The sequence below is a fragment of the Chelonia mydas genome, chromosome 1 (genome assembly GCF_015237465.2).
Source record: "Chelonia mydas isolate rCheMyd1 chromosome 1, rCheMyd1.pri.v2, whole genome shotgun sequence".
Lineage (NCBI taxonomy): Eukaryota > Metazoa > Chordata > Testudines > Cheloniidae > Chelonia > Chelonia mydas.
This window is the reverse complement of record NC_057849.1, coordinates 261,039,172-261,183,048: the sequence shown is the minus strand read 5'-3', so window position 1 is coordinate 261,183,048 and position 143,877 is coordinate 261,039,172. Positions and strand designations below refer to the sequence as shown.

At 45.7% G+C, this 143,877-nt stretch overlaps 4 protein-coding genes, 1 long non-coding RNA gene and 1 pseudogene across 8 annotated transcripts; 5 read left to right on the top strand and 1 right to left on the bottom strand.

Moving 5' to 3' along the window:
- The first annotated feature begins 25,715 nt into the window (after positions 1-25,715).
- On the top strand, positions 25,716-32,572 carry LOC102946339 (pentraxin fusion protein-like). Its single transcript, XM_037899025.2, has 4 exons — positions 25,716-25,776; positions 28,112-28,490; positions 29,296-29,450; positions 31,887-32,572. Exons 1-4 carry the CDS (start codon positions 25,716-25,718, stop codon positions 32,483-32,485), a joined length of 1,194 nt encoding a protein of 397 aa, XP_037754953.1. The 3' UTR covers positions 32,486-32,572.
- Positions 32,573-65,453: 32,881 nt separating this feature from the next.
- LOC102946791 lies at positions 65,454-66,779 on the top strand (annotated as a pseudogene).
- Positions 66,780-85,847: 19,068 nt separating this feature from the next.
- Positions 85,848-106,112, top strand: LOC102947244 (pentraxin fusion protein). 4 transcript variants are annotated; one of them, XM_043544756.1, is made up of 11 exons: positions 85,848-85,976; positions 86,280-86,434; positions 89,227-89,271; positions 90,991-91,038; positions 91,950-92,235; positions 94,030-94,184; positions 95,485-95,520; positions 98,323-98,608; positions 99,312-99,466; positions 100,843-100,920; positions 105,401-106,112. In XM_043544756.1, the coding sequence occupies exons 2-11, from the start codon at positions 86,299-86,301 to the stop codon at positions 106,006-106,008; spliced, it is 1,833 nt and encodes a 610-aa protein (XP_043400691.1). In that variant the 5' UTR covers positions 85,848-85,976; positions 86,280-86,298; the 3' UTR covers positions 106,009-106,112. The 4 variants fall into 4 exon arrangements, with proteins under 4 accessions (XP_043400691.1, XP_037739426.1, XP_043400711.1 ...); XM_037883498.2 differs by lacking the exons at positions 85,848-85,976; positions 86,280-86,434 and adding an exon at positions 86,456-86,671; XM_043544776.1 differs by lacking the exons at positions 85,848-85,976; positions 86,280-86,434 and adding an exon at positions 86,456-86,727.
- Positions 100,928-127,249, bottom strand: LOC122465404. The gene is made up of 3 exons (XR_006290219.1): positions 127,210-127,249; positions 108,160-108,297; positions 100,928-101,410 (listed from the first exon to the last, which is right to left on the bottom strand). It is a non-coding gene; the product is annotated as an uncharacterized LOC122465404 (long non-coding RNA).
- On the top strand, positions 109,820-115,452 carry APOLD1 (apolipoprotein L domain containing 1). The gene is made up of 2 exons (XM_007064055.4): positions 109,820-109,919; positions 112,718-115,452. The coding sequence occupies exon 2, from the start codon at positions 112,722-112,724 to the stop codon at positions 113,460-113,462; it is 741 nt and encodes a 246-aa protein (XP_007064117.2). The 5' UTR covers positions 109,820-109,919; positions 112,718-112,721; the 3' UTR covers positions 113,463-115,452.
- A 1,335-nt stretch (positions 127,250-128,584) lies between the features above and the next one.
- DDX47 (DEAD-box helicase 47) lies at positions 128,585-138,876 on the top strand. Its single transcript, XM_007064056.4, is given in 13 exon segments — positions 128,585-128,731; positions 128,733-128,822; positions 129,816-129,909; positions 131,451-131,639; positions 132,416-132,487; positions 133,074-133,192; positions 134,093-134,164; positions 134,637-134,753; positions 134,906-135,052; positions 135,369-135,506; positions 137,091-137,161; positions 137,385-137,514; positions 137,629-138,876. Coding segments are annotated over 13 exon segments (1,503 nt in total). The 5' UTR covers positions 128,585-128,599; the 3' UTR covers positions 137,761-138,876.
- Positions 138,877-143,877: the final 5,001 nt, after the last annotated feature.

The window sequence follows — 143,877 nt, the reverse complement described above, 5'->3', positions numbered from 1 at the left end:
TCCATTTTTAATCATAATTTGGGGGGACCCTTTACTCGTTATATATGTAACACTTTCAAATGTCTTACAGCCAAAACAGCTAGAAGTTGAAAGATGGAAGCTGACACAGAAATAGTCCTCACTGAGGAGTAATCATTTTCCTTGTTCCTTGGTTTTATTCTGGCTCAATCCTGAGTCTGAAAATTCTTCACCACCAAACATAAGGAGATGAAGGTGGCTGTTTGTTTTGGCACACAGGAAGAATTTGAAGCACTGGCATATGGATAAGCCATGCAGTGAAGCACAGAGAATCTAATAGCAGCACAGTGAAGAGACTGACATATTGCTGCCAATCAGTAGGGACAACAGGGGCTGAGCTTCTGATCACCTTGTAATACATAAAGGGGCAGAAAAAGGTCTCCTGTGGACTTGTGGGGGTAGGGATAGCTCAGTGGTTTGAGCATTGGCCTGCTAAACCCAGGGTTGTGAGTTCAATCCTTGAGGGGGCCATTTAGGGATCTGGGACAAAAATTGGAGATTGGCCCTGCTTTGAGCAGGGGGTTGGACTAGATGACCTCCTGAGGTCCCTTCCAACCCTGATATTCTATGATTCTATGACTTTAAAAGATGCACAGAAGGAACCCCTGCTCTGATGTACCTTAGCAGCTCTGCAGCTGGTGACTTCCCCCAGCCCCTCATTTCTCTAGATGCACAGGACAGGGCTAGAACTGGTCATTTAAAAAAATAAATGATGAAACAGTTTGATGAACTTCTGCCAGAAATTTTTGGGCTTCCAGGGGTCCTTGCTCCCAGTAAAATTGGGCAGAAAATGGTAATTCTATTTCACAAATAACTTCTTTTTTGTTGTTGTTTTTCATTCTGAATCATAATGAATCCACATTTTTTAAACAATCCACACACAAAAATTACCATTCTCCCATCACTTCTATGTGGGACATTCTAATGGTGTCTAACCAAATAATTTCCCATTATGGAATTTACCCATACTATTTTCAATTCTTACTTTTACAAGACAACAGAGCACTGAAGAATTTGAGAGTGGATCTTCTTCTATGTTTATTTTTATCTTTTAAAAAATCCCTAGGAAATACCATAGAAAATGTACTTTAATAGAATGGTTCAAGTTGCATAGTTAAACATTGCTTAGTAAGGGTATGTCTACACTAGAAACTGCAGCTGTACCGCTGTAGTATAGACGTTAGAGCGATGGAAGGGGTTCTTCCATCACTGTACTAAATCCACCTCTCTGAGAGGCAATCACTAGGTTGATGGAAAATCCTTCCATCAACCAAGTGGTGTCTACACCGAGAGTTAGGTCAGCTTAATTACATCACACAGTACGGGCATGACATTTTTCACAGCCCTGAGCGATGTAGTTAAGCCAATCTACCTTTGTAGATTAGACCAGTCCTAAAGAAAAGCTGCAGTTAAGGTTACAAGCGCAACTTTAACTCTACTCCCTTTGTAAGTGTTATGATACAGTCTTTAATCCTATGGTTATTTAGGCCTTGTCGGTACAGCTATACCAGCAGAGACCCCTATTGTAGATCACAGTTTATTCTGACAAAAGGAGCTTTCTGTCAGCATAATAACACCATCTCCCTGAATGATGTTAGCTATGAAGCACTCTTATGGCAGCATAGCTGCATCCACACTGTTTTTTTTTTTTGCCAGCACAGCTGTGTCGGTCAGGGGGTGTGGGGAAAAAACCCTTTACGTACAGCCAACATAGTTATGCCGACAAAACCTTATAGCGTAGACCAGGCCCTACTAACAATAAAATAATCTAACATAATATACTTTTTTTCTACAATTGTAGATAAACATTTGTAGGGGTCTTCTAATACTGTGTATTTCTTTGCATATGCCACGTCATCTATGAAAGCCTTTATTTTTTTTCTGAAAAGTACAGAGTAAACTGAATTTACACCATTTACTACAGATTACGGGACAGATTTGCCACTCCATTACACCACTTTTGTCTTGTTGAGACTCTCTTGAAATCCAGTTTAACATCTTTAAAATATGGTGACAACTCACTCACAGAGAGAGGAGGTGTGGTATGAGGCATCAGAGGAAAGTGCTCTATATATAGATGTTCTAGTGAAAACCAGATGAAGGTAATCCAGGACACAGTGGGACACAAGGATCCTGTGGCTCTGCCCCTGGATCATAGGCCCAATTCTTACTGAGGGTGGCAGGGTCTCATCATCCCAACTCTCATCTTCCAGGGGTAGCAGCGGAGGTTCCCTCTCATCCTTGGTGAGACAGAGGTGGCAAAATGGTCCGGCCCATTACTTATCCCAGCAGCCAGAGTGCAGATGTTTTGGTGGGTGGGTGGTCCACACCCTCTGCCCTCTTCTTCTTCCACACATAGAACAATGGGTGTTGCTGACAGAACAATGGGTTTGGGAGTTAACACCCCATTGAGATGAAAGGGGCTGTTCACACATCTCAGAGCTATTGTTTCAAGATGCCTTTGTTGATTCAAGTAGACACCCCTGATCACATTGCTGAGTTTTTCTTTGCAATCATAACAGCTACAGACTTAACTTTCATTACCCCCTCCCCCTCAAAAAAAAAAGTGAGATATTGATGCAATCACATGACTCCAGGGGTCAGGTTCCTAGGAATGAGCCTAAAGTCCTTGTTCCTTAATCAATACTTTCCTGTACTCTACAAACAGGCGCTCCATTAAGTGGCAGTAAACTGAAAGGCTGGCAAACTGCAGACTGGCAAACTCCACTTGAACAAACTCACCTCCTGGGAGCATTAGGTTTCAAATAGATAGGAGGTAAGAGAAAAGCAGACTTGTAAAGATCATTAGTTGGTGACTAGAGAACACCCAGAGCACATGACTGGGTCGGTGAGTTCCAGAAATCTCTTACACACTGGAGTGGGAACTCCACTGTTCAGGTTGGTGTAAGGAAAGTGGAAAAGGGAGGTGCAGAGAGCTGTACAGCTAGGTTTGCAGCCAACAGAGGTGCAAATACCATGGCTAGCTTGTTGCCAGCTCTCTTAATCCAGGTCTTTCTCCCCTCAGAAGCACTGCCCAATCATTCTGTCCTTTTTTCTTCCTCTCCCCCAGACCCTGGAAGCCTTTCTCTGAGGGATGCAGCCTTGGCTGCAGGAGGGAAGGTGAGTGAGTGGCCTGTGTGGCTGCTTGAATAATGAAGAAATCAGGGATCAGGTTTCCCAGGCTGTCACACAAACACTTTCATTGACACACTGGCTTTGACAGACAAATGCATTCCTATCCAATTGTTTGTGAGGGTGGAATTTAGATGGTGTGTGTGTGTGTGTGTGTGTGTGCACATACACACACACACAAACGCTACCTGATTGAAGAAACCCACAACTGGCTTTGAAGGCCCCTTTCTACACAAGCAAAGGATGGGAAGGTTTCCATAGACACTAGAGATTGCCTTAGCTATCTGTCAGTCAAGCAGAGGTATAGGGAAGCAGCAATTGACTGGAAGATCTGTCAATACAAGTTTAAGACAGTTTAACCCCACCCTTTCTGGTGCTGAGAGGAAGGCTGGAGTCTGTCTGAATACCGAGCTCCCTCCCTGCAGTGGGAACTTTAGTTGGCTGGTTTCAGAGTGGTAGCCGTGTTAGTCTGTATCAGCAAAAAGAACAAGGAGTCCTTGTGGCACCTTAGAGACTGACAAATTTATTTGGGCATAAGCTTTCTTGGGCTAAAACCCACTTCATCAGATGCATGGAGTGGAAGATACAGTAGGAAGATATATATAGATACAGATAGATCTATTATATATATACAGAGAACATGAAAAGATGGGGGTTGCCATACCAACTCTAAGAGACTAATCAGTTAAAGTGGGGGAAAGGCGACTTAATGCCAACTCTGTGCTGCCCAAATGTTGAGCTGTTCCAGGGACCAGGAAGTTACAGTATCCCCAGGAGCTGCGCTAGTTTATACTGCCTGCAACAGCTCCATATGGAATAGCCAGAGTACAGCTCTAGCCACACTCCCTGCTGCACCAAGCCCACTAGTGACATACACCTATAGCAGGGGCTGCAACGGGAGTTGTCTGTTCTACCTCTATAGGCCCATGGGGGAATGCATTGCATCAGGGGAATTACCAGCTTGGGGGGGATCTAACTGGGTTGTCCCCTCCTTCTGCCACCAGAGAAGCATAAAGGCTCTACCATGTCCCAGAATCAGAGCCCTGATAACCAAAGCACCTGGTTTAGTATGAGGGAGGGATACATAAAATAACGTGTGTGTGTACTCTGCTCATACTTCCCCACATTCCAGTTAATTTCACTCTCATTATCAGCCTTGATGTGCAGTTCACTCATTAATCAATTATTTTTTCCTGTGATTAACATTGCTAACTAGAGGATCTAATTCAGTTCTTCTTAGACAGTCTCCGCCTTATATGTTAAATAAAGACTATGCAACATTCTTTGATCATGGAACAAAGGAAACGGTTACTTTCCGTATTGCAAAACCAGCACATAGTTCGGTAGGATGGGCAGTCTTTGATGTGAAGAGGCCTAGGACTGAAACAGCAGGGGATGCTTCAGTTAGGACTCAGGCTTTGTCTACACTACCAAGTTTTGGGGACAAAACTTATGTCGACACCCAAAAGTCGACAAAACAAAAATCACCAAAGGGTGTTCACACTTGCTCCCTCTTTCAACAGATCACATCCACATTGTGGGCACCATCACCAACAGTGTGAGCAATGCATTGTGGGTATGTATCACACAGTGCAGTGTTGTGGGAAGACGGAGCTGATCCCTGTGCATCTTGGGAGGATTCCCTCGGAGTTCTCCCACAGCATCCTCAGTCCAGGAGCGGCATCATGAGTAGCTCTGGGAGCTCTCTGTGCTGAGGAATGTCAACACAGCCCAGCAGTCTCTCCTCCCCACTCCCTGTGACACCAGTCTGCCTGCTGCTGTGTCTAGTGCAGGGCAGAATAGGAGCATTCCAATGATTTGCTCTTTGTTCCCCAAAGGGAGCAGCACACTCAGCTGTCAGATACTTCCCTCATCTTAGAAAGGGGAGGGGCGCATGCTTGCAGGACAGCAGAGATCAATACACTGAGCAGAGCGCTCAGGGCAGGCATTGTGGGATACTGCCAGAAGCCACTTCTGTGGACAAAACAAACAGCAGTGTCTACACTGGCTCTTTGTGGACAATAAAGGGAGGGGGAAAGAAAAAAGTCTCTTGTAGAGGTGGAAGTTTTTTGTCGCCGAAACCGGGTGTTTTTCCCAACAAAAGTTACATTGCAGTGTGTACGCTTTCACTGTTTTGTTGCCAAAAGGCAGTTTTGGGCGACAAAACTTGGTAGTGTAGACAAAGCCTGAGATGCATTGTCAAAGCTGGAGGAATTTGCCCTGCACCCACCTGATCTACCATCTGACTCCATCCAAAACTGACAGGCTCTCATTTTTATGAATACCAGACGTAGGCACCTGATCTACACTAGCAAATCCATCCTAAACTTAGCCCTGGTCTACACTAGGGGGGTGATTGATCTGAGTTATGCAACTTCAGCTACGTGAATAACGTAGCTGAAGTCGACGTACTTAGATCAATTTACCGTGGTGTCTTCACCACGGTGAGTCGACTGCTGCCGCTCCCCCCATGGACTCCGCCTGCACCTCTCATGGTGGTGGAGTACAGGAGTCGACAGGAGAGCGCTCGGGGTCCATTTATCACATCTAGATTGGACGCGATAAACTGACCCCCCGCTGGATTGATCACTGCCCGCCGATCCGGCTGGTAGTGTAGACATACCCTCAGTTGTGGCCCAGCAAAGCTGTAACATTCTTTGCCTGTCTAGTCTGGCTGAACTGAAACGTGTCCTTTTAATCTGGCTAGTACCTAATCTGGCTGTTTCCACATGGCCCAGAGATGGAGGCATAGAAGGGACTCTGCAGGTGCATCTCTCCCTCACATGTGGAATGGGGATTCAGAAGCTTCTGCAGTAAAGTCTCCCACCACTTCCCACTTTTTTTTTTCTATTGTTACACAGGGTCATGGCATGGATCAGGTTGAAAACCAGTGCACCGGGGGCAGGGGGCCAAGGAAGAATGGGTGGAAATGGAAGGGTGCACCTTGTCCTTCCCATTGACCCTGCAGATTTCCCCACAGAAAGGCAACACCGGCTCTGGCAGAGTTATCTTTTGTATGCACCCACTATGCACTGGGGACACTCCTTAAAGGGGAGTCCCAGGGCCGTCACCAGCTCTGGAACTCAGGATTAAGTTGCATCTGTGTAATTCCCACCCTCTACTGGTTCAGTGCATCCATGTTAGGGTTCGGCACAGTTCTAACCACACTGATGTAACTATGCTGATGCGAATTTCCTTAACGTGGGCAGGCGCCAAATTTCCCTGGTGGGTGAAATGATTCCTGCATACATATAAAGTTAGTACAGCATTATGGAGACTTTGGGATAAAGAGCACTATGTAAAGGTAAATGATCGCTATGTTTGTGTGTGCTTACCTTCAGGGCCATAGGTGTTGAATTAGTATATATGTTAGGAAATAAATGATTCAAGCAGAGAGTTTTAAATACACCAGTCATTTCCCTTCACGTCATGGAGAGACGAATCAGATGTCTGTTTCATTAAACATAAGGTATGCCCATTTGGTATTTCTACTAATATTCAGTCTCATGTTCTTATCGCTGTTCCTGACTGCACAGTTACCTCCACGGCCCACTACATCTTTATCTTGTCAAATAAGATCAAACAGTCAGTAAGTGTGCTGTTGCTCCAGAACTATTCTGATTGGAGGATGCCGGTGCCTGAGTGGGCATGATGGCTTTTAAAATCCCCAGCAGTTCTCAGATCAAAGCATCACTTATATATATGGGGGAGGGGGATACGCACTCAGAACCTTTGGCAAACATGGCGAGATGTCTGTCGTGAATATAGCAGGCAAGTAATGTACAACTATGCTACGTAGCTTTACCCTCTGGGTTATTGTCAGTTTGCAAGGGCCGCTCACAGACATAAGTACGGCTCTGATGAGCTTCTTTTAAAATAAATTAATGGGTTTCCAATATTTTATCTTTTTTTTTTAAATCCAGTCATTGAGTGTATTGCTCCTTCTTGGTTACTAACCGTATAGGCTGAGATTTTCAAAGGTGGTTAAGTGACTAATTGAAATAGGATTTGGGCACTTTGGGTGCCTTTGAAAATTCCACCATAGAGAAATGGAGGTCCAAGAGGACCCAATGAGAGGCAAGATGGCCCAATGGTTAGGGCCCAAACCTGGGACCCCAGTTCAAGTCCCTGTGTGGCCTTGGGTAAGTCACTTGGGATATTAAACTCCCACAGCTGGCCCAGGTCAGCTGCCTCAGGCTCCCAGAGCTCAGGCTGTGGAGCTCTTTAATTGCTGTGTAGATGCTCAGGCTCAGGCTGGATCCTGGATGTTGGAACTGTTACGAATTACACCTGGTAGGACATGCACACAACTGCTGCGAATTATATCTTGTAGGACACGCACACAAATGCTACGAATTACACCTGATAGGACACGCACACCAATGCTGCGAATTATACCTGATAGGACACGCACACCAGTGCTGCGAATTATACCTGATAGGACATGCACACCAGTGCTGCGAATTATACCTGATAGGACACGCACACCAGTGTTGCGAATTATACCTGATAGGTCACGCACAGTTCGAATCTAGGCTGAGGCACAGAAACAAAGTCCACAACTGCAGAGTTCCCAAAAGACACTAAGTTTATTACGCTCGAGCGTGGTGCCCCCCTGCTAGCCAGGAGGGGACCCTGAATACAGATTATACAAAGGTTATATACTTTTTAGCAAAGCATGTTGCCCTCGTGCATCGGAAACCTTAGCCAATAAACAAACCCTTGTCTTATCTACCACCTATCCCTGCTTGGTGCATTCCTTGTGCTATACCAGTATGTTAATTACACAGCATGGTCCTAAAGCCATGCATCAGTAACTTTTATTATCAGGATGGGAGGCCTCACATCAAGGCCAAGAGACAGGGAGTTAGAGACTAACAAAAACCAGATACTGGGAGTCAAGGCAGGCTGGAGACAAGGAGCAGGATTTTCACAGGATCACTAAGTATCTAAGGATCACTCCTCCTGGTGTATGATGTGCTGGCATTTAAACAATGGTGGGCCCCAAACCAAAATAGAGTCACATGTGCTAACTTTTCCTTAACAGAACCCTGCGGTGGGGGAGCATCCCAGAGCCCAGGCTCTAGCAGGAGCCCGAACATCTACACAGCAATTTGTAGCCCGAGCCCCGCTAGCCCCAGTCAGCTTTCCCAGGCCAGCTGTGGCTATACCATGGGTCTTTTAACCCAGTGAAGACGTGCCCTTGGTCTCTCTGTGCCCGGGGTTCCTCATTTGTAAAATGGGGATAACATCATTTCCCCACCCTACAGGGGTGCTGTGAGGATAACCACATTAAAGATTGTGAGATGCCGAGATATTACAATAAGGGGCAGCAGAACATGACGTAAATACCTTAGATAGGTAGACCTGGGTAGCATACAGCGTAATGACAGTGGTTCTGTTGTTAAAGATGAATTTATTATTGTATGCTCAGCTTCTCTTTCAGGTAATTCATTCCTTCATGTGGACTGAGGGGGTTGTTTCACTCAGTTTGGTAACTGCTGTTATTTTGAACATGTTCCGGGTGGTGCTGGAAAGGTTCGTATTGCAGATGCTTCTTTAATCCATAAAAAGAAAAGGAGGACTTGTGGCACCTTAGAGACTAACCAATTTATTTGAGCATCAGGTTTCGTGAGCTACAGCTCACGATGAAGTGAGCTGTAGCTCACGAAAGCTTATGCTCAAATAAATTGGTTAGTCTCTAAGGTGCCACAAGTACTCCCTTTCTTTTTGCGAACACAGACTAACACGGCTGTTACTCTGAAAATTGTCTTTAATCCATGTTGGAGGTAAATGCTGAATCCTTTAGTATCTGATGTGGCATACTATGTGTTGAGCAATCCTTATTTTTCTCTGTCTCCTACATATTTTTAATTTAAAAATACATCATTCCCTGTTTTAATAAACTTCCATTTACAAGACGTGTTACCTCTTATGGTTACCGCTTAACAGTCTGGGTCAACTTGTTTATTTAGCTCAGACACTCTGGTTACCTTCCCCAGACCTGAAGAAGAGCTCTGTGCGGCTCAAAAGCTTGTCTCTCACCAACAGAAGTTGGTCCAATAAAAAATATTATCTCACCTACCTTGTTTCTTCCATCTATGTCATTCACTGAAGGAGACTGTCACATCTAATGTAAATTGCAGTATTTCACCTCTGTGGTTCAATGAGTCATGTCTCTGTTGGTGCCATAGGTAATCTCTTCCTCTCTCAGGTATTTTATGCCACAGGCCTGTACTAAGATATTTTTTCTTCACCCATCTCTTCACGCAGCACTGGGAAAAATATCCTCCCAATCCAGCACATATGAAAATAAGGGGAAGTCTGAAAGGCTATAGATGGCTCTTTGTTGAACAGTTATGCTAATGGAGATTGCACTCTGACAAAGAAGGACTTAGAGTCATGGTGAATGGTTGACTTGAATTCAGCATTTGTGGTGACCTTGCTGGTAATTACCAACAGAGGAGACTGTTGTGCATCACAGATAAAGGGGGCTGAGATTCATATCAGGGACTCAAGGGAGGGAGGTAGCACATTGAACCCTAGGTATTATTCTGCTGTCTTGTAATATAATTTCTGAGCATTAGTGAAAAGTGGAATAAAAGTAACCGAGTACAATTTGCTGTCACAGGACCTGATCCAAGCATTTAATTTCAGCCTTTTGTACCCTTCTAGATGAATCTGGCAAACCTGGCCTGGGGTTTTTTAGGGTTTCAAGTTTTGAGAAAATGCTTAGTAATTTTCAGGGGGTGTGGTCCCTCGCAAATTGAACCCACCCCAGTTCAAGGCAGTTGTGTGACTCCACATCATCAAATTTTGCACAGCTCTGTGGTATCTTTAACTTTTCAGCTAACAGGCCATGAACACAGCAAGCGAGTAGCCATGATTTTCAGAAATGGCTAGAGATTTGGGATGCCTCCATTTTTGGGAGCCCAAACTAGCAACACCTTAAAGGGGTCTAATTTGCAGAAAGCGCTGGCCATCCTCCCTTTGAAATCGGGTGTCCCAAGCTGAGCACCCAAAATCTCTAATTAGTTCCTAAAATCATGATTCAGTATTTGAAGGCAAACCAGTTGCCTACTGTAACTGTTGATCTTTTGATGACCACATATTTGTGATAGATTGTCAGCCAAGCCACCTTAGGTTTTGCTCTGAATATGCCTGCTAACTCCTGATGCAGTGTTGTTCTTCCTGTGCTGGTCCCAGGATATTAGAGAGACAAGGTGGGTGAGGTAATATCTTTTATTGGCCCAACTGCTGTTGGTGAAATAGACATGCTTTCGAGCTTACTCAGAGCGCTGTGCTTACACAGAGCTCACCCACGCTGTCTGTGCTAAGTCCTGAGTTATTTTATTAGTAGTATTTGTTTGGCAGTAGCATGTAGAGGCCCCAGTCAGGGTTTGGGATTGTGAAAGGCACTGTACACACCCAGGCCATGTCTACACTACAGACACTACAGTGGCAGAGCTAAGGCACCGCATCTGTACCTCTATAGCACTGTAGTGTAGATGTTTCCTAGAGCAGTGGTTCTCAAACTTTTTTACCGGTGGCCCCTTTCACATAGCAAGCCTCTGAGTTTGACCGCCCCTTATAAATTTAAAACACTTTTGTATATATTTAACACCATTATAAATGCTGGAGGCAAAGCGGGGTTGGGGTGGAGGTTGACGGCTCGTGACCCCCCATGTAATAACCTCACGACCCCCTGAGGGGTCCCAACCCCCAGTTTGAGAACCCCTGTCCTAGAGTGACAGAAGGGTTTTTTTCCATTGCTGTAGCTAATCCACCTCTCCAAGTGGCAGTAGCTGGGTTGCTGGAAGAATTCATCCATCGAGCTAGCCATGTCTACACCAGGTGTTACATCACCTTAACTGTGCACTGAGCGACACAGCTAGCTCAAACTAAATTTTAAGTGCAGACCAGGCCATGTAATGAAAAGATGGCCGCTGCCCCAAAGAGCTTATCATTTAATATACATCATCTTCTTCACTATGTTTTCTTCTGGCATTCTGCTCTTTCTTTTGTCTGGGATCTTTTCCTCTTTGTACCACTTCCTCTTTTCACCTAATTTAAAGCCCTCATTGCATAAAACCAAGGAGCCTGATTCCAGTGCTGTTTAAATGGAGGCCATCCAACCAGTGCATCACTGAAAGAAAAGCAGTGCTCCATGAACCAGCATTCGGTCACTCTCTATAGTTCTGCTTTATTCAACCGCGGCCCTGTCAAAATCCCTGCAAAGAATGTTGTCTTCAGTTCTAGGTTCAAGTCTCCAAAGTCATCTGCCTGTTAACCTGTTGGCAGTTTCATTACAACCTTAGCACTTTCATTAACCTGGTATGTTATTTTTCATGCTGTCTTCTTTCCCATTCTGCTCTTCTTCCTGCCTTGGTCTACGACAGTTATCTCCTGTACTGACCTTTTGATAAATCCTCCCCATTGCCTGATCTTTCTCAGTAACTCCAGTTGCCATTCCTGTCCACCTGGCTTCCCCTTGAGAAGGGTAACCAGCTTGCACTTTGTGCAGAGGAAGACCCCTGCATCTTGTCACAGCATGAGCATCATGTATCTACATCACTTATGTTAGTTCAGTGGCTGCTGCCATTCCTTGTTGTTCTATCTCTGGTCTCCTGGGGTGCGTCCACTGGAGGTGGATGAGGGAGACATTTCCACACGTGTGCCCAGATTGTTGCTACCATGCTGATGTCCCTTTCCAGGACTCAGTCGTTCTCACTTTTTGATCAGCCTCACCTTCTCTTATGTGATTGCACCTAGATCTGGATTTGTTCTGACATTGGCTTGTTCTTCAATTCTTCCCTCTTGCTTTCCGAGTGAATTCAGCGCTGGTGGACAGCAAAGTCTTCCATTTATCCCCACAGGGCTGACAGTGGCAGGACAGGCTGAGCCACCCTGCCCTGCCAAAGGGTAATTCACTCTTGGATCCATTCCCTCTTCGGCCTCTCTGCAGTGATTCCTGGAACTGCCAACAAGACTGGTAATTGTTACCATAATTGACAAGAATTAGGCTGCTGGTGTGCTGAGACCATGGCCTGTCATGCTGACCAATATTGTCTCACTGTTTCCTTGTACTCCCCCATCTGTCTCTACCACCTGTTGTCTTATACTTGGATTGTAAGTTCTTGAGGGCAGGGGCAGTCTTTTTGTCCTGTGTTTGTACAGCACCTAGCACAATGGGTTTCCGCTCCATGATGGGGGCTCTCAGGCGTTACAGTAATAAAAATAAATGTTGGTGGCCTTTTGGATAAGGGAACTTGTTAATTAAAAATAGATTGAAACCACCAATTTATTTCATGTAAGCCACTGAAGAACAGCCAGAGGGCTAAATTCCTTGTAAACTGCAAGGCCGCACGGCCACTCAGCAGCCTATTTAGCATTGCACAGGCGCTCAGGGAACCTGCCCGGCCAGGACCTGCCCCGGGCCAAGGGAGGGGCGGCCAGAACACAGCTCCAACCGGACCTGCCACAGTAGCCCTGCAGCCCCAGCCCAGCCCCAGCCCGGACCTGCCGTGGCTGGGGGATGGGCGCCTATCCCACAGCCCCAGCCATGAAGCTGCCGCGGCTGGGAGAGGCACCTCTCCCGTGCAGCCCAGGTGCGGCTGCAGCAGGGAAGAGAGCTGGAGGAAGTCCTCTCTCCCCTCTGTAGCCCTAGAGAAGCCTCCTGAACCCCAAACCCCTCATCCCTGCCCCACCCCAGAGCCCTCACTCCCCCCCTCCCCACACACACACCTCAACCCTCTGCCCCAGCCCTGAGCCCCTCATCCCTGGTCCCACCGCAGAGCCCGCACCCCCAGCCAGAGCCCTCACCGCCCTGCACACCAACCCTCTGCCCCAGCCTGAGCCCTCCCCACACACACTCCTAACCCCTCAACCCCATCCCTACCACATGAATTTTGTTATGTGCACCAATATGAAAGTGATGTGTCACGCATCACCTCCATATTGGTGCACATAACAAAATTCATTCCACACATGGTTGGGAAAAATTAGAGGGAACACTGCCAGAGGGTAACAAATTTTGATCAGTAAAAACCTATTTCACTATCTCCCTAAATGTGCCCCTTCCTAAAAGATTAAATCACTAGTATCCTTTATCATTATGTAAGTGAGTAATGATTAGGGATCCTAGAAATCCATTTGCAACCAAAAAACACGGAATTTGTGTTTTTACAGAGAATCTTTAGTTTTTACATTTTGTGAAAAAATAAAAACATATGAAGTACTAATTACCAGTCTCACTTATTCAAGGTGTGCAGCCTCCCCCTCTTGTGGTTGATTTTTAAATGCACTTTAAATTTACATAACTAAACATACTCCAATAAACTGCTTCCGGAGTATAGAGGTTCATGCTTCAACAGTGTATAGGGGTTCATATTTTAATGTATCTCAAATTTCACTTCAGATGCTGAAAACTTTAAAAATCACTGTGTCACGGAGTTTGGCAAGGACAAATTTCACGTTGATAGCAATGTGCTGTTCTGTACTGTCAGCAGTAAGGCTATAGATTAAGTTTGAAGGCAGACCAGTGTAGAAAACATGGAATGCACTAAACATAAAGTGAATTAAAAGAAATGAAAACAAGAGACTGAAACAGCAGGGCCATCGACAACAGTAAAGAAACAACTCACTGTGATTGGATCATTCCAGCATTTTACAAATGCCAAAGATCAGCGTGAAACTGTCACTTCAGATTTTGTTCGAATATGTGTAAAAGTAGACATTCCTCTGTATAAAATGGATTTACCTGTTGTCAGAGTTTTTTGAGCAAGCACCTTAAGAGAGGTGGTGCCATTTCCAAGTCAAATCAGTTGTATTCCCATTACTTAACAACTCTTTGTGCAGAGGAAAAACAGCACATTCTTAATGGCCTGAAAGGAAACTCCATTGCCGTGATCACCAATGAAACAACCAACTTCCAAAACAGACCAGTTTTCAACATTTTATTTCACGTGCTCAAGACAGACCCGCCTAAGCATGCTGTCATTACCCCACCACAGCTTGTAAAGACAGTATCCCTGGGAAAAGTTAATCATGCAACCATCTCACAAGCCTTGATGTCTTCTATGGTGGAATTCAGCGTCCCACTTGATTGAATCTAAGCATTTGTAACAGATAGTGCGAGCGACATGGCAAAGGCTTGGAATGATGTGCTTTGCAACCTGAGGTCAAACTGTGTTAATATTCATTGCTATGCACATTTAGTCACTCTGGCAGAAAATACTTGGCGAGATACCTTTAAGCAAGTGGGTTGCTTTGTCACTTTGATGAAGTCACTGTTAGTGAAAGCTCCAGCTCATGGTGCACGTTCTTGAGATGCCTGAATGCACAGAGTGTTGATTTGCCAACACTTCCACCCGCACCAGTTGTGACCAGGTGGAATACATGGCTCAATTGCGTAATGATTGATGGCACTGGTAGGCTTCAAACTTGCTGAAAAACTGTAAATATGTCAATAAAACATTGTATTCAACTGATACCTATTTATAGTGTGGCTAGGGAAAAAAAAGTTCAGCATTTCATTTTAACTGAGGAAAAACATGGGGGCTTATGTTTTTTTACTGGAGAATGTCGTGGGAATTTTTTTTAATCACAAAAAACTAGGATCCCTGGTACTGCTCCAGTTCATTTTCAGATGTGCTACAGTCGAGGCTACGGAGGTCGGGCAAACACTCGCATTTGGCTGTGAAGGGATGCAAGGTCAGTATGTGACTGTGATAATCTCTGGGAGAGAAGAGTTCCTCTCACTCTGTGAAGTGCAAGTGCTTGGCCAGCCGTGGATTTATGTTGGTGAGTAGAGGTCCTGAATCTTCATTCATGTGGTTTTCATGAACATAGCAGGGATTCAGAGTAGCAGCCGTGTTAGTCTATATTCGCAAAAAGAAAAGGAGAACTTGTGGCACCTTAGAGACTAACAAATTTATCACCCACCATATGTCTCCTGGAGTACAAAAGAATTAAACATTGGAATTCCTATTATGAATTCCTATACTCACTACCTACTAACCTAAAAAGGAAAAGATTCCTACTGAGGAGTAAGTTTGGGGGAAAGGGACCATTCATTCATGACATCCCAAGCTGTGGAGACTCTCCTCTGGAATGATTTAGAAAGAAAGAAGATACAAATAACACTATTAGGTATACAAAAGGCTGCAGCCTGATCAGCGATGGAGTGGTTAACACAGTAGCTCAATCTGTGGTCTCTGTTTGTTGGGAATATAGGAAAGTGCCTAACTTGGAGGAAAACCCCGGGAAAGTCAGGTGATGTCAGTATGCGTATTTTTACCTCATGAATTTGAACTAAAACTTTGCCTAAGTGCCAAGAATATGATCCATAACTAGTTCTTGTAGCTGTAGTTTGCTGCCAACCTCAGGAGACCCTAGGCCAAACTCAGCACTTAACTTCAATGGAGTTAACCCAGGACTGAATTTGGTCACCTCTCTAGAGCCAGGGGGAAAGTTGTATCCCAGAGGTGAGTCATGTTGTTCCCTGGGGATTAGCACACATCACACACGTCTTCAGCACTCCTCTCCAACATATTCATTACAAAGCACTAATGACAGCAACCTTGAACTGTATTTCTACTCTGATGAGTTACTGTGAAACTGTATGGCCTTCCACGTTTGTTTCTCAGCCATTTCCAGAGCAAATGTACTCAGTTAACAAGGAAAAGCAGTACCCCCCCTCCCACTCCAAATTTCCAAACCTTCAAATTTAACCTGGAATCTGAGAATCAAACTGGACTCTTCATCGTCACCAGTGATAAAGGATCAGCCAGCAAATTAGCCCATTTATTCAATTTTTACGACCCTGTAGCAATCCCTCAGTGACACCTGGGAGACCCCATTGCAATCAACAGAACCTGGCAGTTAAGGAATATAAATCTGTAAAAGAAACCTGGTTTTAGTCATTAAAGTAACAACTTGATTCCTAAAGGGGGAAATCCCCTGAGTAAGGGTCATGTTCATACATTTACTCTCAGGGCAGAACTGCATTTGAATGCAGCTGGCAGAATCCCATAGCTCCAACTAGGGGTCAAATGTCACACTGCCACCAACAGTAGTAACTAGACGGGCAGCCATCTTGTGAGAGAAGAGAATTGGCTTGAGATACAATCCTAGACTGTGGAGGTAAAAATGCTACAGTGTGAAATTTACTGCACTTCCTCTTGCTCCTGCCCCCAGGTCTGCCACCGCTTCACCTCTATCCTGATTGGAAGCAATCTGTACACAAGTGACAATATTAGATCCCTCACATAATCACCATTGACTCATGGAGTCTTTTCACATTTCTGGGGCAATGCTGCCATCACATGGCCATTCTAATTTAAACAACAACCATTTAAAATGTTCTTATCCCATAAGCTTTCACCCTATTTAACAACAAAGCCATAGCCATCTACAAACATTATGGCTGTTAGTTTGCTGCACACACTGATCCCCCCAGCAGCAGCAAAGGCAGAATTCAGATCGTCATGTGCCAAAAGTACAGGACCTTACTACTTGAGCTAAAAATGAATCTCTGTTAGCTAGCAGCAATATAGGGCTGGTGGCACACAGCGGAGCAGCTCTGATTCTACTCTCTAGACAGCAGAAGGGCTAGCCTTTTCATGCCAGTAGTATGTACTGTATTCTGAAACTTCTTCTGTTTCAATCATATAATCCACAGCCTGAGCCAACTACAGTAAATGAAAAAATGCCCATTGACTTCAGTTGGTTTTGGATCAAGTCCCAAATTAAGTGCTCTTTTTTCCCATGGAGGGAAGCTGTCTCCCAAGTAAAGGGACATACAGATTACACATTCTGCAGTTGTAAATTTAACCTTGCCCCATTGCACTAAGTAGTGAGCCTGAGCTGTGTGCAGAAAGGAGTTAAACCCCAGACTAGATCCCATTTCATGCACAACTGTTTATTAGCAGGTTTCAGAGTAACAGCCGTGTTAGTCTGTATTCGCAAAAAGAAAAGGAGGACTTGTGGCACCTTAGAGACTAACCAATTTATTTGAGCATGAGCTTTCGTGAGCTACAGCTCACTTCATCGGATGCATACTGTGGAAATTGCAGAAGACATTATATACACAGACACCATGAAACAATACCTCCTCCCACCCCACTCTCCTGCTGGTAAGAGCTTATCTAAAGTGATCATCAAGTAGGGCCATTTCCAGCACAAATCCAGGTTTTCTCACCCTCCGCCCCCCCACAGACAAACTCACTCTCTTGCTGGTAATAGCCCATCCAAAGTGACCACTGTCTTCACAATGTGTATGATAATCAAGGTGGGCCATTTCCTGCAGAAATCCAGGTTCTCTCACCCCCTCACCCCCCTCCAAAAACCACACACACAAACTCACTCTCCTGCTGGTGATAGCCTATCCAAAGTGACCACTCTCCTTACAACCTGCATGAAAATCAAAGTGGGCCATTTCCAGCACAAATCCAGGTTTTCTCACTCCCCCACCCCCATACACACACAAACTCACTCTCCTGCTGGTAATAGCTCATCCGAAGTGACCACTCCCCCTACAATGTGCATGATAATCAAGGTGGGCCATTTGTGCTGGAAATGGCCCACCTTGATTATCATGCACATTGTAGGGGGAGTGGTCACTTCGGATGAGCTATTACCAGCAAGAGAGTGAGTTTGTCTGTGGGGGGGCGGAGGGTGAGAAAACCTGGATTTGTGCTGGAAATGGCCCAACTTGATGATCACTTTAGATAAGCTCTTACCAGCAGGAGAGTGGGGTGGGAGGAGGTATTGTTTCATGGTGTCTGTGTATATAATGTCTTCTGCAATTTCCACAGTATGCATCCGATGAAGTGAGCTGTAGCTCACGAAAGCTCATGCTCAAATAAATTGGTTAGTCTCTAAGGTGCCACAAGTCCTCCTTTTCTTTTTGTTTATTAGCAGGTATTACACAAAGAGATAGTGGTGTGTGTGATGGGTTGTCACCCCCGCGCTGCAGTCTGGGAGCCATGGGAACCGCTGTGGGCTCTAACCCTCAGCTGGGCAGACCTCTCTCACACTGCTGAATTGGATATACAGCCAGTCTCATCAGGTCCTGTTATCACCCAACGCAACAGCAGGTGGTGCCACACACCCAGCTGAGTTAGCTGAGTGCTTTACGTAAGCAACGCAAGGACATACAGCCAATTTTCCAGCTCCCTCGCCTTGCAGGTCTGCTGGAGTATAAACCCAGAATTGTACCATTTTACACTGCACAGGGATTTGTACAAAGTAAGCACATTAATATAGTTCGCTCTCCCCTCGATGTGGGGAAGATATGCACGACAAGCTTGTGTTAACCAAGCTGAGATTTTCCCCAGACACTTCAATCAAAGCATGCTGGTAAAGATAAAACATGTTTATTAACTACAAAGAGATAGATGTTAAGTGATTATAAGTTTTTGTAAACAGATCAAAGCAGATTACCTAGCAAATAAACAAAACGGCAAACTAAGCCTAAAATACTAGATAGGATTTGAATCAGTAATCTCTCACCCTGACTGATGATACAAGCAGTCCACCAAGTTTCCATACACAGACTAGAAACTCCTTTAGCCTGGGAGCAGCGCTTCCCCCAGTTCAGTCTTTGTTCCTTAGGTGTTTCCAGTTCTCTTGTGTGGGGAGTGAGGCCAAGAGATGATGTCACTCCCCGCCTTATATAGCTTTTCCACATGGTGGGAACCCTTTGTGCCAAAATCAGTTCCCAGTTCAATTTGTGAAAAAATACAAATAAACTCCAAAAGGGAGTTCAGTGTCATGTGCTCCAGTCACATGCCCTTGTATGCTTTGCTGAGTCATAGAATCCATTATCCATATGCTGTTTGGCACGTTCTCAGGAAGGCTCAACAGGTGGGGGAGAAGCTTCTCCTAAAGCCTATTGTTTCCCCTAATGTCCCATTACCTTGAATAGGCCCAGCTGTCTAGACTGGGAGCATCTTGCCCAGTGGGTGTCATCCAGGTGCAACTACATTTGAAATACAGCTACATAGTCAATATTCATAACTTCAGATACAAAAATGATACATGCATTCAAATTGCATAATCATATTCAGCACATTATAACTTTTCCATAGACCCTGACAACACATATCTTGTACAAAATGTATCATAATTATTTTATAATCATACAACTATGAAGAATATGAGGTGCAACGTCACAGTGTGATCCAGAGTGTGGGGTCTTTCCTCTTCAACAACTGAACAACAAAAGCGAATAGGAGGTTTAGCAATTTTTAACATTCTGTATAATGCTGCTTATTTGCTAGTCCATCCTCCCCTAAACTGAGCCTGTGGGGGTAGAAACATAGTTGCTCAACCTAAAAATAGACCAGCCTTGTATGATGATTAAGAGCGACTGAGTACAGACAGTGTCTAACCTGGAGGAAAATCACCAAACATTTCCAGCTAACTTTAGCTTGAGATCTCTCCATTTGCAAGGCAACAGAGACCTAATTTTAAACACACAAGTAATTGTTAGAGGTGGTTATTTCTTACCTGAAATCTTTGAAGTGTCAATTGAGAATGATACTAAAGCATGGGTATAACTTCAAGCCAAGTCTCCATGGGACTGCACCCATGTTAACATTACATTACCTGTTTTTGTACAATTCCTAGATCTGGACCTCAGTTTGTTTAATCACTTTGGGCCAGACTGATTCCCTTCCTCACACTAGTCCTGTACTGTGTTCTCCACAAGGAGCCCCACTGACTTCAAGGGAACTATTCATGGTGTAAGATTCTAGTCAATGCAAGGGCATCACAGCCTGGTCCTTAACTTTAAATCATATGTTTCTATTAGTTGTATTTACACACAACTGTCTGTGCCAGACATTACTTACTTTGGGAGCCGATTGATGTAATGTTTATGCTGGTAATGAAAAATGCATTGTCTAGTTGGCTGTTTTGCAAAGGCAATATACTCCCCTGGTTCTCTATAATGAACTTCTGCTTTTGTTATTTCCTTTGGCTGTCTTTTAAGTAAAAAAAAGTATATATGTCAATACCAGCCACCTAAGGGACTGCTAATGTTCTCTTTCAGCCAGGACTGCTGATTTACTCACCTTTGTACTGATACAATAAATGTTGTAATTTTAGAGCTAAACTTTGGGTCTAAGAGCCAGTGGTGCACTGAGGAATAGGTGGGTTTTTGCATCTGTAGCATCCAAGTGCTGATAGAGGGAGGTATTAGGGGATGGATGTTCAGAGGTACTGAGCACCACAGCACCCATTGGCTTCAATTAATGTTGAGGGTGCTCAGTACCTCCGAAAATCAAGCCCGATGCCCATAACACTTCCAAAAGCACTAAGGGAGGCATACTCAATGCCTGATACAAAAGCTTATAGATTGTCTTCTGTACCAAACATGGTGTTAATTTTTGTTTATATAAAGGATTCCGAGTATGGGCATGTCTATACTTACAGCTAAATCAGCACTGCCGTGATCGATGCAGTGGTGTCGATTTAGTGGGTCTGGTGAAGAACTGCTAAATCAATGGGAGAGTGCTCTCCGGTGGAATTCTGTACTCCACCTCCCCAAGAAGCGTAAGGTAAATTGGTGGGAGAGCGTCTCCTGTTGACACAGTGCGCTTGTAAGTTGACCTAAGTTACGTCAACTTCAGTCACATAACTTGCATAACTGAAGTAAAAAAAAAAAACCGAGGAGTACTTGTGGCTCCTCGGGTTTTTTTGCTGATACAGACTAACACGGCTACCACTCGGATAACTGAAGTAGTGTAACTTAGGTCGACTTACATCTTTAGTGTAGATCAGCCCTATAGAGTATGATAAAGCAAAATGAAAACAAAAAACTTTTCACCTGATCCAGGCCCCTTTTCTAAAAATATTTGATTTGTCATGCATTTGGTATCCTGCTGGTGCTAATCCACTTTTTGGAACATCCAAAGATAGATAATTTCTTGCAGGTGGGAAGAAAAGTCACTATTTTTGCTGCAGGTCTAAGAGTGACACAGTGGATCATACTGGAGTATTTTGCCCTTACAATAGAGATGGAGGCCCCAATTTTCCTGCAGTAAGTGGTAATTAATGTCCATTTCTCTGTGATTTTTCCCCAGTGGAAGAGGAAAACTACGATTCAGCAGGTGGTGTAAGGTCTCAAAGTCAAGAAGGTATGTTTGTGTATTGGATTTGGTTATTTCCACAGAACCCCAAGACAAACACCACTCCTTCATCCTATTTAATCTGTAACTAATTACTGTGTCTTCTGATGGATATTGACTGGTAATTTATGTAATATAGTTCCCCTTGAACTCTGTGAAAAACAAATTCAACAGAAACCATAGACACTGGCCAAGTCTCGCTAAAGGCTAGATTGTAAATGTGAACTGCATAGCCATTCAACAAAGCAAGGGGACATAACCCTCCCTGCCTCCACACACCACCACACACCCTCCTCTGTACAACCATGCAGGACCTACCTGAGTCTGGGCAAAGGGGTGGGTGTGGGGAGCAGGGGCTGTCTGAAACTCCATTTCTCCCCTCCACTAACAAGTGAGTGCTGAGGGGGCCTAGGCAGAGCCATGACTCCCCCGCCATTCCCAACATGCCCCAGCTCGGAGAACTGGCTGCAGAGGAAATGGTGAGTATGTTGTGTCTGGCAAGGGCCTGACAAGTATGCTCCCTATGCCTCTAACCCTGTGTGAAACAGGAGATCGGGAGGAAATGTGACTCCGAGCAGTGTCTTTGAGTTATAGTGACTTCCTGGGGTGGTGCAGCTCTGTGCTTCCCCTTCCACAGGACTCAGACTATACTCACCATCTCGTGTTATCCTAGAGGAGATTCCTTAATTCAGGACTCATTTTAAGACATTCTCATAGTATCTCCTAATCATGAAAAATTTGCTGTGCACTTCGGTGAAGCACTCTGTTGTTGCACTTCAGCTATTCCCGGTTGTCAGAAAGTGTTCTACAGCTGAGCCTTTAGGAGCATAGACCAAATTTTGCGTGGACAAAGCTGGCATAGTGCATTACTTAAAATGCACTATGTCCGGCTGTCACCAGCCCTCTCAATCCCTCCATTTTCAGAAGCCCTAGATTTACTTCCTTTTTTTTTTTTCAAAAACAAGATGATGCTAAAAGTTTAAAACAGATAAGAAAAAAAAAATCTCCGTGTGTTACTGGCAGTGTTTTTGTATTGTTAACATTTATGATCATTTACAATTTCAGTTTATAACTACACAATCATAGAAAGGTAGGGCTGGAAGGGACCATGAGAAGTCATCAAGTCCTGCCCTCCGTGCTGAGGCACGACCAAGTAAATCGAGACCATCCCTGAGAGGCGTCTGTCCAACCTGTTCTAAAAACCTCCAGTGATGGGGATTCCAAAACCTCCCTCAGAAGCCTATTCCACAGCTTAACTACCATTACAGATTTTCCTATTATCTAACCGCAATCTCCCTTGCTGCAGATAAATCCCATTACTTCCTTCAGTGGACATGGAGGACAATTGATCACAGTTCTCTTTATAACACCCCTTAACAGATTAGAGGACTGCTATCACATTCCTCCTTCAATCTTCTTTTTTCGTGACTAAAGATACCCAGGTTTTTTAATCTTTCCTAAAAGTCAGGTTTTCTAAATATTTTATCATTTTTGTTGCTCTCCTCTGTGTAGTATTTGGGAATGACTGCTTATGAGGTGTGTCTCCTTTAAGAAATAAGGGAGTGGAGCTGGAGGAAGGAGCAGAGGGGCCCTGATGGGGGTCACATGGAAGAGAAACCTAGAGGAGGTGCCAATAAGACCCCTGGAATAAAGTTTGTTCTTGTTTGCATTTAAACCTATGTGGTCTTCAAGTTAAAGCGATATCACACTCTGGACTCTCTCCAGTTTCTCCACATCTTTTCTCAAGTGTGGCACCCAAAATGGGACACAGTATCCCAACTGAGGCCTCACCAATGCCCTGTAGGGCAGGACAGTTACCACCCACCCATGTCTCACATACAACACTCCTGTTAATATACCCCAGAATGACGTTTTCCTTTTTCACAACTGCATCATATTGTTGACTCCTATTCAATTTGCGATCCACTATAAGCCCCAGATCCTTTTCAGCAGTACTACCACCTAGTCACTTAGTCCCCATGTTGTAGTTGGGCATTTGATTTTTCCTTCCTAAATCTAGTACTTGGCTCTTGTGTTTATTGAATTTCAGTATGTTGAATTCAGACCTATGCTACAAATTTCAGAACTCATTTGGAATTCTAACTGTGTCCTCCAAAGTGTTTGCAACCTTGCTTGGTATCATCTGCAAATTTTATAAGCATACTCTCCACTCCATTATCCAAGTCATTGATGAAAATATTGAACAGTACCAGACCCAGGACTGAGCCCTGCAGGACCTCACTAGATATGACCTTCTAGTCTGACAGCAAACTATTGATACACTTTGAGTATGGGCTTTCAACCAGTTGTGCACCCACCTTATAATAATTTCGTATAGACCACATTTCCCTAGTTTGCTTATGAGAATTTAATGTAGGACTGTGCCAAAGCCTTACTAAAATTCAGATATATCACATTTACTGTCTCCCCCCATCCACCATGCCAGTAACCCTGTAAAAGAACGATATTAGATTGGTTTGGCATGATTTGTTCTTGACAAATCCATGCTGGCTATTTCTCATATTCCTGTTATCCTCTAGGGGCTTGTTTAATCATTTGTTCCAGTATGTTCCCAGGTATCGAAGTTAGGCTTACTGGTCTATAATTCCCCGGGTCCTCTTTGTTCCCTTATTTAAAGAGAGGTACTATACTTGCCCTTCTCCAATCTTCGGGAACCTCACCCGTCCTCCATGAGTTCTTGAAGATAACTGCTAACGGTTCTGAGATTGCTTCAGGTAGTTCCTAACGTACCCTAGGATGAATTTTATCAGGCCCTGCTCACTTGAAGACAGCCAACTTATCTACATATTCTGTAACCTGTTCCTTCCCCTTTGTTTTTAATATTAATTGTGTTGAGTATCTGTCACCATTAACCTTCTAAGTGAAGACTGAAGCAAAATAGGTATTAAACATCTCGGCCTTCCTGATGTCCTCAATCATTATCTCTTTTTTCCTGTTATGTAGAGGACCTACACTTTCCATCATCTTTCCCTTGCTCCTAATGTATTTAAAGAAGTTCTTCTTATTACCTTTTATACCTGTTACTAGGGGTACCTTATTTTATGCCTGAACCATGCTGATTTTGTCCCAACATTTGTGTGGTAGTCTTTTGTACTCCTCCTTAATGATTCATCCATGTTTCCACTTTCTGTAGGATTCCTTCTTGATTTCCAGGTCATTACAATGGAGCCATATTAGTCTCTTCCAATCTTTCCTTTGCGTCAGGGTAGTTTGCAATTGTGCATTTGATATAGTCTCTTTGGGAAACAGCCAGCTCTCCTGAACTCCTTTTTCCCTTAGAGTTTCTTCCCATGGGACCTTGCCTATCAACTCTCTGAGTATTTATAGTCTGCTTTTCTGAAGTCCATTGTTCTTATTCTGCTGCCCTCACTCCTTTCTTTCCTTAGAATCATGAAACTTGTCATTTCATGATCGCTTTCACCCAAATTGCTTCCACCTTCAGATTTGATACCCATTTCTTCCTGTTGATCTGAATCAAATCTAAAATGACTGTCCCCCTAGATACTTCTTCCACTTTCTGAAACAAAAAGTTGTCCCCAATATACTCCAATAACTTAGAGAAATGGGTGGGTCATGAAACAGCTTCACTTTGAGACTTTATAGACTTGGCACCTGATTCTGCCATGTGTTATGTGTGGGCATAGCCCTGCAGACAGTGGCAGATGAGACAATGGGCTGACAGGGCCTGTGCCCTGGAGCCCCAGCCAATTGGGGCGCCTTTCCCTCACCAGTGGTCCGTCGCGGCGTGCTGGAAGCCCAGAGTCCTGGCAGAAGCGCCAGTCAGGGAAGCCCCTGTGCCCCGACCCTGCTCCTTGGCAGAAGTGCCAAGGCGGTGGGGGAAGCCCCAAAGCCCGGACCCTGGTCTGACCCTGGGACTGAAGGAGCTCTGGCTCCCCGCTGCAGCCCCAGGGCCCTGATAGCAGGGACAGAGCTTCTCTGGGCTTGGGGCCACAGTGGTGGGGTGGAGGGGACAGAAAGGAGCAAATGGTCGTAGGGCCGCAGTGGGGGGGCAGAATGGGGTGGGACCATGGGTGGAAGGCTTGGGGAGGGGTCCCCCAATTGCTCTGGCCCATTGCCCCATGAAACCTTAATCCACCTCTGCCTGGAGAGCCGTGTTGAATTCAATGGGACTCTGCGTGGACAGGGAACTCTGACCTCATGCAGTTCCTCTCTCATTATTGATTTTTTCCCCTACTTTATCAGTCACAGAGACCTTTAAATATTTGTTTTGCCACCTAAGACCCAGTGGTCACAATTCTGTTTGGAGGATATTGGTGCTCAGGTGAGTTTAATCCCCTCAAAATCTTTCCATCTCCCACAATAGGGGAGTTGTCCAATTTTCAAACAGGGTCTTTAAATAGAAATTGAACATTTTGTTTGCAAATACAGTGAAAAGGCCACTATACAACCATGTTACGTAGCCTCTCCCTGCTTCTTATGCTAACCCTGAAGGGACTGTCTGCAGATGAAGGTAAGTGCTAGTTAGAGATTATTCTTTACTTTTATTTCCCCTTTCCTCGCTATCTGATCATTTTATTGAGAAGGATTCCTATTAGCAGGCCAAGTCCACCACTGCCAAAAGCAGCTACAGAACCAGTGTTTTGACCCACTCACATCAGCTGTGAATCTGTCCCACTGAGCACTCTTACATGCCAACTGTTTTTTCCATTGATCGTTGACAGATTTGATCATAATCCTGTAAAACGCTCTTAGCTCCCAAATGCAGATGTGAAAGTAGAATGAATTATATTGAAATGATAATTCATTAAAGAAATGCTACTTGAAGGGTTTGTTGAAATATAGTTGTCAGGAAGAGAAACATTAAGGCGTGTGAGACAATGGGTCCTCAAACTAATTTACTTAGAGCTCCTACTGAGCTAGAAGATTGGTAAACGTTAGTATGCAAATAAGATATGTATGTATATTTGTCAGTTTCTGCTTCCTTTTGTCTCTTATGTTAAATTGGCTTTGGCTTAGCTGTATGTAACCCTTCTGCCCGTCAGAGTTGGCAGCAACAAGGGCAGGGTTCAATATCTAGGGGATCCATTCCAACAACACAATGCAAACCGGCTCGAGCCCCCACCCAGTGACCTGGGACAAATATATACCACCCTCCCTGGGTGCCTCCAAGAGGCAATACTTCCCCTCTCACAAGCACATAGTCTGAGTGTAGCAAAAAGCCTTTTAATAACAGAGAGAAACAATGTGGCATTATGTTGGGGAAACACCACCAACAGGATTCATAACACAACCCATGAGCAAAAACCAACCCCAAGCAAATTGGGGCATGCCCTTTCCCTTTGGTTCTTGAGTCCAGCAACCCCAAATCACCCAAAGTCCCAAAAGTCCAATGACCCAAAAGTCTCTGTCCCTGGTCAGGGCAGCCCCAGAGTTCGAAAGTTTATCTGCAGAGCTTTATCTCCCAACCTGGGTGGAGGGGGGCAGGGGGAGAGAGAGGTAAGGGGCACCTTACATGATCTGAAGCTGACCGCCCCACAGCTCCACAGGCCTTCGCTCTGCCAGCCGCCCCACGAATTGCTTCGCTCAGCTCCGCTCTGCGGCCCACAAGCAGCTCCCGCCGTCCCACAAACTGCTCCGCGTCCCACAAGCGGCCGTCCTATGAACTGCTCCACTAGCCTGTCCACAAGGCACTCCAGCTGTCCTGCAAACTGCTCCACAATATATCTTCAGGCTTCCCCACTACTTAACACAACGCTCAGTGACTTCAGCTCTTAGTCAGTTCAGCTCTTTGGTGAATTCAACTTGTAGTAGGGGAACCTCAGTGCTGGTGCACCATTAGCCCAAAGTGAGCTCAGCAGCCTGTAACTAGACTCCTAATAGAATCAAAATTAGCTCTGATATTCCACAGTGGAGAGAGGAGGAAGTGAAATCAGCATGTAAGGCCCTCACCAAGGGGCCCATGCCACCAAGTATTAATACTTGTCCCCAGCCTCTCTCCCCCCACAGAGTTTTGGAACCCATGACCCTTGCCTAGCGAGTGCTACTTAGTTGATGGTGAGTCCCTCCATCATAACAAAAGGCCAAGTACTGTTCCAAGCACAGTTCCCATAATCAGGGTAATAACAATTTATTCTTCCTGCCCCAATAACAGAGACACTGGGGATCCCACAGCAGCCAAAGTGACCATTTGGGCAGCTATGGCCTCATTCTAGGCGGGGTGGGTGTGCCTATGCAAATGAGATCGGCCCCTGAAGTTCTTTTCCACAACTTGCCACACCTCACCACCAGATGTCAGGGTGGAGCTCATCCTGACACTGCTTACATGTATAAATAAAAAGAAAAGGAGTACTTGTGGCACCTTAGAGACTAACCAATTTATTTGAGCATAAGCTTTTGTGAGCTACAGCTCACTTTATCGGATGCTGTAGCTCACGAAAGCTTATGCTCAAATAAATTGGTTAGTCTCTAAGGTGCCACAAGTACTCCTTTTCTTTTTGCGAATACAGACTAACACAGCTGTTAGTCTGAAACATGTATAAATAAGTTATCTTTAGCCTCAGAGAGGGGCTCACGTCTGGGTGCATTAGCAAGGCGCTTTGCTAATAAACAGAGTGGTCTGACAAAGTATGTGAGTCCTGAATCTGACTTTGACACAGACAATGGGATGCACTCCCCTATCAGCAAGACCTTCTCCTATCTAAAATGTTTCCCTGAAAAGAGTTTTGCAATGTTGCCAGCTATTCCTTCAGATGTTAGGCCCTCTCTGTCAGTGCAAACGGGGTTTGTCATTTGAAACTTTTAGATCACTTGCAGTAAGACAGGGTATTCCTGATTATTTCCTGCAGTTCCTAATGTGGCACTTGAAGGTGTAGCATCCCAGTCCAGCACCTTTAACGAATATGGACACCCTGGCAATGCCATTGATGGGTCCCCATCCAGTGATTACATGCAAAAAAAATGCAGCCACACTGGCTTAGATATTAATCCATGGTGGACAGTGGATCTGAGAAAAAGGTTTGACGTGTTCAGCATAAAAATCATCAATCGAGGAGACTGTTGTGAAGAGCGTATAAACGGGGCTGAAATCCGAATTGGGAATTCGCTGAGGAGAGATGGCACAACCAATCCCAGCTATGGCCTGATGGTCTCAATGAAACTGCTTGAGCGCATAGCAGAGAATGGAGTGGAAATTATTAGAACAGATCTCAAATGGTTTTGTTGTTCGTAATGGTTTTAACTAAGCTATGCACTGTTCCCATTGGTCAGCACAAGTATCTCCATTCATACAACTTGTGTGTCGGAATCTCCATTTTTAACATGTTTTAAAATTGTTTCAGTCAAACATGTTGGAGATGGAGTTTTAGAGGCTAAAAGCATTTTCCTCATCTCTCTTGCCATTAATTATGTGATCACCTTTCCGCTCTCTTAAGACCCTTGATGCTGCACTGGAAGTGAACAGCACAAACCCCAGCATTCATGCCGAGTCCCACTGGTGGCAATGGTACTGTGTGTGAGCACAGAGGTCCATGCTAGTGGCTCCCAAAGCAAGACTGGGCCCTTACTTAGTCTTTCACAGTTTCTTTGTTGGAACCACTTTCCCATGGGACACTGACTAAAGGAATCGACAATATCAATTTAAAGACAGTTGCACATTTACAATGATTCAGCATCAGACTCTGCCAGTCTTTAGAGTGTTACCTGGAGACAACTAGAGGAGTGAGGTACGATGCAATGTGAACAAAGGTGGCAGTATTTGGCACTACAGATCCTCATGCCAATCTTATAGATTCAACCCTATCTATAGCACTGCTATAGCCAGCACTAGAGTAAATAGTTTGCTTGTGTTGTTCTGCTCAAATAATGATTCATTATTTAACAAATAACTGAGGGAAAATGAGATGATGATGACATTTTTATTTTTTTCTGAATTATGGCGACACTTTGAATTCTTTATTCTTTTTTCCCCTGTGATCCAAGTTGTTGTTGTTAAAGGATAATAATAATTACTATTAATCTGGTTCATTTCAAGATGTGCCACAATCGACTCCATGGGCCTTGGGGAAACACGCTCATTTGACTGTAAAGGAATGCAAGGGCGGTACGTGACTGTGACCATCCCAGGCAGAGAAAAATACCTCACATTGTGTGAAGTCCAAGTGTTTGGTCTACCAGTAAGTTCTTCTGGTGAGTAGGATATCATCTCAGTGGAATGCACTGGCTTGTGTTCAGATACATGGCTGCCATTTGCTGGAGAGAATCAGTTCTACATAGGTGTATGTACATGCACAACTGCTTTCTGATCATTGGAATTAGATATACTCAAGTGTGTGGTGTATTGGACACACACCAGCAATGTTCAATTTATGTCACTCAAAAGAGAAGGGACTTCTGGGGAAAAGCCTTTTCTGCTGCAAAGAAAGTTTTGATGAGGTTTGTGAGTTAAGTCTCCAATTTGACTGTGACCACTGAGGTGGTAAACAAAGTTTGTGAGATGCCTGGAACTGTGTAAACAACTGGTATGAATGTTTTCTTACATTTTTAAAGAATAGTTTGTCTCTTTTTCTTTCTCTGTTTCCTTCCAACTTTTTCCTTGCCTTTCTTTGGTTTTTGTGCCTTATTCTTGGGTTCTAGTTTGGTTTCTGCTTTGGGGGATTTTTGTTTGTTTAATATTCTTTCACCCCCTCTCTATATCCCCTAAAAGGGACAGTCGACTTGATCTTTTGTTAACGTCCTCCTTTTAAAATACAGTACTCCAGTTTCTGAAAGACAACCCTTTATTACTTGATTTTTTTTCTGCTTTTCTGTTGATGTTTACAGATGTTTTCGAAGTTTTTCCAGAAAGGCAGAAACTGACTAACTGACTCTATAAAGGAACGCTGAAACTAACTATACACAAAATGCTGTCAAATGTAGAAGCGGCCTGTGCTTACTCTCACTGAAGTCAGTGACAAAACTCTCCTCGACTTAAATAGTGCTAGACCAAGCCCCGTGTAAACAAACTGGGGGGAAAGGGGGTAATTTTAGGTGTTTCTTGTTACTAAAGTAACACACACAATTTCAGACAAATATGTAAATTTTCAAATTGACTATGTCCATTTAACAAACAAACTAAACTTGTGACCTACAGTTTTTCCATCATAAAAACATAGGGTTGCCAACTTTCTAAATGCTGACAGCTGGACCCCCTCTGTCACACCCCCTACCCTGCCTCTTCCCCCTGAAACCCTACCCCTGCTCCACCTCTTCCCTTGAGGCTCCACCATTGCCCTGCCCCTTTCCCCAAGGCCCCGCCCTCTGCTCTGCCTCTTCCCTCAAGGTCCTGCCCCCCACTTGCTCCTCTCTCCCTTGCCCCCTACCCACCTCCTTCCCTTGCTGACATTAGGAAAAGAAATTCATTATGGAGTCAGGTATTTGACTTGAAGCAATCCTGTTTATGCACAAGCAATGTGCACAAAGTCCTGTTTCCCAGAACACAGTAGGAATTAAGAAGCAGGAGGCAGTTTCCTTGCTCTCAGTTCCAAACCTCTTTCCAGTCAGCACTTCTGCCCAAAAAGTTCTCCCTATAGGCTTTCTCTCAGGGCCTTGTTAGCTGTGCTCCACTTGCTGTCTCTTTGGCTTTCTGCTTCTGCTGCCTTCTCTGCCTTCTTCTGCTTCTGGCTGCTTCTGCCCACAGACAAGCACGCTTCCACCAAACAACAGCCAGCCAGCTGCATTGGCATTCAGTCACCAGTGAAACCCCTCCAACCACATAGCTCAACATCTAATGAGCCTTGCATGTGTTCTGTGGTTTGGTCAGTGGTCCCTCTTGTTTCAGTTATCTTACTCCAAAAAGTAGCTTAACTGCTAACATTAACCCAGATGAAAGGCAGCTATCAGACCCACCAGTGTTAGCCAGGTTCCACCCATCCTCTAGCCTAATAATATACAAAGTGTGTCAAATGCACAAAGTACAGAAAGGGAAGTGTAGAAAACAAAGAATATTCTTTCCTGTAGTCTCTTGCAGTGCAAGTAACCTGAAGGGGGACGCGTGGGGGATGGGGCTGGGGGCAGAAGGGGGGCCAAGGGAGAGACCTGGCCCCAAACATTTCTGGAGTCGGGCCCCGGGCCAGGAATATTCCTGGTGCCCAGGCACCACAGGCCCATAGGACTCACTGACCATGCCCTGGACTCTCTCGTTCTTCTCCCTAAGATACTTGAGTGTGTACGTTTTTGAATGGGTGATCTCATCAAAGTCAAGCCACCACTGAACACGTTCAAGGTTCGCCCATCACTTATTACGACTGAGCATGATCACACAACCCTCCCCGGTGTGACTCACCATTTGGCAATAATTATCCAAACCACTCTAACGTTCAGAACAAATACTGTGAAGGCAAGTGAACGAAATCTCACACTGAAGAATGAATTTCATTCTCTTCAACTGTTATCACACACTTGGTTTGAAAGATGGACACGTTTGTGGAGGGTTCTTCATTACTTTTGCCTAAGTCACATCCTGTCTTCTTTCCTGATCCTATTCTGACTCAAACCCATTCACTCCTCACAGAGAGTCAAGTGATGAGAGAATTACAGTTGCTGTGGGATAGGTGTGATTATAACTATCTATGATTTCTGCCCTAGATCTCCTTGAAAAAGCCTTTATTTTCCCGGAGGAAACAGACACTAGCTATGTTGTCCTGTCCCCAGCTCTGCCCTTGAGTCTTGGAGCATTCACACTTTGCATGAAGGTGGCCTCAGAGTTACCAGCCAATCGGGAAATCATTCTTTTCGCCTACCGCACCAAGGACTATGATGAACTTAACGTGTGGCAAGAGTTTAATGGCACCTTCAGCTTGTACCTGAGTGGTCCTGGGGTGCACTTCACTCTCCCAACACTCAACACCTTTGGGAGCCATATGTGTGTGACCTGGGACTCCAAATCCGGTCTCACGGCCTTTTGGGTAAATGGTAAAAGGAGCGTAAGAAAATTGTTGAGACAAGGGCATAGGATCCAACTACAGGGCACTGTTATACTGGGGCAAGATCCGGATTCTTTCTTTGGCAGCTTTGACAAGGCCCAAAGCTTTGTGGGAGAAATAAGCGACCTTTATACGTGGGACCATGTCTTATCACCCTCCATTATCGAGGATGTTTACCTCCACCATTCATTTCCCAAGGGAAATATTTTTGATTGGCAATCATTATCATATGAGTGTACGGGAAATGTGATCTTGGAGTGATGTGTTGTGTAATGTGAACAAAGAGGCTTCTGATGTTCTAATGTTTCATTTCTCCTACATGTGCACAAAAATAAAACAGAACGAGAAACAGAGTTCAAAACTCTAAAAATGTGGGGGTGTTTTTTTACAAGATAGAAATTAGAGATGGCAAAGCCCTTATAGGCAGCCTAGTCCCATGCCCACACATGTTAATGCCACACTTGTATTTAACGTATTATCTCCAGACTCCTGGAGACCAAAGATGCTATGCAGATTTGTGGTGCAAAGATTTGCAACCACCTTTACTGGTAACACTTTAGCTCTAGCTAACTGGATATGCAAAAGGTCATGGGGGTGGGAATATCTGGTCTATCAATCATGACACAGTGACCAGCCCCATTAGCTGCGTTCCCATGCCTACCATGTGAACTCCTATTCAGGGCAGACTGTCACTACAACAAGGCTAACAACCTCACAAATCTATGATCCCTGGCACTGGCACAGAACCAAGCAATCCAGATGTGGGAAATCCTGCTTGGTAGGACTCCCCACACCAGAGATGTGCTGCTTGGTCCTGTGTCACTTTCCCATATATACACCCATGACCTTCTGCCACATTGCTTGCTGCAAGAGAAAAATACCAAACGACTAGCCCTCAAGTCGCCAGACCCTAGCTTAACCGAGTGATCTGGAGCTCCTCCAAGAGCTGCTTGACGGAGAATAAAAAGTGTTGGAAAACTCCTGTAAAATCCCTTAAATAACCAAACTGATCAGTCCTCCAAGGAAGGCATTCAACATGCATCCTTGTTGTGGGGAACCCTCCATGCTAGACTAAATTGTAGTGGGGAACACCCTAGTAAAAATATCCTTCCTAGCTCTGGCAAGCAGTCAGTTACTCCTAAGGGTTCTGTGTTTCTCTCTGTCAGATTGCTGCCTCTGGCTCCCACCTGGCTACCAAAATGAGTGAGGGAGAGTGGGAGTGTTACAGCCAGGCTCATGCAAAAGATAATAATCTGTCATCCTCTCTGCCTGTTTTATAGTTGGCAGAGGAATAGCTGGCCAGTTAAGGTACTAGCCAATCAACCTCCCCCTGCTACTTGCCCTGTGTTTTACCCCGGGCCTCTATTCCTTTGTCTTCTCTAGGAAAAACAAGCAGGGGTGGGGGAAGGCAGGTTTCAATCCAGTTAGCTCAACTGAAAACCCCATTTAGCACCAACACAGACACAGTTAAAACCTTTAGTGCCACGCCTGCCCAAGTGTAAGCAGGGGAATAGTCCCGCTATTGTGGGGAACTTTCCTGGCTTCTGCACTACCCTGGTGAAGTGGGCTAGCGAAAGGATCTGAGTCCTCGCTCCCACTTCCTTTACCCAGTGGCCTCCCTGCCCTTGAGGACTTCTCTTCCACTCTCCTGTCTGGCAGAGTCCTCGTAACCCAACAAGACTGGACCCAGGATTCCTGGGGGGCTCGACCCCCAACCCTGCTGCAGTCACCTAGGACAGGGGCTAGGGTGTCCCCACTCCAGGGTACTCTCTCTGCACTGGGCACTTCTCTGACCCACTAATCATTACATACAATTGGAAGCAAATGCAAATTATTTAATCAACAATTAATTTTAAAAAGAATAAGGGGAAATGGGAAAGGTTAAAGAAAACATCAACCCCCTCTGTGGCAGGGAACACAAAACAAACAGTGTCTCTGGAATGTCCGGGCAGTTCACAGTCTGTCCTTGTAAATCCCAGGCCGCCTTCTCAGGCCCTGGCTGTGCTGCAAGGATGCTGTGGGTTGGCCACTTGCTCTGGTGGTGGCCACAGGCTCTAGGTGGCAGGGCCCTTCTTCCCAGTGTCACCCCCGCGCTGTCGGGGTTACTAATCCCCCTTCGAGTCTGGCCTGCAGAGCCTCCTGGCTGAGGCGTCTCCCTGTGCTGGGCCCACTGTCCAGGGTCCCCCTCGCTCTCCCCAGCTGCTCACAGCACCCAGCTCCGGACTGCTCCAGACCCAGCTCCAGCTCCAACGCCACTCTGTCTTAGCTCCAGCTCAACTCTGCCTCAGCATGGCTGCTGCTCTGCCTCCAGCTCCCTGGGCTGCTTCTCTGGCCCCTCTGGCTCTGGTTGCTGCAGCTCTGCTCCCCGGACAGGTCTGCTCTGCAGGCTGCTTCTGTGACTCTGCTCCCAGCACTGACCTGCTTCGTGGGCTGCTTTTCTGGCCCTCTGGCTCTGGTTGCTGCAGCTCTGCTCCCAGGGCAAGTCTGCTCCCTCTGGGCTGTGCCTCTGGCTTTGGGGCTGCAGCTCTGCTCCCAGGACAGGGTCTGCTCTCTCTGGGCTGCTGTTCTGGTCCCTCTGGATCTAGGCAAGCTCTGCTCCCCAGCTCAGCTTGGTCCCCTGCTTTCTCCTTAGCTCGGCCGCACTCTGTCTGACCCAGGCAATCCAGTTCACACGGAGGACGGGACCTCCCTGGCCTCCTGACTACCTGATTAGCCTGCCCGCCCTGTCATTCAGACTGACCTGGAGCATTGGCCTCTCCCCATTGTTCCCGGGGGGCAGTCAGTCTCAGGGTTCCGATTCCCCATCGACGCTTCCCCTTTGAGTACTGGGAGCTAGCAACTAAAACACCCCCACTGAATGTTAGTAAGGGGGCAACAGTCCCCTTACACAAGGCTTGCAGTTTGGGGGGGAGCAATACCACCCCTTGCCCTCCTAACTACACCCATGTTAAAAAGTGGGGGGCATGGCTCTCTGGCCCCGCAGGTTCTGGCACTGCACCGGTGCCCACCCCCACTTCTATATTCTATAAAGGTTCTGGTGCTCTTGGGTCATGAATTTCCCTGGAGATTAGTACACATCGCACTGGCCTTTAGCACTCCTTTCCAGTATATTCATTACGAAGCACCATTGACAGCAACAGTAAAATATACTTATACTCTCAGTTACTGTGCAACTGGTATCATGGTCTTCCAGGTTTCATTCTCCACCATTTCCAGAGCAAATGTACTTAATTTACAAGTAAAAACACTATCCCCTCTCCCACCCCAAATTTCCAAAACTTCAAACTCAACCTGGGATCTGAGAATCAAGCTGGACTCTTCCTTCCTTTCACATCATCACCAATTATAAAGGTTCAGCCAGAAAATTAGCCCATTTATTAATTTTTATGACCCCATAGGAATCCCTCAGTGGCACCTGGGAAACCGCATTGCAATCAACAGAACTTGGCAGTTAAGGAGCAAAAATCTGTAAAAGAAACCTGGTTTTAGTCATTAAATTAATGACTCGATTCAAAAAGAGGCAAATCACCTGAGTAAGTGTCATGTTCATACATATACTTTCAGGGCAGAATTGCATTTTAATGCATTTGGCAGGCTGCCATGGCTCCAAAAAGGGGTCCAGTGTCACGCCGCCACCAACAGTAGTAACTAGACTGGCAGCCATCTTGTGAGAGGAGGAGAGAATATCGCCTTCAAATACAATCCTAGACTGCAGATGTAAAAATGCTACAGTGTGATGTTTACTGCAGTCCCTGGTGCTCCTACCTCCAGGTCTGCAGCTTCATCTCAATCGTGATTTGAAGCAACCTGTGCACAAGTGACAGAGTATTAAATCCATCTCATAATCATCATTGACTCATGGAGTCTTTTTGTATTTGTGGGGCAATGCTGCCATTACGTGGCCATTCTAATTTAAACAACAATAATTTAAACTGTTCCTTTTCCATAAGATCTAACCCTATTTAACATCAAAACCTATTGCGCATTGATCATTTGAAAGATGATACTGAAGCACATAAGAAAAAGCTTGAATCCTGTGCCTATTATGGGAAACTCAGAATTTCCTGTTCTTTCTTTTTCTAGTTCCCAAAAGCGGACAGAATCCTATTTGAGACAGTGACACCACTTAGGTAGATGCTAAATTGTAGTGTCTCTCCTTCTATGTACTTTCCTCAATCATCAAGATCACCCCTTACCACTTGATTGTTTTTATAACTACTGCTGTACACTGGGCTTGATAGTTCTAGAATTTTATTTTTCTCCTACAGTCAGCCTCAAATAACTTCCATGAGATGCCTTTTAGCCATATTTTCTGATTGAACTCACTAGTGTTTTCTTTTCTAGGTCTCCAGGGCACTGCCTTGGGGTGTGAAGGGATCCCCCCAGGCTGCAGCCTGGGACTGTGGGACCACTGTGCCCCCTTAACTCTCTTCAGCCTGTGCTGTCTCTCACAATGCCTTGCTAGTGACCAGCAGCAAGCCCTTCCAGGCACTGTGATCGCTCAGCACAACAGCATGTGGAGCCCCACACCCAGCTAGATTGCATAAATGCTTCCAGCGCCACTCATGTCTCACACAGAGAAAGGCACCGGACAAATCCTGCCCCCAGCTCCCAGCACTGTACCTCAGGAATATACCGGCTAATTTATTAATTGGTTCACCACTTCAACAATGGAAAGTGGACATACACCAGCCTTTGTCAAACCTGAGCTTATTTGCCCCCACACTTCATACCAACTCACTGGTAAAGATAAATAATTAAACAAATGTATTGACTATAAAAGATAGATTTTAAGTGATATTAAGTGATAGGCAAAAAGTCAGAGTTAGTTACCAAAAGAAATAAAATATAAGTACGCAGTCTAAACTCTCAACCCTATTAGACTCGGCAGCAACTACATTAAGCAGTTTTTCTCACCCCACTGGTTACTGCAGTCCTTAATATATAGGTTTGTTCCTTTAATCTGGGCCAATCTCCTCTGTTGGAGTCTTGTCTTCTTCTCAGTATCTTGGTTGCTTGCAGTACAGGTGCGGGCAGGAGAAAGGCCTAGTATGTGTCCACGCTGTCTGTTTTATACCCTCAGTCCATGCCCTTCAAAACACAAGTCCAGGCATGTCTGGGGGGCATTGCTGAGTCTCTCCAAGCAAGGTTGAGCAATTCCTCTGGGGTGGCCTCATGTAGGTGAGTCATTGCATTGAAGCTCCCTTGCTGGACAATGGCTGTTGATGGGTTGTTTCACACCCCACCCAGGAGTTGGTTACTTTCCTTTCTGTTCCCTCTGGAGAGCTAATATCTGGCTGATTCCCCAATTTACAGCATGTTTTAGTGACAACCATACAACACAATTCTCATAATTTCACAGGCATTAATGATATACATATATGGACAGAGAAATGACTTTCAACAGATCGTAACCTTTCCCCTGATACCTTACAAGGCATGCTTTATATGTAATATCACAATTACATACAGATGCGGAATATGGAAGGTTATGGGGTGCTCCCCCAAGGTACAGAACGTCACACTTGGGTTTTTCCAACTGATCAAACAACAGTTTTGCTGTAATATCTCCAAAGCAGCCCTTGATTCTCCTGGCATTTACACTCTCCACCAGGCTAGCCTCTGAGTTATTGGGTGAATGGGAAATCATTCTCTTCTCCTACTGCACTGAAGATAGCAAACTCAGTGTCTGGTGAGAATCAGATGGCAACTTTAACTTGCACATGAGTGAAGAGAAGGTGATGTTTGCCCTTCTAGAACTCCACTTCTTTGGAAATCACACGTGCATGACCTTGGAATCCAAATATGGACTCACAGCCTTCTGGGTAAATGAAAAAAGGTGTGTCAGAAAAGCATACAGTATAGGGCACAGAATACTACCTGGTGGCACTGTGATGCTGAGGCACGGTATGGACACTTTTACCAGAACTGTTAAGCAGAACTGAAGTTTTGTGCAGGAAATCACTGACCTCTGTATGTGGGATTATGTCTTGAAAGCTAGCAATATCCGAAATGTGTTCTGGGGGCATTGTTTTCCTAAGAGAAATATTTTTGATTGGAAGTATTTGTCTATAAGATTACAGGCAATGTGATGGTGTTGCCAAAGTAATAACTAGAGTGCCAGGTGTGCTAACATCATGGCAGTGTTTTATTATTCTGTTTCTCCTGCACATAAAGAGAAAATGGAAAGCTATAACAGATAACCTAACCAAGTTGTGGGGTGAGAGGGCATGACTGCTCCTATTTAGACAAGAGAAAATTTATGGGGAATCTGGGGCATTGCCTACACAGCACCATGTGTTGTAATGTGGTTTCTGTTATTGATTGTCCAATTCAGCCCTATTCAGACTGACAGGATAGGCCATTTTGGTAATTTCCCAGCCATGCACCAACCCCTTGAGAACATTCAGCTGGAACAACATCACCAAAATAGTTATATATTAAGTTATACATAAGTCTATATATCCATTTTTTTTTTTTGTAAAAGTGAATCCAGGGCTTGTGAAATTTGACAGATTGACATAGATTGTCCAATCTGGTAGATGAAATCCTCTGAACTGAATCACCCTTGAAGCCAGCTGAACTGGCCAGGCAGCAGATAACCAATGTATTCAGCTCTACACCACTCTTTCTCATCTTCCCCTGCATAGGATGCATAGCTAAAGGGTTGCAATGCTCCAGCAGCTACTATGGTGATGAGCACAGTATAAGAACCTACATAGACTAGAATAGCTATCCTCAGTTTCTGGAATGGCCCCTTATAGGCCATTGCAATCAATGCTATTTAAAGCAGCCCTGGGGCTCCTCTAAATTTTTCCTTTGGACCAAACTGGTGCCAAGCAGCCCGAGTTCCCTGTGTATCAGAGAACTACCAAGTTGGTTTACAGTTATGTCTGCATTCCCCTGAGCTACACTGGGTATCAAACTTATCTGGACGATTGACCTAGTAATACTATCTCTCCTTATTTCCAATTAATTATTTTTAACTGAATTCTACATGCTTCTCTTCTCACCCTTCCCCAGATGCATAGCCCTCTTCCAGCCTAGCTTCAGCATTCCATAGTTAGCTGGTCTGTTTTAAATTTTATTTTGTGTCCCCATCTATACTGTACCGTACCTGAGTTAGGAAACTTGGTTTGGCTGGCCAGTGTAGATGATGCCATGTCAGAACTGTAAGAACTATATTCTAGGCTCTCAGTATACAGAGACCTAGGCCACAAAAGTATTTTTAATCCCAGTTTAATCCCAGTCTAATGCTGTTCACACTGCCGAGCTAAAAAGGATTTAAAGAGAGTCAGCCTAGGCTATGTCTACCGTGGTAAGTCGATCTATGCTATGCAACTCCAGCTATGTGAATAACGTAGCTGGAGTCGATGTACCTTATGTCAAGTTACCACGGGGTCTACACTGCGGGGGGTCGACAGGAGAAACTCTCCCGTTGACTTACCTTTCTTTTCTTGTCAGGGGTAGAGTACAGGGGTCGACCGGAGAGCAATCTGCTGTTGATTTGGTGGGTCTTCACTAGACTCACTAAATCAACCACCAGTGGATCGATCTCAGAGCATCGATCCCAGCTGTAGTGTAGATGTACATTACATAGATGTTACACTACTGTAGACATTAAACTGAGTTTAAAGTGTGTTTTAAGCCTGTTCAGGTGACGGAATTTGTTTCACTGCTGCTGGGGCTTTAGTTAAGGACAGAAATCAGCTCAAACAGCAACATTCAGATCCAGCGCTGAACTGTGAACTTCCATGGCATTTGGAGGTGTTTGGATCCAAGGTTTGGGTTCAGGCCCATCTCTTGTTAAGAACCCAAATTGCAACAAGCAAAAATGCCAAGTGTTTAAAGTAAAGGTAAATGTGAAAACATCCCAGCTGTCTCTAAAGCACTGCTGAGCACCATGGACAAGCTAGATGGATATAGAGCGGTTTTCCTTTGAAGTTCAGCCACTTCTAATTTTTACTGAATTTCTATTGCTGTCAAGAAATTATAGTGGAGCCCTCTGGTGGCTATTTTGTCAACTGTAAATTCTTCAGCCAGCCCTGCTTTCACTGAATAGTATCTTGCCTTGAAGTTAAGATTTAGGTGAATATTTTCCAAGTTGGGTGCCCTGATTTTCAGAAGTGCTGAGCACCCACAACTCCCAATGAAGTTAATGGAATGATTCCAGTGTTACACTGTTATAACTGAAATCAGCTTTGGACCAATATCTTTATATAACTGATTTGTTCTTTTCCAGAGGTGCCTGCTCCATAAAATAAACCTAAATCATTGTGTCATAGATGGCATGGTTTACTGGAAATGTTAGTCACCCTGAGTACACATTCATTCAGTTGCCTGTATATTTCTAGCACTGTCTTTGAACGGCAATTTTCATTCCTTACATAAAACTGAACCAAAATCAAGAAGGAAATTAACCATCCATTCTAATTCCATTAGTATCTACGTGTCAAGAAGTGCTTTCAGTATAGCAGACCTCTCAAGTTGCATTTGGGTCCTAAAAAAGCCACTTCACCCAAGTGCTTGTTTCACCAGTTTGTAGGCAAACAGATGATGGGGTGCTTTGCTTTGTTTTAATTTCCTAATTTGGCTGTTTTCCCTATGAGGTATTGTGGATAATATACAATAGGACAGAGTATAAACAAAGCCAAGAGCCATTGCAGGCGCTGAGGTGTGGCTGATCTGCACAGAGATGATCTGACCACCTTGCACGCCCCCACTTCTGGTGAAGCCTGATGTTGTATGGAAGAGGCGGGGCAGGGGCGGGGACTCATGGAAGGGGTGGAGTAGGGGCGGGGGCAGAGTGGGGGTCAAGCACCCACAGGAAGAGGGGATGTTGGCGCCTGGGGACGTCGGCATCTATGCTAAGTATTATCTAGACCATCCCTGACAGGTGTTTGTCTAACCTGCTCTTAAAAATCTCCAATGATGGAGATTCCATAACCTCCCTAGGCAGCTTATTCCAGTGCTTAACCACCCTGACAGTTAGGAAGTTTTTCCTAATGTCCAACCTAAACCTCCCTTGCTACAATTTAAGCCCACTGCTTCTTGTCCTAGCCTCAGAGGTTAAGAACAACAATTTTCCCCCTCCTCCTTGTAACAACTTTTTATGTACTTGAAAACTGTTATCATGTCTCCTCTCAGTCGTCTCTTCTTTAGACTAAACAAACCCAATCCTTTCAATCTTCCCTCATTGGTCATGTTTTCTAGACCTTTAGTCATTTTTGTTGCTCTTCTCTGGACTTTCTTCACTTTGTCCACATCTTTCCTGAAATGCGGCACCCAGAACTGGACACAATACTCCAGTTGAGACCTAATCAGCGCAGAGTACAGCAGAAGACTTATTCCTCATGTCTTGCTTACAACACTCCTGCTAATACATCCCAGAATGATATTTGCTTTTTTTTTCAACAGTGTTACACTATTGACTCATATTTAGCTTGTGGTCCACTATGACCCCCAGATCTCTTTCCTCAGTACTCCTTCCTAGGCAGTCATTTCCCATTTTGTATGTGTGCAGCTGATTGCTCCTTCCTAAGTGGAATACTTTGCATGTGTCCTTATTGAATTTCATCCCATTTATTTCAGACCATTTCTCCAGTTTGTCCAGATCATTTTGAATTATAATCCTATCCTCCAAAGCACTTGCAACCCCTCCCAATCTGGTATCATCATCAAACTTTATAAGTGTACTCTCTATGCCATTATCTAAATCATTGATGAAGATATTGAACAGAACCAGACACAGAACTGATCCCTGCAGGACCCCACTCATTATGCCCTTCCAACATGATTGTGAACCACTGATAACTACTCTCTGGGAACGGGTTTCAGAGTGGTAGCCGTGTTAGTCTGTATCAGCAAAACAAACAAGGAGTACTTGCGGCACCTTAGAAACTAACAAATGTATTTGAGCATAAGCGTTCGTGGGCTAAAACCCACTTCATCAGATGCATTCAGTGGAAAATACAGTAGGAAGATATACACAGAGATATACACAGAGAACATGAAAAAATGAGTGTTGCCATACCAACTATAACGAGAGTAATCAGTTAAAGTGAGCTATTATCAGCTGGAGAAAATAAAAACTTTTGTAGTGATAATCAGGATGTCCCATTTCCAACAGTTGACAAGAAGGTATGAGTAACAGTAGGGGGAAAAAATAAACATGGGGAAATAGTTTTACTTTGTGTAATGACCCATCCACTCCCAGTCTTTATTCAAGCCTAATTTAATGGTGTTTGCAAATTAATTCCAATTCAGCAGTTTCTCGTTGGAGTCTGTTTTTGAAGTTTTTTTGTTGTAGTATTGCGACTTTTAGGTCTGTAATCGAGAGACCAGGGAGTCAGCTGTTGGAAATGGGCCATCCTGATTGTCACTACTAAAGTTTTTTCCAAAAACATGTTGGATTATTTTCCCAACAGATGTCTGAGGAGTTGAAGTTCCCCATCACCACCCAGTCCTGTGCTTTGGATGACTTTGTTAGTTGTTTAAAAAAAGCCTCATCCACCTCTTCTTCCTGGTTAGGTGGTCTGTAGTAGACCCCTACCAGGACATCACCCTTGTTTTTACCCCTTTTATCCTTACCCAGAGACTTTCAACAAGTCTGTCTCCTATTTCCATCTCAACCTCAGTCCAAGTATACACATTTTAATATACAAGGCAATGCCTCCTCCCTATTTTCCCTGCCTGTCCTTCCTGAGCAAGCTGTACCCTTCTATACCAATATTCTAGTCATGTGTATTATCTGTAATGCCAACTATGTCATAGTTGTGTTTATTTACTAGCATTTTGAGTTCTTCCTGCTTATTCCCCATACTTCTCGCATTAGTACACAGACACATAAGATACTGATTAGATTCCCGCCCCTCAGTTAGAACCATAGAATATCAGGGTTGGAAGGGACCTTAGGAGGTCATCTAGTCCAACCCCCTGCTCAAAGCAGGACCAATCCCCAATTTTTTCCCCAGATCCCTAAATAACCCCCTCAAGGATTGAACTCACAACCCTGGGTTTAGCAGGCCAAGGCTCAAACCACTGAGCTATCCCTCCCCAGTTCTAGTTTGTCTCTCCCTCATCCCTGCTATAACAGCCCATGCTCCCCCCAAATTCCGGCCCTTCTCCCATGTTTTTGACTTACCTGTGAGCTTTGGTCACTTGCCCCTTTCGAACCTAATTTAAAGCCCTCCTCACTAGGTTAGCCAGTCTGTATTCAGATATGCTCTTCCCCTTCCTCGATAGGTGGACCCCCTCTCTACTTAGCAGTCCTTCTTCCTGGAACAGCATCCTGTGGTCAAGGAAGCCGAAGCCCTCCTGGCAACACCATCCTCCCAGCCAGGCATTCACCTCCAGGATGCATCTGTCTCTGCCTGGGCCCCTACCCTTGACCAGAAGGATCAAAGAGAATACCACCTGCACTCCCAACTCCTTCACCCTTACTCCCAGAGCCCTGTAGTCACTTCTGATCTGCTGAGAATCATACCTCACAGTATCATTAGTGCCCACATGGATGAGTAGCATGGGGTAGTAGTCAGAGGGCCAGATGATCCTTGACAATCCCTCCGTAACATCTCGGATATGGGCCCCTGGCAGGTAGCATACCTCCCGGGATGCCATGTCAGGGCAACAGATGGGTGCCTCCATCCCCCTCAGAAGAGACTCATCAACCACCACTACCCAATGTTTCCTCCTGGGAGTAGTGGCTGAGATCCTCCCAGCCTTGGGGGTACATGGTTTCTCCCCTTCAACCTTTGGGGGTGATTTCTCATCGCTCATTGCTGGGGCAGGATAATGGTTTTTCATCACCATGGCGGGTGGGTTGGGAGTAGTGGGGAACACTGCCTGCTGCCAGAAGTAACCAGCAGCCAGTGTCCTTCCTGTGACAGAGCCATAGCCTCCTTCCCCGGTGGTGTGACAGCAGTTCTCTGCAGCTGGATAGCTTCCTCAGCCTTGGATGTCTCCATATGAATACTCTCAAGGAATTCCTCAGGGCACAGATGCTCCTCAGCCTAGCCACTTCCTCCTGTAGCTCTCCCACCTCCTTCCCGAGAGATTCCACCAGCAGGCACCTTTCACACTGGATGGTCCCCCCAGCCTGGCTTTCTGTGAGTGAGAAAGGCAGGCCACAGTCTCTGCAAATCCACACCAGGATCTGGGTAGAGGCATCCATGGTTAGGTTGTCTGTCTGGATACAGGCACAGGTGGAGGAGACAGGAGCTGCATTGGCACTGCCGATGCAGCCCTTCCTAACCATAGTGATTATATTACATCTCCCTCCCACAAACTCCTTCTCAAACTGCCCTGTTTGAGATCCCCTGTTCGCTAGCTCCCCTTGGTCACTGAGTCTATGGCTTTTAAGGCCTTCTCTCCTAGGTCAGCCCTACCCCCTCATTAATCACACGGGGGGGACGGTGATCCTGCTTCTTACCTCTGGAGTAACTTTTCTACAAACGGAAACTCTGAACAAAGGACTGAAGAACCATCCAAGCTGTGGATGTGTTCCAGAGGAACTTTCAAACCAGCAAACTCACCAACACTGCTAAGAACCTGATATATGGACTCTGAAGTCTCTGTATGTATCTGATTGCTTTACTATTTACCAGCTCTCTTTTTGTTCTTTCTTTTTTTTTTATAATAAACCTTTAGTTTTAGATACTAAAGGTTTGGCTGGCAGTGTGATATTTTGGGTAAGATCCAAATTAATTTTGGCCTGGTAATGTGGCTGGCCCTTTGGCAGAGTTTTAAATAACTTCTCACCGTACTGGACCTATGTGCTGACTGGGAGTCAGAGTACTGAAATGCAATAAAGGGGGTGGTGTGATTTTCTTTCTTCAGCTTCTTGATAACCAGTGTGGGGGATCAGGAGCACAGTTTGTGACTGGTTGTCAAGTCTAACTTCAGTGTTAATCACCTGTTTTGGGAGAATCTGCTCTCCTTTTTGCAGCCTGGCCTGATCTTGGTATTTTCAGTGCGGGTTACCCCAGGCATCCCGGGTCACACCTCATCCCCCTGAGCCAAGGTAGTGTAGCCTCAGGACTGCTCTAGCTTATGTTGGGCTGAAAACATCCACAAGAGACCATAGCTGGGAATCGGTGGTAGGGAAGGGGTGTCCTGGCCATGCCCATTTTTCCCTCTTAGGTTGGCAGAAGGCAGTGCACATGGCTGAAGAGTTGCTATAATAGCTCTAGGCTCCTGAAGGATTGCCTTACACCAGGGTGAGTGTGCCCTGGGCCAGGTACCACCAGCCTTAGAGCCAGATTCTGCCAGCAGTGCAGCACAATGTGACCACAGTGTACTAGGGAATCTGACCCTAGGTTTCAGATGCATTTGTGCCAGATTACCCCTCGTGTTACCAGAAGAAAACTAAAAGGGAGACATTTAAGGACCCTTGCTTTCAAAACAAGTTTGGTTTCCCCGAATTAGGGTCTATCACCTATAGTCACAGTAAAACAGAATACTTAAACCATTTAGAAGGGTGAATTAAGAAAGGATTTATTAACCAGGAAAGTGAAACAGATATGAAGCAGATATAAAACAGATATAAACAGCTCGGTGGTTTACCAAACACAATGCGTGTGAAGCCTGGACCCAACTAACATAAATGGGCTACCAAACAAATAAACTCAATGTTACAATTAGATGACCATAGGCTGGATGGGTCAGCTCACTTCTGTCTTTCTCGCATAGGCAAAGGGAACCGGGATTAGGGAGCCTTCAGGGACCACGCCACCAATGGATTAGGAACCGCAGATGCTGAAGCAGGTAACCATCACCAGATGGATTGCAGGTAGGTGATTTTGATGTTGTCCTGAAGAACCGCGTGACCCAAACGCAGGAACATGGGCTGCCTCCTGAGCGGACAGCAATTTGTTACTCTGTGTCAGTCCCCTATATTAAGTCCAGTTGCCAGGAAGATCTTTTAGTATCATATGACCCTTTCACGCTCTTTACATTTGAGTTTTCCCACCTCTGCACAGTTGCTGGGCAGGATTACAGAAACATTAACCAATCAACATATAGACACCCCAAAAAGGGCGCCAAACCAAACATAGAGATAGTGCACCAAGATGGAGGGTAAAAGACAATGACAAAACAAAATGGCCAAAATCAAAAATTCTCAACACACAGATCCTGGATTCTGTTCCTGGCTTATTTTAAACTCTGCTGTTTTGTTCCCTTCACTAGATTAATCTAATAGTTCAGGAAAATTCCTGCAGTGCCTATTCTTAATCAGGTCCAGAAAACTGGCAAGGCCCAGGAAGGTTAATCAAGTATTTCGAGCTCAATCTTCTCACAAAGCCAGTGGGATGGAGTGGATGACTCATTGAATGTCCTTTGCAGTGTTAAGGACTGTCTAAATGGCAGTGACTGTAAATGGCTGGTATGCTCCATTATCTCTTCCTGGAAGATGGAGCGCTGGATTGGGAAAACCAGTGAGTGTGTTCTCGTATTCTGATCAATGGGTCGGAAAGACTGTCCTGGTTCCAAAAGAAATGAAAATGGCTAAGTCCTGGGAGGCAGGGGAGTGTTAATTGTTTAAGAAGCCAAGCATGAGACAGAGAAGAAAATCTGCATTTAATGAGCATTCCATTATTTATCCTTGAAAACATTCCAGGATATGTGCTGTGCTCTGAACATATAACCCAAGGGGCCATTGGCCTTTCTGTTTCCATTCTTTTTCCAGTCATCTTTCCCCAGACTCATACAAATACTACCTTAAGCAGGCTAAGGCAGTTAACTAGCCTCTGACTAGTGAACTCCAAGAATCTGTCAAAAGGGAGTGGAAAGACTTTGAGAAAAAGGAAAAGACAAATAGAAGCAGAGATTGTGAGCGGAGAAATGGCCATGAAAGACACAGGTAGTGGCTGCATATAGCAGCAGTTAAGCCTAAAGACTAGGATGTCAGAACAGTGAATGAGAGAAACATTCTACCCTCTGACACTTGTTTGGCTCCCCTTACAGATAATGGGAGTCGTATATGCAACGGAGTGCAAAATCTGGCCCTTTTAAATAGAGTGAGTCCCAGAGAGGCAAACTGCTGGCCCCAAGCCAAACCCTGAAGTCCTTATTCCGTTTTCAGTCCATGCTTAGTCAAACTACCATTGACTTTTGTAGGAGTTTGCCTTTTTAGAGGCAGAGTAAAAGATGAGCACAATCTGAGTAAAGGATATTAGGATTAAGTCAATCAATTTCTAAACTAATGCCATGAAGTAAGGAGTTTGATTCACTGCCCAGAGTTCTGCCAGCAGAACACAAGCTGGGGGCCTGGAAAGGGATCAAAATGCAGTGGTACCAGGTGCTTGTAATCTCTTTTCTGATAGAGGGCCGAGCAGCAGACAACCCAGCCCAGACAGGGGGTGGAACTGTCCAGGAAGGGGCCGTGCCCTAGGATCTCAAGAGATGTGCTGGTTCAATGAATCTCTCAGGCAGCCTCTGCCAGCAGGATTCCTGTCGAGCCCCAGCCATAAATTATAACTGCTGTGACATTATTGACATGAACTGGGACCGTACAGATCATTGTTGTAACCAAAGTCATGTTGTGGCACCAAATCTTGTATAAATGGGGTCAAATAAGGTGTCTAAGACAAGGTTATGGTTTGCTGGTTATGATTATGCTATCTGTATATGTGTATCATTTTTGTAGTTGACGTTATGAATATTGGCTCTATACTGTCTGTATTTCAAACTTGTGCTATGCTTCTGGGTGATACCCCAGACAAGGTTGTGTCAGCTCTGCCTAGCCTGCTTGATGGCCCATTAAGGACCATCAGCTATACAACTGACCCATTGAAAGAAGGCAGATACACCTTGTGTCTCAGCAAGGCATTCAGGGACATGCCTATGGACAGAACTCTAGGTTTTTTCTTGCCATGTGCCCCAATGCTTGTCTTTGGAACAAAGAAAGAGAGGCCACATGACAAAAGACTATAAAAGGCATCTGCAGCTCCTCCATCTTGTCTTCAATCCTGCTCCTTACCTCTGGAGGGACTTTGCTACAAATGGAAGCTCTACACAAAGGACTGATGATACATCCCCGCTGTGGATGTACTCCAGAGACTTGATTTGAACCTGCAGCTTATTCCATCACTGCGGCAAGACTGAACCAAGAACTTTGCCATTACTGTATGTCATTGATTCCATTTAACCAATTCTAGCTCTCATCTATACCGTTTTCCTTTTATGAATAAACCTTTAGATTTTAGATTCTAAAGGACTGGCAACAGCGTGATTTGTGGGTAAGATCTGATTTGTATATTGACCTGGGTCTGGGGCTTGGTCCTTTGGGATCAAGAGAACCTTTTTTCTTTTACTGGGGTATTGGTTTTCATAACCACTTGTCCCCATAACGAGTGGCACTGGTGGTGATACTGGGAAACTGGAGTGTCTAAGGGAATTGCTTGTGTGACTTGTGGTTATCCAGTGGGGTAAAACCAGAGTCCTCTCTGTTTGGCTGGTTTGGTTTGCCTTAGAGGTAGAAAAACCCCAGCCTTGGGCTGTAACTGCCCTGCTTTAAGCAATTTGTCCTGAATTGGCACTCTCAGTTGGGTCCCGCCAGAACCAGCATCGTTACAGCTGCCATGCCCCAGCCACTCTGCTGGTGTAAACATCATCTGCCCTCTCCTAGAATACAGCTGTCTCCCAAGTAAAGGGACATACAAATTACACACTCTACATCCGCAGAGGTGAATCAAGCCCTTGTAGTGTAAATTTAACCTTGCCCCATCACACTAAGTAGCAAGCCTGCTGTGGCAGAAAAGAGTTAAACCCCAGACTAGAGCCCATTTCATGCACAATTGTTTATTAGCATGCATTACACAAAGAGATAGTGGTGTGATCCAGAGTGTGGAGTCTTTCCTCTTCAACAACTGAACAACAAAAGCGAATAGGAGGGTTAGCAATTTTTAACATTCTGTATAATGCTACTTATTTGCTAGTCCATCCTCCCCTAAACTGAGCCTGTGGGGGTAGGAACGTAGTTGCTCAACCTAAAAATAGACCAGCCTTGTATGATGATTAAGAGTGACTGAGTACAGACAGTGTCTAACCTGGAGGAAAATCACCAAACATTTCCAGCTAACTTTAGCTTGAGATCTCTCCATTTGCAAGGCAACAGAGACCTAATTTTAAACACACAAGTAATTGTTAGAGGTGGTTATTTCTTACTTGAAATCTTTGAAGTGTCAATTGAGAATGATACTAAAGCATGGGTATAACTTCAAGCCAAGTCTCCATGGGACTGCTCCCATGTTTAACATTACACACCTGCTTACGTACAACTCCTAGATCTGGACCTCAGTGTTGCCGGCACCCAGTGCCGAGAGGCAAAACAACAGCAGGGGTTGGTTCGCTACCCGGTGTGCTTCACCCAATAATCACAACGGGGTGGAGAAGCAGAAAAGTTTATCTGAAGCTTCAAAAAGGTACAGGGAGAATAGAATCTCAAATCCTGCACACAGAGCAGGAAGTTACACAGGCTTTTATACATCCTTTCTTCAGCATACTTATCCAATAGCAAGCTGCCCTAAGTATCCATATAGCCAGCCAATCCAGTTACCAGCTAGTTCCCTTGTTTTTTGTATCATTTGTTAAACTATACATAAAGCTGCTTTATTCAGCATTTTTCTTCCATATCTGCCCTGTTTGGCCTTGTTTAGTTCAGGCAGTCTGACTCTGCAACATATTGTTGCAGATCCTCAGCATAACTGCTGTGAGTGCCTCCAGGCGGGGAGGCCAAGGACACTTGGGCGTGGTACGCAGAGCTGCTGCGAGTGCCTCCAGGCGGGAGGGGCGGGCCAAGGACACTTGGGCCTAGTGCGAGGGGGCTTCATCGACACTCGTGGTCTTCCATCCCCTCGAGTTACCTAGTGGCCATGCCCCAGTGTCCCTAACATCAGTTTGTTTAATCACTTCGAGCCAGACTGATTCCCTTCCTCACACTAGTCCTGTACTGTGTACTCCACAAGGAGCCCCACTGACTTCAAGGGAATTATTCATGGTGTAAGATTCTAGTCAGTGCAAGGGCATCACAGCCTGGTCCTTAACTGTAAATCAAATGTGAAATTGCACAACTATTAACTGTGCTATGTAATCAAGGGCACCAGAGCCTTCCCAAAGGTGGTGGTGGGGAACACACTCCCGAGACCCCACCCCTACCCCCCTGAGTCCCTGCCCTCAGCCAAGCCAGAAGCCAGAGCATGGCCGGGGAGCCATCCTACCCAGGGTGGGACGAAAGCAACTCCCTGCCCATGTCCCAGGCCCCCTGCCCAGGGCAGGTGAAGGAACCCAGGCTCCCAAAGCTGCCCATGTGACTCTCCCCAAGCTGGCTCTGGCCGGAGTGGGGGCCTAACAGCCACAGCCTGGGCATGATAAGAGCCGGGCGGTCAGCGTAGGGGAGCAGCGGTGGACCCACCACCTCCCCATTATATGGGGGGCCCAAGGAGACCAGCCCCCAGCCTGCAGCACCGAGGGCTCCCCCAGCCGGAGCCAGGTCAGGGAGAGCCACGGGGGAAGCTGTGGGCAACCGGCACAGAGTCACGGACCTTCCATCTTCACCTGCCCTGGGCCGGGCAGGGAGAAGGGGGGCAGGGACACAGGCCAGAGGCTGCTCTCAGCCTCCCACTACCCCGGGCAGGTGGAAAGTCTGCCGCAGCTCCCCACAGGTGCCTGGGCTCCCGGCCAGGCTCCACGCTGGGGTGGGGCCTTGGGGGCAAGAGGAGGGGAAAGGGGTGGGGTCAGCCCCAGTGAATAGTGAACTAACCAGGTCCATCCACTTTCAAAAAGTGAAAAGGTTATGGCCTCCCCCGGTTCTGGCATCACTGTATGTAACCTATCATTTAAATGAGCTTCTGTACCAGATGACCCGAGGATAGCTAATGTGACACCAATTTTTTTAAAAGGCTCCTGAGGCAATCCAGGCAATTACAGGCCAGTAAGCCTAACTTCAGTACTGGGCAAACTGGTTGAAACTCTAGTAAAGAACAGAATTCTCAAACACATAGATGAACACGATTTGTTGGGGAAGTCAACCTGGTTTTTGTAAAGGGAAATCATGCCTCACCAATGTACTAGAATTCTTTGAGGGGGTTAACAAGCATTTGGAAAAGGGGGATCCAGTGGATATAGTGTACTTAGATTTTCAGAAAGCCTTTGAAAGGTCCCTCACCAAAGGTTCTTAAGCAAAGTAAGCTGTCATGGGATAAGAGGGAAGGTCCTCTCATGGATCTGTAACTAGTTAAAAGATAGGAAACAAAGGGTAGGAATAAATTGTCAGTTTTCAGAATGCAGAGAGGTAAATAGTGGTGTCCCCTAGGGGTCTGTACTGGGACCAGTTCTGTTCAACATATTCATAAATGATCAGGAAAAAGGGATAAATAGTGAATTGGCAATATTTGCAGATGATACAAAACTACTCAAGATAGTTAAGTCCAAAGCAGACTGCGAAGAGTTACAAAGGGATCTCACAAAACTGGGTGACAGGACAACAAAATGGTAGACGAAATTCAATGTTGATAAATGCAAAGTAATGCACATTGGAAAACATAACCCCAACTATACATATAAAATGATGGGGTCTAAATTAGCTGTTACCACTCAAGAAAGAGATCTTGGAGTCATTGTGGATAGTTCTCTGAAAACATCCACTCAATGTAAAGCGGCAGTCAAAAAAGCGAACAGAATGTTTGGAATCGTTAGGACAGGGATAGCTAATAAGACAGAAAATATCATATTGCCTCTATATAAATCAATGTTATGCCCACATCTTGAATTCTGTGTGCAGATGTCTCCCCATCTCAAAAAAGATATATTGGAATTGGAAAAGGTACAGAAAAGGGCAACAAAAATGATTGAGGTATGGAACAGCTTCCATATGAAGAGAGATTGATAAGACTAGGACTTTTCAGCTTAGAAAAGAGTAAGAAATGACTCAGGGGGGATATGATAGAGGTCTATAAAATCATGACTGGTGTGGAGAAAGTAAATAAGGAAGTGTTATTAACTCCTTCTCATAACACAAGAACTAGGGTTCACCAAATGAAATTAACAGGTAGCAGGTTTAAAACAAACAAAAGGAAGTATTTTTTCACACAACGCACAATCAGCCTGTGGAACTCCTTGCCAGAGCATGTTGTGAATGCCAAGACTATAACAGGGTTCAAAAAAGAACTAGAAAAATTCATGGAGGGTACGTCCACCAATGGCCGTTAGCCAGGACAGGCAGGGATGGTGTCCCTAGCCTTTGTTTGCCAGAAGCTGGAAATGGGCAGCAGGGGATGGATCACCTGATGATCACCTGTTCTATTCATTCCCTTTGGGGAATCTGGCATTGGCCGCTGTCGGAAGACAGGATACTGGGACAGATAGTCCTTTGTTCGGACCCAGTATGGCCATTGTTATGTTTTTATATGTTTCTAGTAGTTGTATTTACACATAACTTTCTGTGCCTGAAATTACTTATCTTTGAATCTGATTGACATAATGTTTAGGCTGGTAATGAGAAATGCAATGTCCAGTTGGCTGTTTTGCAAATGCAATATGCTCCCCTGGTTCTCTGTATTGTTGTAATTGTAATGTTCTTCTGCTTTTGTTCTTTCTTTTGGTCGTCTTTTAAGTAAAGTAAAGTATATATGTCAATAACAGCCACCTAAGGAACTGCTAATGTTCTCATTCAGGGACTTTTGATTCACTCAGCTATTTACCAATAAAATACATGTAATATTAGAGCTAAACTTTGGGTCTAAGCACCAGTGGTGCACTGAGGGATAGGTGGGTTTTTGCACCTGTAGCATCCAAGTGCTGATAGACGGGATGGATGGTCAGAGGTACTGAACACCACAGCACCCATTGACTTCAATTAATGTTGAGGGTGCTTGGCACTTCTGAAAAATCAAGCCCTATGCCCATAACACTTTCAAAAGCACTAAGGGAGGCGTACTCAATGACTGCCCTTAACAGCCTGATACCAAAGCATAGCATGTATCTTCCCACCACTTAACCCAGAGCTAGCCACTGTGCAGAGAGCGTGGAGCCCTAGCTGAATACGCCAACACGTCCAATGTATTAGATTTGGGAATCCAGGGCTTCTGCTTCGGATGTTCACTTTATTCTGGATAAATTTTGCCTTTTTTGCTTTGTTTGTTTAGGAATGATTTGTGAACAGATCCTGATTTCTGTCAAACATATTTGTTGCTCTCCAGATAATTTGGAAAACACTGAGTCCGTGAGATGTCTGCACACATTTCAGCTGTTCATTGTTTGTCATGTGTGACAGGTAACTCAGGCTCATGGGGCTCAGGTTGAGGGCCTATCTAGCTGCAGTGTAAACATCTGGGCTCAGGCTGAAGCGTGGGCTCTGGGACCCTCCCCCTGACAGTTGTCCCAGAGCCTGGGCTACAGCCCAAGCATAGAGGTCTACGGTGCAGTTCTATAGCCCTGCAGCTTGAGCCCTGTGAGCCTGAGTCAGCGTACATGGGCCAGCCACAGGTGTTTCATTGGCCTGTCAACATGCCCTGATTCATAAGCGATACAGCAGCTGGGAATCTGGGAGTCACGTGACATGACTGCACATCACCGGTGCACACGTTTTGCTCTGCTCGCTTTTAGGCTGCTGCTTACTCACATGCATTTTTTTTTAAAGATTGGGTTGTGTTAAATATCTGTGTCTGTAAAACATCCTTGGGGCCTTCGCTTCTGTAGTAGTTATTGTACCCCCAACTACTGTGCCTTCGGGATGGATTGTCTTCTCGACCAAACATGGTATTAATTTTGCCCATTTAAAGGATTAAGAGCATGGAGTAGGATAAAGCAAAATGAAAACAAAGATCTTTTCACCTGATCCAGGTCCCTTTTCTAAAAATATTTGATTTTTCATGCATTTGGTACCCTGCTGGTGCTAATCCACTTTTTGGAGCATCCAAAGATAGATAATTTCTTGCAGGTGGGAAGAAAAGTCACTATTTTTGCTGCAGATCTAAGAGTGACACAGTGGATCTTACTGGGGTATTTTGCCCTTACAATAGAGATGGAGGCCCCAATTTTCCTGCAGTAAGTGGTAATTAATGTCCATTTCTCTGTGATTTTTCCCCAGTGGAAGAGGAAAACTATGATTCAGCAGGTGGTGTAAGGTCTCAAAGTCAAGAAGGTATGTTTGTGTATTGGATTTGGTTATTTCCACAGAACCCCAAGACAAACACCACTCCTTCATCCTATTTAATCTGTAACTAATTACTGTGTCTTCTGATGGATATTGACTGGTAATTTATGTAATATAGTTCCCCTTGAACTCTGTGAAAAACAAATTCAACAGAAACCATAGACACTGGCCAAGTCTCGCTAAAGGCTAGATTGTAAATGTGGACTGCACAGCCATTCAACAAAGCAAGGGGACATAACCAGTGGTGAGCTGGAGCCGGTTCGCACTGATTCGCACGAACTGGTTGTTAAATTTTGAAGCAGTTTTAGAACCAGTTGTTAACCCGCTTCCCCTGAGGGGGGCGCTGAGGCTTTGATGGGCTCTGGCTGGGAAGTGATGTAATTCCTCCTCCGGCTGCTGGGGGCGCTGTGCTGCGGGAGCCATGTGGGCTGCCGCCTGGCTCTGGGCACGAGCCCTGTTGCTGCTGCTGCTCCCCTGGCCCTGGGGCTCCTGATGCTGCCTGGTGGGTCCCCGGCTGCTCTGCTGGGCCTGGGCTGCGTCCTGCTGCTCTCCCCACAAGTACCCACCACCCTGCCCGCAGCCAGCCCCTGCCTCCAGCCAGCCCCGCACCCCCTACCTGCAGCCAGCCCCTGCCGCACCCCCTGCCCTGCCTCCAGCCACCCCCGTCTCCAGCCACCCCCTGCCCTGCCTGCAGCCAGCCTCTGCCACACCCCAGCACCCCCTGCCCGCACCAGCCCCCGTCTCCAGCCACCCCCTGCCCTGCCTGCAGCCAGCCCCTGTCTCCAGCCACCCCCGCACCTCCTGCCTGCAGCCAGCCCCCATCTCCAGCTATTCCCTGCCCTACCTCCAGCCACCCCTGCACCCCCTGCCCTCAGCCAGCCACTGCCACACCCCCTGCCCTGCCCGTACCAGCCCCTGCTGCACCCTCTGCCCTGCCTGCAGCCAGCCCCTGTCTCCAGCCAGTCCCACACCCCCTTGCCTCCAGCCAACCCCGCACCCTCCAGTCTCCAACCAGCTCCGCACCCCCTGCCCTGCTCGCAGCCAGCCCTGCACCCCCTGCCTCCAGCTAGCCCTGCCCCACGCCCCTGTCTGCAGCTGGCCCCACGTCCACTGGTGCCCTGCAGTTCCCAGGGCAGTAACCCTGCACACCTGCTTCAATGAGGGGGGCAGGGAGCAGCTGGGACCCACACATGTGCACACCCTAGGATGACCAGACAGCAAGTGTGAAAAATCAGGACAGGGGATGGGGGGTAATAGGAGCCTATATAAGAAAAAGACCCCAAAATCGGGACTGTCCCTATAAAATCGGGACATCTGGTCACCCTAGCACACCCCCAGGGAGAGGCGGGGACCCGCACATGTGAAACGGAGCTCATTTCTAGTTCAGGCCCATCTTTTTAAAAAAGAACTTTAGGCAGGGTTAACATACATCCGTATTTTCCCAGACAGGTCAGGCTTTTTGGTTCTTAAATCGCCATCCGGGAGGAATTTTTAAAAATTCCTCCCAGGAAAATACGGACGTGTGGTAACCCTGTTGGTACAAAAAATACATACTGGGGCACATGCCTTAAATCAGAACTTTTTATGGGGAACCGGTTGTTAAGATTTTGGCAGCTCATCACTGGACATAACCCTCTCTGCCTCCAGACCCCACCCCACACACTCCTCTGTATAACCATGCCTGAGTCTGGGCAAAGGGGTGGGTGTGGGGAGCAGGGGCTGTTTGAAACTCCATTTCTCCCCTCCACTAACAAGTGAGTGCTGAGGGGGCCTAGGCAGAGCCATGACTCCCCCCACCTTTCCCAGCATGCCCCAGCTGGGAGAACTGGCTGCAAAGGAAATGGTGAGTATGTTGCGTCTGGCAAGGGCCTAACAAGTACGCTCCCTATGCCTCTAACCTTGTGTGAAACAGGAGATCGGGAGGAAATGTTAACCCAAACTGGAGCTGCAAAACAAAGAAAACAAATGCCTCCTTTTCCAGCTTTGTTGTGAGAGAACTATGAGTGAAGATTATAATGTGGGACACTGACGGCCTTAAACCAGCTGCCTCAGGAGTCTGTCAAGAACTTCGCTGAAAATATGTTCTTCATCTTAGCAATGGAGCTAAGGCCTTGTCTACACTGCCACTTTACAGCGCTGCAACTTCCTTGCTCAGGGGTGTGGGGAAAAAAAAAACCCTGAGCACTGCAAGTTTCAGTGCTGTAAAGTGGCAGTGTAGACAGTGCCCTGGCGCTGGTAGCTACTCCTCTCGTGAGGGTGGGTTTTTTACAGTGGTGGGAGGGAGGCTGCAGCAGGATTAGCGCTGGGAAACCTCTCCCTGCACCAGACCATTTCCTTACTTGGGATTTCTTTTTGGTCTGCTCCACCCACTTCAGCCAAGGCGACTGGCAACATGGTGCAGGGCATTCTGGGAATAGTAGTGCAGCTGGCCTCGCCATTCCCAGGGCCCCAGTGTAACCCAGAGGTATGCAAACTACAACTCCCAGCATATCCTTCCATACCCAGTCCCTGTTGCACCTGCATACTGTGCTCCCCAGGCTGCTGAGTGTTTCAGCTGGTGCTGGTAAGTTGCTGACTTTTCACATTTCTGGGCTGTGGCCCAAGCTGGATTAACCCTTTGTGGGCCCCTTCCAAGCATGGGCCTGGTGCCACGGCACCACTGGAGCCATTGTAAACGCAGTACTGTTTAGCATACAGTTCTACTGAAAATTTGTCTTTTAATAAGTCAGACATATGCTGAAATGGCTCCTCACCCAACTCCCATATTCCATATAAACAGACTGAATACTACATATTTGGGGGGGAGAGTGAGTAGTTAAGCAGTTGATGTTTGTATATACAAACACCCATTTCATCACTGTACTGGAAAATATAGCTGAACTTAATTTTCTATGGAATTAGAAGGAAGTTTAACAGCCCCAATTGTTTTCTGTGTTAATCAGTCTGTACCTGAAAAAATTACATGCCTTCTAAGAGAAAAGAATCAGTCCACACTTACTGAAAAAAAAATTCCTTCCAACTAGTGTTCAGAAGAGTGCTACAAGATACATACATAACCTTATGAGCAGAGGGCGGAGAGAATACCCTCCCACATTATGACCAGCAAAATAATAATAATAATTAATAATAGAATCTCAAAGAGGCAGAGGTACACAGATTTGCAAACCTGAAAACTTGTGTTATGCTTTAAACCACCTCAGCACATACCAGGTTTATGACCCTTAAAAGGAACAGTGAAGCCCATTAACCTGAATGTGTGCCAGTCAGTATGCCCTCACTGACTAAAGGTGCAGTCACACCTGAACAGCTAAAAATTAACCTTGCCCCTTTAGGCTAAACAGAGTCATGTCACTGGCTCCATCTCTGTTCTTACATAACAAGTAACAAAACTCCAGTGGGGCATGATGCTGCTACACAGGGTCTCAGGTACATTGTGTGATTTTTTCAGAATCTTTTCTGGGAACAGTCATGTAGGTGAAATAGCTGGTACTTATGATTATGCTAATTTTATGCATGTATATTCATCTTGGTATATGAAGTTATGAATATTAACTATGTTTACTACATGTTTTCTTGCTCTTGTAGTAATGCCCACAAGGTATTTAGCCAGCACATAGAGGGACAAGTCAAGTTGAATGGCCCATTAAGGAACACTTAGCTCACAATGGACCCTGGAAGACACCTGTCTACACTTAATGGACTTTTTGTGAATGTTCTAACTAGAATATGGGTGGGGGCGATGGACATGTAACTTGTCCATGTGACTCCAAACACCATCTTTCACAGTGAGAACAGATTTCCCTTTCCTTGGCGCTTGGCAGAAGCTAAAAGGCCCTGGCCTGGAAACATCTCCATTTTGCTTCTTTCTTGCTCTGGTCTCTTTCCTGCTCCAGCCTCTGGACTGTGAACATATGCTAATGGGAGCATTCTAACCAAGGGACTGTGGACTTGAAGGTAATCTGGAGCCTTCATATTTCCTTGATCCTTTGCAGATGGACTTATGAGCTGGTTATGGTACAGAGACTGTTCTAGCCTCATTGATTGCTGATTTCTCCCTTGCAATGGACAAAGATCAGATATCTGCTGACTTTCTCACATGAGTCAGCAGCTTTGATACCTGTAGTATAAGCAACATAGCCCTTGCTTGAGTGGTTTTGTTCTTTCCTCTCCAAATGTCAAAGCCTGTTCCCATTGAACTCAATAGCAAAACTCCTTTTGATATCAATGGAAACAGGATTTGACCCCAAGAGATTAGAGAATGTGATTTTGATCAGTTGCTTATCTGTCCAGAGACAGTTCTCATGCATGTTCTGCCAGGCTGATTTTGATTGCCCCTCCTGCATGTCATGCTGAGGAAAATAATAAAATCATTTGGGCTGTAATTCTATCAAGATGTACATGGCACACACAGTTTGATGCCTCTTTTCCATCAAACCCAGATGGCACAGCATCTTGCCTTTCCTAGTGCCTGGTGGAGAGCAATACTTAGATAAAGGCAAGCTGCAGAAGCTTAGTTTGGACATAAGGGAGGCACTGATAGTGTGTTAAGGGAAATGGGGTGATTGTCCTTCCTATCCTTCTTTCATTTAAGAAGTTTTCAATTTGGGGTGCTGCTGGATCCTCAATGATACCTAGAAGTACAGTTGGCACCAGGGGCCCAAAGCATCATTTTTACAATTGCATCTGTTCAACAGATGCAGTTGTAAAATTTGAGACAGGTAAGGGGGGTGTTGGAGGGGATGGGGAGAACATGGGGGCCCCAGGCTGGGGAGGAGTCATATGGAGGGTCACATGGGTAGGTCACGTGCCCTCCCTTGTGTCCCTCCTATGAGTGCAGTACTGGTAAGAAATTATTTCTACTTGCACCATTGTTTTCAGGTCATTAGAGTGTTTCTGATGGAGCCATATTGGCCTCTTCCTATCTTTCCTTTGCATCAGGATAGTTTGCAATTGTGCATTTATTGAATTCAGTGGGGTTCTGCATGGATACGGGATACCACCCTCATGCAGTTCCCCTCTCATTATTGAACTTTCTTCCCACTTTATCAGTCACGGGGATCTTTAAATATTTGGTCAAACAACGTTCCTCTTTCTAGAACAATTCTAACTGGAAGATATTGTGCTCAAGTGAGTTTAATCCTCTCAGAATCTTTCCATCTCCCTGAACTGGGGAGTTGTCCAATTTTCAAACAGGGTATTTAAATAGAAATCAAACATTTTGTTTGCAAATACAGTGAAAAGGCCACTATACAACCATGTTACGTAGCCTCTCCCTGCTTCTTATGCTAGCCCTGAAGGGACCGTCTGCAGATGAAGATAAGTGCTAGTTAGAGATTATTCTTTACTTTTATTTCCCCCTCCCCGTTATCTGATCGTTTTATTGAGAAGGATTCCTATTAGCAGGCCAAGTCCACCACTGCCAAAAGCAGCTACAGAACCAGCACGTTGACCCATTTACATTAGCCGTGATTCTGCCACTGAGCACTCTTACATGCCAACTGTTTTCTCCGTTGATCATTGACAGATTTGATCGTAATCCTACAAGATGCTCTTAGTTTCCAAATGCAGACAATGGGACACACACCCTCCAGGGACGCCATTTAGGGGGGCAGGAGGGGCTCTAGGTCTCCCCCCCGCCCAAGTTTCTTACCTGAGGTCTGCTCACAGTGCACCTCCAACCCCAGACAGAGCTCTTATCTGCAACACAACTTGAGTGTGATATGTGATGAGTTCTGTGCTGCTCCCAGCTTCTGCCTTTGGGGCAGGCAGTTTGATTATAAACAGAGGAAAAGTGATTAAGATAACAAAAAGCTTGCCATTAAATTAAATTAAGGATTATTAGATGATCCTGAAAGCATTGCCAGGCACTCCAGTTAAAAGATAGGAAACAAAGGGTAGGAATAAATGGTGAGAATGGAGAGAAGAAAATAGTGCTGTCCCTCAGGGGTCTTTACTGGGACCAGAGCTGTTCAACATATTCATAAATGAGCTGGAAAAAGGGGTAAACAGTGAGGTGGCAAAATTTGCAGATGATACAAAATTACTCAAAACAGTCAAATCCAAAGCTGACTGCAAAGAGTTACAAAGGGATCTCACAAAACTGGGTGACTGGGCAGCAGAGTGGCAGATGAAATTCCATGTTGATAAATGCAAAGTAATGCACATGGCAAAATATAATCCCAACTATACATTCAAAACGATGGGGTCTAAATTAGCTTTTACCACTCACGAAAGAGATCTTGGAGTCATTGTGGATAGTTCTCTGAAAGCATCTGCTCAATGTGCAGCAGCAATCAATAAAGCTAACAGAATATTGGGAATCATTAGGAAAGGGATAGCTAATGAGACAGAAAATATCATATTGCCTCTATATAAATCCATGCTAGGCTCACATATTGAATATTGCTGCAGATTTGGTCACCCCATCTCAAAAAAGATATATTGGATTTGGAAAAGGTACAGAGAAGGGCAACAGAAATGACTGAGGTATGGAACAGCTTCCATATGAAGAGAGATTAATAAAACTGGGACTTTTCATGTTGGAAAAGAGATGACTAAGGGGGGGATATGATAGAGATCTATAAAATCACAAATGGTGTAGAAAAATTTAATAAGGAAGTGTTATTTATTCCTTCACATAACACAAGAACTAGGGGTCACCCAATTAAATGAATAGGCAGCAGATTTAAAACAAACATAAGAAAGTATTTCTTCACAGTCAACCTGTGGAATTCTGTGCCAGAAGATGTTGTGAAGGCCAAGACTATAACCGGGTTCCAGTAAGACCTAGATAAGTTCATGGAGGACAGGTCCATCAATGGCTATTAGCCAGGGTGGGCAGAGATCCAACATCATGTTCTGAGTGTTCCAAGCCTCTCTTTGCCAGAAGCTGGGAGTGGGTGATGGAATGAATCATATGATGATTGTCCTGTTCTGTTCATTCCCTCTGAAGCACCTGGTATCGGCCACTGTGGGAAGACAGGATACTGGGCTAGATGGACTACTGGACTAGATGGACTATCTTACCCAGTATGGCCATTTTAATCTTCGTATATGGAACCCAGATTTATCTCCTCCCTGCTGTAGACCCCACTCCCCTCCCAGAGCTGAGATAGAACTCAAGAGTCCTGACGGTGTCTCTCTGTAGAGTTAGTAACAAAGTAAGAATATACATTAAAATTTTAAACCTAACCGGTATCCCTTAAGTGACCCTTGCCACAAAACGTCAAAACATGTTAGTATTAGAGTTGAATGGGTCTAATATTTATTTAATTTTCTTTCTTTTATATGGGAATTAGATACAGTGGTCCTGTCAGCTAATTGCTAAGTTATCTGCCTAAAAGACAGAGTTTTCAAATGCCTAAGTAGCCCCTGGAACCAAGGTTAAAGTTGCCCCCACAAACATACACCAAAATCTGAAATAGTGCTGCTGGCACCCTCCCCTACCAGCAAGACCTTTTCCTATCTAAAATTTATCTGGGAAAATGCTCCCAGAAGAAACCCTTCCCAGGTCCTCTCTGCCAGTGCAAATGGGGTTTATCATTTGGAAGTTTAAGCTCGCCTGCAGTAAAACAGGGTATTCCTGATTATTTCCTGCAGTTTCTAATGTGGCACTTGAAGGTGTAGCATTCCAGTCCAGCATCTTTAACGAATATGGAAACCCTGGCAATGCCATTGATGGGTCTCCATCCAGTGATTACCTGAGTGGAAAATGCCCCAGTGGAATGCACTGGCTTGTGTTCAGATACATGGCTGCCTTTTGCTGGAGAGACTCAGATCTACATGGATGTGTGTATACGCACCACTGCTTTCTGATCTGTGGAATAAGACATACGCAAGTGTGTGATGTATTGGATACACACCAGCAATGTTAAACGTATGTCACTGAAGAGAAGAGACTTCTGGGGAAAAGCCTTATCTGCTGCAAAGAGAGTTTTTGGGAGTGAAGTCTCCAATCTGACTGTGCCCCCCGAGATGGTAAACAAAGTTTGTGAGATGCCTGGAACTGTATAAACAACTGGTATGAATGTTGTCCTACATTTTTAAAGAACAGTTTGTCTCTCTTTCTTTCTCTGTTTCCTTCCATATTTTTCCTTGCCTTTCTTTCTTTTTTGTGCCTTACTCTTGGGTTCTAGTTTTGGTTTCTACTTTGGGAGATTTTTGTTTGTTTGTTTAACTTTCGTATACCCCTCTGCCCTCTCTATATCCCCTAAAAGGGACAGTCAACTTGATTTTTGTTAACGTACTCCTTTTCAGTATTCCAGTTTCTGAGACAACCCTTTCTGACTTGATTTTTTTCTGCTTCCCTATTGATGTTTACAGATGTTTGTAGATATTTTTCCAGCAAGGGAGAAACAGACTAACTGAATCTGTAAAGGAGCACTGAAACTAACTGTACACAAAATGTTGTCAAATGTACAAGGGGCCTGTGCTTACTCTATTTAAGTCTCATTTAAGGCAAAACTCTCCTTGACTTCAATGGTGAAGGACTAAGTCCAGTGTAAATAAACTGCGGGTAGCAGAGGATAATATTAGGTGTAGGAGTAGAGCATTGCCTCGGTGGAATGCATTGGCTTGTGTTCAGATACATGGCTGCCGTTTGCTGGAAAGAATCAGATCTACATAGGTGTATGTACATGCACCACTGCTTTCTGATCATTGGAATTAGATATACTCAAGTGTGTGGTGTATTGGACACACACCAGCAATGTTCAATTTATGTCACTCAAAAGAGAAGGGACTTCTGGGGGAAAGCCTTTTCTGCTGCAAAGAGAGTTTTGATGAGGTTTGTGAGTGAAGTCTCCAATTTGACTGTGACCACTGAGGTGGTAAACAAAGTTTGTGAGATGCCTGGAACTGTGTAAACAACTGGTATGAATGTTTTCTTACATTTTTAAAGAATAGTTTGTCTCTTTTTCTTTCTCTGTTTCCTTCCAACTTTTTCCTTGCCTTTCTTTGGTTTTTTGTGCCTTATTCTTTGGTTATAGTTTTGGTTTCTGCTTTGGGGGATTTTTGTTTGTTTAATATTCTTTCACCCCCTCTCTACATCCCCTAAAAGGGACAGTCGACTTGATCTTTTGTTAACGTCCTCCTTTTAAAATACAGTACTCCAGTTTCTGAAAGACAACCCTTTATTACTAGATATTTTTTTTCTGCTTTTCTGTTGATGTTTACAGATGTTTTAGATGTTTTTCCAGAAAGGCAGAAACTGACTAACTGAATCTATAAAGGAACGCTGAAACTAACTATACACAAAATGCTGTTAAATGTAGAAGGGGCCTGTGCTTACTCTTACTGAAGTCAGTGACAAAACTCTCCTCAACTTAAATAGTGCTAGACCAAGCCCCGTGTAAACAAACTGGGGGGAAAGGGGGTAATTTTAGGTGTTTCTTGTTACTAAAGTAACACACACAATTTCAGACAAATATGTAAATTTTCAAATTGACTATGTCCATTTAACAAACAAACTAAACTTGTGACCTACAGTTTTTCCATCATAAAAACATAGGGTTGCCAACTTTCTAAATGCTGACAGCTGGACCCCCTCTGCCCCACCCCCTACCCTGCCTCTTCCCCCTGAAACCCTACCCCTGCTCCACCTCTTCCCTTGAGGCTGCACCATTGCCCTGCCCCTTTCCCCAAGACCCCGCCCTCTGCTCTGCCTCTTCCCTCAAGGTCCTGCCCCCCACTTGCTCCTCTCTCCCTCGCCCCCTACCCACCTCCTTCCCTTGCTGACATTAGGAAAAGAAATTCATTATGGAGTCAGGTATTTCCTTGAAGCAATCCTGTTTATTCACAAGCAATGTGCACAAAGTCCTGTTTCCCAGAACACAGTAGGAATTAAGAAGCAGGAGGCAGTTTCCTTGCTCTCAGTTCCAAACCTCTTTCCAGTCAGCACTTCTGCCCCAAAAGTTCTCCCTATAGGCTTTCTCTCAGGGCCTTGTTAGCTGTGCTCCACTTGCTGTCTCTTTGGCTTTCTGCTTCTGCTGCCTTCTCTGCCTTCTTCTGCTTCTGGCTGCTTCTGCCCACAGACAAGCACGCTTCCACCAAACAACAGCCAGCCAGCTGCATTGGCATTCAGTCACCAGTGAAACCCCTCCAACCACATAGCTCAACATCTAATGAGCCTTGCATGTGTTCTGTGGTTTGGTCAGTGGTCCCTCTTGTTTCAGTTATCTTACTCCAAAAAGTAGCTTAACTGCTAACATTATCCCAGATGAAAGGCAGCTATCAGACCCACCAGTGTTAGACAGGTTCCACCCATCCTCTAGCCTAATAATATACAAAGTGTGTCAAATGCACAAAGTACAGAAAGGGAAGTATAGAAAACAAAGAATATTCTTTCCTGTGGTCTTTTGCAGTGCAAGAAACCTGAAGTGTTAGTAGTTAAACAATTTTCACAGAAAAATGTGATTTTGGGGGGGCTTATATGAAAAAATTTGGTTGTTTCAATCCATTTTTAAGGAACAAATTTCCTCATCCAAAAGGCCACCAACATTGATTCATATTACTGTAGTGCCTAAAAGGCCCATCATGGACTAGTGTCCCATTGTGCTGGACGCTGTACAAACACAGAACAAAAAGATGCTCTCTGCCCCAAAGAGTTTACGATCTCAGTACAAAACAAGAGAGAGCCTCTGGACTCTCTCGTTCTTCTCCCTAAGATACTTGTGTGTACCTTTTTGAATGGGTGATCTCATCAAAGTCAAGCCACCACAGAACATGTCAAGGTTCGCCCATCACTTATTACGACTGAGCATGATCACACAACCCTCCCTGGTGTGACTCACCATTTGGCAATAATTATCCAAACCACTCTAACGTTCAGAACAAATACTGTGAAGGCAAGTGAATGAAATCTCACACTGAAGAATGAATTTCATTCTCTTCAACTGTTATCACACACTTGGTTTGAAAGATGGACACGTTTGTGGAGGGTTCTTTATTACTTTTGCCTAAGTCACATCCTGTCTTCTTTCCTGATCCTATTCTGACTCAAACCCATTCATTCCTCACAGAGAGTCAAGTGATGAGAGAATTACAATTGCTCTAGGATGGGTGTGATTATAACTAGCTATGATTTCTGTCCTAGGTCTCCTTGAAAAAGCCTTTATTTTCCCAGAGGAAACAGAGACTAGCTATGTTGTCCTGTCCCCAGATCTGCCCTTTAGTCTTGGAGCATTTACACTTTATATGAAGGTGGCCTCAGAGTTACCAGCCAAACGGGAAACCATTCTTTTCACCTACTGCACCAAGGACTATGATGAACTTAACGTGTGGCAAGAGTTTAATGGCACCTTCAGCTTGTACCTGAGTGGTCCTTGGGTGTACTTTACTCTCCCAACACTCAACACCTTTGGGAACCATATGTGTGTGTGACCTGGGACTTCAAATCCGGTCTCACAGCCCTTTGGGTAAAAGGTAAAGGAGCCAAAGAAAAGTGTTGAGACCAGGGCATAGGATCCAACCACAGGGCATTGTCATGTTGGGGCAAGATCCAGACACCTTATTGGGCAGCTTTGAAAAGGCCCAAAGTTTGTGGGAGAAATAAGCGACCTTTATATGTGGGACCATGTCTTATCACCTTCCATTATCCATTATAGGCATGGAGTATCCATTATCCATTATTCCATTATCCATTATAGGCAGACTAGTCCCATGCTCACATGTTAATACAAGTGTTAATGCCACACTTGTATCTAATGTATTATCTCAAGACACCTTGAGACCAAAGACGCTATGCAGATTTGTGGTGGAAAGTGTCTAACTTGGAGGAAAACCCCAGGAAAGTCAGGTGATGTCAGTATGTATATTTTTACCTCATGAATTTGAACTAAAACTTTGCCTAAGTGCCAAGAATATGATCCATAACTAGTTCTTGTAGCTGTAGTTTGCAGCCAACCTCAGGAGACCCTAGGCCAAACTCAGCACTTAATTTCAATGGAGTTAACCCAGGACTGAATTTGGTCACCTCTCTAAAGCCAGGGGGAAAGTTGTATCCCAGAGGTGGGTCATGTGGTTCCCTGGGGATTGGCACACATCACACACGTCTTCAGCACTTCTTTCCAACATATTCATTACAAAGTACTATTGACAGCAACCTTAAACTGTATTTCTATTCTGATGAGTTACTGTGAAATTGTATGGCCTTCCAGGTTTGTTTCTCAGCCATTTCCAGAGCAAATGTACTCAGTTAACAAGGAAAAGCAGTAACCCCGCTCCCACTACAAATTTCCAAACCTTCAAATTTAACCTGGAATCTGAGAATCAAGCTGGGCTCTTCTTGCCCATCCACACCAGTGATAAAGGATCAGCCAGCAAATTAGCCCATTTATAAAAATGTTACAACCCCGTAGCGATGCCTCAGTGACAACCTGGGAGACTCCATTGAGATCAACGGAACTTGGCAGTTAAGAAATATAAGTCTGCAAAATAAACCTGGTTTTAGTCATTAAAGTAACAACTCGCTTCCTAATGGGGGAAATCACCAGAGTAATTGTCATGTTTATTCAGTTACTTCAGGCAGAACTGCATTTGAATGCAGTTGGCAGGATCCCATGACTCCAGCCAAGGGTCAAATGTCACACCGCAACCACCAGTAGTAACTAGACTGGCAGCCATCTTGTGAGAGGAGGAGAGAATTGGCTTGAGACACAATCCTAGACTGCAGAGGTAAAAATGCTATGTATGAAGTTTACTGCAGTCCCAGGGGCTCCTAACTCCAGGTCTGTCGCCGCTTCACCTCTATCCTGATCTGAAGCAACCTGTACACAAATGCCAGAATATGAGATCCATCACATAAACTCAGGCAGTCTTTTTGCATTTGTGGGGCAATGCTGCCATTACATGGTCATTCTAATTTAAACAACAACAATTTAAAATGTTCCTTTCCCGTAAGTTTTCACATTATTTAGCAGAGCCATCGAGGAACTTCACAGGTGGTGCGGCTGTTAGTTTGCTGCACACACTGACCCTCACTGCAGCAGTAAGGATAGAATTCAGATCCTCATGTTCCAAAAGTACAGGACCTTACTACTTGAACTAAAAATGAATCTTCTTCGCTATCAACAATATAGGGCTGGTGGCACACAGCTGAGCAGCTCTGATACTACTCCCTAGGCAGTTAGGGTTGCCAACTTTCTAATTGTACAAAACTGAACACCCTTGCCCCTGCTCCGCCCCTCCTCTGAGGCCCTACCCCTTCTCTGGGGCCCCGCCCTCACTCACTCCATCCCCTATCCCTCTGTCGCTTGCTCTCCCCCGACCTCGTTCACTCACTCATTTTCACTGGGCTGGGGCAGGGGGTTGGGATGTAGGAGGGGGTGAGGGCTCTGTCTGGGAGTGCAGGCTCTGGGGTGGGGCCAGAAATGAGGGGTTCAGGTTGCAGGACGGGGCTCAGGGCTGGGGCAGGGGGTTGGGATGCAGGAGGGTGCAGGCTCCAGGAGGGAGTTTGGGTGTGGGAGGGGGGTCCGGGCTGGGGCAGAGGTGTGGGAGGGGGTGCAAGCATCAGGCATGACTTTGGGTGTGGGAGGGGGCTCAGGGCTGGGGCAGGGGTTAGGGTGCAGAAGGGGGTGTGGGGTGAGGGTTCTGGGAAGGAGTTTGGGTGTGGGAGGGGGATCCAAGCTGTAGCAGGGAGTTGGGGTGTGGGAAGGGGTGTGGGCTCTGGGCAGTGCTTACCTTGGTGGGCTCCCAGGAAGCAGCAACATGTCCCTCGACTCCTAGGCATAGGAGTGGTCAGGCAGCTCTGCACTGTGCATGTGCCTCCGCCTGCAGGCGCTGCCTCAGCAGCTCCCATTGGTTGCAGTTCCTGGCCAATGGGGGTGCAGAGCTGGCACAGAGGGCGGGTGCAGCACTTTTAAGGGCCCACTCAGCTGTGCTAACTGGAGCTGCTAAGGTCCCTTTTCAACTGGATGTTCTGGTAGAAATCCGGACACCTGGCAACCCTATAAGACAGAAGAGGGGCTAGCCATTTCATGACAGTAGTATGTACTGTATTCTGAATCTTCCTCTGTTTGAATCATATAATCCACTGCCGGAGCCAACCAAAGTAAATGAAAAGATACCAAATGACTTCATTGGGTTTTGGATCAAGTCCCTAATTAAGTGGTCTGTTTTCCCATGGAGTGCAGCTGTCTCCCAAGTAAAGGAACAAACAAATTACATATTCTGAATCTGAAGAGGTAAATCAAGTCCATGTGGTGTAAATTTAACCTTGCCCCACCGCACTAAGTAGCAAGTCTGGGATGTGTGCAGAAAAAAGTTAAACCCCAGACTAAATCCTGTTTCAGGCACAGCTGTTTAATAGCATGTGTTACACAAATAGTGGTGTGATCCAGAGTGTGAAGTCTTTCCTCTTCAATAACTGAGGCCTTGTCTACACTGGCAAGTTTCTGCGCAGTAAAGCAGCTTTCTGTGGTGTAACTCCCGAGGCGTAGACGCTGCCAAGCCACTTAGTGCCCAGAAACTGCACAGTTGCAGCACTGTAAAAAACCCACCCCGACGAGAGGCGTACAGCTTTCTGCGCCGGGGCTACAGCGCCACAGTGCCAGTGTAGACACCCTGGCGATTACAGCGCTGCGATTGGCCTCCGGGAGATGTCCCACAATGCCTGTTCTCGCCTCTCTGGTTATCAGTTTGAACTCTACTGCCCTGCCCTCACGTGACCCACCGTGAGCCCCATCCCATACATTCCTTGGGAATTTTGAAAGTCCCCTTCTTCTTTGCTCAGTGATGCGTGCAGTGGTCTCAGCGCATCTTTCCAGGTGGCCAGGCCTGCTCCACGCACCAGGCGATTCCCCGCTTGGAGCAATGCCGAGCTGCTGGACTTCATCGGCATTTGGGGAGAGGAGGCTGTCCAGTCCCAGCTGCGCTCCAGCTGTCAGAATTATGATACCTATGGCAGATTTCACGATGCATGACAGAAAGGGGCCATGACTGGGACACACTGCAGTGCAAGGTCAAAGTGAAGGAGCTGCGGAGGCGTGGGAGGCAAACTGCCGCTCTGGTGCTGCGCCCATGAGCTGCCAGCAGGGCCGTCCTTAGGCATACGCAGAATATGCAGCTGCGTAGGGCACCACGAAATTTGGGGCACCAAATTGCCCCAAATTTCATGGCGTCCTACGCAGCTGCATATTTCATTTGCGTCAGCCCCAGCGGCCAGCTCCATCCCCCAGCTGGCCCTCCTGTGAGTTCCTAGGGGGATGCGGGGCCCGGGACAACTCCCTCCACCTCAGGCCCACCCTGTCCCCATTTTCCACCCCTTCTCCCAAGCCCCCTCCCCCAGCGACCGATGCGGCCCGGGGGGGCCTGGCGATGGCAGCAGGAGTCAGGCCTACCCCTGCACTCACCAGCGGTGGCGGGAAGCAGAGAAACCCAGCCCCAGCCCGCTCCACTCCGCTGGCTCCCCGCTGTGTCGCTCTGCTTCCCACTGCCGGTGAGTGCGGGGGTGGGGGGCAGATGCCTTCCCCCAAGCCCCCCTTGAGCGACACGGCTGGATCCGGGGGAGTGGAGCGGGCTGGGTCCGGGTCGTCCCGTTTCCTGCTGCCGGTACCAGGCCCCCCGCTAATTCCCCAGGCTGCTCTGGGCCTGTGGGGCCCCCCAAAGCGGCACCCCACAGCTCCTGCCTCTGTGGCCCCACAGGCCTTGAGCTCAGCCAAGACCCTCCGCACGGGGGGAGCAAATGCTCGGGCTGTGTAAGGCACCATAATTGGTAGGGATGGCCCTGGCTGCCAGTTGTACAAAGAGCTGGACACGATACTCCGTGGCGATCCCACCTCCACTACGAAGGCCAGTGTGGATACTTCAGTGGCTCGCGTGCCAGTCGAGAGTGGACTGAGCCAGGAGGAGGAAATCTTGGATGAGAATGTGGAGGGGGAAGGGGACCCAGAGGCAGAGGACAACTCAGAGGTCAGAGATGCATGCAGCCAGGAGTTCTTCTCTACCCCGGAGGAAGCTAGCCAGTCACAGCGGTCAGATCTTGGGGAAGCGCAAACAGGAGAGGAAGTTTACAGAAAGCAGGCTTGTGTCTGTATGATGCACGTACCACCACATGCCTAGTCTGAGCAACGGAACAGGGTGTTGATTGACTCCCTCACTTCACAGGAATCTACCTCAGAGATCTCCACGAAACTCTCATGGACATACTGGGCAATCTGCTGCTGCAGTTTCTTTGGCAGAGCTGCTGCAGTTTCTTGCCCCATTAAGGGTAACTTTCCCACGCCACTCTGCCGTCACTGCGGGGGGGAACCATTGCTGCACACAGACGAGCCGCATAAGGGCCAGGGAGGAAGCCACAGTCTTGGAGAAGACCCTCCCTTGATTCCCTGCTCACCCTCAGCAGCGAGATATCTTCCATAATGAACACAGCCTGAGGAAAATGTGGGGACAGGAACGATTATAAGGCCTCCCCTACAGTGCTGGCTTTCCCCTATAGCCACATGCCCAGTGTATAGTACAGTCCTGGAACACTGATTTCCCCTGCCCCTGTGGTTACTCACCATTTTGGGGGTCTTCTGGCTCATGTGTGCTTGCCTGGGGTCAGCCAGTTAGTGACAGGTATGTGCATAGTGGCTGTGTTTTAAATCAGTGGTCCGTGTGCTGCAAACAATTACTGCTTCTGTAAAATGTTGCATTTTGGCTTCACAGATATGACCTTGGGAACCCAGCCTCCCTCTTTGTTATCACCAGCTGAACGGTTGCGCAGAATTAGAAAGCGGCCACAAAGAACTAAAGAGGACTTTCTGCCTGATGTCATGATGCACTCGGCGGCCGGAAAACAAGAATTGAGGGAGTGGCCAGACAGCGAGAAGAGGGGCCGAAAGTAGAACATGGCACACCAGAACAAGGCCACGGAGCGGCTCGTAAATATTATGGAGTGCCAAGCGGACACACTCCAGGCGCTACTAGCACGCCCGCCCTCCCCTGCAGCCGCTGTTGCAAAACTCTTTCCCACGGACCCCCCAGACACCACCAACACACTCTTATCAACCTCCTGCCTCCAGTCTGTACCCGCGGCATTCCACTCCTGCCCGGGCACAGTCCAGCCCTGCGGACTCTCAGTACCCACTGCATCAACACCCGTCCCTCTGCAGTTTAGCCCTGCGGATGTACAGTAGCTGCTGCACTGTACTCCAGTGAAGAAGGCTGGATATGATACCTGGACATACACAAACCTTTAACCGTCCCGGGACCCCTCCTCCTCCTGGGACCCTCCCTTCCCCCATCCCCCTCAGTGCCGATGTGTTTTTTTGTTTGGCTCTCGCCTCCAGTTATTGTTTTTTAATAAAATAATTGTGTTGGTTGGAAAGCAAACTTTATTCCGTTAATTGAAAGCAAACAGAGCCCTGCAAAGCAACAGGCAATTTCCTTAAACCTTCACAGTACATCGTCTGCACCAATCACAATCACCTCCTAGCATTACATTACTGCACTCCCGAGCATAGCAATAAATATTAGTGGCTTTCAGCTTCAAATTGCTGCCTCAGGGCATCCCTGATCCTTATGGCCCCACGCTGCACCCCTCTAATAGCCCTGGTCTCTGACTGTTCAAATTCAGCCTCCTGGTGCTGAGCCTCAGCCGTCCAGCCCTGAGTGAAGCTTTCACCCTTCCTGTCACAAATATTATGGAGTATACAGCATGCGGCTATAAGCATAGGAATATTGTCATCGGCCAGGTCCAGCCTACTATATAGGCTATACCACTGGGCCTTTAAATGTCCAAAAGCACACTCCACAGCCATTCTGCACGTGCTCAGCCTGTTGTTGAACCGCTCCTTGCTACTGTTAAAGTGCCCCGTGTATGGTTTCATAAGCTGCAGCATTAAGGGGTAGGCAGCGTCTCCCAGGATCACAATGGGCATTTCGATTTCCCGTACTGTAATCTTCTGGTCCAGTAAGAAATCCCTGCTTGCAGCGTCCTGAACAGGCCGGTATTCCAAAAGATGCATGCATCCATAGGCTCCGACTTCACCTCTACCCAGTGGGTGCTCGACCTCACCCTCACCCCTGGCCCCACCCCTGCCCTGCCTCTTCCCATCCCTGCACCACCATCGCCCCACCCCTAATATAGATGGCTAGGTAATCTGGTGCCAGAATTGGAATATGAGTCCCATCTATCGCCCTCCACAGTCAGGGAGGCCCATTTGTGCAAAGCCATCCACAATGTCACGCACGTTGCCCAGAGTCACGGTCTTTCAGAGCAGGATGCGATTAATGGCCCTGCGCACTTCCATCAACACGAGTCCAGTAGTCGACTTTCCCACTCCAAACTGGTTAGTGACCAATTGGTAGCAGTCTGGAGTAGCCAGCTTCCACAGTGCGATCGCCACGTGCTTCTCCAATGACAGGGCAGCTCTCACTCTCGTCTCCTTGCGCTGCTGGGCTGGGGCGAGCTTGTCACACAGTCCCATGAATGTGGCTTTCCTCATGCTAAAGTTCTGCAGCCGCTTCTCATCATCCCAGACGTGCATCACGATGTGATCCCACCACTCAGTGCTTGTTTCCCGAGCCCAAAAGCGGCGTTCCACTGTGGTCAGCACCTCTGTGAATGCCACAAGCAATCTCGTGTCGTAGCTACTACGCGTAGCAAGATCAATGTCACACTCCTCTTGCCTTTGTAGTTTAGGAATAACTCCACTGCCACTCATGACGTGTTAGTCACAGCGAGCAGCATATTGGTCAACAGTGCGGGATCCATTCTTGCAGACCGAAGAGGCAGGGTGCACAATACACAAACCGTTGACAGATGGCGCCAAATGCGGACGGAAGCACAGGGATTGCTGGGATGAGAAGCAATGCATCACGGGGCACTGGGACAGGACCCAGGATGCCCTGCGACCCCCTCCACCTTCCCACAACTCTTAGTGGCAGAAGAGGAGGAGATGATGCTCTGGGGGATAGCTGCCCAGAGTGCACCGCCCCAAATAGCGCTGCAAGTGCCGCAAGCGTGAACACGCTATTGCGCAGGCAGCTGTCAGTGTGAACACACAACAGCGGTTTCCCTTCAGCGCTCTCTGAGCGGCTCGGTAACTGCCGGTGCTGTAACTCTGCCAGTGTAGACATACCTGAGCAACAATAGGGAATTGGAGGTTTACTAATGGCTAACATTCTGTGTAACGCTGCTCATTTGCTAGTCTGTCCACCCCTAAACTGAGCCTGTGGGGTAGGAATGTAGTTTAGCTCCACCTAAAAATAGACCAGCCTTGTACGATGATTGAGTGTGACTGAGTACAGACAGTGTCTAACCCAGTGGAAAATCCCCAAACTCCTTTCCATTTCCAGCCTAATATAGATTTTAGATACTGTAGTTTGAGGTTTCTCCATTTGCAAAGCAACAGAGACCTAATTTTAAACACACAAGTAATTGTTAGAAATGGTTATTTCTTACTTGAAGTGTCAATTGAGAATGATACTAAAGTGTGGGTATAACTTCAAGCCACGTTACTGTGGGACTGTTCCCATGTTAAGATTACACACCTGCTTATGTACCTTCCTAGATCTGGGCCTCAGTTTGCTTAATCACCTAGAGCCAAACTGATTCCCCTCTTCACACTAGTCCTCTACTCCGCAAGTAGCCCCAATAACTTCAAGGGAACTATTCATTGTATAAGATTCTATTCAGTGTAAGGGCATCACAGCCTGGCCCTTAACTACATAAATCATGTTTCTATTAGCTGTATTTACACAAAACTGTCTGTGCCAGACATTACTTACCTTTGAACCCGATTGACGTAATGTTTATGTTGGTAATGAGAAATGCCATGTCCAGTTGGCTGTTTTGCAAAGGCAATGTACTCCCCTGGTTCTGTGCATTGAACTTCTGCTTATGTTCTTTCCTTTGGTTGTCTTTTAAGTAAAGTCAATAACTGCCACCTAAGGCACTGCTAATGTTCTCATTCAGGGACTGCTGATTCACTCAGCTATGTACTGATACAATAAATGATGCAATTTTAGAGCTAAACTTTGGCTCTAAGGGCCAGTGGTGCACTGGGGGATAGGTAGGTTTACGCATCTGTAGCGCCCAAGTGCAGATAGAGAGGGTATTAGGGGACTGATTTTCAGAGATGTTGAGCACCACAGCACCCACTGACTTCAAATAGTGTTGAAGGTGGTCAGCGCCTCTGAAAATCAAGCCCTATGGCCATAACGCTTCCAAAAGCACTAAGGCATATTCAATAATTGCACTGAACAGCTTGATACCAAAGTTTACGGATTGTCTTCTGTACCAAACATGGTGTTAATTTTTGCTTATATAAAAGATTCAGAGTACGAAGTTGAATAAAGCAAAACGAAAACAAAGAGCTTTTCACCCGATCCAGGTCCCTTTTCCAAAAATACTTGATTTTTCATGTATATGGTATCCTGCTGGTGCTAATCCATTTTTGGAGCATCCAAAGATAGACAATTGCTTCTGGGAAGAAAAGTCTCTATCTCTGCCTCAGGTCTGAGAGTGACACAGTGGATCTTATCAGAGTATTTTTTCTAACCCTAATCTTCTATGATTCTGTGTGGGTATGTCTACACTATGAAATTAGGTCAATTTTATAGAAGTCGATTTTTAGAAATCGATTTTATAAAGTCGATTGCGTATGTCCACACTAAGCGCATTAATTCGGCGGAGTGCGTCCTCACTACCATGGCTAGCATCGACTTACAGAGAGGTGCACTGTGGGTAGCTATCCCACAGTTCCTGCAGTCTCCATCTCCATTGGAATTTCTGGGTTAAGCTCCCAATGCCTGATGGGGCAAAACATTGTCGCGGGTGGTTTTGGGTAAATGTCATCAGTTGCCCCTCCCTCGGTGAAAGCAATGGCAGACAATCGTTTCGTTCCTTTTTTCCATGCAGACGCCATACCACGGCAAGCATGGAGCCTGCTCAGCTCACCGTCACTGCTGCTATTGTGTCCTGGATGCTGCTGTCAGCAGACGGTGCAGTATGACTGCTAACCGTCATCATCCTCCGCTTCCACTGCAACTTTGCTCTCCTGCTCTTGTAAATGAACTCAGTCTCAATAGCAAATTTCTCCATGTTGTCATCATCCGCCGCTGCAGCTCTGCTCTCCTGCTCTCCTGGTGCCATGAATCCATCTCGCAGGTCCTCTCGTCTTTCTGTATAAATATCTATTCTCGTGGCATCCGTCATCATCCACCGCTTTCGCTGCAACTCTGCTCTCCTGCAGATGCCATACCACGGCACCCATGGAGCCCACTCAGCTCACTGTTGCTGTTGTGAGCATTGTAAACACCTCACGTATTATCCTGGAGTATATGCAGAACCGGACTAAGAGACGCCAGCACGAGGACGATTTTGATGAGGACATGGACACAGACATTCCTGAAAGCATGTGGCAATTGGGACATCATGGTGGCAGTGGGGCTGGCTGATACAGTGGAACGCTGATTCTGGGCCCGGCAAATAAGCAGAGACTGGTGGGACTACATAGTGTTGCAGGTATGGAATAATTCACAGTGGCTGTGAAACTTTCGCATATGTAAGACCACTTTCCTGGAACTCTGTGAGTTGCTTTCTCCTGCCCTGAAGCGCAGGAATACCAAGATGAGAGCTGCCCTGACAGTTGAGAAGCGAGTGGCGATAGCCCTGTGGAAGGTTGCTACGCCTGACTGCTATCGGTCAGTCGGGAATCAATTTGGAGTGGGCAAGTCTACTGTGGGGGCTGCTGTGATCCAAGTAGCCAATGCAATCATTGACATTCTGTTACCAAGGGTAGTGACTCTGGGAAATGTGCAGGTCATAGTGGATGGCTTTGCTGCAATGGGTTTTCCTAACTGTGGTGGGGCGATAGACGGAATGCATATCCCTATCTTGGCACCGGACCACCTTGCCAACCAGTACTTAAACCACAAGGGGTACTTCTCAATGGTGCTGCAAGCACTGGTGGATCACAAGGGACGTTTCACTGACATCAACGTGGGATGGCCAGGAAAGGTGCATGACACTCGCGTCTTTAGGAACTCTGGGCTGTTCGAGCAGCTGCAAGAAGGGACTTACTTCCCAGACCAAAAATTACCATTGGGGATGTTGAAATGCCAATAGTTATCCTTGGGGACCCAGCCTACCCCTTGCTCCCATGGCTCATGAAGACTTACACAGGCAGCCTGGACCGTAGTAAGGAGCAGTTCAACTATAGGCTGAGCAAGTGCAGAATGGTGGTAGAATGTGCCTTTGGACGTTTAAAAGCTCACTGGCGCTGTTTGCTGACTAGGTCAGACCTCAGCACAACCAACATTCCGATTGTTATTACTGCTTGCTGTGTGCTCCATAATATCTGTGAGAGTAAGGGGGAGACGTTTATGGCGGGGTGGAAGGTTGAGGCAAATCGCCTGGCATCTGATTTTGAGCAGTCAGACACCAAGGTGATTAGAATAGCACAGCAAGGTGTGCTGCGCATCAGAAAGGCTTTGAAAACCAGTTTCATGACTGGTGAGGCTTCGGTGTGACAGTTGTGTGTATTTGTCCTTGATGCAAACTCGCCCCCTTTGTTGATTTTAATTCCCTGTAAGCCAACCACCCTCTCCCCTTCAAAATAAAGTAACTATTGTTTTGAAACCATGCATTCTTTCTTTATTAATTTTTTTAAAAGGGAGATAACTGACAAAGTAGCCCGGGTGGGGTGAGGTCGGGGAGGAAGGAAGGACAAGGCCACATTGCTTATTGTAGCCACACTAAAAATCAAACTGTTTGAATGACAGCCTTCTGTTGCTTGGGCCATCCTCTGGAGTGGAGTGGCTGGGTGCCCAGAGCATCCCCCCCCCCCCCCCCACGTTCTTGGGCATCTGGGTGAGGAGGATATGGAACTTGGGGAGGAGGTCAGGCGGTTGTACAATGGATGCAGTGGGGGTTTGTGCTCTTGTTGGCTTTCCTGCAGCTGCACCAGATGCTTCATCATGTCCGTTTGCTCCCCCATTAGCCTTAGCATCGCCTCCCCCTCCGCTCTTCACACTCCTGCCTCTGCTCTTCACGCTCACTTAAGCCTTTCCTAGCCTATAACACTGAATGCCTCCATGCATTCAGCTGTGCCCTATCAGTGCAAGGAGGACTGCATGAGCTCGGAAAACATGTAATCAGGAGTGCATTCTTTTCGCCTTCTAATCTGTGATAATCTCAGGGTCGGAGATGATGGGGGAGCTCAGAAACATTTGCACCTGGGGGGAGATAAAAAGGGAGAGTAAAATTTAAGATGATACATTTCTGAGAACAAAAGGGAGACTCTTGCACAGTGAATCAAGGAATTCACAGGAGACAGCACATGTGCTTTAGGTATAAGGTCACATTTCGCCTTTTATATTGAGCGCCTGCCGGTATGGTGACACATCACACACGGCGGGGCAACAGAATTCAGTTTCCATGCAGCCATGGTAAGGCAAAGGGTATGCAGGGTTGGCTTCTTACGCATAACATATGGGAATGGTTTCAAACTGCAGCGCCATCATTTCCCACAGCAAGCAATGGGTTGGGTTTCACATTTAAGAGGAGGGGCTGCGGTTTTCAGGTGGATGTGCAGCACACACCTCCCCCCACCCCACTGCTTGGCTATTCTCTGGGATGATCCCTTTTAGCCGAGCGCAAACAGCCCAGCATGAACGGAGTCCTTTTACTGTTCCCTTACAAAAATTCCCCTATTTCAACCAGGTGACCATGAATGATATCACTCTCCTGAGGCTAACACAGAAAGATATAGACCGAGTGTTGCTTGAATGCAACCAAAACCCAGGACCATTCACTGCCATGCTTTGTGCTGCAATGATGCCAGAATACTTTCAGAGTACCTCCAGGAGAACTTCATAGAGATGTCCCTGGAGGATTTCCGCTCCATCCCCAGACATGTGAACAGACTTTTCCCGTAGATGTACTGGCTGCGAATGCATCCCAATTCTTCAGGGCAAATCAAACATTAAACACTATTGCTTTTAAACCCTGTTCTGTAGTTACAAATGTGCACTCGCCAGAAGTGCCTTCTCAAGCTTCGGGGTCAGGGATCCCACCTTTGGAGGGTATTGGCTCCAGGGTGATGAAAAGGTCCTGGCTGCCGGGGAGAATGGATTCACAGCTTGCCTGCTGCGCATTCTCCTCCTCCTCCTCATCCACAAAATCTTCCTCCCTGTTGCGTGAGACTCCCCCCTTGCAGGTGTCCACGGACAGTGGTGGGGTATTGGTAGGGTCCCCCCCCCAGAATGGCATGCAGCTGATCATAGAAGTGGCATGTATGGGGCTCTGACCCAGAGTGACCATTTGCCTCCTTTGTCTTTTGGTAGGCTTGCCTCAGCTCCTTAACTTTCACGCAGCACTGCTGTGTGTCCCTGTTGTAGCCTCTCTCCAACATGCCCTGTGAGATTTTGGCAAATATATTTGCATTTCTTCTTTTTGATCAGAGTTCTGCCTGCACAGATGCTTCTCCCCATACAGCAATCAGATCCAATGTCTCCCTTTTGGTCCATGCTGGAGCTCGTTTGCAATTCTGGAGGGACGGCATGGACACCTGTGCTGCTGAGTTCACAATGCTGACCAAACAGGAAATGAAATTCAGAAGTTCCCAGGGCTTTTCCTGTGTACCTGGCTAGTGCATCAGAGTTCAAAGTGCTGTCCAGAGCGCTCACAATGGAGCACTCTGGGATAGCTCCCGGAGGCCAATACTGTCAATTTGCATCCACACTGCCCGAAATTCGACCCAGCAAGGTCAATTTTAGCACTACTCCCCTCGCTACAGGGGAGTAGTACAGAAGTTGATTTTAAGAGCCCTTTAAGTTGATGGAATGGGGTTGGTTGTGTGGATGCGTTCATTTTAAAATCAACCTAATGCAGCTAAATTTGACCTAACCCCATAGTGTAGACCAGGCCTGTGATTCTGCCCTTACAGTAGAGATGGAGGCCTCAATTTTCCTGCAGTAAGTGGTAATTAATGTCCATTTCTCTGTGATTTTTCACCAGTGGAAGAGGAAAACTATGATTCTGTAGGTGGCATAAGGTCTTGAAGGCAATAAGTTATGTTTGTGTATTATACTTGATTATGTCCATATGTTCCCATCCCAAGACAAACAGCACTCCTTTATCCTATTTAATCTGTAACTAATTACTGAGTCTTCTGATGGATATTGACTGGTAATTTATGTAATGTAGTTCTCCTCGAACTCTGTGGAAAACAAATTCAACAGAAACCAGACAGACCTGCCAAGTCTCACTCAAGGCTAGATTGTAAATGTGACCTATACTGACATTCAGCAAAGTATGGGGACATAACCCTCCCTGTTTCCACACTCGCGCAACCACATTCCTCTGTACAACCATGCAAGACCTACCTGAATCCTGAGTCTGAGCTAAGGGGGTGGAGGTGAGGAGAAGCAGGGGCTGTCTGAAACTCTTTTTCTCCCCTCCACTAACAAGTGAGTGGTGAGGGGGCCTTGGAAGAGCCATGACTCCCCCCACCATTCCCAACATGCCCCAGCCAAGACAACTGGCTAGACAGGAGCTGGCAAATGTGTTGTGTCTCTGGCAATAGCCTGACAACTATGCTCCCTATGCCTCTAATTGTGTGTGAAACCGGAGATCTGGAGGAAATGTGACTCAGAGTGTTGTCTTTGAAGATTAAAACAAAGACTGTGAATGGCTAGCCAACTACAAAAGCAGTTTCTCCTCCCTTGGTGTTCGCACCTCAGCTGCTAGAAGAGGGCCTCATCCTCCCTGATTGAACTAACCTCATTATCCCTAGCCTGATTCTTGCTTGCATATTTATACCTGCCTCTGGAAATTTCCACTACATGCATCTGACGAAGTGGGTATTCACCCACAAAAGCTTATGCTCCAATACATCTGTTAGTCTATAAGGTGCCACAGGACTCTTTGCCGCTTTTTGAGTTACAGTGACTTCCTGGGGTGATGCAGCTCCGTGTTTCCCCTTCCACAGGACTCAGAGTAAACTCACCATCTCGTGCTATCTTAGAGGAGACTCTTTCATTCAGGACTCATTTTAAGACATTTTCATAGTACTGTATCTCCTAATTGTTGTAGGAGCAGCAGTGATCTGTATGCTCTGTATGACTCTGCTCTGTATAACCTGTATGCTCAAAAGGTCTGTTACACTTTCCCACCACTTTTGTCTCCTCTCTCTCTTTGAATATCTGTGAAGTGGCTTTCCCCCTCCCCCTCCCTCCTGGAATGCTTGTGGGATGAATGGGCTGGTTGAACAGCTGGAGGATCAGAAGAGCTCCCAGGTAGACAAGGTGTCTGGAACTCTAATTAGGCAGCAATCACACCCCCAATGCATGGACACTGCATGGACACTGCCCTGGGTGGAGTGCGACCAACCAGACGTGGCCAAGTCATCTCTAGTCGCAGGCCATGAGGAGCAAGTCCTTAAAAGGGGAAGGGGCCACATGCTCAGGAGTGCACTCACAAGCTTGTACCTCCCATGAAGGCCCTTTGCCCGGACCGCCTGGCCAGTGGTTCACTGCGTTGCATTCCATCGTGCCTCGGGAAGACTTACCTTCATCGCACCATCCATCACTGCACTGTGGGACACTTACCTTGAAGGATCCTGACATCTCCAGTGCTGTGCCTGTCCTGGGAGCGAGAGTATGCGAGTGTGACACCTTCCCCGCCCCCCCCATCTTTTGAGCTTAGCTATCAGAATAATAAACATGCTGCTTTCTGCCAAACTCTGGTGGGTCATTAGTTCTCCCTAAGCTTACTAGCTGGCCCAATTTTGGGTAACACTAATCATGAAAGATTTGCTGTGTATTTCAGTGGAGCATCTTATTGTTGCACTTCAGCTTTTCCCGGCTGCCAGCATGGCCTCCTGCAGCTGTGGGCAGCCACGCATAAATGAGAGCCCCCTTTGGCCTACTCTAACTTACATCAGGAGTTGACCTGGCCCCTGGCTGGTTCCAGAATTGGGGAGACACAAAGGTGGCATACAGCCACCATTACTCCCCCGTACCAAGTCAGCTCCCAGCTCAGAGCAGCCAGGCCCAAGAATCAGGGGCTGTATTTACTGGGGGAGGAAGAAGGGCTTAGATAAAATAAAATAAATATACATAGATTGAGGTGCACTGATAGATCTGTGTGGTGACAAAAGACTGGAATAGAAGGTGTCCTGAAGCTGAGCCTTTAGGAGCATAGATCAAATTGTGTGTGGACAAAGCTGGCATAGTGCATTACTCAAAATGCACTATGTCCGGCTGTTACCAGTCCTCTCACTCCCCCATTTTTATAAGACCTAGATTTACTTTTTTTTTTTCCAAAACTAGACATTGCTAAATGTTTAAAACAAATAAGAAAAAAATATCTGAGTGCGTTACCAGCAATGTTTCTGTATTGTTCGCTTTTATGATCATTCACAATTTCAGTTTATAATCATGCAATCATAGAAACTTTGGGCTGGAAGGGACTCGAGAAGTCATCAAGTCCAGCCCTCTGCACTGAAGCAGCACCAATTAAACGTAGACCGAGGTGGACAAACTTTTTGGCCCAAGGGGCACATCTGGGTATGGCAATGTTATGGCGGGCCATGAATGTTCACAAAATTGGGGTTGGGGTGAGGGAGGGGGTGAGGGCTCTGGTGGGGGCACGGGCTCTGAGGTGGGGCCAGAAATGAAGAGTTCAGTGTGCAGGAGGGGGCTCCGGGCTGGGACAGGGGGTTGGGGTACAGGGGTGTGTGAGGGCTCTGGCTGGGGGTGCAGGCTCTGGGGTGGGGCTGGGGATGAAGGGTTTGGGGTGTAGGAGGGTGCTCTGGGCTGGGACTGAAGGGTTCGGAGGGCAGGAGGGGGATCAGGGCTGAGGCAGGGGGGTTGGGGCACAGGGGGGAGGGTTCTGGCTGGGAGTGCAAGCTCTGGGGTGGGGCTGGGGATGAGGGATTTGGGATGCAGGAGGGTGCTTTGGGCTGGGACTGAGAGGTTCAGAGGGCGGGAGGGGGAGACTCAGGGGTGCAGGCTCTGGGAGGCACTTACCTCAAGTTGCCAATAGGAGCTGCAGAGGCAGCGCTTGGGGCGGGGGCAGCGTGTGGAGCAGAGCCCCATGGTTGCCCCTATGCATAGGATCCAGAAGAGGGACATGCCACTGCTTCTGGGAGCCGCACAGAGTTGCCCCCATCCCTGCTCCCCAGCTGGAGCACCGGAGCGGGGCAAGCCCCAGACCCAACTCCCCAGTGGGAGCTTGAGGGCCAAATTAAAATGGCTGGTGGGCTAAAAGCAGCTCGCGGGCCATATTTTGCCCACCCCTGACCTAGACACTGAGTCCCCATATTATAGTTTTGCATTTGATTTTTCCTTCCTAAATATCATATTTTGCACTTGCCTTTATTGAATTCCATCTTGTTGAATTCAGACCTACTCTCCAATTCGCAGAACTCATTTTGAATTCTAATTTTGTCCTCCAGAGTGCTTGCAATCCCTCTCAGCTTGGTCTCTGTGACGAGGTCCCTGTGGTGCAATTTGGAGTGCGGGACTATTGAGCCCTCCAACCCCACCAGCCTGGGCTGCCTCTCACACTGTGATGCTGATGTCAAGCTACAAGCGTCTGACAGGCACTGAACTTATCCTCTAGGGGCTTACAAATTGATTATTTAATAATTTGTTCCAGTATCTTCCCAGGTATCGAAGTTAGGCTGACTGGTCTATAATTCCCTGGGTCCTCTTTGTTCCCCTATTTAAAGAGAGGTACTATACTTGCCCTTCTGCAATCTTCTGGCACCTCACCCATCCTCCATGAGTTCTTGAAGATAACTGCTAACGGTGCTGAGATTGCTTCAGGTAGTTCCTAATGTACCCTAGGATGAATTTTATCAGGCCCTGCTGACTTGAAGACATCCAATTTATCTACATATTCTGTAACCTGTTCCTTCCCCCTTGTTTTTAATATTAATTGGGTTAAGTATCTGTCACCATTAACCTTTTCAGTGAAGACTGAAGCAAAACAGGCATTAAACACCTCAGCCTTCTTGATGTCATCAGTTATTATCTTTTCCCCTGCTAAGTAGAGGACCTACACTTTCCATCATCTTTCCCTTGCTCCTAACGTATTTAAAGAACTTCTTTTTATTACCTTTTATGTCTATTGCTAGGAGTAACTCATTTTATGCTGAGCCTTGCTGATTTTGTCCCTATGTGCATGTGCTAGTCTTTTGTACTCCTCCTTAATAATTCATCCATGTTTCCACTTTTTGTAAGATTCCTTCTTGATTTTCAGGTCATTACAGTGCTCCTTATGGAGCCATATTGGCCTCTTCCTATCTTTCCTTTGCATCAGGGTAGTTTGCAATTGTGCCTTTGATATGCTCTCTTTAAGAGAGCTCTCCTGAACTCCTTTTTCCCTTAGAGTTTTTTCCCATGGGACCTTGCCTACCAGCTCTCTTGAGTTTTTTATAGTCTGCTTTTCTGAAGTCCATTGTTCTTATTCTGCTGCTCTCACTCCTTCCTTTCCTTACAATCATGAAAAGTGTCATTTCATGATCGTTTTCACCCAAATTGCCTTCCACCTTCAGATTTGCTACCAATTCCTCCCTGCTGATTAGAATCACCTCTAAAATGGCTGTCCCCCTGGTTACTTCCTCCACTTTTGGAAGTAAGAAGTTGCCCCCAATACACTCCAAGAATTTATTTATTGGCAGGTCATGAAGCAGTGTTGCTCTAAAACTTTACAGACTTGGCCACTGATCCTGCAATGTGTTATGTGTGGGCAGAGCCCTGCATAAACATGTTGAATTCAGTGGGACTCTGCATGGACATGGGACTCTACCCTTGTGCAGTTCCCCACTCATTATTGATCTTTCTTCCCACTTGATCAGTTACAGGGACCTTTAATTATTTGTTCTGCCAGATAAGAGCCAATGGTAACAAAATGTTCCTCTTTTTAGAACAATTCTGATTGGAGAATATTGGTGCTCAAATGAGTTTAATACCTCTCAAAATCCTTCCATCTCCCAGAATAGGGGAGCTGTCCATTTTTCAGACACAGAAATTGAATATTTTGTTTGCAAATACAGTGAAAAGGTCACTATCCAATCATGTTACATACCCTCTCCCTACTGCTTATCCTAGCCTTGAAGGGACTGTCTGCTGATGAAGGTAAATGCTATTTAGAGATTATTCTTTTCTTTTATTTCCCCCCTCCCTGTTATCTAATTATTTTAGTGGGAAGGATTCCTATAAGCAGGCCAAGTCCATCACTGCCAGATGCAGCTACAGAACCAGTGGTGTGGTACCCTCTTACATGCCATCTGTTTTCTCTGTTGATCATTGACAGACTTGATCATGATTCTGAAAGACGCTCTTAGCTCCCAAATGCAGACAATGGAATGCACTCCCCTACCCCAAGACCTTCTAGCTAAAATGTTTCCCTGAAAAGAGTTTTACAATATTGCCAGCTATTCCTTCAGATTGTATCTGGGAAAGCGTTCCCATAAGAATTTTTCTGCCAGTGCAAACAGGGTTTGTCATTCAAAACTTTAAGCTCACCTGCAGTAAAACAGGGTATTCTTGATTATTTTCTGCAGTTCCTGAAGTGGCACTTGAAGGTGTAGCATCCCAGTCCAGCATCTATGACAAATATGGAAACCCTGGCAATGCCATTGATGGGTCCCCATCCAGTGATTACCTGAGAGGCAAATGTAGTCACACGGATTTAGAAATTAATCCATGGTGGACACTGGATTTGCAAGCGAGGGTTCAAGTGTTCAGAGTAAAGATCACCAATCGAGGAGACTGTTGTGAAGAGCGGATAAACGGGGCTGAAATCCGAATTGGGAGCTCGCCGGAGAGAAGCGGCACAACAAATCCCAGGTAATATGCTCTGATGGTCTGAATGAAAGTGCTTGAGCACACAGAAGGAAATGTAGTGGAAGTGATTAGAACAGATCTCAAATGGTTTTGTTGCTCATAATGGTTTTAATTAAGCTATGCTCAGTTCCCATTGGCCAGCACAACTGCCTCTGTTCATACCACTTGTGTTTGTGCGTGTGTTTGTGTGTGTGCTTTTAAGATGCTTTAAAATGGTTTCTATCAAGCATGATGTGTAGTTGGGGTTTTAGAGGCTAAAAGTAATTTCCTCATCTCTCCTGCTAGGAATTGCACGATCAGCTTTTTGCTCTCTTAAGACTCTTGATGCTGCACTGGAAGTGAGAAGCACAAGCCCCAGCATTCATGCCGAGTCCCTCATGGTACTATTGTGTGTGAGTGCAGAGGGCCAAGCCAGTGGCTCCTGAACCAAGATTGGTCCTTTAATTAGACTTTCACAAGTTTCTTTCTCAGAACCGCTTTCCCATGGGACATTGATTTAATGCAGTGTCCTCCGAAGTGAGGTGCGCGTACCCCAGGGGGTGCGCAAGACCACCCCTGGGGGTGCGCAGCAGGAGGAGCGCTGCCGAAGGAGCAGCGCTCCCGGACCTTTGATTCTTCAGCGGCATGCTGGCGGCAGCTCGGCTCTCCCTGCTCCGTCTTCGGCGGCAGCTCTTCTTCTTCTTTGGAGACCACTGATTTAATGAATCTACAGTATCGATTTAAAGAAAGCTGTTGTTTAACATGATTCAGCATCAGATTCTTCCACTCTTATGAGTATTACCTGGAAACTCCTTGAGGAGTGAGGTACTACACAATGTGAGTAAAGGTGGCAGAATTTGGCCCTAAAGATCCTCATGCCAAACTTGTAGAATCAACCTTATCTATAGCACTGCTATAGATGACACTAGAGCAAATAGTCTGTGTGTGTTGTTCTGCCTTAATAGTGATTCATTGTTTAACAAATAACTGAGGAAAAATAAGATGATGATGACATTTATTTGCTGAATTATGGGGCCACTTTGTATTTTTCATCCTTCCCCCACCTCCCCCCGTGATCTGAGCTATTGTTGTTGTCAAAGTATAATAATAATAATGGCTATTAATCTGGTTCAACTCCAGATGTGCCCAGATCGACTCCATGGGCCCTGGGGAAACACGCTCATTTGACTGTGAAGGAATGCAAGGGCAGTATGTGACTGTGACCATCCCAGGCACAGAAAAATACCTCACACTGTGTGAAGTCCAAGTGTTTGGTCTACCAGTAAATTCTTCTGGTAAGTAGAGCATTGCTCCGATGGAATGTATTGGCTTGTGTTCAGATGCATGGCTCCCCTTGGCTGGAGAGAATCAGATCTACATGGATGTGTGTACATGCTTTCTGATCAGTGGAATTAAACATACTCAAGTATATGGTGTGCTGAAAAGGACACACCAGAAATGTGGGAAAGCCTCTTCTGCTGCAAAGAGAGTTTTGATGAGGTTTGTGACTCAGTGAAGTCTCCAATTTGACGGTGAGCACAGAGATGGTAAACAAAGTGTGAGACGCTTGGAACTGTGTCAAGGATCGGTATGAATGTTGTCCTACATTTTTAAAGAACAGTTTGTGTCTGTCTGTCTTTCTCTGGCTGTGCCTACACTAGCACTTTTGTCAGTAAAACTTATGTCACTCAGGGCTGTGAAAAAAACACCCCCAGATGGGCATATGCTACACCGCCAGAAGCTCTCCCATTGACATAGCTACCGCCACTCATTGGGGTGGTTTAATTATTGCAATGGGAGAGCTCTCTCCCTCGGCACAGAGCGGCTAAATGGGAGACTTTACAGCGGCACAACTCCATCGTTACAGCTGTGGCACTGAAGGCCTCTAGTGTAGACGTAGCCTCTGTTTCCTTCCGTCTTTTTCCTTGGCTTCCCTTGTTTTCTGTGCCTTATGCTTGGGTTCTGGCTTTAGTGTCTGCTTCTGGGAATTTTTGTTTGTTTGTTTAATTTTCCTTCTCTGCTCTCATGAACTCATTTTAAAAAAACTCCAGTTCCTGAAAGACAGCCATTTATGACTTGATTTTTTTTCCTGCTTCCCAGTTGTTGATGTTTACAGATGTCTATAGATGTGTAACGTATAAAGGAACCCTGAAACTGACTATGCACAAAATGCTGTCAAATACACAAAGGGCCTGCACTTACTCTCATTGGAGTCAAAATCCTTCTGGACTTAGACAGTGTAAAACTAAGGCCACTGTAAACAAATGGGGGGGAGATAATCTCATTAGATGTTACCCATTACCAAAGTAACAAACAAAATTGCAGACAAATATGTGATTTTTTTTTTCTAGTTGACAATGTCCATTTAACTAAGAAACTAGGCTTGTGGCTTACAATTTTTCCAGCATAAAATACCTGGCAAAATGCTGTTGTGAAACATAAACCCTAAAATGGTGCTAACAATCCTGAAACTGTTTTTGTCTCTTAAGGTATTTTCAGAGGAGTCAGGGGCCCAAATCCCAGTGAATTCTAGTGGGCTTTGGATGACTCACTGCCTTGGGCTTCTTTGAAAATTCCAGACTAAAGAACGTTACTATCATTTTGAATTGCCTGGCATTGTTGCTGAATGAAGATAGTTAGTGGGACTAAAAAGCTTGCTGGGCTTGCAGGTCCTCTTGTCACCCGTGAGAGCGGTAGACAGTCAATAGATGGACGCACCATGTGGAGCCAAGCTGGGTCTGAGCTAACCTTGGACTAAGGGTCTGGCTATACTGGAGCCAGAAGGTGTAAATTCCAGCTTGAGGAAACATACTCACACTAGCTCTGATAGAGCAAGTGCACTAAAAATAGGAGTGTAGCCATAGCGGCACAAGCGTGGGAGGGGCTAGCTGCCCCGAGCACGAACCTCTGGTCTTAGATAGAATCAGATAGCTTCTCAGAGCTAGCATGGATATGTCTCGTAAAGCTGGAAATGACACCTTCCAGCCCCAGTGGAGACATACCCTAAATTCCTTCTTTATCGCTGCTGCTGCACCAGCCTCCAAGACGAGCTCCTTTTCTCTCTCAGGGACTCCGCTGCTCCATGCCATCAGGTGAGTCCTTTTTATGCTCCTGCTTAAAATCAGGGAGAGCCACCAGACCAGACTGGATGGTGCACAGTCCTTGGCACAAAAGCAGGATGCTGCCACCTAAGGCTGGGTGTAATTGGTCTCTATTCTGGAGCTGGTGCAAGCTCTCTGCTCTCCACAGGCAAGTTGGCTGGCTGACCCTCTTGAGCCAGTCACACATCTGAGAGAAGTGTAGGGTAGAAGTAAAGCAATGGAATGACTGTTTCAGCTCCCTTAATGGATATTCTAAATGTAGGTGTGTATGACAGAGGGCATCCCAGAAGTAGGTGATTCCTTCCCAGACTCACCTTCACTTTATATTAGAGATCCAGAAGAAATGCATATAAGTCTTAGTTTGTTTCACTGGCCATTTTTGTGCACTGCTATCAGGCAGGCAGACTGGGGAGTTAGTTTTAGAGATGGTTGGAACATTTTTGACTACATGAAATTTTGTTGAAGTACAGTATGTGATTTTGTCAAAGCCAAAACAGATCGGTTTTGACAAATATTTCACTGGGAAGGGTATTGAGGTGGGGGCAGTTGTTTTTTGTTTTGGTCCAGGGATCTTTGGTCACTTTTGACCAGAAAGAGACTGACTCAAACTGAAAAAGCGGCAAAGAGTCATGTGGCACCTTATAGACTCACAGATGTATTGGAGCATAAGCTTTCGTGGGTGAATACATCCGACAGGACTCTGCCACTTTTACAGATCCAGACTAACAAGGCTACCCCTCAAATTGAAAAGTTCTGGTTGTCAATCTGAAAATGGATGTCACACAATTCTGTTTAGTGAAAACATTCAAAAGGTTGTGGGTTTGTTTGTTTTTTTTCATTCCAATGTGGAACGAAAACAAATTTAGAAACATCAAAAGTTGTGCAAAATGGAATTGTTGTCCTCTGGACAGCACTAGTTTGTGTCACTCAGGATGGAAACTGAGTATTTTTTGTTTGCTTTTGCTTTCATTTTCGTTCTTTTGTAGACCTCATGCTCAATGAAACTCTGGGCCCAAGGATCCCCAATGGAGGTAAGTTAGAATCTTATAAGAAAGATGAAATGAGATGCAACAGGCCTGGTCTACTTTGCTTGCTTCACTTCTATTTCTTAGATGTCTCCAGAACCAGAAGTGATTCTGTTGGGTAAGAGGAGAATCATCAAACCCAACTCTGTCTTCTCCCTTTGTCCTGATTTTTCTTTCTCCTTTTCTCACATCTTCCTTGTCTGTAAATCAGCCTCTTATCAACTTCAGAACTTTGCCCATGTATGCCACTGGCTTGATTTCACTTTTGATACAAACTTCATCCAACTTTGCCTTCACTTCTTCACACTCTTTAAGTTTTGCAACTCCTTTTGGATCTTAGCAGTTACAGAAGGAAAAGACCTGTTAGATGATAGCCTATCTTCCTGCCAAAGCATAATATAATCATTAGCATTCATCTAGTGTCTTACATCTTCAAAGTTCTGTATGTAGATTAATTATATGTGTATTAATTATTATTAATAAACATAGCCACACATTATAGAACTTATTAGATATTAAAGGGATGCCAACTTGAGAGCCAGTCAATTTCAAAACATGAGTTAAAAGTAAATAGATTTTTACTATCTAATTTTCTTGTTTTTAAAATGTTTTTCTCTTCCTTGTTGCTGTGTGAACAATGCATCCAAACAGAGAATATAGACTAATTGTATGGGGGAGACCATGAAATTCATGGTATTGTTACCCCTTTTACCTGAATGTGTTAGCCAGTATTTGGAGTCTTGTGTGTTGTTGACATTAGGAGAAGAAACTGATTATGGAGTCAGGTATTTCTTTGGAGCAATCCTGGTTATTTACGAGGCATGTGCACAGAGTCCTGTTTCCCAGAACACAGTAGGAATTAAACAGCAGAAGGCAGTTTCCTTGCTCACAGTTCCAAACCACTGTCCAGCCAGCACTGTGCCCCAAAAGCTCCCCCTCTTGGCTTTGTCTTGTTGAAAGAGCTCCTTTTGCTGTCTCCTTGGCTTTCCTGCTGCCTTATCTGCCTCCTTCTGCTTCTGCTCACAGATGCACACACCTCCACCAAACAATATCCAGCCAACTGTATTGGTATTCAGTTGCCAGTGAAACCCCTCCAATCACATAGCTTAGCTTCTGACCAGCCTTGCATATGGTCTGTGTTTTGTTTGTGGTCCTTCTTGTTTCAGTTACCTTACTCCAAAAAGGAGCTTAACTGCTTACCTTTGTCCTAAACGAAGGGCAGCTATCATAGCCACCAGCTTCAGCCAGGTTCCACCCAACCTCCATCATAACAGTATACAAAGTGTGTAAAATGCACAAAATAAAGAGAAAAATAGAGAACAGAGAAGAATATTTTTCCTGTAGTCTCTTTCAGTTCAAGTAAACATAAGTGTTAGTAGCTAAACAATTTTAACAGAAAAATTTGATTTTTTATAAAGCTGACATACCTGTGAGCAGATCCTAGAATAGATCTGAGCCAAATGGTGAAGAGGTGGTCTCCCCAGATTTCCAGATCCTGGAATATGCAGATTGCTGCTGCCCATTTTCTCCCATGTGCACTGAAACATTGACCTTGCCTGGGTAAACTACCAGGACGTGAGGTTTCTCTGTTATGCCTGCTGGGGGAAAGCAGCAGAGAGAAGACATAGGCTGTGCTCTAGTGCTGGGAACAAGGAACATGCAATAGGATAAATGATCCTTGTCCTCAAAGGCATCTTGTGACTCCTGCTCTGCTTAATTTTTCAGATCATTTTGAAACTGACATATGGATCACTCTGAATAACTCTAGAGCAGGTAAATATTGGAGGGTTTTTTTAAACATGATACTGGGTTCCTGAGCAAATCATCATTGTGGTGTCGGGTACATCCCCTGCTACAGCCTTACTGGGAAAGTAAAAATTTCTCTCTGTGGGAAAAATCATACGTCCCCACTGGAATAGTTCACTTTCCATTTGCACAGTTTTGATCAGGGCTGTCTGACCTTCAGGTAATTTTGAGCCCTATAGAAGAATCCTTAGATTGGAGGAATTGGGCAACAGGAGCTACAGAAATGCACTCTATATCTGCAAAAAGAAAAGGAGTACTTGTGGCACCTTAGAGACTAACCAATTTATTTGAGCATGAGCTTTCGTGAGCTACAGCTCAGTAGCTCACGAAAGCTCATGCTCAAATAAATTGGTTAGTCTCTAAGGTGCCACAAGTACTCCTTTTCTTTTTGCGAATACAGACTAACACGGCTGTTACTCTGAAACTCTATATCTGAACCATAAAGGTGATATTTGTAATGTAAAATCCAATTCAAAATCAATGTTGTCCTTTAAGTGCTGCACTGGCAGCCCCCAAAGACGGAAGTACTCTTTTGATCCCTGAGCAGAGAGCAGTCCCAGTTTCCCCCAGGTAGTTCCTCACTCTCTCTCCAAGACGTTTTAACCTGATGGGTTGGGAGGGGCAGGCTTCATAGGGGTGATAGGAAAGTTCAGTCTCCAGGCCCACTCAGTCCTTGGCTTCTCTCTGCTGAAACTGCAAATGGTGACCAGAGCTGAGAATTGAACTCCTGTCCTTGAGGAAATGGACTGGAACTCTGGCTCATTAACTCAGTGCATCTTATAAACTGCCACATTTCCTTTCTGTGATAATCAAGCTGTTCTTACTCTAGCACTTCTCTCCAAAGCAGGTGATGCATAAGAACTGTGTTTGTTTTACAGCTCCTAATGTAGCCCTGGGGAAAACAGCCTCCCAGTCTAGCACCAGAGAGATTGAGGACAATCCTATGAGGGCCACTGATGGATCTTTATTGAACCGTTCTCCGAGCCAACAGTGCTCACAAACACACAGAGATTTCCAGCCGTGGTGGACAGTGGATTTGAGCAAAACATTTATTGTGTCCTCAGTGGTGATCACAAATCAAGGTGACTGTTGCAAAGAGAGGATCAATGGTGCAGAGATTCGGATTGGGAACTCATCAGAGCTTGGTGGGACACTGAATCCCAGGTACTGGTCTGTTGTAGCTTGCGGAAGTATTTGAGCATGTAGAAGAAAACTGAATGAAAGTGACTGGGTACCTTTCCTGTACAGGACTTGAGCCCAGGTTTTATGTGCAGTCTTTTCCACGCTCCTGCAGAGTGGTGAAAAGTCAGTCTTCTCAGATGGTCATTTTCCATATGTGAGGATTTGTTAGTCTCTAAGGTGCCACAAGTACTCCTTTTCTTTTTGTGAATACAGACTAACACAGCTGCTACTCTGAAACCAATCCAAGTCTTGTGCATCAATCGATGCAAAAACCTTTTAACTGGTTGCTAATCAAAACCCACCAAAGTCAAGAAATATATAAAATTCTCACAGCATTTAGTATTGTACTAATAATGCTGTCGCACTTACAAACAAGGGCAGATTTGGTGCCCTTACTCCAGGTGAGCTGCACCTTACACTGGAAAATTATGTTGTGTAAGAACACAGCCCTGAAAAGTCATGGTAAATAATTACATGTTAAGCAAAACTGCACTCACTGACCACAGGACTGTTGTGTTTAACTTGTGTCAGTGGGTCATGAGTAACCCAGCTGACACGATGATGAGTGCGACAGTCCTTGCATATAGCGAAAGCCTGATTCTTGTCTATACTAAGGCCCCTTTATATTGCTCTGACAGTAATTTACCCTCACTTTAAGGGATTTTACACTGTCAACAGAATAAAGGGGCCTCAGTATACACGAGAATCAGTCCCCATCTTGCTAGTTACCACAACTCCTCAAAGTCATGTTCTGACACAATGTAATTTCTCAGTGTAGACAAGTCCCTAGACGATGCTCCAACCCTTCCTGCCACTGCTTTCTTTTTGATCTCTCAGGTTAGGGGCCACACAGGTTATCAAACAATTTTTTAATAGGTAGCTAAGGTACATATTTTAATAGTGATAGAACAAACTGCCAAGGCAAGTGTGGATTCTCCATCTCTTGAGGTCTTCAGATTAGGACTGGCTGCCTTTCTGGAAGTTAGCTTTAGCCAAACAAAAATTAGTGGGCTCAATACAGGGGTAACTGGGTGCAATGTAATGGTCTGTGATATACAGGAGTTCAAACTAGATGACCTAATGGTCCCTTCTGGCCTTAAACTCTATGAATAAGAAGGATTGCTGAATAATGCTGCAGAATGCAGTGCAGTTCAGAGAAGGCAGGGCTTCAGCCTCTTCTGCTCCTCATGCCCTTATGTTCCCAGCCAGACACTCTGTCCTGCAGAGCTCCTAAAACAGCAGCTGGACAAGATGAAGAGCTGGAGAATGGCAAGAAAATACAGTAGCTTTTTGTTGTTGTAGTTCCTTTTAAAAAATGATGCAATGCAGAGAATTATGCAGCATTGTGACTGAAAAATCAATTCTTTGGTTTTCTGAGTGGCTTCAAAGCACATGAGGTCCCTGTTTTTGTGGTAACCATGCTTATCTTGACTTTTACATTCTTAACCATACTACTGCATGAACGGTGTTCGTGTTTCACTGACTTCATTTTAATAGCTACGTCATTTAAGAAAATCATTAATAGAAACACTTTTAAGTGATCAACTGAACCTCATGGCTGAGACATTTGAAAAGGCCTAAGGATATGAGGAACCCAGGTCCCTTAGGCCCTTTTGAAAATCCCGGCCAACATGTGCTTATTTCAGTGCGTGAGCATACAAGAGATGGGAGCTTTCATTCCACAGATACAGACTTCATGGTGCTAGTGCTCGCTCAGGTTCACAATGCATAACAGCTCTTACCACTCTCTGTGAATAAGATCCTGTTCATTTCCAGATGTGCTACAGTTGAGTCCATGGAGCTTGGGCAAACACTCTCATTTGACTGTCATGGAATGCAAGGGCGTTATGTGACTGTGACCATCCCACGGCGAGCTGAGTACCTGACTCTGTGTGAAGTGCAGGTGTTTGGTCTGCCATTGATTTTCCCTGGTGAGTACAGTTACTGAATTCACACACAATAGATTTCTGGCTGTGTTTGGGGAAAGTTCCCCCCAAAATTCTACTGGAGCCCTGTGCAGAGGGAGTGCAGAATGAGCATAAAACACTATCAATGGGGTAAGTGAGTAAAAAAATCTGATTTAAGGCTTGTCTACACAGAGAATTCATGCATGGTAAGATGGGGTGTAAATCTACAGCACACTAGCTGTCATGCACTAAAACTTCCATAGTGCACTTTGATCTACTCCCTTTATATGCTCCCTTTGTACAGATATGAATGACTACACAGGGTGCCAGGCAGTGGAGAATCAGGACCATTGTCTTTTCATAGGAAGGTAGGGTCAAGGCCAAAGCACTGAAAGGGGATGTCTAAATCCAAAAGAGGTACATTGGGAGATCTCCTGTGGATACTGGAACTGATTGACCTTAGGGGGTCTGCTCTCCAGCATATCTTTGATATGTTTCATTAGGTCTTTTGGTACTGTTATTGTCCACCTTGGCCTTCAGCCTTCCTGTCCAGCCTATACATCAAGCATCACTGGCAGCCACTTTAATGGAGTCCTTACGCCCAACAGTGCCAGCCAGGGACAAATAATTTCAGCCAGATGGAAAACACCAGACTGAGATGAAGGAGGGGAAGGTAATAGTGGGATGAAATGCAGCGCCAGACTGACCAGACAGAAAAGGCTCTGGGTCATTTGACTTTCACATAAGGGGCTAAATGAGCGATAATATATTGCTGCAGAATAGTTTAGTTCTAGGCAAAAGGTAGACAAGCACCATATACTTCAGAGGCCAGGTGTTGGGTGCAGCGTAATGAAAAGTATATCAGGAATGTTAAGGCATGATGTGGCACAACAAAGCCCCGTGCCAAGGGCACAACATTTAATACCCAATAGGAAACATTTATCCTGGGGGGGGGATGATCACCCACATAACACTATACATCTCTATACATCTTCAAAATGCTGTACAAGCAATGAAGTCTATAGGCAGATCCCCTCAGTTTTGTGTTAGATGTCAATCACGAAATCAGTGTCTGGGTCCAGTGCCCCAGAACCCTCACAGGAGAGACTTGTATGTAATGCAGCGCTGAGCCAAAGGAAAGCTTGGATAAGGGAGTAATTCTGAGAAACCCAACAGTAATTACATGTCCAGGGGCAAAATTTTGGATCTGGCATCTTTTTTCTTTTGAAAAGTGGCCCAGTACATAAGAACAAACACATTCATGCTTCCCTTCTGCTACGTGACCAGCTCTGGTAATGATTTGGTTTTTTTGACTATGTTTCAGGTGAAACACTCCGAGCACCAAAGACAACAACAGGAGGTAAATGCTGCCAATTTGATATGGATGATGGAATACAGCTAGACAGACTGGAGTCTATGTTCACTTGGCACAGGCTTGCAGAGCGACTATTCAGCACGTGCTTTATAGAACCTAGAACAGTGGTTTTTAAACCATGGGTCGCGATCCAGTACTGGGTCGCAGAGTGTCAGGCACTGGGTCACAGCAGCTCTGGTCAGCACTGCCAGCCGGGCCGTTAAAAGTCCCGTCGGCGGTGCTGCCCGGCTAAGGCAGGCTAGTCCCTACCTGTTATGACACTGCGCTGTGCCCCACAAGTGGCCAGCAGCAGGTCCGGCTCTTAGGCGTGGGGGCCACGGGGCTCCGCACCCTGCCCTGCCCCTAGCACCCCAAACCTCTGCCCCAGCCCTTAATCCCTCCTACACCCCAAACCCCTCATCCCCAGCTCCGTTGGGTCGTGGGCATCAACAATTTTCTTCCACTGGGTCGCCAGAAAAAAAGTTTGAAAACCACTGTCCTAGAACACATGCTTTATAGTCCCAAGCTGTAATAGAGAGAGCACAAGTCTATTATGTGTTATTCTACACATATATGGAAAAATGCTGAGCCCGGTGGCCTATAAATAATGCTACTCACCTACAGCAGGTAGCAATAATATTTTGCATTCATACAGAGCATTTCATCCAAGGATTTCAAAGTATTTTGCAGAGGTGGGTGTTATATGTATGGAAAGGAAACCTGAGGATCACAGAAATTAAACAACTTGACCAGGCTATAAGAGCAAGTCAGTGGCAGAGCCTCCAAGTTTCCTGACTCTTAATCACCGTAACCACTAGACAGTTTCTGCCTACTTGTTCAGCTCCTGCCTATATGCAGAGCATGCTGAAACTGCAAATCTCCACTGCATTGCTAATACACACCTATAGTGAGCACTGATAAATGGTGCCTGTGAAAGCGTGCAGAAGCCTTTTGGGAACTGAGCAAATAAATCTTCTCAGAATACACAACAGGAGAAGTCTCATCATCAGTTCACAAGGTGTTGGGGTGTATACAGGCCACCAGGACTGCACAGGTAGCTATAGGCGGCTACGTGGGAGCAGTGCTTCCTCTTCACCCTGGGTGAAATCCTAGCCCTACTGAAGTCAGTGTCAAAATTCCCATTCATTTCAATAGGGTCAGAATGTCACCTTGTGTTCCTGGCCAGGTTGAACTGTTTGTTTTCTAGCTTGTATGGCCACAGGGAGACTGCCAAGACTCATTAGTAAGGCTACGTTTTAGTCACAGGTATTTTTAGTAAAAGTCACCCCCCACCCACACTGAAACGCCTGCTGCTGCTGGGGAGGGGGGTGGCCCAAGACTGCCCAGCAACGGTTGGTGTGGCTGGCCCAGGTGGCCCCCGGGGCCAGTCACACTACCCGGCCACTGCAGAAGTCACAAGGTCCCGGAAAGTCACGGAGCCATGACCTCCGTGACAAACTCGCAGTCTTACTCATTAGTAAACCAACCAGGCATGGCAGATAGCCTCGGATTATGCTGCCCAGCCCATCAGAGAGCATTTACATGGTGAGCCTGGCGCGCTGCGGTGGGGAAGCGGGCAGGGTTGGCCACCCCACCCAGATTTGCTGCTTGGCTTGTACTGAGCATGCTCACACGGACTGAGCATGCTCAGTAATACCGCTGAAGCTGGCTGCCCTCTCTTCACCCCCCCACTATCGGCAGGCACGGGTCACCTCAAGAGTCTGTGACAGGAGCCAGAATAGTCTGGGACAATTAGCAGTGCTTGATAAGGTTTTCCAGACCTCATTTAAGCTCAGCCATATGAAATACAATATAGCTGGTGCTTGCAGATTGGAATGCAGCACATCTTAGTCTCCAGCTTTCTCTTTACTAACACTTCATAGAGGTTTTGAGTTATCTTTTCATCACTACAAACCTAGAGCACGCACAAATAATATCTGTCCACAGTACACCCTAATATCACATGTCACAGGGAGAGTGCACCAGTGTATAGTGCTGCCTACAGCAAGCATGCCAATAGCATATTGTGACAGGCCCTGATTCAGGAAAGTGCTGAAGCACATGCTTAAGGCCATCCCTATTCAGGAGAGCATTTAAAGTTAAGTCCTATCCTGGAAAAGGGATGCTTTCCTGAACTGGGGCCATAGCAAGCAAATCAATATCCCCTATAGTGAGCAACTATAAAGTGAGCTGGGTGCAATCCTGGTCCCACTGAAGTCAATGGCAAAACTCCCATTGACTTCAACGGGGCAGGATGTCACTGCTTGAGAAGAGGCGAGGAAAAGAACTGCCAGTCCTCCACAGTGCTCTGCAGACACCTGAGTCTATTAGTAGGGCAGCCAACCAGCCAGTTTTCAGTAAAAGATGTGTCTAAATTGAGCGAGATTAACCCACGCTATGTAGAGCGTCGGTGGAGGTATCTGACATCCCAGAGGCCAAGCATGTCCAGTCTGTGCTGAGAAGTGGCTTAGCTTGGCTTGACAGTAACCATGTGGCATGGCATTTGCCAGCTGTCTCTCAATATAAGGATCAGCAGATAGCTGAAGCAGGCCTCTGCCTTATGATTTTGATAGGCTAGATCTTGACTGATTTAATCTACTTTATTTTGCAGCTGTGGGCATGGGGGTATTTCTTTCAATAAAATGTGTAGATCTTTGGCTGTTTCCTTATTTTGCCATTAAAGAGTTGCATTTTGTATCTCTTGGCACTAACTCTTACGCGTTCTTGGGCTGATTACCTTGATGAAGCTACTAGTCTCCCTAGTACTACACCTGTAGTAATTTCACAACCAACTGTCTTTCTTTCCAGTCCCAAATGTAGCACCGAATGGTATTGCCTCCCAGTCCAGCAGATATATGTACTCCTATAATGCTCAGAATGCTATCGATGGCTCTTTATCTGCCAACGCTTTGATGGGAGAGTGTACCCACACACGTCAAGAATGGTCACCCTGGTGGAGGCTGGATTTGAAATCAGAGCATAAAATCTTCTCTGTTGCATTAACAAACCGAGGAGACTGTTGCAAGGATCGGATAAACGGTGCTGAGATCCGGATTGGGAACTCTAATGAACGAGGTGGAATAAAGAATCCCAGGTATCCTTCCTAATCTTGAGCTGTCATTGTATGAACATACCAAAATCAAACTCACTATGGGCCAAAGAAATATGGAATGAATTAGAAGCTGTCTCTTTTTCCCTTACTAAATACTAGTTATGGCTAGAGCGACAGCTCTGGAGAACGACCTTTTATCCATAGAATGCATGCAGTGGCCGTACGTATGTTACCTATACCATTTGCTACCACCTTAATGTGGAGAGACCATTAAAGAAGTAAGAAGGGGTTTTGGTCTCTATGCCTAGTTCAGTTCTAGGTCTTTTCTAGGACTCTGTACCAATTAGTGCCAGTTGTGGTGGTGGTTTTTCTGATGAGGATACCCATCCACTAGGAACTGGATTGAGCTCACTAACTCATTCTGGACTCATTCACGACTCCAGAGTGAAGGTTGCAAGATGTTCTCCATTCTTTGGCCTGCTTTCCTGCCCACTCTAACTTACAGGAAAAGTGTAGTTTCAGATTGTTTTCTGCTCAGGCCCAGCCCAAAGGAAAAAGTCTGAAGCAAATAGAACTAGCCATTTTTTTTAGTGATGAGAATGACAAAAGGAGCATGTGTCTGTGTTTTGTGCAACCCTAACTCAAAATGTAACATCTTTTAAAAATTCAAATTGGTCATGGATTTAGTTATCCACGTATAGTGCAACAGCTCATTATCTTTTAATCAGAGTGCTATTCTTTCCAGATGTGGGACAGTTTTCCGCATGGATTATGAGGAAACCCTCTCATTTGACTGTGAAGAAATGCAAGGGCGGTATGTGACAGTGACCATTCCTGGGCGAGCTGAATACCTCAGTCTGTGTGAAGTGCAGGTCTTTGGTCTGCCTGTGAGTCCTTTAAGTGAGTACATTGCTGAAAATCATAATGTCAATGCAAGGATAGAGATGCAAAAAACTATAAGATTTATCAATCAGATGTAAAGTCGATCAGATGTAAAGATTTATTGATCAGATGTAAAGCTTCCCTCAGGCTAATGTCTTCCCTACACTGGACATTTGCCTCCATGCCAGCCATCACTAGCCACCAACCAGGTAGCAGTACCAGTGCACACCCCTAGTGTAGCCAAGCTCAACCGCAATTTGCATGAGTGCCATTTATGTCTGCTTGAAAGCAGTTTGCCTTGCCTATAATTGGCATTTGGACGGGTGCAGTTACACTGTTGTCCACCTACCAGTGGCTGGAGTTGAGGAAGATTCTCATTGTTTGCAGGCAAGGCCTGCAGCCAATGTAATTCTCCCACTGCTGAGAGGTGAACTTCTTGAATGATTAGCCTTATTTTCTACTGTGTAACTTAAATCTCAATGAGGACTCAGTGTTTAATTACCAAAATCCAGTCTTCTGGATTCTTTTCATGTCCATTCACACACGCTGATGCAATGATTTCTGACAAAGTCCCAAGGATGATTAAACTGAAAAAGTGCAGAATACAGGGATGGAGAAGCAAATAATCAAACCTGTGTTATCCTACTTATTTCTGTGCCAGGAGGAAGGATACAATGCAATTTCCTTTAGAGACAAACTTAGCCTCACGGCACTATCTTAATATAAATAATAATCAATCATCATAATCAGAACTGCTTATTTAACTCTGTTCAGACAGGATTTGTCTCTTTTTAACCCAGTGGTAACTTGAAATTACATTTTTAAGACCGTGCCCTTTTGGTTGATAGCCAACCTTCTGCAGACCTTGTTCCAGCAAAGCACTTTGGCATGTATATAAATTTAAGTACTTGATTACTCCCTATCAAAATTGATAGAACTGCTCACATGCTTGATGTTTTGCAAGTGCTTAAATGCTTTGCTGGGTCAGAGCTTTAATTAAAGCCCCTGTGAAAGAATGATTTTGCGGGTGGTGAAGATTATAATTTTTTATGGGATTGAAAACCTGCTTCTGAAGCTAGAGGTGAAAAGGTAAACTGTTAGTTGCTTCAAAAATGGACTTTTGCAAGATGGAGACGCTTAACCTGCATTGGGGAGAAATGGTTCTTAGGGTCTGAAATGACTAGAGAGTAATTACATTTGCAGGTTACAAAGGGATGAAAACACCTTTTGGACCACAGGAGTTACAAAAGAGAAAGTGATGTCTAATCTCAATAGACTGGAGCTGGCCCACATACAAGTAGGAAGGGACCCGCTATGCTAAATAGTTGAAGGTAATTTGTGTACCTCCAAATAATAGAAGGTAATAACAATACTGAACCTCTCATATTTCCCAGGCTACCTGAGCACTGAGGCTGACTGGCTGATGCCACTTCCCAAAACTAGCCCTGAACAGAATCCAGTAAAACAGAACGGTAGGTCTGTTAATTCAAACGCACACACTCAAAACTTAGGCTACATGAAGATCAATTCCTCATTTAATGAAGAATATTAGGAGATGCTGCAGTTATGTATATGTAGGAAAAGGCAAGTAATAGATGTGGATGGTGTTTACTGTATGCTCAGGATGAGACAAAAAAAATTATCTCTAGAAATGCTAGTTAAACACCTCATTGTGCAGAACAAACTGGCAACAATGTGAAATAAATCCCTTTTTTATTACTTGAAATATACTTTGCAAATTTAAGTCTCTTTACTTAGCTGGTGGATGTTTCCTTAGACTGAAGACGTTCTTCCCAGTTTAATTAATAGCAGTCATCTGAACTGGTTGTTCCTGGAAACTGGGACCTTTGAGAGGCTGGTGAGGCCAAAGATTTTAGAATATCTCCCCAGGAAATGGCTTTACACCAGGGGATGATTCCACTGGCTCTTGCCTGGAGTGGAGTATAAAGCAGAACGGTATTCCTGGATAAATGAAAAACATAACCTTAGTGGGTAATTTTCATGTGCTTATGCTGCCACGAAACCATCTGTATTACTTCATCTGTATTATTACTTGGGGCATAGAATTCTCTCTCCTCAACATTAGTTATAATCCAGTGACAGCAAGTTATCACAGATTGATCATTGTTCTCCACAGTTCTGATTCTTTATAATCTATAAAGTAATAGTTATAAAACTATGGAGATTTAGAGCTTTGTTCTTATTTCTAGTGTTTTAAATTATGCACTAAGGAAAAAATAGCAGATAGATCAAAATCAGGAGTGGAAAATACAGTATGTAAACACTTACTACAGGAGCATATATGTGATATACACACACACTCTCTCTCTCCCTCTGAAGTATGAATAGATTATCAGTCTCCCAGATCACCCAAAGTCCTCTTCGTCCACTGTTTACACAGATGACTGGAGCCACCCTATTGATCACTCTTCCTTTCCCAAGCTTTCTCAGGAAGGAGTTGCGCAGATCTGCATCTCCATTTCCCCTTTCCTACAGGTTTACAAGGGAGGCCAAATTATTTCCCCACATGTGTTCTTCACCCATCCTCAGGGAAACACAGCATCTTCTCTGTCTAATGGGTAATGAACAAGATTCAACTGAAAGTTAGGCAGGATGATTCCATGATGTCACCCAAGATTTCAAACTACAAGGCTAATGTTCCAAATTCTCTGTAGTAATAGCAGATATCTGGGGCCAAATTCTGATTTCAGTCACATTTGGCTTCAAGGATTAGGCTGGCTGGCTTCAGGTCACCTTCAGTGAGAACCTCTTGTTCATTATTACACCGAGTTCATGTGGCAGACGAGATCACTGCAGATCCTCCAGGTTCGCTTTAATACCATTCCTCCTATAAAGCTTATGCTTATTCCTCACATACACAGTGCTAAAACACATGGAGAGGGAGCGTTGTTCTACACTCCATGGGATCATGGTCACTTTTACACAGGAAAGAGAATAATGAGAATGAACACACAGAAGAGAACAATGAAAAATGGTAGAACTCTGGAGAAAAGAGAAAGGAGGGAGAGAAGCAGATAGAGATTTTAAAAGGAGAGAGAAGAAAAACTGGAAGATGGAAAGGAAAAAAGACAACAAAAGACAGAAATCTGTGTTTTTATTAAACAAAGAAGGTGTTTGAAATATTGCTGATGCTTTTTGATTTATGCTGCTTTCAGTAGTGGCTGAAAGTAATGTAAAATCAATGGCTCTGCCCTCCTGGGAATACCTTTAGCACAGGGGCTTCCCTGGATGGTTCTAGCTACTTACCCTTCCCCCAAGCATCCTCCCTATCCCCCACAAGCTCTCTGTGCCACCACCTCTCACAGCCCCCAGTGTAGAAGGCATCCTGTGGGAAGGGGACGTGGCCGAAGCACAGATGCACTGTGGATAGTCTCAGGTATAGCAGTGGCCCCTAAGGACTGTGGTGGACAGCAACACATAAATTATTAGGGCCTCTCTGAGGCTATTTTAATTTATGCCAGGAGCCAGGTAGACCCCCACAAAAGCACCAGATTGTGGAGAGCCACGTACATGGAATAAAGCCACCTTGCTCCTATTCCCACCCCATGCCTGTATGGAGCAGAGCCTCCTTCAAATAGTAAAAACAACAAGGAGTCCTTGTGGCACCTTAGAGACTAACAAATTTATTTGGTCATAAGCTCTCGTGGGCTAGACCCCACTTCATCAGATGCATGGAATGGAAAATACAGGAGGAGTATAAATACATGAAAACACGGGAGTTGCCTTACCAAGTGCGAGGTCAGTCTAACGAGACAATTCAATTAACAGTAGGATACCGAGGGAGGGAAAATAACTTTTGTAGTGGTAATTGAGAGTGGCCCATTTCAAACAGTTGACAAGAAGGTGTGAGTAACAATAGGGAGAAATTAGTATGGGGGAAATTAGGTTTAGGTTTTGTAATGACCCAACCACTCTCAGTCTTTATTCAGGCTTAATGTGATGGTGTTCAGTCTGCAAATTAATTCCAGTTCTGCAGTTTCATGTTGGAGTCTGTTTTTGAAGCTTTTTGTTGAAGAATTGCCACTTTTAGGTCTGTTTTTGAGTGACCAGGGAGACTGAAGTGCTTTCCTACTGGTTTTTGAATGTTATAATTCCTGATGTCAGATTTGTGTCCATTTATTCTTTTGCTTAGAGACTGTCCAGTTTGGCCAATGTACATGGTAGAGGGGCATTGCTGGCACATGATGGCATATATCACATTGGTAGATGTGCAAGTGAACGAGCCCCGATGGTGTGGCTGATGTGGTTAGGTCCTATGATGGTGTACCTTGAATAGATATATGGACAGAGTTGGCACCGGGGTTTGTTACAGGGTTTGGTTCCTGGGTTGGTGTTTTTGTTGTGTGGTGTGTAGTTGCTGGTGAGTATTTGCTTTAGGTTGGGGGGCTGTCTGTAAGCGAGGACTGGCCTGTCTCCCAAGGTCTGTGAGAGTGAGGGATTGTCCTTCAGGGTAGGTTGTAGATCCTTGATGATGCGCTGGAGAGGTTTCAGTTGGGGCTGTAGGTGAAACCTTCAAATAGTAATGACACTTCACACTTTATATAGTACTTTTATCTGAGGGTCTCAGAGCAGTTTAAAAGCATTAGGCATTGCTACCTCCCATGCCCCCTTGAGGTATGCAAGTAGTTTTATCCTCCTTTTACAGGTGGGGGGAAATGAGGTTAAATGAGGAAAAAAGGATAAGTAATGTATCCATGTTCAAAGGGTGAGTCAGTGTAAAACTGAAAATAAAACCTAGGGCTCCTGATCCCAGCCCCTTAACGTACCCACCAACTTTCTCTTCTCGGTCTTAATTATGTTGTTTGCAACTGCAGTGATATACTCATATTATTATTTACTTCCTATTGTAACATGCTTCCCCTGGATGGGCGGTCAGCAGCGAACCCAAGACCTCTACACCTAAAAGCATGAGCTTCTATTGACTATCTCCTCAAGAAGTACAGAGAGCTAAAGCCCTGCAAATCGCAGATATCCATTTGATATCCGGAGACCATGTTTGCGGATCATGGATCAGATGCGGATGCAAATTTTGTATCTGCGCAGGGCTCTAAGGAGAGCCATGAGAGAGTGTGGGTTACACTATAATAATTTTAAAGGTCTAGTTTTGGGCCCAAACTCTGTGACAGTGTCCCTTTAAATTATGTCAAGTTTAAGATATATCAGTGATAATTTGTATCCTGCACTAGCTGAAGCAAAAACCTCAGATTTTCTTCCTCTTTAACATCTTCTGTTCTTTTTTTAAAGCTTCCATCACAGACTCCCCTTCGCCCTCAAAGGGGAGAAAAAGCTCACATAAGTACTGTTATCCCTTCCTCTGTTTCTCAATGGCAGGGGTTATTATTATTATCTTGTACTACCATAGAGCCTTGTAGCTTTAGTGACAGACCAGGACCCCATTGTGCTAGGCGCTGTACAAATACAGAACAAAAAGTTGGTCTCTGCCCCCAAAGAGTTTACAATCTAAGTATAAGACAAGAGACAGCCACGGGACCATCCTTCCCCCTAATATACTTGAGTATATGCCTTTTTGAATGGGTGATCTCATCAAAGCCCAGCTACCTCAGAACATGTCAAGGTTCACCCATCACTTATGACGACTGAGCATGATCACACACGTGACACACCATTTGGCAATACTTATTCAAACCACCCTATCATGCAGCACAAAGGCTGTGAAGGAGAATGAATGAAATCATATATTGAAAAGTAAATCCTTTTCTCTTCAGCTGGTATCACACACTTGGTTTGAAAGGTGGACACGTTTGTGGAAGGTTCTTCATTACTTCTGGACATGTTGCCTTACTCACATTCTGTCTTCTCTCCTGGTCTTCTGATCAAACCCATTTATGCCTCAAAGAAGGTCAGGTGATGGAAGAATTGCAGTTGCTGTGGGATAGGTGTGATTATAACTAGCTATGATTTCTGTCCTAGGTCTCCTTGAAAAAGCCTTTATTTTCCCGGAAGAAACAGACAATAGCTATGTTGTTCTGTCTCCAGCACAGCCCTTGAGTCTTGAAGCATTCACACTTTGCATGAAGGCGGCCTCAGAGTTACCACCCAATCGAGAAATCATTCTTTTCTCCTACCGCACCAAGTACTATGATGAACTCAATGTGTGGCAAGAGTTTAATGGCACCTTTAGTTTGTACCTGAGTGGTCCTGGAGTGCACTTCACCCTCCCCAAACTCAATACCTTTGGGAGTCACATGTGTGTGACCTGGGAATCCAAATCTGGTCTCACAGCCTTTTGGGTAAATGGTAAAAGGAGCCTAAGAAAAGTGCTGAGACCAGGGCATAGGATCCAACCAAAGGGCATTGTCATGCTGGGGCAAGATCCAGACACATTCTGGGGCAGCTTTGAGAAGGCCCAAAGCTTTGTGGGAGAAATAAGTGACCTTTATATGTGGGACCATGTCTTATCACCCTCCATTATCCAGAATGTTTACCTGGACCACTCATTTCCCAAGGGAAATATTTTTGATTGGAAATCATTATCATATGAGTGTACAGGAAATGTGATCGTGCCATCCAAACTGTAACTGAGTGTAATGTGAATGACGGGGCTTCTGACATTCTAATGTTTCATTTCTCCTATGTGTGCACAAGAAATAAAACAGAACAAGGAATAGAGTGGAAAACTCTAGAAATTTGTGGGGGGTTTTTTTACAAGATAGAAATTAGAGATAGCAAAGTCCTTATAGACAGCCTAGTCCCATGCCCACACATGTTAATGCCAATCTTGTATCTAAAGTACACTATGCAGATTTGTGGTGCAAAGATTTGCAATGACCTTTATTGGTAACAGTTTAGCTCTAGCCAACTGGATGGATGTGCAAAAGGTCATGGGGGTGGGAATAGCTGGCCTGTCAATCATATCCCAGTGACCAGCTCCATTAGCTGAGTTCCCAGTGCCTATCATGTGACCTCCTATTCAGGGCAGCCCATCACTACAGCGAGGCTAACAACCTCATGAATCTATGATCCCTGGCATTGACACACAACCAGGTAATCCAGATGTGGGAAATCCTGCTCAGTGGGGCTCCCTGCACCAGAGGGGTGCTGATTGGTCCCATGTCACTTTTCCGTACATGACCTTCTGCCCCACTGCTTGCTGCAAGAGAAAAATACCAAACAACTAGCCTTCAAGTCGCCAGACCCTAGCTTAACCGAGTGATCTGGAGTTCCTCCAAGGGCTGCTTGACAGAGAATAAAAAGTGTTGGAAAACTCCTGTGAAATCCCTTGAATAACTGAACTGATCAGTCCTCCAAGGAAGGCATAAAACATGCATCCTTGTTGAGGGTGGGGGAGCCCTCCACGCTAGATTAAATTGTGGTGGGGAACACCGTAGCAAAAATATCCTTCCTGGCTCTGGCAAGCAGTCAGTTACTCCAAAGGGTGCTGTGCTTATCTCTGTCAGATTGCTGCCTCTGGTTCCCACCTGGCCACCAAAAGGAGTGAGGGAGAGTGGAAGTGTTACAGTCAGGCTCATGCAAAAGACAATAATCTGTCCTCCTCTCTGTTGTATAGTTGGGGGTGGGAGGTAGCTGGCCATGTAAGGTACTGGCCAATCAACCTCCCCCTGCTACTTGCCCTGTGTTTTATCGCTGGGCCTCTATGGCTTTGTCTACGCTAGGGAAAGAGAGGTTGGCGGGGGGGTTCAATCCAGTTAGCTCAACTGACAACCCCACTTTGCACCAACATAGACACAGTTAAAACCTGTGGCTCAAATGCTTGAAAAAGCACTTTTTTCCTAGACAAGGCCACAAGGAGCTGTGGAAGCAGCCATTATTTCCATGCTCACAGTCCCACGGGGAGGAATGCTGCTGACAAGATCAACCACAAAGCAGCTGAAATTGCTTCACTGTCCATTGGGATGGTGGTGATACTAGAGCTGTCAGTCTCCTCTAGGCTACAAGGCCCTGTCTTCACAGGCAAAGATAATGTGTTGCCAGTCATGCTTGTTCAATCATGTCAGCTCCCCACAGCTGAAACCCTGATAACACTTATTAAAAGGCAGGTTAACACATCTCAAGCTGTGTTAGCTGGCAGTGTTAACATGTTAAAAACTACAACTTGCCCTGGCTATACACGTAAAACTTTTGCCAGTGTAATAATGCCAGTTAGAGATGTGGATTTTTATGACTTTATATACCAGCAAAAGCCCTTGCGCAAATGCAGTTATACCTGCAAAAAAGTCCTTTGACCAGCATAGCATATTTTGTTCGACAAACTGGAAAAAGTCATATTGGCAAAAGCCCTCTTTTGCAGGTACAGTATAAACTACACCTATGCTAGGCGGATTATATCTGTATAGTTATACCAGCAAACTTCTGTAGTGTAGACTAGATCTCGGCTTTGAAAAGGTATTAGCTAGCATGTTTTAAACAACTCAACCATTTTCCTAATGTAGCCGTACAAGAATTTTAGAGGGTTTTTAGTTGTGTTACGCTAATTCAATTGAGCAAATACAATTGAAAAACACACCCTTTTGGCCTGTCAAAGCCCCAGAAGTTGTTGATGTATTTGAAGCCCCAATACAACATTCCATTCACAACTGCATTTGTGTACATTCTCTTCCCCAACAAAACATTTTTGTCACTTACCTGGCACTTTTCATCTTCAAAGCATGGGACAAATACAAATTAATGAATCTTCACATCACCTGGGTGATGTTGAGAAATATTCTTACCATTTTACAGAGGAGCCACATGAGTCCAAGAGGATACTTGACTTGTCCCGGCAACAGAGTCAGAATTAACACTCAGACATTCCTGGTTCCTAGCCCTGTGCTCAGAGCAGTGCACCCGTCCTCATCAAGTTTTAGGCTCTGCAAGAGAGGTTGCAAACCAAATGCATACGGCTGGTCATTTTTTTTTTTCAGTTTTGAGATTTTTGAAAAGTCAAATTTTTCCATTGGTGGGGGCTGGAATCCAATCAACTCTACAAATGAAACATGGTGTGGTTCATTTAATCACAGATATCTAGGTCAGTACTTCCAGTATACTTGTCCTTAACAGCACTTTGTTGTATGAATGGTGATAGTCCAGAGGAGACGCGGGGGCGGGGGAGGGCAGGTTTGCTGCTTGGCTTGTACTGAGCATGCTTACATGGACTGAGCATGCTCAGTAACACTGCTGAAGCCGCTGCCCTCACTCCGCCCCCCCCCACCACTATCGGCAGGGGTCGCCTGTAGCTGTTCAATGTTTGTTCTGTCTTCTCCACCATCTCCTCAGCCACATCCATCCTCCCATCCTCAGTGCCATGCAAACCTTCACACCAACAAACATATCCTCAGGTCTGATTATTTATAACACTTCTGGTGAGAGACCACCTGCCAACTAACTAAAAGGCCATCCTGTGTGCATAGGTAGATAGCTGGCTACTACAAGAGGATTTTCAGCTTACACTGGGGTTTTGGTAACTGACATGGTCAATAATACAAAGAATGCCACTGAGGCGGCCCTCTCTTGGAATATGCACTTTCCCGGGAAAAATATGGCACACCCAGGACTTTGCCAACGTTGCTTGTCTAAAGGCAGGCCAGAGGGTGTGTTAGAACTAGAGCTGGGTGACTAATTCATTATGACTAATTTATCCAGCAAATGCATCCCTTCTTTCTGGTCACAAATTATTTGAACGTCCAATACCATGCTAGGCACCTAACAAAAGGAAATATAAATACAGTCCATACCCTGAGGAATGTACAGCCTCGATTCAATATGACACAACAGGTAAGGACTGTAAACAAAACAAAGTCAGGATAAGGGATAAAACTCTATTAGCTCAGTCACTACAAACCTCTGCATGATCATGTCTATACTCAAGAGTCAGCACTGGTGCAGCTACACCGATTGCTCGCCACCGATGACAGCTTCCCTGGTGTAGGCCAGTGATTCTTTCATGTCGTGTGTGTGCTCCAGCCAGTCAGGAGCTAGGATCTCCATCAGAGTTCAGTTTTTAAAAGTACACTAGGCTTAGCGAATAAACTGATTGGTTGAAAGTGTATTTTATTTATTCCTTATTTGTTACAAGCACATGAGGGTTCACTCATCCAGCAAGCTGACTGGCTAGCACTCATCTCATTCGGTGTAGTACTAGATAAAGTCACTAGCTATTTAAAGGGGAGGAAGGGCAGTGATTCCCCTAAGAGGATGACTGCTCTCATTCAGAGCCAGGAATAGTCGGATTTTTTTTTTCTGCACTTCAGGAAAAGCGAACACACAATGTTCATTTGACGGGATCATTTCCTGAACATGATGTGTGCTGCACTGTCTCCAGGTCACTTTCCAGTGTGTCACATCCTTCTGGACGAGGGGGGCAGGAAATGGCAAACTCCCACTATGAGGCAAAGCATTCCCACTGCAGCAATTGGTTCGTGGGAACTATAAATTGGGTTCATCCAGAAACAGCATAAAATTTGTCCTTGGTGAGACTGGCTGGAAACAAAAGGTAAGTTGGAAATATTATTCCTCGGGACCCCTTCAGCACCCTTGATTAGGAAACAGTATTCTGCCCAGAAACGTTTTTGGTCTGTTTCAGACACATCTCTATTATTAATTATATTAATCATTATTATTATTTAAATAATTAATTACATAGGGAACTTTTTTCTGAAAACTGGGGGAGGGAGAGAACGGCTGGAGATTCTGTTCTCCCTGTAAATTGGGAGAGACCCCAGGGAAGCCTGGAATGGAGGGGGCTATATTTAAAATTATTATTTTACTAATAGTGTCTGTGCGACTGCAGTTTTCTTTTTAGAAAAATGTTCATTTTCTCAGCAAGAAAATCAGTCGCACAAATGATTAAGGGGCTACCAGAATTGATTTCTTATATATTATCATCATATCAGATTATGTTCTGTGCAAATGTTTGGCTCAGTGCTTGTCATCTGTACCAGTTTAGGGGACAGGAACGGTGGTTGAGAATAGTGTTAATGCGTTGATTTGGTTACCTGTGTCTTCTAGAGTTGGGGTGGGTTAGGATCCCTGCCATAGAAATCTTTCATCCTCTGGCACTCTAGTGGCTGCCTGTCTTTCCACATGAAATTGTATCAGATAGGAAACAACCTCTAAGGGTCTATCTCCAGTGTTCATCAAATGTGGCCACCATGTGGCCACCAGGGGCTCTTCTTGTGGCTACAGCCGCCTGGGCTGTGACTGGGGAGGGGGAAACCAGTGCCCCCTCCCCATCCCTGGTGTCCTCGGTGGACAGCCTTGGTTGCTGGGGCTTCTAGCAAGAGTTGGGCAGCCGGTGAGTTCCCCACTTTCCCAGGGGCGGTGGGGCTCAGGATTTGGGCTTCAGCCCGGGGGTGGCAGGGAAGGCAGGCTCCTGCCACAAGGCTTTGGGCACCAGCCACGGGGCTTTAGGCTCCAACCCCTCTCCCCCCCGCCTCCTCCCCTGGCCAACACTCCCCCCCGCCATTGCCCCTGGGCCCTGTTGCCTCTCCTGATCCCCCATCCAGGGCTTAGTTTGTCCCCAGACTTCCTGGGGCTGAGTAAGTCTGCTGTGACAAGTGATACTTGTATGTTTGTTAATACCACTTTTCACAGCAGACTTGCTAGCTAGCAATAAATAAATTACAATGATTTGGACGTGTATATGTGCATATTTATTTGTTTTTCCTAATGCTAATTAAGTATTTTAGGGGAAAGTGTGAGAGCGGCCACCAGCAAGAGTCGGGGGCCGCACTCTGAGGCCACTAAATAATTTGTCCTGAGAACCCCTTGCACTGTAGATGTGAGATGTGATTGCAGGTCGTATAGATATACCCGAGCAAGCTTTAATCTAGCTAGTACAAGTACCAAAAGCACTGAAGGCGCGGCAGCATGGATTTCAGCACGGATTAGCTGCCCAAGTAATACCCCAGATCTTGGGCAAATTTGTACAGCTCGTGCTGAAGTACATCCTGCCACAACTTCACCGCTATTGGTACTCACCATTGCTAGATTAAAGCTAGCTCAGGGATAGCTACACATGCTGCAATCACACCGCTGGCTGCAGTGTACACATATTTGTAGCTCCTTTGCAAAGCTGCTTTAGCTAGGGAGGCAGTGTGGCCACTGCATTGGGACTCAGGAGATCTGCTTCTCTTCCCAGCTCTGCTGCTGTGTGACCTTGGGCAAGTCATGTCATTCTGTGCCTCAGTTTACCTATCTGTAAAATGGGGATAACGATACTTTTGAAAGCGATTTGACAGCAACTATGAAAAGTGCTTTATAAAGAGCCAGGCATTATCATTAGATTGTTGCACTTTTCCCTTAAGCTAAGTACAGGGCACCGGTAGTGAAGTAATGATCACACAAGGCTCACAGCCTGAAAAGAGGTCACCAAGTCCAGCCCCCCCACATTGAGTCAGGACTAAGTAAACCTAGACCATCCCTGAAAGGTATTTGTCCAGCCTGTTCTTAAAAACCTTCAATGATAGGGATTCCACAACCTCCCTTGGAAGCCTGTTACAGGACTTAACTATCCTTATAATTAGAAAGATTTTCCTAATATCTACCCTTAATCACCCTTGCGGCAGAATAAGTCCATTAGGTCTTGTCCTACCTCCAGGCGACCTGGAAAATAATCAGTTACCATCCTCTTTATTACAGTACTTAACGTATTTGAAGAATGTCATGTGGGAATGTATCAAAAGTTTTACTAAAATCAAGATATATCCTGTCTACAGCTTCCCCCCATCCACTAGGCCAGTAATCCTGTCAAAGTAAGAAATTAAATTGGTTTTGCCTGATTTGTTCTTGACAAATCCATGTTGGCTATTACTTATCACCTTATTATCCTCTAAGTGCTTACAAATTGATTGTTTAATCATTTATTCTACTATCTTCCCATTCAAATTCACCCTAGAAACATGGTTCTTAACATTTTCCATACAGTGACAATAGAAAAATGTTTCAGGATCTGACTCCCAACTAACCTTAAAGAAAAAGACGATGGATGCAGGACCCTCCTGAAACATGTTTGCAACTCCCCATGGGGAACCTGACCTCCACTGAGAATCCATGTCCTAGGGATTACCCCTCTAGGCTTCACCTCATCAGTCTCTGTATTTGCCACCTTTAAATAGAAAGGACCCAGAATAAATCCCATAGGATCTCCATCAAGGAAGAGGTGCCTGGGATTCACCTCCCTGGTATCTGCACTACCTTGATATGGCAGACAGGGCCTTGAACCAATCCTCAAACACACACTCCTAAGACTGACCGGCTGAGTAAAGCCCATCTGTTTGTATTTCCTGACAGGGCCATGGAGAGAAGTGCTACAACCTTTCCTACAGCACTGGACCCTACACGCCACTTCCAAATGCTGCTGCTGAATCAGAGAAGCAGACTGCATGGCCAGATCAGGAAGCTTCGCGAGATTGCACGTAACATCAACAAGCTGCGCAGGCGATCCCTGATTGCAAACATCACCGGGAGTTCCCTGAGTGCAGTAGGAGCAATCACAGCCATCGTGGGGCTCTCCTTGAGCCCTGCCACTTTAGGAGCATCTCTCCTGGCTTCTGCTGTGGGGCTGGGCGTAGCCTCTGCCGGAGGGGCTGTCAATGTCACTTCCGATCTCTCCTTAGTGCTCTCTAACTCCAGGGAACTGAGAAGGGTGCAGGAGATCGCAGTGAACTGTCAGAACCAGATGAGGGAAATCCTGAGCTGCCTAGAATTCCTCCATCGTGGACAGGGCCCAATGGACCCCCTGTTGCTCCAGTCAGAGAAAAACGCTTCCATCTCGCTGTACAATTCCCTCTGCTTCATGGTATTCTACGGTTCGCGCAACTTTCTTGTGCCAGAGTACACGAGGGAGGTCACAAAGGTGAGCCAAGCTGTGCTAAAGGCAAAAATCCAGAAACTGGCTGAAAACCTTGAGTCCTGCATCAGAGCAATGGACGAAGTTTGTGAACTCTTAGAATCCAGAGCAGAACTTTCCTCCAACACAAGAAATCCCAGCTCAAGTGCCAGGATCACGGTCAAACCTCAGGGAACATCCAGCTGAAACAGCCAAAACTAAGAGTGTCATTAGAGATGCTGCATTATTCACTATTTTTATTACTGTTGTTATTTGTACAAGCATTTGTGGCACCCATCCCCACAGCTGGGAACAAGTCACAAGGTTCTGATTTAAATATGACAGCAAGCATGTCCCTAAAAGGGAGTTTATGCTTTTACCTCCCTGCAGCACTGAACTAAAATCTGAGGTCATGATGGAGATCTAGCCTGTAGGGTAAATGACAGGAACGACTCCAGAGCCTACATTTAGTGGAAGCCCAGCTGGGTAAATGCTGGATTAAAGGTTAATCTGCCCAAATTTCCTTGGCTCCCATCTGGTGCCGCTCCATGATGTCAGAGAGGAACGGGTCTGGAGTTAGATCAAAAGACTCCTTGCCTGGTCTTGCTCCCTGGTTGTAAATAACCTGTGAATTCTTCTTCTCATAGAGGTAAAGGGAGTGAGATCTATTGTAATATCTAGCACCCACAAATTTCCTACTTAAGTGGCCAGAGATGTGACAAACTATATCCACTAGATGGCAGTACAGCACACACAATATCTCAGTAGGAGCTATGCACCAAAAAGTATTCTGTCCCGTGTAGAGAGGTATTTTCCTTGCCACGTGCTGTGGGACAAAGTGGAAATTGTGATACATTTTTTCCTATTTATTTGTATAGAGTTATTTTAAGCTTTTAGAATTGTATTTAAAAAAAGGAAAAATGTTTAAGAACATGTTAAAAATAATGGCTTCCAACCCAGAGGGAAGCATTCCACAGGGCAAAGCAAGTCAGTGCTAGTGTCTGATGGAAAGTCTCCTATTCACTCACCAGCCAGTGCAACACCCTATCAAAAAGGGAGATAAATGTCTGAATTCAAATAGGTACAAAACATGTAGATTGCAGGAAACCAAGTACAGCTCTCGGAATGGGAGGGGGAAAAAGTGGAAGGGGGGGGGGAGACAAATTCCCTAAGAGGAGGACTCGCCTCTTGAAATATGTAGAGGACAGTGACAGTTCCCCAGGCAAAAAGGAGGTTCCAGTTGTGAGATGTTGAACGGGATTCAATAGGTAGAGATGTCAATAGTTAGGCGTCTTGGGATATGAGTGTGAGGGTGGCAGGTCTCATGAGACAGCAATACACCGTTAGCGAGTGCTGTGGAGGAGTCTGCGGTTGGGATGTATATCGGTATTCATGACAGAGAGTGATGTAGAAGAGATGGGTGGTCCAGGGATTAGGGCACTAGCCTAGCACTTAGAAGAGACCCTGCTCTGCCCCAGAGTTCTTGTGTGACTCTGGGCAAGTCACTTGGCCCCTCTGTGCTTCCATTCCCCATCTGTAAAATGGGAATAATAGCGCTTCCTTACCACCCCCACCACCCCCAGGGTATGGTGCACTCAATACTTTACATATTCTGAACTGCTTACACATTGAGGTAGTGGGGGCCATATAAGTACCTAAGATAGGTGTAGGAGAGAGGACTTGGAAGCTAGCTTTAGATTAGTAGGAAAAAGGCTTAGGTCTAGGTACATTTTCAGTCCCACATGCAGAACTAGCTAAACAGGAGGAACTTCAGAATCACAGTGCAGGGATGAAAAAATGACCTAAAGAGGAGGATTTAAATGTATGAAGCACTGAGGAAACTCTTGGGGGGGAAGGAGGGGGGAAGAGAGAGAGACAAGCCAGAGTAGCAAAGTTTGAATTTTTGTCCTTGTTTTCTGCCCCTCCCATGTTCTTGGAACATGTGATTTTATGTACTTTAAGAAAACAAAAGCAGCTGTCACTGAGAGCATCTCACATCCGAGAATGATCACCACACACGAGTAATGACTCCGATGCGATGCTGATTTAATGAAATGAATGTGAAGCTATTTTGTGTCAGTGTATATGTATTCCTGTATGTGTGTGATCTCTGATATTCTATCACATCCATACCCCAGTGCTGGGTGCCTGCTGCCTTTCTGGCTACCAGACACTAAATAAAGACCCAGTACTAGAAGTGTTGTGTATATTTGGGGTGGGAGGTGTGAAGGGTGGGTGTATTGTATGTGTATGTGATCTCAGCCATCAGTCCAGCATATCCATACCATGTAAGTAATGGGTGTACAAGTGTGTGCACATCTCCACTTGTGTGAGTACCCATCTACCTACGTGAGTGCTGTTTGCACGTCTCTGACCACACGAAAATGGCCCTGTGGATTGCATGTGAGCGAAAGTGTTTTATCTTGGTGTGAGTGCAGATGTATTGTGTGATCTCCAACGTTGCTCACGCAAAGCCAATACCCCACAACTAACTCCTGGCCAGCTAAGGCCAGCCCTGGACACACAGCAACCTACAATTCAGACCAGAGAGCACAGGAAGATCAGCTAGAAGAGACCAGCCAGACTGGTCACACCTTCTCCCTTTCTTTTCAATATTCATCATGAGTAAGGCTGCAAGTTTGTCACAGAGGTCGTGGAAGTTATGGATTCCGTGACTTTCCATGACCTCCGTGACTTCTGCAGCGGCCAGTGTGCTGGCTCCAGGGCTGCCCAAGCAGCTCAGGCAACCCCTGGACCAGTCACACCTGCCACTGCCGGGGCAGTCTTAGGCCACCGTCCCCCGCCACCCAAACAGCAAAAGGAGGAGTTTGGGTATGGGAGAGGGTTCAGGGCTGTGGGTTGGGGCGCGGGAAGAGGTGAAGGCTCTGGGCGGCGCTTACCTTGTCCACATGTTCCTCCCTCAGCTCCTAGCTCCAAGCGCTGCCTCCTCCCGCAGGCACCACCCCCACAACTCTCATTGGTTCCCAGACAATGGGAGCTGCGGAGCTGGCAGCACACGGAGCTACGAGCTTAGGGAGGGACATGTGGGTAGGGAGCCTGCCAGCCCTGCCAACTCCTCCCCCACCCCACCCCAGCACCCATGATGCCCCCCAGACCACTCCCCCAGCACTTGCTGAGCCCCCCGTATTGCCCCCCCCAACACCTGCAGGGCCCTCAGGCACCCACAGCGCCCCTGGTTCACTCCCCCCAAGCACCCACACACCCACATGAGCACCCGCGGCACTCCCAAGATTTAGTCGGGGTATATAGTACAAGTCATGGACAGGTCACGGCCGTGAATTTTTGTTTACTGCCCATGACCTGTCCATGACTTTTCCTAAAAATACCCATGACTAAAACATACCCTTAATCATGGGTGGTGTTTGTTTCATGGTAAATAAATCACTGAAAGGCTGACTCTGTTTTCCAACTCATTTCATTATTTGGGTGGCAATAATAATACAGATAAATTGCTTTTTTTCCTGCCCTCCCCTCCCCTTTCCCAACTTCCCAGGAACATAGTTTCAATCAGCTGCCTAGAAGCTGAGATCCAGTCAAAGGGTTCACTTCCATGTTCAGCCAGGCACGCAGAAACTTCTGTCTTAATTCAATCTTTACTCAGGCAAAATGCCCATTGACTTTCGGATTTGGTTTCTTCCAGTCACAGTGTGCACATTCAGACTCATAGGACTGTGGTCTCCTCAGAAGGTCTCAAACTCATACCCAATATCTAATACTAAATACTAATATTTTTACATTTAGTTTAGCCCCTTTCACCCTCAGTAATCCCAAAGTGCTTTACAAAAAGTTTTACTTTCAGTACCCATAAACATGGAAAGTGGCAGATGTTTAACTACACATCAACTCTATCCAACATGTTAGGACAGGAAGTAAGACTTTTATCAAAAGAAATCTTAGAGTGTAAGAATAGCCATACTGGGTCAGATCAAAGGTCCATCTAGCCCAGTATCTTGTCTTCCGACAGTGGCCAATGCCAGGTGCCCCAGAGGGAATGAACAAAACAGGTAATCATCAAGTGATCTATCCCCTCATTTTCAGGCAAACTTGAATTACATAACCTGGAATTTGGCCAAGACACCAGACCTAACATTCCTACTCCAGGGACACCCTTAATAGTCACTAGTGATCAGGTCCTTGGTTTCACATCTCTTCCAAAAGATAACACCTGCAGCAGCAGAAGGCCCCATAAGGGCAGTGAGTTCACTCAATCAGAGGGAAGAGTGACTTCCTATTATATCACCAACTCCGTTTCCTGTACCACCGTAGCTTTTCCTTCGAGGTCATCCCACCTAAGTACTGACAGGCCTAACATGACTTAGTTCTAACATATGATAAGATCACAACCTAAGGTGATGTGGCTGCTGGCCAACTTTTGAAGAGTCTAGTCTAGAGCCCCCTCCAGTATTTTTTGCCCCTGAACACTGTAGGAAGTGGTAGTTCCATTCTCGATGGTGTCCTGGGTATTGTTTCAGGCTTCCTCTCCTTTCCCTGTCACACAAAGTTTATTTGGATTTCCCCTCGCTTTCCTCATTGTTCTAGGAGTACAGGAAACAGCACATTTGGAATCCATTGACAGATGTTCAGTTATGTCACCATTTCCTCAGTGCCCCCCACCCAGGTTTTCCAAACAGATTGAGAGAATGCTCATCAGAAACACGCTCACGAGTCCCACTGAAATCAGAATCACTGTACTACTCTAACACAAATTCTGTGATAGTTTAGCATCCTTTCTTCTAAGTCAGGTGAATGATATTCAGCACGACTAAGTTGGCTGTGCACTTTTGCATGTGTGCATGTGCATTACACACATGGGGCTGTGGGAGTAGACACAACTGATATCTGTCCAGGCTCCTGCTACCACAAATCCATCTCGTCTTCCACTACCCCATGTGACCTCACATAACCAGAGGTCATATGGCTGAACCTTTAAAAATAACTTCAATCTAACAGACAGCCACATTAGCTTCAATCCTTCTTATGTCACCAGGAGGTGTTTATAAGAACACTGCAGACTGAAATCAATAGTAAAAATCAGTGGATTCTCAATCTTTTGCATAGTATGGAGCACAACTTAATAGAAAGGTTGTTGTATTGAGCAGCTCCCTTCTCATTATAATTGCATGGACCCATCTCCCAGCTGTTATCATCTCTCTGGCACATCAAAAATGCTTTATTTTGAAAAATAATATTGGAAAGACTATAAGGTAATCTTAGCAGGGTTGGCTGAAAACAATCATCTGGTTTTTGACAGAAAAATGAGAGTCTGATTAAACAAAAATTATTTCAAAAAGTGTCCATTTTCTGCGGAAAAAAGTTGATTTTTCATTGAAAAATTCAACACTCCAAAATAAAAATATTTCACCCCAAACCTGAAATATTTTGATTGAGAAATGCTGCCACAGTGCTTTATGGCAGTTGTTGTTCAGTTCCCTCATATACCCATTCTCCTCTGAGGCGGGCTCTCCAGCTGGAACACGTCTCATCATGGATCACGGCCAGGGATTCCCATGGAAACCCACCACACCTCTCAGAGAGTGGAGACCAGGGTGCATCATGGGAGATGTCACCTGATCAGGAAGTCCAGCAAACAGAAGAGAATGGGAGCTTGAGACACCTGAACTACATCTCCCATGAGGCAGCAAGATTTCCAACTTGAATATTTTGGTTTTCAAATTTCTGGGGGGAAATAAAAACTTTGAATGGAAAATTTGGGTTTTTTTTTAATTTTTTTTTATTTAATTTTAAAATTTTGCACAGAAACAAAAGATTTCAACCAGCTCTAAAGTTTAGCTCTCTTTGTGTGATTTAACACACGGAAACAAGGAAAAGAGGCATCTCCACAAAGGCAGCCAGTTTTCTGAAGACCACGAGATACCATTCAGCTGAACACCAGTGCTCCACAGCCTGGCCTGGGAGATCTGCTGTTATAGACATTTTTGTTCTCTTTGAGAAATTTGAATTTTTTTATGCAATTGTGACCCAAGAAACTCTTAATGCTAACTGGCAAGGGGGTTTACTGGACTGTCCTGATTATGGTATTTATATTCTGGTTCACCAAAGAATGTCATGGGAGGTCTTAAATGAAAGCTGGAGCCACATCGGTTATTAACAGCATTGTGAAATGTATGTACATACACTGTATAAGGAGTTATGTTTATATAATGAAAACATGTTTTAAAGTATGTATTAAGGCAGACTTGACAAACAGGTTTTCTGTCAAACAAATGATGTTTATTCACCTGTGTTTGCTGAGGTGTAAATTAAGCTTTGTAAGGTAAGACAGTGTGCATCATTTACATACAAAGTCAACAGAGAGATGTGAAATCAACAGGGCAGCAGCACACAGGAAAAACAAACCCCAGGGAGTTATACTGACTCTGAGTATAGACAATGACTTTTGGAGATAGAAGTAGAAGGCAAAGAAGACGTCCTCTTATCCTGCACTTAGGAAATAAAGGGGCATGGTGCAACTCAACCAGCCTGAGTCAGAAATGCTGTAGAAAGACTTTGGGAGAGAAAAGATGTCTTTAGCTAGAAGGTTAGCCTGTTAAGTTTCGTATCAAAAAGCATGTTATGGTTTTATGTGTAGCCTTTTGTTTCCATGATCCTTATTCATTATCTCTTGAATCTTTGATAATCAACTTATTATTGTTTTCATTATAACTCAGAAAGGAATAATCAATTGCACAAATACAAAATGGGAAATGACTGCCTAGGAAGGAGTACTTCAGAAAAGGATCTGAGGGTTTTAGGGGATCACAAAACAAATGAGTCAACAGTGTAACACTGTTGCAAAGGAATCAAACATTCTGGGATGTACTAGCAGGAGTGTTGTAAGCAAGACAGGAGAAGTAATTCTCCCACTCCACTCAATGCTAATAAGGCCTGAACAGTATTGTGTCCAGTTCTGGGCATAATACTTTGGGAAAGATGTGGACAAATTGGAGAAAGTCCAGAGGAGGGTAACTAAAATAATTAAAAGTCTAGAAAACATGACCTAGAAGAAAAGATTGAAAAAACTGGGTTTGTTTAGTTTGGAGAAGAGAAGATTGAGGGGAGACATAACAATAGTCTTCAAGTACATAAAACGTTGTTATAAGAGGAGGGGACAAATTGTTCTCCTTAACCACTGAGGGCAGGACAAGAAATAATGGGCTTATATTGCAACAAGGGAGATTTAAGTTAGACATTAGGAAAAACTTCCTGTCAGGGTAGTTAAGCTCTGGAACAAATTATCTAGGAAGGTTGTAGAATCTCCATCACTGGAGGTTTTTAAGAACAGGTTAAACCTACAGCTATCAGGGATGATCTAGATAATACTTAGTCCTGCCTCAGTGCAGGGGACTGGAATAGATGACCTATCAAGGTCCCTTCCAGTTACGATTCTATAAATATATCTTAGTGCTGTGATATTAAGCAAGGAGCTGACCCTGAGTTGAAACATACAAGCTGGTGTGTGCATGGTCCCCTTTGGGGGGCAGAAGACATGGTACTTCTGTGTGTGACCAGTGGATAAAGGGGTGGATACAACAGAGGAAAGGCTTCAAAGGGGCTCAGGACTGTGGGCATCTCTTGTTAAATTGCAAGGTTAAATAAGGGGTTTGGGTTGCTAACAGGCTGGTGGTGTCAGGAAGCAGCTGACACCTAGTTAAGCACCAGCACTTCTCCTACTTGCTGGAGGCAGGAGGGTAACAAGGTGACTCACAGTCCTGGGTATCCTGAGAACCATCATAGTAATTAAATAATGTAGTCTGCTATGAATGCAGCCTCTTCATTCCCACATATAGAGATCAAGCTTCCAAAGCATTAGCTTTTGGGGAAAAGTTTTTCTCTTTTGTGATTATTTCATCATTTATAGAGCTATAGATAGATAGTGACTGTCTTATCTGATTTTCTTTTTCAGGTTCTTTTGCTTCTTTTCACATTACAGGTCCAAAAATCACAAGTCAACCAAGAAGCTAAGGCAACAGAATTCTAAACCTGAATAATGTATTACAATGCTATGTCACTGCCACACCATACTTAATGTTGAGTAACAGTTTCTATGAAAACCCAATTCAAAGGGCTCAAAATGCACATGCAAATACTGTAAGGCCCCATCCTGTCTAGCCTTTTTGTAGATTTGGGTTCCACTACATCTGGAGAGGAAAAAATACTCCTCACCAATTCATTAAAAATTAGACCATACTTCATAAGATTCAAAACTTTGAAAATATGCAATCTGATATTCTTAAATAAAGTTCTAATTAAATTTGAAAGTAAGAGCTCAAGGTTTTATCGGGTACTCTGATTTAGAAATTTGGTTTTACATCACAAGCTTGACATCCTAGAAAACTGATCCCAGGCCTCCAACCTGCATGTCTTGGATCTTTAAGCCCTGGTCTACACTAGGACTTTAGGTCGAATTTAGCAGCGTTAAATCGATGTAAACCTGCACCCGCCCACATGATGAAGCCCTTTATTTCGACTTAAAGGGCTCTTAAAATCGATTACCTTACTCCACCCCTGACTAGTGGATTAGCGCTGAAATCGGCCTTGCCGGGTCGAATTTGGGGTACTGTGGACACAATTCAACGGTATTGGCCTCCGGGAGCTATCCCAGAGTGCTCCATTGTGACCACTCTGGACAGCACTCTCAACTCAGATGCACTGGCCAGGTAGACAGGAAAAGAACCGCAAACTTTTGCATCTCATTTCCTGTTTGGCCAGCGTGGCAAGCTGCAGGTGACCATGCAGAGCTCATCAGCAGAGGTGACCATGATGGAGTCCCAAAATCGCCAAGAGAGCTCCAGCCTGGACTGAACGGGAGGTATGGGATCTGATCGCTGTATGGGGAGAGGAATCCGTGCTATCAGAACTCCGTTCCAGTTTTCAAAATGCCAAAACCTTTGTCAAAATCTCCCAGGGCATAAAGGACAGAGGCCATAACAGCGACCCGAAGCAGTGCCGCGTGAAACTTAAGGAGCTGAGACCAGCCTACCAGAAAACCAGAGAGGCAAACGGCCGCTCCGGGTCAGAGCCCCAAACATGCCGTTACTATGATGAGCTGCATGCCATTTTAGGGGGTTCAGCCATCACTACCCCAGCCGTGTTGTTTGACTCCTTCAATGGAGATGGAGACAACATGGAAGCAAGGTTTGGGGACGAAGAAGATGATGAGGAGGAGGAGGTTGTAGATAGCTCACAGCAAGCAAGCGGAGAAACCGGTTTTCCCGACAGCCAGGAACTGTTTCTCACCCTGGACCTGGAGCCAGTACCCCCCCGAACCCACCCAAGGCTGCCTCCTGGACCCAGCAGGCGGAGAAGGGCCCTCCGGTGAGTGTACCTTTTAAAATACTATACATGGTTTAAAAGCAAGCATGTGAAAGGATTAATTTGCCCTGGCATTCGCAGCTCTCCTGGATGTACTCCCATAGCCTTTGCAAAAGGTTTTTGGGGAGGGCAGCCTTATTGCGTCCTCCATGGTAGGACACTTTACCACTCCAGGCCAGTAGCATGTACTCGGAAATCATTGTACAACAAAGCATCGCAGTGTATGTTTGCTGGTGTTCAAACAACATCCGTTCTTTAACTCTCTGTGTTATCCTCAGGAGAGTGAAATATCAGTCATGGTCACCTGGTTGAAATAGGCTGCTTTTCTTCAGGGGACACTCAGAGGTGTCCACTGCTGCTGGGCTGTTTGTCTGCGGCTGAACAGAAATGTTCCCTGCTGTTAGCCACGGGGAGGGGGGAGGGTTGAGGGAGTAGCCACGCGGTGGGGGGAGGCAAAATGTGACCTTGTAACGAAAGCACATGTGCTATGTATGTAATGTTAACAGCAAGGTTTACCCTGAAAGAGTGTAGCCATTGTTTTATAAAATGTGTCTTTTTAAATACCGCTGTCCCTTTTTTTTTCCTCCACCAGCTGCATGTGTTTCAATGATCACAGGATCTTCTGCTTCCCAGAGGCTAGTGAAGATTAGAAAGAAAAAAAACCGCACTCGTGATGAAATGTTCTCTGAGCTCATGCTGTCCTCCCACACTGACAGAGCACAGACGAATGCGTGGAGGCAAATACTGTCAGAGTGCAGGAAAGCACAAAATGACCGGGAGGAGAGGTGGCGGGCTGAAGAGAGTAAGTGGCGGGCTGAAGAGAGTAAGTGGCGGGCTGAAGACAGGGCTGAAGCTCAAATGTGGCGGCAGCGTGATGAGAGGAGGCAGGATTCAATGCTGAGGCTGCTGGAGGATCAAACCAATATGCTCCAGTGTATGGCTGAGCTGCAGCAAAGGCAGCTGAAGCACAGACTGCCACTACAGCCCCTGTGTAACCAACCGCCCTCCTCCCCAAGTTCCATAGCCTCCACACCCAGACGCCCAAGAACGCGGTGGGGGGGCCTCCAGCCAAACAGCCACTCCACCACGGAGGACTGCCCAAAAAACAGAAGGCTGGCATTCAATAAATTTTAAAGTTGTAAACTTTTAATGTGCTGTGTGGCATTTTCCTTCCCTCCTCCACCACCCCTCCTGGGTTACCTTGTAGTCATCCCCCTATTTGTGTGATGAATGAATAAAGAATGCATGAATGTGAAGCAACAATGACTTTATTGCCTCTGCAAGCGGTGATCGAAGGGAGGAGGGGAGGGTGCTTAGCTTACAGGGAAGAAGAGTGAACCAAGGGGCGGTGGGTTTCATCAAGCAGAAACAAACAGAACTTTCACACCGTAGCCTGGCCACTCATGAAACTGGTTTTCAAAGCTTCTCTGATGCATACCGCGCCCTCCTGTGCTCTTCTAACCACCCTGGTGTTTGGCTGCGCGTAACCAGCAGCCAGGCGATTTGCCTCAACCTCCCACCCCGCCATAAACGTCTCCCTCTTACTCTCGCAGATATTGTGGAGCACACAGCAAGCAGTAATAACAGTGGGAATATTGGTTTCGCTGAGGTCTAAGCGAGTCAGTAAACTGCGCCAGCGCGCCTTTAAACGTCCAAATGCACATTCTACCACCATTCTGCACTTGCTCAGCCTGTAGTTGAACAGCTCCTGACTACTGTCCAGGCTACCTGTGTACAGCTTCATGAGACAGGGCATTAAGGGGTAGGCTGGGTCCTCAAGGATAACTATAGACATTTCAACATCCCGAACAGTTATTTTCTGGTCTGATAACAAAGACCCTTCCTGCAGCTTTTGAAACAGACCAGAGTTCCTGAAGATGCGAGCGTCATGTACCTTTCCCGGCCATCCCACGTTGATGTTGGTGAAACGTCCCTTGTGATCCACCAGAGCTTGCAGCACTATTGAAAAGTACCCCTTGCGGTTTATGTACTCGCCGGCTTGGTGCTCCGCTGCCAAGATAGGGATATGGGTTCCGTCTATGGCCCCACCACAGTTAGGGAATCCCATTGCAGCAAAGCCATCCACTATGACCTGCACATTTCCCAGGGTCACTACCCTTGACATCAGCAGATCTTTGATTGCATGGGCTACTTGCAACACAGCAGCCTCCACAGTAGATTTGCCCACTCCAAATTGATTCCCAACTGACCGGTAGCTGTCTGGCGTTGCAAGCTTCCACAGGGCTATCACCACTCGCTTCTCAACTGTGAGGGCTGCTCTCATCTTGGTATTCATGCGCTTCAGGGCAGGGGAAAGCAAGTCACAAAGTTCCATGAAAGTGCCCTTACGCATGCAAAAGTTTTGCAGCCACTGGGAATCATCCCAGACCTGCAACACTATGCGGTTCCACCAATCTGTACCTGTTTCCCAAGCCATGAACCTGACCCATTAGCACCATGATGCATGCATTGGCAGGACCCATGCTTTCAGAGAAATCTGTGTCCATGTCCTGATCACTCACGTGACCGCGCGGACGTCGCCTCCTCGCCCGGTATCGCTCTGCCAGGTTCTGGTGCTGCATATACTGCTGGATAATGCGTGTGGTGTTTAATGTGCTCCTAATTGCCAAAGTGAGCTGAGCGGCCTCCATGCTTGCCTTGGTACGGTGTCCGCACAGAAAAAAGGCGCGGAACGATTGTCTACCGTTGCTCTGACGGAGGGAGGGGTGACTGACGACATGGCTTACAGGGTTGGCTTACAGGGAATTAAAATCAACAAAGGGGGTGGCTTTACATCAAGGAGTATTTCAGGCAGGACTTCACGGAGGGCTCCAATAAGAAATGGTGCACCTAAGTAATTGTTCTTACTGGAACAAGCAGGTTGGTCTGGCCTCTGATTGATACATGGCTAGATTTGCCTTGCTGCACCTTCTCCGTGAGTGACTGCAGTGTGACCTAGAGGAATGAGTCCCCTAGACAGGGGGAGCTGGGGAGGCAAATGAGTACAAAACAAATCTGGTCTATTTCCTGTTTTGATCCACTCCATCTATCTTTTACATCTTTGGCTGGCAGCAGACAGTGCAGAAGGACTGCAAGTCATCCTCATCTCTTGCCTGCCCGGCAGAAGACGGCACAGTAGGACTGCTAGCAATCCGTATCGCCTGCCTGCTCACCATAAGATGGTTCAATAGGACTGACTGCAGGACTAAAGAGAATGACCTGGTCAAGTCACTTCTAATGTAGTCCCTGCACCCATGTCTGCCCAGGCGCTGCTGGCCGACGTGGCCAGGAGCACCTCGGACATGACGATGACGGCTACCAGTCCTATTGCACTGTCTGCTGCCACAAGGCAAGGGGTTGCTGCTGCTGTGTAGCAATGCAGTTCCACATCTGCCAGCACCCAGGAGACATATGGTGACGGTTCCCTGAGCGCGCTCTATGCTTGCCGGGGTATGGCGTCTGCACAGGTAACTCAAGAAAAAAGGCGCAAAACGATTGTCTGCTGCTGCTTTCATGGAGGGAGGGAGGGAATGGGGGCCTGACGATATGTACCCAGAACCACCCGTGACAATGTCTTAGCCCCATCAGGCATTGGGATCTCAACCCAGAATTCCAATGGGCAGTGGAGACTGTGGGAACGGTGGGATAGCTACCCACAGTGCAACACTCCAGAAGTCGACGCTTGCCTCGGTACTGTGGAAGCACTCCACCGAGTTAATGCACTTAGAGCATTTTCTGTGGGGACACACACACTTGAATATATAAAAACGATTTCTAAAAAACCAACTTCTGTAAATTCGACCTAATTTCATAGTGTAGACATACCCTAGGAGGGGACAGAGAGAATCTCTAGCAGTTTTACCAATGTTATTTGAAGAACTAACTGGAGAAAGCATTGAGCCTGCATTAACTAGACAAAAGCCATTTTGCTTATCTCCCTCTTGCATTATCATATGACATGAAGCTACTGCAAAGGAAATAATATGTAAAATGATATTGTTTTCTATTCTTCTCCGGGAAAGAAAACTGTTTATCAAGGTCGTAGACTTTTTATTTCCCTGATGTTTCCGTTGAAACAAGTGAGAAGCACGAGGTTTCAATCTCTGAAAGAAGATTTAAGTACATTTACCCTAGAGATACCATAGCTATATTTTACCCTGCTAAACTCCATGTAATTTACAACTACAAGAAGTAGATCTTTCTGGACTATGATGTGCCTCTGGGACTTGTTTTGTTTTTATTGTTTTATTATGATTATCTTACTTTATCTTCAATGATCAGGCAGTGGTAGCTACTGAAGAGTATGATCTCACTAAACATAATTTTCATTAATATAAACCCTAAACATTAATTGGGGGCTTTTTTCCCCACCTATATTTGTATGGAATATTGTCATGGATTTTAATATATTCAATAGAGATGCCATGAACAAAGATTTTACTTTTCCCTTCATGCCAATAAATGAGTTATGAGTGTTTTATTGTCCTTTGGCACCTTAAAGACTAACAGATTTATTTGAGCATAAACTTTCATGGGTAAAAACCCCACTTCTTCAGATGCATGGAGTGAAAATTACAGATACAGACATAAATATACTGGCACATGAAGAGAAGGGAGTTACCTCACAAGTGGAGAACCAGTGCTGACAGGGCCAATTCAATCAGGGTGGATGTAGTCCACTCCCAATAATAGATGAGAAGGTGTCAATTCCAGGAGAGGCAAAGCTGCTTTTGTAATAAGCCAGCCACTCCCAGTCCCTATTCAAGCCCAAATTAATGGTGTTAAATTTGCAAATGAATTTTATTTTTACTGTTTCTCTTTGAAGTCTGTTTCTGACGTATTTTTGTTCAAGTATAGCTACTTTCAAATCTGTTATAGAATTCTATAACATATTTATTTTCCTTTGTTGCTTATACTCTATTTCATTTGAGAATAATTATTTTAAACTGATTTTTGGCAGGCTTCCTGTTTCTGCTGTACTTACAAAAATGTTGCTCTTAGTTTTTTGTGTCCTGAGATAGCTGCTCTTCACATTCTGAATTGGCCTGCCTTACACTTTGATACTTGACGTACCCAATTTTATGCTCCTAAAGATCTGACTTCCAATTATTAAAGGATGCCTTTTTGCAACAAACTGCCTCTATTACTCTGTTGTTTAGCCATCGTGGCACTTTTTGGTCCCTTTTTTTTTATTATTATTTGGGATATACATGTAATTTGAGCCTCTATTAAGAGTCTTCCTCAGCACCTCCCTGGTATTTCTGTCTTCTCCCTGTTATCCCTCCTCCTTTCACCCCAACCCATCACCAGAGCACAGCAAGCTCCTGCTGCTCTGTAGGGAAGGGTGAGGAGTCCTGATTTGCTCTTCCCCTCTGACAACACCACGGATCGGTGGGGACGGTGGAATCTGCCAAGCACAATCCACTGATAGCACCAAAATGAGACGCCGCTGAGCTCTCCGCTTCCTTTCCCACCTACTTTATGGGCAACTGGATAGTGATGCTCGGGCGACCCTTGCGCTCACACCCCGTTGCCCCGCCCGGGCAGTAACACCCTCCCCGGAGCTACTGCCCCCGGCTGTGGCAAAAAGCCACCAGCAGGAGCTAGCGCGGCGGGTGCAGAGCGGACCAGGCCGGCGAGGTCACACCCCGATGCAGACGCTGGAGGTCAGCGCCGCCTGGGGGGACAGAGCTGCCGCTCACAAAATCAGCGCCCGCCCCAGCGGAGCTTGACCCTCGGCGGGAGCCCCACGTAACCCCCCCACTCCCCACTGACTGCGCCCTACACACACTCACCCCCACACATAACGCCCTCCCCCGCGCACGCGCACACGGTCACACCCAGCACACGCGCAGAGCGCCCCCCCCCCCCCCGCCGTCATATTATCATCACACGCACCGCTCGAGAGCTAGGCAGGAACGCGGCTCACGTGCCCCGTCCGCAGCGCGCCCAGCCCCATTGCGCTCTCTGATTGGCTGGAGGCCCGCTGCGCGGGGACAACTAGTCGCACAATGCTCCGCGCCCGATTGGCCGTGCCTCGAGACGGATTTCCCCCCACCGCCCAGGAGACCGTATGTGATGTCATTGGAAAGCGCCGCCCCTCGGGAAACCACATGTCCCGGCGCTCCCCGCGGTGGGGGGGGGGGGTCAAAGGTGAAGCGCAAGATGGCGGCGGATGCGGAGCACGGGGCGCCGGAGGAGGCGGTGGAAGAGCTGCGGAGCTTCAAGGACCTGGTGAGAGAAACAGAGACCGAGCTCTCCGCACCCTTCTCCCCTGGGCTCGGCGTCTCCTGCCCGGGTCCGCCCTGCTCTGGACTCTGGGACTTGGGAACCTGGTTCAGTTCCCTGCTCTGCTCCCGGCTCCCTGGGGCGCGTCCCTCTGTCTCCCTTCCCCATCTGTGGGGCGGGAAGGACCGCGCAGCCCGGCCCCGGCTCGCCGCGCGCGGGGAGGAGACGCACGCTGAAGACTCTGCGGTGCTCAGGTGGGAGGGCGGCCTCGGGGCCAAGCACCAAAGCGAGCCCTCCTGTTCTGCCTGCCTGGTGCCACCCTGTGGCCTTCCTCGCCTGCTGAGTCTTGCTGCTTATTGCTTAATCTTGGAGCGTTTAAAGGAGACCTGGTGCCAGCACTTGCTGTGGGACCTGAACACACAGCCCTCCTGTTGTGCTGGCACTGTTTGCCTCTCTGTGTCAGGGTATCCTGGAAGGGAGTGGGGGGTATTAACTGGCAAAGTGTCCAGCTTTCATTTGGGGCTTCAGTTATCCTTGATAGGCGAGCTAAAGAGATGCTATTAACATTAAAATATGGCTATTTAAGTAGATGAAGATACTATACCTATCCTAGCCCTCTGCTCCCAAGTAACTTTTCTCTTTTAAACTCACTTTATTCTGCTCTTAAATGTTTTTCTTTGCCCTGTTTCTACATGGGGAAAAAAAACAGCCAAGTAACAGGGAAGACATGGGGAAATGCAACTGGTTGTATACAAAGTGCTGTGAAATGCATGAATTGAAAAAAAATGTGTGTTTTTTCAGGCAGATTTGTGACTTCTTTTTTTAAAGTTGAGGGATTTCCTTAAAAGCGATCCCCACAGTTTGTGGCTGCAGCATTGAGTGTCCAGGGGTTGAGTGGGTTGGAGTCTGGCTGGGAGGGACTTAGCTTCATTTGATTGGCTGGCTTGGTGGTAGTTGGCCATTTGTTGATGTTTGTCCCCTTTTTTCTTTCACTCTCAGGGAGTAACAGATGTACTGTGTGAAACTTGTGACCAGTTGGGATGGAAGACACCAACTAAAATTCAAGTTGAGGCTATTCCTGTGGCTCTCCAAGGTGAGCAGAGTCTGTTTGTCTGTTTCCACGAACAGGTGTGGAAAGAAGGGTGTAGACTTAATATGGGTGAATCTTGTAGGGTTCTCTAATTCTTTAAATGATTGAAGACAATGCTTCACTCTCCACAGGAGTATGAATGTTTACTCTGTATCCTGTCCAGATTCTAGTTCAGATCTGACAGTCTGTCTCCCTAAACTCCCCTGCGATATTAGATGGCTACAGCATTCCTCACTCCCTGTATTGCCGTTTACCTTTGAAGTGCACTATTAAAATATGGCATTGGGTAAACATGTTGTTTAATGGAGCTGGATGAAAAATTCATAGCACATAATTCAGCAAATTTTGTTTTTCCTCTTTGCAAAATATTAGTGCATATCATGATTTTCTCAAAACTGTTTTCCAGTTAATGCCAGTAAATAAATCTTGCTCTGTAGCAACTTCATTAACAGTTTGTAGTGAATATTTGACATTTCAGCTGTTTTGATTAGTCACATAGATGCTAGGGATGTAAATATCATTTAAAAAGTTAACCGGTTAAACGATTAAAATTATATCGTTTAACTGATTAACCAAGGTCCCTCCTGCTGGCCTGGCGCAGGTTAGGGGTTAACGGTTATGGTTGGTTAACCTTTTACGTCCCTAATAGATTCATGGTACATTTCTGCTCTCTGCTTAAAAGAAGGTGTATCTTAGAATCAGACTTTCCAGAGTGAATAATTGCTCATTCAAAATGGCTTTCTGTGAACATCCTGTGATTGCTGATATCAATTATGTTTTTAGCTAACATTCCTGTCACTAAACTCATTCACTAGATTATTCATAAAGTGAATACTATTGGGGATAGCAAGACAATTCAATAACATGTTTTAAAATGTGAGTTATTTTTTTCAGTGTTTGTCTTGTCCTATTACTTACATATTGACAAGTGCATTTGAATAAAAGCCACATTTAGGTATTAGTACTCCTAAAATTAGTTACACTTTAGGAACTTTCCTTGTTGAAGGGAAGGATTGGGGTTATTTTAACATGTGGCTCGGAACAGCTGGTATCTTGGCAAAAGCGAGGTTGGTACTGCTACAGCAAGGCTCCCAAGCCATGGAACGTGTCTAAAATTGGACCAGATTTCCTTACCTTTGTCACTTCATGACTGATGAATTTTTTAGACATATTTAAACATATGAGGGGAATGGTGTATAAAATGGCTGGATTTAGTGAAATGTAAAGTGAGGGTTTGTGACCTGACGTTCTAAGACAAGCTATATGCTGCTTGGGACCTAGTGGGGAAAATGAAAGGGACTGTGACATTCAAGTTAACAGTTGCATAGAAATAAAACCATGTTTAAATGCTGCAGAGATCTGTGGAAGCTCCCTGTTCGGGTGCTGTGTCCTTGCACCCCTTCTTTTGTCAATCCTGTGAGTACTTGCTGGTACAGGTCTCTCAAATCTCATTATAGGGTTCTCTTTTCTTACGATGCTGGGAGGGCCTCTCTCTTTCTAGGCTCTAGTATCACAGTCTTTTGCCTCCACCTTTCCCCTTGTAGGCCGGGATATCATTGGGCTGGCAGAGACAGGCTCTGGAAAAACAGGGGCCTTTGCTTTGCCCATCCTGCAGACACTGCTGGAAACACCCCAACGCTTCTTTGCTCTTGTCCTCACACCAACCCGAGAGCTCGCCTTCCAGATCTCAGAGCAGTTTGAAGCTCTTGGATCCTCCATTGGTGTCCAGAGTGGTGAGTGGCCTTCTAACAGGCCTCAGAATTGTACAGTATTTGGATGTCACTGTGTGAAAATTTGAGGGAGTAGAAGAAAGCTGTTGAACTGTAAGGAAGGGAGTAAGAGGAATAGAGCATGGGAGTGGGGTTGGGAAAGGAACATTGGTGAGGGGGTAGTATTTGTGGTGGTGGTATATCACCTTTCAGTGTGAAAGAGCATGGAGCAATCTGTCCTCTCTGAGGTGTACATCAAGGCAGTGGACATTTCCCAAGAGGGAAGTGGGGAGGATCACCCATAACCACATGTTAGATTGTCAGCCATAAATATGAGTCATCACCCCAATGAACTGGATAGGGGAGTTCACACCCATCAGGCTTTCTTTGCAGACTCCCTGCATCAGTTCCATATTCAAACTGATGTTTTAAGGTTTAGTTTGCGACCATAAGGGCTAGGAACTCTGAATGAGTGCACAGATTTGCAGCTAAACTTAGTAGCACGGGGGGGGGGGATTTTGCAGCTAGCTTTGTGACCGTGGAAAACATCGGTCCATGACAGTAAATGATCTGGGGACTTGAAATCTGGATTAGGATATCTAAGGGAAGACAGTTACTGGTCAGGAATGCCAAAATGAAATTAAAGGGAATTCTTATTAAGATAAGTGGTTTTTAATTCCTATACATAAGTTGTGGGTGGATTTGAGAAGGAACCGGACTAGGTAGATTGTTGGTTATAGTGGTGGCTTGTACTGGTTCTGTTCCAGAGGGACTCACTCTGCCTTTCTTTTTCCCCACAGCGGTTATTGTGGGTGGAATTGACATGATGTCACAGGCTCTGACCTTAGCCAAGAAGCCCCATGTTATAATTGGTAAGAAATCCACATGTAGAGTGATGCTTGTAATAAGATCACAGGCATCCTAAGGAATGCAGAATGGCGGTGTTGGTTGTCAGAAGTGCCTGTATGTGTCTGGAGGGAGCAATGAGTGTAACCTCAGTGTGTTCCTCTTGGCTTTGAAGAAGGAACAGTGGATGCAATGCAAGCTCAACTCAAAATTGTCCAGCCAAGTTGCCTTGCGACTGGTCTCCCATTCTCCCCTAGGAACTCAACCACCATGGTCTAGAGCTCTTCTCAGGATGCCTCTGATCTGGCCCACTTTTTCCCTTGGAAGGCCTGGTCTGGTGGTCCTCATTTTAAGACAGCTCTGGCATACAGGAACTCTTCCCTCCAGGGAAAATCAGTCTGCTTTGGCTTCTCACCAAGCCACCTTCAGTTCCCAGCACAGCTCCACATTGCTGTGGCTGCCTTTACAATCTTAAGCAAAAGACGCCAACTCTGTAGCAGAGTCCCGCCCTCCTCACTTGCGGTGCCTCTTTCCTCCTTATGTGGACTGCATTCTGGGGCATTTTTCCCATTGCTGTCACCTTTACCTTTCTTTTTGATTGTCTGTTGGTAGCAACACCTGGCCGTCTGATTGACCATCTGGAGAACACGAAAGGTTTCAACTTGCGAGCTCTTAAGTACCTGGTTATGGATGAAGCTGACCGGATCCTCAACATGGATTTTGAGACAGAGGTGAGGCCTATGATACCTGCCCTAAAGGAAAAGTCCTGTAGAATTTAACAGATGAAATCAATACAATCTTAAGGAAACTATTCTAAATGTCTATAAGACTTAATAGAACAGCGGTTCTCAAACTGTGGATCAGGCCCCAAAGTGGGTCGCCACCCTATTTTAATGGGGTCGCCATGGCTGGCATTAGACTTGCTGGGGCCTGGGGCTGAAGCTGGTGCCCAAGCCCCACTATCCGGGGCAGCAGGGCTCAGGTTACAGGCCCCCAACCTGGACTGAAGCCCTTGGGCTTCAGCTTTGCCTTCCCGCGACCCTGGGATGGCAGGGCTTGGGCAGGTTCAGGCTTTGGTCTCTCCTCCTGGGGTTGTGTAGTAATTTTTGTTGTCAGAAGGGGGTCACAGTGCAATGAAGTTTGAAAACCGCTGTAATAGAAAATAAGATCTTGCTGTAGCTTTATTAAACTATCCCACAGAACTTAATAGTAAATTATATTGAACTTTTAACATCCCATAGAATTCGCTCTTAAATTCTACACAATGGTTTAAACACTTTAGAAATGATCTAATCTCTGTTAAATTCTGTTGGATTCTTCTCTAAATGTTTCTCTTGTTGTTCCTTATTAGGTGCACATGCTGATATATGCAATCCTGCAGATATACTGCCTATTGACTTTTGGAGTCCATGGTGACTATCTAGGTGTCCCAGCCCACAATGAAGCTTCATTTTATATGGCTCTCCTAAAAGAAGGAAGGGGTTTACTGGGATGGCCACTCCTCCCATATCAGACAGATTAGCATATGGCCCTGTGTTCATATGTTCTCTGCGTTCTCTGCTAGGGGCACATGTCTTGACTTCTGCTGTGCCTCGATAGCAGGTTTTGCCTCCTCCCTCTTTCTTTTACAGGTGGATAAGATCCTAAAAGTGATTCCCCGAGACAGGAGGACATTCCTCTTTTCTGCCACCATGACCAAGAAGGTGAGCGCATAACTTTTCTCAGATCAGCCTGTGTGTGTTGAAAGTGGGGGAAGGGGTAGTGGATTATCTGATAGATGTTTCTACTCCCCTTTTCTCCTCCCTAAGGCTACATCTACACTGTGAGTTAGGGATGTGATTCCCCTGCTCGTGTATGTATGCTCCCTCGTGCTAGCTCTCATTGAGCTAGCACCAGTATAAACAGTGGCATAGCAGTGAAGGAGTGGCTTAGCCGTGCCGAGTACAAATCTGCCTGAAACTGGTGGGTACGTACTTGGCACGGCCCAGCCGTGCCTCCACTACCAGTGCTACTGTGGCTACACGGCCGTTCATGCTCTCACAGTCTTGAGAGCTAGCACCTGTACACAAGTAGGGGAATCGTGCTCCTAGCTCGCAGTGTAGACCTAGCCTTAGAGCCATGTTGCTGGAGGATTAGCACGTTGCTAATACCGATTTATTTTGATTCTTCATTCAGGTGCAAAAGCTCCAGCGTGCTGCACTGAAGGACCCTGTTAAATGTGCTGTTTCCTCCAAATACCAGACAGTTGAAAAACTGCAACAGCATTATATTTTCATCCCCTCCAAATTCAAGGTAATGCCTCTTCTCTCCCCATCCTCAAAGCCATTCTTGCTCCTCCTTCATAGTTACTCTCCTGCTCTTTCCCACCTTCTCTGGCTCATGGTTGAAGTTGCCGTTTGCTCTCATGTCGTCTGTACCACTGCCATGTTTGTTGATCCTTGCAGGACAGTTACCTGGTTTATATCCTGAATGAACTGGCTGGGAACTCCTTCATGATATTCTGCAGTACCTGCAACAACACTCAAAGGACAGCTCTCCTGCTCCGCAACTTGGGTTTCACTGCCATACCCCTCCATGGACAGATGAGTCAGGTAGCAGCCTATCCCACCCTTGCTGTGTAGGTGTATATGAGATGAGGATGTGTCACAGTGTCATGACCATCTCCGAGAGGAAAGAGACCATAACATGTGTAGGGCTGGCTCCCTAGAACTTAATTTAACGCTCATGCAGCCACCAAATTCCAGTGTACCAGTATCAGTTGTCCCAGGTGAAAGCTTAATCTCCTAATCTTTCTGTATACAGAAGGATAACAATAGTTTAACAAGAGTAGGTTCAGTCTCTTGCTGTTTGATTCCTTAACTTTCAAGTTATAAACTTGTTTCTTTATTTTTCTTTCTACTACCACAGAATAAGCGACTGGGGTCCCTGAACAAGTTCAAGGCCAAGGCCCGTTCCATTCTGCTGGCTACAGATGTTGCAAGCAGAGGTCTGGACATCCCACATGTGGATGTTGTGATAAATTTTGATATTCCCACACATTCCAAGGTGAGATACTCATCTTGATAACAGAGGGTTCCTATCACCTGAGGCTTAAGATTGATCACCGAAGCTCACTACAGAAGATTTTCTCCTCTGCTGACTGGAGCTCGTAGTTCACTCGTCTAGATGAAGCTGTACCATTTCTTTTCTGTGGTGATGTTTTTACTTGGTGTTGCTTTTTGGGTACATTGGTGTGTACTGCAGAGCAGGGGCATGATAAATTGGGATGCTTTCTCTGTGCGTGGGGAGAGGGCCTGGGGGATAAATTCCAGTTTCTGTTGCATCATGCTAAAGGGAAAATATAAACTTTAATCTTGGAAACGGTCCAATTTAAAATGATTCTAGTTTCTATATGTTGCGATTTTTTTTTTTTTTTTGTCAGTTAGTGTTAGGGTTTTTCTCTTCTGTATTCATGATGATTCTCTTTGCAAGGGAGAAACTGACTAGACTAGAGTGCTGTGAAAATGTATGAATTTATCAAACTGAAACAGACACTTTACTAAACCTGAAAAGTTGTTAAAATCTTAGGACGTCTCTCTATGGAAGGCATAGCATTATCAGATGTGACCTTTCAAATTGATGGCATCCCTTGTTAAGACTAACACATAGCTCAAGATCTGCTATTAGGTAAACAATATTCAGTATTCTAGAAATTAAAACTGACTATTGTTTCCTGTAATGATTGTGGTGTACTAGACACTGCAAACAAATAAAATGGACATAGTCCCTGTTCTTGAAGATCTTAAATTATGAAAAGACTACAGGTAGATTGGGGTAATAGACCTATTAGGTCATCTAGTCCAGGATTTATCAAAAGTGGCCCATATCTTAATGGTTATGTGTGGACACCTGCCCTTGCAATTCACTGTCTCAGACCTCTTCCCCTCTTATTTCTTGCAATCATGTGACAAGCCAATGGCGCAGGTATAGAAAAGTGGCTGAAGTATTTTTATCTGCCTTACTGCTGTTGAGAAAATGAGTTAGTACCATATAACCAGCAAGTGCTCTTCAGATCAGTTTGGAGACTTCAGATCCAGTTAGTCTTGCCCACTCAAGGCTGTTTCCCACTGTATGTTCTCCAGAGCTTTTGTCTAGTATTAAATTACCTTAGCAATGGAACTTCCACTTCCCGTAGACCATTCCACAATCCAACAGATTGCACCCAAAAATGTCTTGATAGTTCACCTTATTTATATCATGATTTAATTTTGTCCTGCAGATTTGGCAGTGCAGTTGACTGACTGTCAGAAAAAGAAAAAATGAAGAGGGGCACTGTTATAGGCCTATACCATAATTCAGAGATGGGTTAATACCAGAGAACAAACTAGAGAGCTGCTTTCACCGTCCCCCTCTATTTTCAGGGAGCTACACATGCTACTCCTTTGAGCATAAATTCTGATCATTGTTTCTCCCCTCCCTCATGGCTTCTGTTTTGTCCTAGGGAAATGCATAGTCCTCCCTGCATAGCCATTTACCCTGCTGCTTGTGGGGCCGCAGTATACTTGGGCACAGAGCGCCCTTCCAGGGACTGTTTTCAGTTCAGTATTGGGCAGAGCACATCCTGTTGCTGACTGAGATATTTGCTTTCAGGATTACATTCACCGCGTGGGGAGGACAGCTCGAGCTGGGCGGTCTGGCAAATCCATCACCTTTGTCACTCAGTAAGTAACATCAGGGTGTGCTGCCTCTTCCATCCAGACGCACCTGTCCTCCTCCTGCATGAGTAGAGAGCATCTTTTTTTGCCCTGAGGAGCAGACAGGGTTCAGTGTGGTGAGCTTTGATAGGAACCACGTACTTCTGGCTGGCTCTGGGTGGAGGCTGTGGCTAAAGGGAACCAAAGTATTCCCGGGAAGACTGATCTGTATGGGCTTTCATTTTACCAGGTACGATGTGGAACTATTCCAGCGCATTGAGCACCTCATTGGCAAGAAGCTGCCTGTATTCCCCACACAGGAGGAGGAGGTCATGATGCTAACTGAGCGTGTGGCTGAAGCCCAGAGATTTGCTCGTATGGTATGTTTCACTTTATCCCTTATCTGTCTCCATTGCCCTGAATTTCTCTCTGAATGTGGAGAGTTCGAGCGATTGCTCACCTTGTGGGGGGTTTTTTTGTTTTTGTTTTTTCAGGAGTTGCGGGAGCAGGGAGAGAAAAAGAAGCGATCCCGGGATGAGGCCAATGATGACGATGACACAGAGGGAGCTACAGGTGTCAGGAACAAGGTGGCTGGTGGGAAAATGAAGAAAAGAAAAGCCCGTTAGCCAGATACTTAAACGTCTGTCCCCTTTGAGTTTACATGGGCTGGGGCGGTACCTACCACACAGTATTTCCATCAAATCAGAAGCCTCCAGAACTACACTTGTAAACGGCAGGCCAGTTGGAAAGAGATTTTTCCATCATGTTTGAGTCTCCAACACTGTCTTTGGTCATAGGCTGAACCTGCACCCTAGTAGTATGCTGGAACCCGTTGTCCTACCGAGGGTTGGTATCAGTTCTAATGCTGGGCTGTAAGAGGGAGTCATCTCCTGCAGCTGGACTGTCCCCTGGACCTGGAAGCAGCAGTCTCCTGGCAAAGCTCATTTTTATATGGGTTAAATGTGAAATGTTGCCCTATGGACACTTTTCCCCCCAATCATGCTGCAGCCTATTATCACTCACCATCCAAACCTCAGCGAGTGCCTCTTTATAAGACAGTTGAAAGGAAGAAGAAAACTGAGAAAGCACCCTACATTTTCCAGGGTATGCATATGACGCTCCAGGATGGGGTTCTCGCCTTGAACAGAGACACTCATGCTGGGGCAAAAACTCCAAATATATTTTGCTTAACCACAAATCAGTTTGCTTTTCAGTGTATTATAACTTATTGTGCCACTTCTGCTAACTTTCAAAGTTCCCTGTTTTAAGGGGTTTCCCGCCCATGTAGGTCAACATCTTCTCCGCCCACACCCTTACTGTGAAGTCAACTCAGCATATGCTATCACCATGCTTTCTGTGGCAGCGGTCTGATGTTCCAGACATTGCAGTGACTTCATACAGTCTACTCCCACTGGAGGAGAAATGCCACGAAAATAGAGAGAGGCTGGCAGTGGCTGTGAGCAGAGACTTAAGTATATGGCTTTCTGTGCTCCCACTAGTAGCCACTGACTCCTGTAGTACCTGAGAGCCAACGCTAGGGGGAAGTGTTACACAGTCAAGCAGCGAAGCCCTTTATGCTGGCGGAATGGTAATGGATTGTTATCAGATGTTCTATTTCTGGCTCTTCCTCTCTATCCCAATAGTGCTGCTTTTGTGTATTGCTTCTGAGCTTAGTAGACTATAAGAAGCAAGCAAACCTTTTTGTGAGAAGTGGAAGAAAGAATTCAACTTCCTTTTCAGTACACCAGCAGTCTGGTTCTAATTCCCACGCATAGTAAACCAATGCTAATATGCCCTGTAAGGGTGCTCTTCAATTACTTTCTAAAACATGCCACCTCCTCAGGCAACTGAATAATTCTGCTGTCTGGGTGGTTTATAAAGTGTCTGTCCGAGCTGGTCAGAAGCAAGAATTTCCCTTCCCCTAGAACTGCGGATGCTTGGCGGAGGGGGTTCTGAATGGGAAGGAGAAGCCAACATTTTGAAATTTAAAAATTCTGAAAAACTGATTTTATTACCAGTTAATGTCAAAACATTAAATATGAAATATAATATATAAAAGCCAGGGATAGTTAAGATAAAAGTGTTTATCAAAAGCAAGTGTTCTAACTTTCTTGTGAAAGTTCATCAAGCTGAAACATATTCCTGCAAAATTTCAGTTTACATTAAATAGCATTTTCCAACAATACTTCTGTCAAATCATTGACAAGCTCTATTGCCTGTAATATAAACAGAGGCCTAAGGTGGTGGTCATCTGATGCATAATATTTATCATTAACCTTGACTGCCTTACCAGCTATTTATCCTGGTCAATTGCAATAGCAGCTTACTCATACCAAACATCCAAGCAGCTTCAAATGGATGTGCACCGCCAAATTCTCGAGTCCACTCCCTCCCAAAAGAGTAGAATTCTATCACTTGGTTGAAGCCTGTGTAAGTGTGACAGCTTGTAACTCATCAGGGCTAGACACAAGAGCATTATGTCATTGTAAAGGAGTGTTTCACACTTTCAGTGGGACTTCAAGCATTTGTTGCTGTGTCAGGAACAGCTCAGGATACTGGACTTTAAGTCTGTGATCTTATGTACAAATTTACCTAAAACTATCTTAAGTACTCATTTAAAGACTTTTTGGTGATCAGATTTAATAATTTTATTAAGATGTTAAAATAATAAGAAAACTGTACAGAGTTTAAGCACAGAAGTTTCTGGTTATCAGGGAATAAGGTACAGATTATCAAGGGGTGCGAAGTTCAGTTTAGGAACGGGTGGCGTAAGGAATACATAATCTGCAATATCCCCGATTGGAGGTAAAAGGTTAACAGGTCAAAGTACAGACATTGAGATATGGGGGTATGTTCATATAAAAGCTAGGTTCTACTACAATGATACAGTTAGCCTTCACAACACCTCTGTGAGGTAGGGAAGTGCTGTTATCCCCATTATCAAATTGGGGAATTGAAGCACAGACTAAGAGCTTGTTTACAGGAACAATTAGCCCGCAGGAAGCTGGATGTGATTCTACCCCCCATCAGCCTGCCACAGTCTCTTTGTGGATACCCTGCTGGTATGTAACAGCTCCTTACAGCACTTCGATCTAGTAGTTCTTTTTGAGAAAGCACATTAACAAACATCTGCAAGGTGCAAAAGAACGGTCACCCAGCTTGCTGCCATCTAGTTGTTTGTGGTAACAGACCCTGAGTGGTGATTTGCACCAAGGTTCATAGGAATTGTGTGGTGGAACAGTGAAAACAACCCATGCTGGTACTCTAACCACTAGGTGCTCCTTCCCTTTTAAAAGCTTTAAACGAGTGGTTCTCAACCCATGGGCCGCATGCAGCCTAGTTAGCACACAACTGTGCACTAAAAAAAAAAATCAAAATTTCCTCCTCCGGCATGGCAGGGGCCAGGACCAATGCGGGGGAGACAGTGGCAGGCAGCCCTGCTGGAGTGCTTCTGCCAGCAGTGGATCTGTGAGTGCTGCAGGGTGTGGGAGAGTAGGGCTTTGGGGAGGTCTGTGGGGAGGCTCTGGGTATGAGGGGGTACGGGGCGCTGGTCAGCATAGGTGGAACTATGGGAGTGGGGGGTGCTCGTGCACCCCCCAGGTTTTACGTGGGGCTCCACTCCTGGCCCTGCATCAGGGGTCCTTGGTGCCCAGTGGGGCTTGGGTCCTGTGCCCAGTGTAACAGGGCTCTGCTCCTGGCCCTCCTCTGAGGGGTCTCTGGGCGAGGGGAGCGCTGTGGTTCTCAACCTGCGGCCCATATAACACATTGCTACACAATGATAAACTCTTTCTCCCTAAGCCCTACACAGTTGAACTAATGGTAATTAACCCTGGCTTTGCAGATGGAGGAATAGATTTAAAAAAAACCCAGCTTTTTAAAAGCTACCCTACACCTGGCGTGTAATTTGTTTTTTGGGCTCATTAGTAAGCTGCCAGCCTAATAGCTTTATCACTCGTGACTTAACAGCCAGCTCTGCCAAACTCATGCTGATTAGCATGTTTGTTGCATAATCCTCTTATCGTCTGTTCTAAATATTAGTATGGTATGAGAAGGCAATGAGAGTCTTCCTCTCTTCTGGCCATTAACAATAGTACTGCCTCTGCCCTGGCAAAAATGTTTTCATGGTTCTGTATTCCCAGGAGGTGTGAGACATTCCCAGTGCTCCATGCATCCTGCTACTTCCTTATAGAGACAATGTTTAAAACATGGCTTTCCGATGTTGGAGATTCCAGACTAGTCACAGGGGCTGGGGCAAAAGAAGAGTAATGGTGATGGGCAAGAGTTGTATGACCTTGAATCCACTGATTTCCCCTACTGCAAATGTCCTTAAAATCGACATTCTCTCCCTGCGGCTGCAGTGATCTCTAGCACGACTGCCTGTAGGATCAAATAGCAGCTCACCGGCGCAAACGCTGTGAGAGCATCTCAGTCAGCATGGAGCTTTCCAGTGAGTAAAGGGAGTAAACTGAAAATAACCACCCGGAATAAAGAGAAGGGGGGCGGGGAATGAAAAAGGAGAGGAAACCGTAGGAACTTGACACCTGTGTAGGGTGATGGGTGGGGAGGGAGAGCGTGTTTATCCACCCATGAGTAAGGGACCTTTTAACAAAAAGACTGGGAATTGCTATCCTAAGGTGTTCCACCCCTATAAGTGTGCGTTCCACCTTGGTTTATGATCTCACAAGCTAAGCAGGGTTGGCCCTGCTGGTCAATATGTGACTGCCAGTATGTCCATACAGCAATTAGACACCCACGCCAGGCACATGTCAGCTGACTCAGGCTCCTAGGAATCGGGCTGCAGGTCTGTAAAATGGCAGTGTAGATGTTGGGGCTAGGGCTGGAGCCCAGGCTATGGGATCCTCTCCCCTCACAGGGTCCCAAAGCCCAGGCTAAAGCCCTAGCCTGAACATCTACACCACAATTTTACAGCCCCAAAAGCCTGATTCCGTGCGAGCCTGAGTCAGCTAACACAGGCCAGCCCTGGGTGTTTAATTGCTGTGTAGATCAGAGGTAGGCGAACTATGGCCCACGGAACCCTCCTGCCTGGCCCCTGAGTTCCTGGCCCGGGAGGCTAGCCCCCAGCCCCTCCCCTGCTGTTCCCCCTCCCCCGCAGCCTCAGCTCACTACGCCGCTGGTGCCATGCTCTGGGCGGCAGAGCCGTGGCCAGACCGGGTGCTCGGTGTGGCACGGTGGCTGGCTCCAGCCGGGCGGTGCGGCTGCCTGTCCTGGTGCTCTGGGCAGCGCAGCTGCAGAGCTGCCAGCCACCGCTGCTCCAGGCAGCGCGGTAAGGGGGGCAGTGAGCGGGGGGGGGGAGGGGGGGTTGGATAGAGGGCAGGGGAGTTTGGGGTGGTGGTCAGGGGATAGGGCAGTCAAAGCGTGAGCAACAAGGGTTGAATGGGGGCAGGGGTCCTGTGGGGGCAGTCAGGAAGGAGAAGGTGGGTTGGAGGGGGCAGTCGGGGACAGGGAGTGGGGGGGTATGGATGGGGCAGGAGTCCCCGGGGGGGGGGGGGGCGGCTGTCAGGGGACAGAGGGTTGGATGGGGCAAGAAGCAGGGGGGTCGGATAGGGGTTGGGGTCTGGGCCATGCCACACCACGCCTGGCTGTTGGGGGGAGGCACAGCCTCCCTTAAGCGGCCCTCTGTACAATTTCGGAAACCTAATGTGGCCCTGAGACCAAAAAGTTTGCCCACCCCTGGTGTAGATATACCCTCAAAGGCCTCCAAGGAAAACCCTTGTATAGCTGAAAGTGGTGTTGGTGACTCAGGGCGTGGCAAGCTTTTGTCTGAGTCAGTACTGAACGAGCGTTGCAGTATGATTTAAGGGGTACTATGTATGCTGTTGGAGTAGGGGGCTACCTTTTGATGAAACTTAAACCACAACTCAAGGAGCACAGAGGGGTAAAAGGCGAACCAGAGCACAAGCCTCTTCCTTCCAGTGGACATTGGCTCTTGTTCCACAGCAGATTGTGAATTCTGTCCTCAATTCAAGATTCTGTCTTGCTTGTGAACTAAGGATCCAAGATTCTCTGTTTCCTAGAAAATTATAGGGAGAATGTGAGAGAAGGAATGCTCATATTGCAAAGAAAGTGAATCCACTCCTTATGAAGGAATACAGGGCGTGCCTCGTGAAAGAGGAGTGGTCCTGAGAGGAGAGGTATTGACGTTGTCCTCCCCAGGGCTGGAATGACCAAGAGCTATAAAATTCCTAGCACTAGAAAACCAAAGTGCTTTCCCCACCCACATTCCTGTCTGTGCCTCACCTACTCAAGTGATGTGTGTTAATTTCAGCTAAAAATATCACAACTTGTTTGAATACCAGGAAATAGTTTCTTGGTATGACTGTGCCAAGAGCAGGTGCTTATGTAACCGAAACAAGAGGGAGTGGGGAAGCAAAGGGTCCTAATACTCATTCTGTTCAGGAGGGGAGAGTGCTAATCTCACCCAGGCTATTAGCAACACCTGTATCTGACTTCACAGGATATGAGCAGGACATCTTTCTGGGTGAAAGGTAGCTTATGTCAGCCTAACTATGGAAGTGTCAATAGTGACGCTTAAAATTTCACTCCCACCCATGGGCGGCGGGTATAATAGGCCAAGGGAGGCTCTGCCTCCTCTGGTGCGGCCACCAGACCCCCAGTTGCAGGGTTTGGTGGCGAAGTTCTTGCTTTTATTATGCCCCGTGCAGATTCCAGGATGGCAGAGGAGGCACATACTGCCTCGGCAGTCACCCCAGAACCTGCATGGG

Excerpts from the sequence above, each read along its gene's own strand:
- LOC102946339 (XM_037899025.2), top strand. The coding sequence starts at position 25,716 with ATGTTACGTAGCCTCTCCCTGCTTCTTATGCTAACCCTGAAGGGACTG. Across the intron at positions 28,491-29,295 it reads CTCAAATGGTTTTGTTGTTC|ATGTGCCACAATCGACTCCA; the intron begins GTAATGGTTTTA and ends GTTCATTTCAAG. Across the intron at positions 29,451-31,886 it reads TCTACCAGTAAGTTCTTCTG|ATCTCCTTGAAAAAGCCTTT; the intron begins GTGAGTAGGATA and ends TTTCTGCCCTAG.
- LOC102947244 (XM_043544756.1), top strand. The coding sequence starts at position 86,299 with ATGGGCCCTGGGGAAACACGCTCATTTGACTGTGAAGGAATGCAAGGG. Across the intron at positions 91,039-91,949 it reads TCTGAATAACTCTAGAGCAG|CTCCTAATGTAGCCCTGGGG; the intron begins GTAAATATTGGA and ends TTTGTTTTACAG. Across the intron at positions 98,609-99,311 it reads GGTGGAATAAAGAATCCCAG|ATGTGGGACAGTTTTCCGCA; the intron begins GTATCCTTCCTA and ends TATTCTTTCCAG.
- APOLD1 (XM_007064055.4), top strand. The coding sequence starts at position 112,722 with ATGGAGAGAAGTGCTACAACCTTTCCTACAGCACTGGACCCTACACGC.